Genomic DNA, 144,179 nt, shown 5'->3' with positions numbered 1-144,179 from the left:
GGTTTAAAAATAAAACAAAGCTTGCAAGCTATTATCTGCTCCACTGATGTACCCACTGCTCGCTAATCTCCGTTCAGTTCTACTGATTCCACCAGCTCCGAATCATTCCGTTCTTTCCGCTGATATTCCCAAGACAGAACTGCAATTTCATTTATTTTTGTTCCAACCCTTCAGTTTGCTTAACATTGTGTGGACAAGAAAATCATGAGTAGAATGAGATAGAGCTGTGGACATAAGGGAAGAGATATGCAGAAATATTGACTTTGACCAAGACGACCACATGAGTTATTTCATTCTGGGTCACTGGTGTAAAGACCAAAGCGTCAATAAAACTGAACATTCTAGAATGTTTTATACACAGTTAAGGTTAATCGTATTCAAAAGTTATAATGTGAGAATGGAACATGAATAAATGGGACCTAAGGAAGGTATCAGATTTATCATATCCACCAAGAGAACCAATTTAGATGCTACAGCACTGCCGGTTTGTGGCTTGTACTTTTTCAGAACGAGATCATTAGGGTATGTTCACACGACAACGCCAATTACGTCTGAAATGACGGAGCTGTTTTCAGGAGAAAACCGCTCCTGAATTTCAGAAGTTTTTACAAGTGCACGCGTTTTTCACGGCGCCTTTTACGGACGTAATTGGAGCTGGTTTTCATTGGAGTCAATGAGAAACGGCTCCAATTACGTCCCAAGAAGTGTCCTGCACTTCTTTGATGCAGCTGTAATTTTACGCGCCGTCTTTTGACAGCGACGCGTAAAATAACAGCTCGTCTGCACAGAGCATCGTAAGACCCATTGCAAGCAATGGGCAGATGTTTGCCGACAAATTGGAGCCGTCTTTTCAGGCGTAATTCGAGGCGTAAAAGCCTCCATTACGTCTGAAAATAGGTCGTGTGCACATACCCTAAGGAGGGCAAAAGGGACATTCCACCACCCAGTTCCCTCTGCCACCCAATTCTTTCCAGCCCTACCCAGAAATTGCCAGCAGCAAGATATGAGAGTTTGAAAAGATTCAAAAGTGCTACAATATTGAGTATAAGTTTCATTGTAGAAGAAGCTTTTACTATTAAGGGTCACAGCTCCTTTCTTCTTGTATGGAGCTCTAAAGCTTCATCGTACTGCATTACCAACTATGAGAAATACAGTGGTCAAGCATGCCCTTTTGGGTACGTCCAGACGTAGCGTAAACACTGCAAAATTTTCAACCAGATTTTCTGTGGAAATGCAGCGAAAATTGACCTGCGGTGTGGCCAGCAAAATTTTTCCGGGCAAAAAGGAAATCACTCATATAAGGCTCTGTACACACCACGTTTTGGCCCTATGTTTATTGTGTATGTCAGGAAAGCTCTTTTAACCTCCGTCGGGCTGATTTACATCAGTATACCTTTTTTTGGAGGATGGAATAGGGTAGTAGACTACACTTTTCCATCCCCAGGGATCCCGTAAAATAACAACGTATGCCATTGTATGGTATATGTCACAGGTGTATGTTTAACGTAAACGCCATGGGCTTTTCAACAACTTTTCATTCTTTTTAAATGGATAATATTATAATCTATGGGCGACGTATACGTTAAACGGATGATTAATAGTGGCATCTGTCGCCCATTGACTATAATGGTATCCATTTAACCTATATGTCATGAACAGGGTCATGAGAGTTCATGACATATATATTAAGCGTACACCATTACACTCTATGGAGACGGATACCGCTGTTAGGGCATCCGTCACAGCCTGAGTTTAATAATTTCATTAGGAGCTTTTCCCGGCGTATACGTTAAGGGTAGGCCAAAAAGGTTATGTTTGACAATAACAAAATATAACTAAATGAAGTGGACCAAGGCTGTGAACAAGGAAAAGGGAGGCTTATTGGGTATAAACTAAGCAAAATACACCAGAATTTTGGTGTAAATTCCCCAAAAGGTTGTAGTACATGATGTGCGCCAAACTTATAGGGGAAGATTTATGAAAACTGTCTAGCATTAAAACTGGCCTTGTTGCCCAGAACAGCCAATCAGTGCTTAGCTTTCATTTCTTTAACTTGTCTGGTAAAATGAAAGCTGTGCTGTGATTGGTTACTATGGGCAACAAGGCCAATTTTAATTCTAGACAGTTTTCATAAATGAGGCTAATCGTGTTTGAGACACTTTTATCGACCTTGGTAACTTGTAATAAGTGTCTAGAAAATGGGCATGTGTTTACAGGTTGTGTAAATTTACTAAAGATGTGCTCCAGTTCTTTGGCGCAAAATATTGGTTTATATGTATCAATTCTCCTTTATGTGCTATGTTAGTTTAGCCCTGGGCCCCCTGTAGACATAGTGGATTTGTTGCGGATTTCAGTTCGGATTTGCGGGTGGAAAATTCACATTGGAAGACTGTTGCCAGCAAGTGAATGAAATTGTAAAAAAATCTCATCCACATGTTGCTGAAAATTTTCCGCACAGAAATTACAGCATGGTGCAGAATTTCAGATCCGCAGCGTGCTCATTTTGTTCTTGATGTTCACTGATGGTTCACCCTTTTCAATTAAAAAGGGGTAAAATCTGCACCAAAATCCATGGATTTTGATACAGAAATACTGTGGAATGGCTCAGGATATGCTGAAAAAAAGCCGACAACAAATCTGCTATTTTGCAGGGGCCTTAAGGGTGCAATTACACATGGCATTAAAATCTGCCGCAAAATCTGCAGCTGAATTACTGTTGCAGATTTTGTGGCATTTTTGCTGCAGATTTGTGTTGCGGATATCGTTGCAGATATTCACATAGCATAAAGTCTTTGATGAAATTCCACATCCAAAATTCGCAACACATGCAGAAAATTATTGCCGCAGCAGAAAAATGAAAACCATGTATGTGCTGTGGATTTTTTTTCACCCATAGGAATACACAGTGAGAATTTCTGCAGCAGATTTTAACACTTTGAAAATTACAGCCAGAGGCAAGTGGATGAGATTTAATATTTTCTGCATGGATATCAGAGCATGGTGCGGATATTGAAATGCTCATTCTATTACTGATGTTCACAGCGGATTTCACCCATATTAATGTCGGAAGGGTGAAATCCGCTGTGAATCTGCATGAAAATCTGCACGTAACACATGTAGGAAATGTAGCAGACTTGCTTGCGGAAAACCACAACTTTACAGTAGCTCTAATATTTAGGATTGGGCTTCGTGGCAACACTGCAATGCCTACCATGCAAAAGGGCATGTGACCTCGATGTTTCCCTACAGGAAAAAAGTTGCAAGGTCAGTAGCTTTTTTGCAATAGGGTAACATTGGTCACGTTGCGGTAATCCAGTGATTTTACTATGACTCCGTGGAAATGTTGTGTGGGGCCATAGAGTCCCAGCTTTAAAGTTATTATACCTACCTATACATCTTTGTTTTGCTTGGGTATAGTTTTTGTATCTGTTGTAGTGATGGCTGAACTGAGATTTCTGCATTCATGCTTGAATGTTGTTTTCGAGTGCTAGCTTTGACCTTATGCACCTGCTTAAATGGGTTCTCCGCTTTGGACACTCCTTACTTGATAAAAAGGTTGTTTGACAATAAGTTGGTCACAAAGTGTCTCCCATGCTGGGACCTCCAGCGATCAGCAGTAATTTGTGGGGAAACCTTGCAGTAAGTGTTCAATTTCCCTGCAGCACCACCATAGGGGAAATTAAGCATTACACATTGTCCATTCGTATCAATGCTTTCAAATATGTAATGAAGGACAGGTCCTCCAGAGTGAGAGACAAACTTTTTAACCGTTCTCCACTCCGGCCAAGAGATGAGTATCCTAAACTGGGGAGCCACCGCCATTAACTCAGAATTCTCTAATAGGTTATAGGAAAATGGGTTTTCTAAACCAGACAACCCCTTTAACTAATTTGGGTAAGGCCCCATGCACTCGGCCGTGCCCGTAATCACAGTCCGCGACTACGGGCATGGCCAACCGCTGGTGGCCGCGGACTGCCCCCTGCATTTTCTGCCCGTGCTCCCATACAAAGTTTGGGAGCACGATCTGTAAAAAGCAAAAGGTTGGACATGTCCTATCTTTTGCGGAGGCTTTCTGTGGCCCGGACACCTTCCTATAAATATACGGGAAGGTGTCCATGGTCAATAGAAATGATTGGGTTCGTAGTTTGAATTCTACGGTCATGTGGATGGGGCCTAATATGTCTTAACTAGTTCATAGCTCAACCATCGTCTCAGTAGATTGTGACCTGCATGTGGTAACCTAATGCTAGAGCTACTTTACCAATCAATTGTGTCGCAAAGCCATCAAGGACACTGCATAAGCTTAATGACAGGCAATATATTATGGTAAATGATTTTTTTTCCTTTTTGTTTTTTGTCTCTTTTACTTTAGTGTTCTTCTAAATCACATACAGGCCATTGACCCGCACTATTGTAGGCCACACAGGTCATCCACTCTGCAGCAATTAAAATCTACAGAGCAAATATAAACACGGCACAAAATACTGGAAAGATGCAGTGAAGCAATATAAAGAAGAAGAATAATTCATTAATCAACTATTATACAAACATCAGGAAAAGACGTTCTCACCCCGGTCACCTTACACTGTAAGTACAAATGCAAATATAACATTGATGGATGAGAGACTATAATTAGTATCCTATTGGTGTAATAAACTGAAAGGAGAGTCCTTCACTGTGTGATACAGGTTCATGAGCAAGTCCTGGCAGTCATAATTATCCTTCAACTATGATTTCCTATTTTAAAGAAGCTTTATAGGGTAAGAAAAACAAGGCTGATGTCTTCCAAAAATAGCGCCACACCTTTCCACAGGTTGTGCGTGGTATTGCAGCTCAGCCCAATTCACTTTAATGGAGCTGCACTGCAATACCAGACACAACCTTTGGACAGGTGTGGTGCTGTTTCTGGAAAAAGAAACCATGTTTTTATAATTTTATACAAACCCTAATATAAAAACATTACATTGATGATTTACCTGAACTAGATTTTACAAATATTACCCGTAAAACACCACAGAATGGGATTCTATTAAATTTGACACAAAAATTTGGCTGCAATTTTCTGATATCTGAATGTTCCTCATTAAAGGGGTTGGCAATCCCTTTTTGTTATGTTTTTCCTGATGATAAGATGATCATAGGGTATCCCACTACTGAGACCCCCAGCGATCCGCTGTAATCTAAGTGGGAAACCAACAGAAATGTTCAATTCCCCGGTGGCGCCACCACAGGGGAAAATAAGTAGTACAAAGTTCCTATAGAATCATTGTGCTGTCTGTGCAATGCACTGATGTGTCGGGTCCTCCAAAACAAGGTTTTCGGGTGAACAATAGAGGACAATCCTGAACAGGTGACCCTAATCTATTAACTCAGAATTACCTAAATGGGTATATGATTATTTTCGAAACCAAACAATCCCTTTAAATTATATCAATACGAAACCCACTACACAGTACTTCATTAACAGTTTTATACATTTCGGACACATACATTTCGGAGCCTGTATGGCTCTATTAGTATGTTTTGCCATACAGGTTCTGTTGAACTCTGTGTTTACGGAGATATTCTACCATAGAAGCAATGCTTTTAGAGGAGAATACCTCCGTGTATACAGTATTTATATGTATGGAATGGCAGGAAAACGGAGGTACATTAGGGGGCTCATGCACCACTATGGAAGCCCTCTTACGGCTCTGTAATATGTTATGTGCATGAGCTTTAACCCCTTCCCGCTCCTGGACGTACTATTACGTCATGGCAGCTGTATCGTTCGCGCTCCATGACCTAATAGTACGTCTCGGGAGTAACGGCCGTTTCGGCCGTCCTCCCGACACAAACAGGAGCTGTGACAGCTGCTGTCTTGTTCAGCTGCTGTCACAGCTCCTACAGCGGGGACCGATCGCTATGTCCCCGCTGATTAACCCCTTAAAAGCCGCGTTCTATAGAGATCGCGGCTTTTTAGGGGTTAAGCTGCCATCGCCGGCCTGCTACGCGATAGCGGCCGGCGATGGTGACTATGGCAACCGGACACCAAACAATGGCGTCCGGCTATGCCATAGACGGAAGCCTAGTGGGTCCTGACAACGTCAGGACCCACTATGCTTGCTGTCAGTGAGTAGCTGACAGTTCTAACACACTGCACTACGCATGTAGTGCAGTGTATTAGAATTGCGATCAGGGCCTCCTGCCCTCAAGTCCCCTAGTGGGACAAAGTAATACAGTAAAAAAAAAGTTAAAAGAAGTGGTGTAAAAATAAGAAAATAAAAGTTTTAAAAGTATTAAGGGAAAAAGGGGGATTTTTACTTTTATCAGTCATTTATTATTAATAAAAATATATAAACAAACAAATAAACTATACATAATTGGTATCGCCGCGTCCGTAACGGCCTGAACTACAAAATTATTTTGTTATTTATCCCGCACGGTGAACGCCGTAAAAGAAAATAATAATAAACCGAACCACAATCACAATTGTTTGGTCACTTCACCTCCCAAAAAATGGAATAAAAAGAGATCAAAAAGTCGCATGTACCGAAAAATGGTACTGATCGAAACTACAGTTCGTTACGCAAAAAATAAGTCCTCGCACGGCTTTATTGATTGAAAAATAAAAAAGTTATGGCGCTTAGAATAAGGTAACACAAAAAGTGAATGATTGTTTACAAAACGTATTTTATTGTGCAAACGCCATAAGACATAAAAAAAAAACTATAAACATCTGGTATCGCCGTAATCGTATCGCCCCGCAGAATAAAGTGAATGTGTCATTTATAGCGCACGGTGAACGCTGTAAAAAAAAAAAAAAGAATAAAAAAACAATAGTAGAATTGCTGTTTTTTAGTCACCACGCCACCTAAAAATAGAATAAAAACTGATCAAAAAGCCGCATGCACCCCAAGAAAACTACAATGGATTCCTCAAGGGGTCTAGTTTCCAAATTGGGGTCATTTTTGGGGGGTTTCCAATGTTTTGGCACCACAAGACCTCTTCAAACCGGACATGGTGCCTAATAAAAAAGAGGCCTCAAAATCCACTAGGTGCTCCTTTGCTTCGGAGGCCGGTGCTTCAGTCCATTACCGCCCGAGGGCCACATGTGGGATATTTCTCAAAACCGCAGAATCTGGGCAATACGTATTAAGTTGCGTTTCTCTATTAAATCCTTTTGTGTTATAAAAAAAATGGTATAAAGAGGATTTTCTGACAAAAAAAATATGTACATTTCACCTCTACTTTGCTCTAAATTTCTGTGAAACACCTAAAGGGTTCATAAACTTTCTAAATGCTGTTGTGAATACTTTGAGGGGTCTAGTTTCTAAAATGGCATATTTGATAGGGGTTTCTATTATATGGGCCCCTCAAAGCAACTTCAGAACTGAACTGGAACCTAAAAAAATAAATAAATGAGGCAATACTTCGCTTTTTACATTATACTGATAAGGAGCCGTGCCCACCCCGAGATGACCCCAGTTTTGACCGTTTGTATAAACGGAGACCCCTATTAGACCGTTCCAGTGCCCGGTTTTCCCAAGCATTCACCCCCGAGAAGTGTATTTCTATTGATGAGTCCCTGGTACATTTTAAAGGGAGGGTTCAATTCCGGGAGTACCTGCCGGGTAAGAGGGCAAGGTATGGCGTGAAGTATAAGCTGCGAGAGTGCATCCGGGTATACCTACAGGTTTAGGATATATGAAGGAAAGGCCACCCCCAAACCAGACTGCATCCTGGACTACAATAGGTACATGGGAGGTGTGGACTTGTCAGATCAAATCCTGAAGCCCTACAGCGCCATGCGGTGTGGTATAAGAAGCTGGCCGGGCACATCATACAGATGGCATTGTACAATGCGTACGTGCTACGTCGATGTGCAGGCCAGACGGGAACTTTCCTGGAATTTCAAGAGGTGATTATCAAGAACCTAATCTTTAGGAACCAAGAAGGGGGGGCACCCAGTACTTCTGGAAGCGGGGCCACACGCATCGTACCAGGGCGGCAACACTTTCCAGGAGAAGTTCCCCAAACTGGCAAGAAGGGAAAATGTCAAAAGAGGTGCAAAGTCTGTTATAAGAGGGCGATAAGGGATGACACAATATATCAATGTGACACGTGTCCCGAATAACCAGAGCTCTGTATGAAAGTCAGTTTTAAAATTTATCATACATCCCTTGGTTTATAATTTACCCCAAATTTACTTACCCTGATGCACTCCGCACAGCTTATCCCCCCTCGTCTTTCCCCTCTGAGCCCTGCTGTGTGTCCAGGCAGCTGATAACAGTCACATGTAGGGTATTGCCATACCCGGGAGAACACACATTACAGTTTATGGGGTGTAGGTCTCTGGTCAAAATGCTCACTACACCTCTAGATGAATGCCTTAAGGGTGTAGTTATTAAAACGGGGTCACTTCTTGCGGGTTTCAACTGTACTGGTACCTCAGGTGCTTCTGCATACATGACTTCGCACTAGAAAATCCCCAGTAGGCCAAATGGTGGTCCTTTCCTTCTGAGCCCTCCCATGGGCCCAAACGGCAGTTTATCACAACAAATGGGGTATTGCGGCACTCAGAACAAATTGCGCAACAGAATGGGGTATTTTGTTTCTTGTGAAAATAAGAAATTTTCAGCCAAAACTACATATTATTAGAAAAAAATAATTTTGTTTTCATTCCCAGCCCAATTCAAATAAGTTCTGTGAAAAAACTATGGGGTCAAAATGGTCACAACACCCATAAATGAATTCCTTGAGGGGTGTAGTTTCCAAAATGGGGTCACTTGTGGTTGGTTTCTATTGCTTTGATACCTCTGGGGCTCTGCAAATGCGACATGCCACCCGAAAACCAATCCAGCAAAATCTGGACTCCAAAGAACACACAGCGCTCCTTTCCTTCTGAGCCCTCCCATGGGCCCAAACGGCAGATTATCACCACAAATGGGGTATTGCCGCACTCAGGACAAATTGGGCAACAAAATGGAGTATTTTATTTCTTGTGAAAATAAGAATTTTTGAGCTAAAATGACATATTATTGGAAAAAATATATTTTTTTTAAATTCCCAGCCCAATTCAAATAAGTTCTGTGAAGAAACTATGGGGTCTAAAAGGTCACATTACCCATAAATGAATTCCTTGAGGGGTGTAGTTTCCAAAATGGGGTCACTTCTGATGGGTTTCCGTTGCTTTGATACCTCTGGGGCTCTGCAAATGCGACATGGCACCCGAAAACCAAACCAGCAAAATCTGTACTCCAACAAACATATAGCGCTCCTTTCCTTCTGAGCCCTCCCATGGGCCCAAACGGCAGTTTATTGCCACAAATGGGGTATTGCTGCACTCAGGAGAAATTGGGCAACAAAATTCAGTATTTTGTTCCCTGTGAAAATAAGAAATTTTGATAAAAAATTACATCTTATTGGAAAAAATTTCATTTTTTTTAATGTCACAGCCCAATTGAAATAGGTGCTGTGAAAAAACTATGGGGTCAAAATGCTAACAACGACCATAAATGAATTCCTTGAGGGTTGTAGTTTCCAAAATGGGGTCACTTTTGGTGGGTTTCCATTGCTTTGATACCTCTGAGGCTCTGCAAATGCGACATGGCACCCGAAAACCAATCCAGCAAAATCTGGACTCCAACAAGCATATAGCGCTCCTTTCCTTCTGAGCCCTCCCATGGGCCCAAACGGCAGTTTATCACCACAAATGGGGTATTGCCGCACTAAGGACAAATTGGGCAACAAAATGGGGTATTTTGTTCCCTGTGAAAATAAGAAATTTTGATCACAAATGACATTTTATTGGAAAAAATGACATTTTTTTCATTTCACAGCCCAATTAAAATACGTGCTGTGAAAAAACTGTGCGGTCAAAATGGTATCAACAACCATAAATTAATTCCTTGAGGGGTGTAGTTTCCAAAATGGGGTCACTATTGGGGGATTCCTACTGTTTTGGCACCTCAACACCTCTTCAAACCTGGCATGCTGCCTAAAATATATTCTAATAAAAAAGAGGACTTAAAATGCACCAGGTGCTTCTTTGGCTTGTGTTTTAGTCCATGAGCGCACTAGAGCCACATGTGGGACATTTCTAAAAACTGCAGAATCTGGACAATACATATTTAGTAGTGTTTCTCTGGTAAAACCTTCTATGTTACAGAAAAAAATGAATAAAATTGAAATTCAGCAAGAAAAATGAAATTTGCAAATTTCACCTCCACTTTGCTTTAATTCCTGTGAAATGCCTGAAGGGTTAAAAAACTTTCTAAATGCTGTTTTGAATACTTTGAGGGGTCTAGTTTTTAAAATGGGGTGTTTTATCAGGGTTTCTAATACATAGGCCCCACAAAGCCACTTCAGAACTCAAGAGGTACCTTAAAAAAAAGGCTTTTGAAATTTTCTTAAAAATATGAGAAATTGCTGTTTATGTTCTAAGCCTTGTAACGTCCAAGAAAAATAAAATAATGTTCAAAAAACTATGCCAATCTAAAGTAGACATATGGGAAATGTGAACTAGTAACTATTTTGGGTGGTATGACCATCTGTCTTACAAGCAGATGCATTTCAATTCTGAAAAATGCAATTTTTTCAAAATTTTCTCTACATTTTGCAATTTTTCACCAATAAACACTGAATATATCGACCAAATTTTACCACGATTATGAAGCCCAATGTGTCACGAGAAAACAATCTCAGAATCGCTTGGGTAGGTTTAAGCATTCCGACGTTATTACCACATAAAGTGAAATATGTCAGATTTGAAAAATGGGCTCTGAGCCTTAAGGCCCAAACTAGGCTGCGTCCTTAAGGGGTTAAAGGGGTTTTTCAGTCCTAAAAAATTGATGGCCTATCCTCTGAATAAGCTATCAATACCTGATCATGGGGGTCCGACTCCCGGCACCCCCTCCGATCAGCTGTTTTGAAGGTGTTGTGGCGCTTTCAAACTGCTCATACTGTGAATGGCCGACACACTTGTTGCGGCGGTTCGCAGTATTACAGGCTTTGTCCATTCAAGTAAATGGGAAAAAGCTGTAATACTATGAACCGCAACTACAAGTGTGTCAGCCATTCACAGTATAAGCAGGATGGAATTAAAGGGAAGCATCGCTCGTACGAGCGCCGGGGCCCCTTCAAAACAGCTGACTAGTGGGGGTGCCCGGAGTAGGGCCCCCACCCATCAGGTATTGATGGCCTATACTGAGGATAGGCCATCAATTTCTTAGGACTGGAAAACCCCTTTAAGGCCTATAATCGGTTTAGGGGGCTGTTCTATGGGTGCGATTGCAACCACTGGCTTAGCACTAGGGCATCTGATGCACAAATTTAGAGAGACCTGTCTCCAGAACAGTTTTTCACAAAAGCAGAGAACAATACTAACAAACAAATGATGAAGTGAGCAATCAGAAAGGAAATTCACGCCCTTAAAGAGGCTCTGTCACCAGATTTTGCAACCCCTATCTGCTATTGCAGCAGATCGGCGCTGCAATGTAGATTACAGTAACGTTTTTATTTTTAAAAAACGAGCATTTTTGGCCAAGTTATGACCATTTTCATATTTATGCAAATGAGGCTTGCAAAAGTACAACTGGGCGTGTTTATAGTAAAAGTCCAAGTGGGCGTGTATTATGTGCGTACATCGGGGCGTGTTTACTACTTTTACTAGCTGGGCGTTGTGCATAGAAGTGTCATCCACTTCTCTTCACAACGCCCAGCTTCTGGCAGTGCAGACACAGCCGTGTTCTCGAGAGATCACGCTGTGACGTCACTCACAGGTCCTGCATCGTGTCAGACGAGCGAGGACACATCGGCACCAGAGGCTACAGATGATTCTGCAGCAGCATCGGCGTTTGCAGGTAAGTCGATGTAGCTACTTACCTGCAAATGCTGATGCTGCTGCAGAATCAACTGTAGCCTCTGGTACCGACACGATGCAGGACCTGTGAGTGACGTCACAGATCTGCACTGCCAGAAGCTGGGCGTTCTGAAGAGAAGTGGATGATACTTCTCATCAGAACGCCCAGCTAGTAAAAGTAGTAAACACGCCCCGATGTACGCACATAATACACGCCCAGTTGGACTTTTACTTTTCAACACGCCCAGTTGTACTTTTGCAAGCCTCATTTGCATAAATACGAAAATGGTCATAACTTGGCCAAAAATGCTCGTTTTTTAAAAATAAAAACGTTACTGTAATCTACATTGCAGCGCCTATCTGCTGCAATAGCAGATAGGGGCTGCAAAATCTGGTGACAGAGCCTCTTTAAGTATAATTGTAAATAGCGCAATGATTAACAATGAATTATAATCATGTTCTTCTCCACTTTCTTTGACAAGGACATGACTCAGGGCCATTTGCAAAAATAGGTTGGAATACATTGAATTGTAAACCCAGAATATACCTGACGGTAATGTTTTATTGTAATGATAGATAATAATTCTCAAAACAGAAATACACATTTTATTTACATGGAATAGATATGGAGATATCCTATATCCATTCAAATTGACTTAACAACATCCTACAGCTGCAGTATCTTAGATCAGTGCTCTGAGATTAAATTTGCACAGAAATCGGGGGCGTACACACAGGGGTGAACCTAGCCCCTCTGCTGCCTGAGGCAAACTATAAAAAGGCGCCCCCCCCCCCCAAATCTATCGGAGTTTTCACATTCCTAGCTTTACACAAACACGCAATATATAAATTTTTTAAATAGGAAAACATTTGATGTTTATTTGTTAGGCCCTGTTCACATGGAGTATTTTGACGAGTTTTTTGGCGCGGAAACCGCTCCGCAAAACTCGTCAAAAACCACCCGAAAATGCCTCCCGAGAAAGAAGGGACATGCCCTATCTTCACGCGTTTACGCCTCTGACTTCCCATTGACATCAATGGGAGGCAGAGAAAGCGTATTTCGCTGAGTTTTTTGCCCGTAGCACTCAATGGGCGCAAGCGAAAAACGCAGCGAAAAATGCGGCAAACGACGTGCAGGAAGGGACAAAATCTGCCTCAAAATCTCAAACTGAATTTTGAGACAGAATTTTCCTCCTGCAAAAAACTCAGTGTAAACATAGCCTTAACCCCTTGCCGACATACGCCGTATATATACGGCGCTGTCGGGAGGTGGTTCCCGCAAAGCGCCGTATATATACGGCGCAGTGATGGTGCGGGCTCAGAAGCAGAGCCGGCACTATCACTGCGGGGGGACAGCTGTATTATACAGCTGGCACCCTCCTGTAACTGCCAGGACCGGAGCTACTCTCCGATCCGGCAGATTAACCCCTCAGATGCTGCGCTCAATAGAGCGCAGCATCTGATAGGTTTTCACCCGATCGGCAACCCAGTGATGCAATCGCTGGGTTGCTGTGGCAATCGGACGCCAGAAAATGGCGTCCGAGTCTGCCTTGTACGGGAGCCGATGAGGACCCGCCTGCGGCGAGTCCTCATAGGCTTGCTGTCAGTGAATAACTGACAGCGCTAATACACTGCACTACGTATGTAGTGCAGTGTATTAGAGTAGCGATCGGGGCATCAGGCCCTCATGTCCCCTAGTGGGACAAGTAAAAAAAGTAAAAAAAAGTAAATAAATAAAAACACACACATTTCAAATAAAAATAAAGCTTAACTGACTTTTTTCCCATAGTAAGTATTTTATTATGGGAAAAACCGTAAAAATAAAAAAAACTATACATAATTGGTATCGCCGCGTCCGTAACGACCCAAACTACAAAACTATTATGTAATTTATCCCGCACGGTGAACGCGGTAAAAAAAAAACATGAAAAACAGCGCCAGAATCTTTGTTTTTAGGTCACATCTCCTTCCAAAAAATGCTATAAAAAGTGATCAAAAAGTCACATTTACTCCAAAATAGTACTAATAAAAAACGCCAATCCGTGCCGCAAAAAATAATCCCTGACACCGCTTTGTGTACGCAAAAATAATAACGTTATGTGTCTTAGAATATGGCGACACAGAAAACAAATGATTTTATAAAAAAAGTGATTTTATTGTGCAAAAGCCGCAATACATAAAAAAAACTATATAAATTTGGTATCGCCGTAATCGTATCGACCCGCAGAATAAAGCTAACATGTAATTTAGGGCGCACTGTGGATGCAGAGAAAAAAAAACAATAAAAAACTATTCCAGAATTGCTTGTTTTTGGTAATTTCCTTTACCAAAAAATGAAATAAAAAGTGATCAAAAAGTCGTATGTGTTCTAAAATGGTACCAATAAAATCTACAGCCCGTCTCGCAAAAAACAAGCCCGCACACCGCTCAATCAACTGAAAAATAAAAAAGTTACGGCACTAGTAATGCGGTGATGAAAAAACATCTCAATGCGCAGGTCGGAGGGGAACATTCCTTCAGTTTCAGGGCCCTAGTATTTAGGAACTAGGAAAGGGCAGGGACATAGCACATCCGCTGGAAGCGAGGGCGCCCGTATTATATCAGCGCAAAACTTTCCCAGTAATATTTCCCAAACTACGAAGGAGAAAAAGTCCCCAAAATGTGCAGAGCGTTACAAAGGAGGGATAAGAAAGAAAACCGTTTATCAGTGTGACACCGGCCTGCGCATAACGGATTGCTTCACAGCGTAACACACATCTATGGATAATTGTATTATTTACCCCATGATTATACCCTCCTATTATGCCCTGATGTACTCCGCACAGATTACATATACCCCTGATATACTCCGCACAGATTACACATACCCTGATGTACTCCGCCCAGCTTACATATACCCTGATGTACTCCTCACAGATTACACATACCCTGATGTACTCCGCCCAGCTTACATATACCCTGATGTACTCCGCCCAGCTTACATATACCCTGATGTACTCCGCCCATCTTACATATGCCCTGATGTACTCCGCACAGCTTACATATGCCCTGATGTACTCCGCACAGCTTACATATCCCCTGATGGACTCCGCACAGATTACATATACCCTGATGCACTCCGCCCAGATTACATATACCCTGATGTATTCCGCATAGTTTACATATACCCTGATGTACTCCGCCCAGTTTACATATACCCTGATGTTCTCCGCACAGATTACATATGCCACCACATTATAAGCTGAAATACCAGCAAAACCCCAAACAGAACTATTACCAAGCAAAATCCATGCTCAAAATGGCGGTCTTTCCCTTCTTAGCCCTACAGTGTGCCCAAACAGCAATTTATGGCCACAAGTAAGGCATTACCATGCCCGGGAGAACCCGCTTAACAATTTATGGGGTAAGATTCTCTAGGGGCACAACATCTTGTGCGGTGAATGGGCAGATCAGTGGAGAAATTGCAATTTTCACTTTGCACCATCCACTGCGTATTCATTTCTGAAAAACACCTGTGGAGTCTAAATTGTCACTACATCCCTTGATAAATGCCTTTAGGGGTGTAGTTTCTAAAACGGGGTCACTTTTGTTTGGTACATCAGGGGTTTTGCAAATGCAACATGGCATCCGCAACCCATTCCAGCAAAATCTACGCTCCAAAAGATAAATACCGCTCCTTTTCTTCTGAATGCTCCCATATATGTAAACAGTCGATTATAACCACATATGGGCTGTTACCGTACTCGGGAGAAATTACTTTACAAATGTTGGGGTGCTTTTTCTTCTCTATTCCTTGTAAAAATGAAAAATGTGTATCTAAAACGACATCTTGTTGGAAAAAAAAAATATTTTTCATTTTCATGGCTTAATTCTAATTAATTCAGCAAAAAACCTTTGGGATCAAAATTTTCACTATACCCCTAGATGATTCCTCAGGGGGTGCAGTTTCCCAAATGGTGTCACTTTTGGGGTGTTTCCACTGTACTAGTACTACAGGGGCTCAGCAAATATGACATGACACCCAGAAACCATTCCAAAATCCAAATGGTGCTCCTTCCATTCTGAGCCCTACCGTGTGTCCAAACAGATGTTTGTGACCACATGTGGGGTATTATTTTACTCGGGAGAAGTTGCTTTACAAATGTTGTGGTGCTTTTTCTCCTTCAGTCCTTGTGGAAATGAAAAAAAAATACCTAAACCTACATTTTCTTTGAAAAAATGTAGATTTTCATTTTCACAGCCTACTTGCAAAAATTTCTGCAAAAAACCTGTGGGGTCAAAATGCTCACTATACCCTAGATAATTTCCTCAAAGGGTATAGTTTCCAAAATGGGGTCACTTGTTGGGGGTTTCCACTGTTTTGTCACCTCTGGGGCTTTGCAAATGCGACATGGCCTCCGCAAACCATTCCTGCTAAATTTGAGCTCCAAGAGCCAAATGGCGCTCTTTCCCTTCTAAGCCCTGCCGTGTGTCCAAACAACTGTTTATTACCACATGTGGGGTATTGTTTTACTCGGGAGAAATTGCTCTACAAATGTTGTGGTGCTTTTTCTACTTTAGTTCTCTTGGAAATGAAAAAAAATTAGCTAAACCTACATTTTATTTGAAAAAATGTAGATTATCATTTTCATGACCTAGTTCCAAAAATTTTTGCAAAAAAACTGGCCGGTCAAAATGCTTGCTACACCCCTAGATAAATTCCTCGAGGGGTATAGTTTCCAAAATGGGGTCACTTGTTGGGGGTTTCCACTGTTTTAGTTCCACTAGACCTGTTCAAAGCTGACATGGTGCCTAAAATATATTCTAATAAAAAGGAGGCCCAAAATCCACTAGGTGCTCCTTTGCTTCTGAGGCCGGTGCTTCAGTCCAGTAGCACGCTACGGCCACATGTGGGATATTTCCTAAAACTGCAGAACCTGGGCAATAAATATTGAGTTGCATTTCTTGGGTAAAACCTTCTGTGGTACAAAAAAAATGGATTCAAAATGAATTTCTGGAAAAAAATAATGAACTTTGTAAATTTCACCTCTACTTTGCCTTAATTCCTGCGCAATGTCTAAAGGGTTAAGAAACTTTCTAAATGCTGTTTTGAATACTTTGAGGGGTGCAGTTTTTAAAATGGGGTGACTTATTGGGGGTTTCTAATATCTAAGGACCTCAAAGCCACTTCACAACTGAACTGGCCCCTGTAAAAATAGCATTTTGAAATTTTCTTGAAAATGTGAGAAATTGCTGCTAAAGTTCTAAGCCTTGTGATGTCATAGAAAAATAAAATGATGATCAAAAAACGATGCCAATCTAAAGTAGACATATGGGGGATGTTAGTTAGCAACATTTTTGTGTGGTATAACTGCCTGTCTTACAAGCAGATGCATTTAAATTGAGAAAAATGTTAATTTTTGCAATTTTTCGCTAAATTTTGGTGTTTTTCACAATAAATACTGAATGTATCGGGCAAATTTTGCCAGTAACATAAAGTCCAATGTGTCACGAGAAAACAATCTCAGAATCGCTTGGATAGGTAAAAGCATTCCGGAGTTATTACCACATAAAGTGAAACATGTCAGATTTGAAAAATGAGGCTCTGTCAGGAAGGTCAAAAGTGGCCAAAGAGGGAAGGGGTTAAAGTGCTGTTTGAAGTATGGAAAATATTTAAAGAATTCTTCTTACTGCCAATCAGTGCAGTGCAAATAGTACGGTCTGCGCTGCCCCATCTCTCTCCTCGGCAGCCAGTCTCATTTGCGGCGTCACTCTCTGCAATTACATTCAGGCCAGTCCAGGACGGATCGCGCTTAGCACGGTTTTGAAGCGGCACGTCCTGGGCTGGTTTCTTTGCTCTACCTGCTGTATTGTAGTGGTCTGCCTGTGCTGGCTTGATGCCAGTGGTGGATTAATATGATCTTAGGCCCTGGGCTGTGCACAAGTTATGGGCCCACATACCACACGTAAGTATCACCTACATGTCAAAGTACATCACATGCCACTCTGCAGACTGTCTCTTAGCCTGACCATCTGCTGCCACTCACACTTCCCCACCACAGTAATGTACATAGATTGTAACACCAACATTACCAATAATACCCCATACTGTTAATGAATAATACCCCCATACTGTTACTGAATAATACCCCATACTGTTAATGAATAATATCCCCATACGGTTACTGAATAATACCTCCATACTGTTACTGAATAATACCCCCATACTGTTACTGAATAATACCTCCATACTGTTACTGAATAATACCCCCATACTGTTACTGAATAATACCTCCATACTGTTACTGAATAATACCTCCATACTGTTACTGAATAATACCCCCATACTGTTACTGAATAATACCCCCATACTGTTACTGAATAATACCCCCATACTGTTACTGAATAATACCTCCATACGGTTACTGAATAATACCACTATACTGTTACTGAATAATACCTCCATACTGTTACTGAATAATACCCCATACTGTTACTGAATAATACCCCCATACTGTTACTGAATAATACCCCCATACTGTTACTGAATAATACCCCCATACTGTTACTGAATAATACCCCCATACTGTTACTGAATAATACCCCCATACTGTTACTGAATAATAACTCCATACTGTTACTGAATAATACCCCCATACTGTTACTGAATAATACCCCCATACTGTTACTGAATAATACCCCCATACTGTTACTGAATAATACCCCCATACTGTTACTGAATAATACCCCCATACTGTTACTGAATAATACCCCCATACTGTTACTGAATAATACCCCCATACTGTTACTGAATAATACCCCCATACTGTTACTGAATAATACCCCCATACTGTTACTGAATAATACCCCCATACTGTTACTGAATAATACCTCCATACTGTTACTGAATAATACCTCCATACTGTTACTGAATAATACCCCCATACTGTTACTGAATAATACCTCCATACTGTTACTGAATAATACTCCCATACTGTTACTGAATAATACCTCCATACTGTTACTGAATAATACCTCCATACTGTTACTGAATAATACCCCCATACTGTTACTGAATAATACCTCCATACTGTTACTGAATAATACCCCCATACTGTTACTGAATAATACCTCCATACGGTTACTGAATAATACCACCATACTGATACTGAATAATACCACCATACTGATACTGAATAATACCCCCATGTACTGTGTATATATATATATATATATATAATGCTGTCATATATTGTACATATAGAGTCCAACATATGCTGTAAGTATAATTAATCAAATCACTTTATACTCTGTACATTATATAGCGGTGTTATAGGTGTGTACACATATAATACCACTACATATTGTTTGTATAAAAAATACTGCTATAACTGTAGAATATAGTACCATTATATTCACTGCACACCTATTATACTGCTATATACTACACTCACATATAATACCGCTATATACTGCATACACCTATAATCAGGGGCATAGGTAAAGGCTCATGGGCCCCGATGCAAAAGTTCTTATTGGGTACCCCCCACCCACAAACTTCTCATGCCCGACAGTCTGCAGCTTTCAGTTGCAACGCTGGGTCTCCTAAGTGACCCAACAATCCAGCACTAGCAGCCGGGGCGTCACTAAGGACTTAAAATGTCAGGGGAAATAGCCCCAATACATATGTGTCTGCCCAAAAAAAGTGTGTGTGTGTGTGTGTGTGTGTGTGTGTGTGTGTGTGTATAGCACTACGACCCTATAAACTATGGATAGGATACATTGGCTCAGCAGACAGAATCACACATGATAGGATTAGATACAGTGGCTCAGCAGACCGTATCACACATGATAGGATTAGATACAGTGGCTCAGCAGACAGTATCACACATGATAGGATTAGATATAAGGCCCAGCAGAGTATCACACATGATAGGATTAGATACACAGCTCAGCAGACAGTATCACACATGATAGGATTAGATACAGTTGCTCAGCAGGCAGTATCACACATGATAGGATTAGATATAAGGCCCAGCAGAGTTTCACACATGATGGGCTTAGATACACAGTTCAGCAGACAGTGTCACACATGATAGGATTAGATACACAGCTCAGCAGACCGTGTCACACATGATAGGATTAGATACAGTGGCTCAGCAGACAGTATCACACATGATAGGATTAGATACAGGTCGCTGACATTGCGGCTCCAGCGCTGGACCCAGAAAAGGTAAGAATAATAATTGTTTTGCTTTTTTATGTGTTTCTAATTATTTTTGTGTGTTTGTGTTTTTTTACAGGTTCGGTTGTTGGACTTCGGATTCGAGGACAATTTCAATGACAGCGTTTTTTTATTCTCAATAAAATGGTTAATGAGGGTTGTGTTTTTTTATTTCAATAAAATATTTTTTCTATGTGCTTGTACTTTTTAAAACGTTATTATTACCGCCTTAGTAATGGCCGCTGGCTGATTGACAACCTCCATTACTAAGGCGGGGCTTAAAGAGGCTCTGTCACCAGATTCTCAAATCCCTATCTCCTATTGCATGTGATCGGCGCTGCAATGTAGATAACAGTAACGCTTTTGTTTTGTTTTTTTAAAAACGTTCATTTTTGGCCAAGTTCTGAGCTATTTTATATTTATGCAAATGAGCTTTGAAATGGACAACTGGGCGTTTTTTTTTTTCGTTATGTCCAACTGGGCGTGTATTGTGTTTTTAACTGGGCGTGCTTATGTGTATGACGCTGACCAATCAGTGACCAGTCAGTGTCATACACTCCTCAACATCTGCACGCTCCTCTCCTGAAATATTCTGTGCTGCTGTGAACTCTGCTCTTACCATTACGTATCTCTCAGTCTGTTACCTCTCCTCCACTCCTGTCCTCAATAACACCTTCACGATTGGCAAATCACCACCCCGCACAAGATCCGCACGCTCATCTCCTGAAATACTCTGCGCCGCCTTAAACTCTGTGGACAGGTCAGGTTCCTGTTTTTTTTAAATGCTGCTGGGGAACCCGCTCGATCCACTATATAAGGCTGCGCCTCCATCCTCTTCTGCCCCAGTCACTTATTCCCAAGCACTGTAAACTTTCAGATTGGTTGCGCCGTGAATATTCGGAGAACGTGATTGGTTTATGTGCAGGGTAATTAACATACAGACAAGCTGTAGAAGACTGACTAAGGGCTGACCATTTCATTGAATTCAGTCTTCTACTGCTTGTCTGTATGTCTGTATGTAACATTTTTCATAACCAGCCAGATACAATAAAGCAGCAGCAGCCTAGCATCACCAGGGTGGGAAGGGCCACTGTATAAGGCCTTCCACAGCCTGCTGCCGCCCCATTGCCCGACCATCACTACAGATGGTCAGGTACTGGATCGTACCCAGCTCTTCCCAGCACCGCTGGTGGCGGTGGGTACCGGGGTAATAAAGAGGGTTAGTGTTCGCCTCTGCACCGGCTAAGACTAAGCCCCGCCTTAGTAATGGACGCTGTCAATCAGCCGGCGGCCATTACTAAGGCGGTAGTAATAAAGTTTAAAAAAAAACACAAAGACCTAGAAAAAATATTTTATTGAAATAAAAATAAACCACACAACCCTCATTAACCATTTTATTGATAATAAAAACAGCCGTCATCGAAGTAGTCCTGGAATCTAAAATCTTGTGTAAGAAAACACACAAAAAACGATTAGTAACACGTGTTAGGCTTAGATACAGGGCCCATGTGTGATACTGTCTGTTGGACCCTGTATCTAAGCCAATCACAAGGTAGGCTTATATACAGGGTCAGGCAGACAGTAATCTTATACAGTAATACAGGGCCCATCAGACAGGATCACACATGGGCCATGTATCTAAGCCTACCATGTGATTGGCTTAGATACAGGGCCCAGCAGACAGCATCACACCATCTGTGATCCTGTCTCATGGGCCCTCTAAACCTGCTACATCGTAGGTTTAAAGGACTTGTCCAGTCCCTAAACATTGATGGCCTATCCTCAGGATAGGCCATCAATAGCTGATGTGTCGTTGTCCGTCTCCTGGGACCCGCCAATCAGCAGTTTTGAAGGGGCCGCAGTACTCGTACGAGAGCTGCTTCCCCTTCATTTCCCTTACTCGCTCACACTGTGAATCGCCGACACCGATTCACAGTGTGACCGGAATTAAGTGACAGGAATGAAGGGGAAGCAGCTCTCGTACAAACACTGCAGCCCCTTCAAAACAGCTGATTGGCGGGTCCCGGGAGTCGGACCCCGCCAATCAGCTTCAGCAGACAGGGATATTAATCTTACTCTACTCTTCAGCCGCGGAGGAAGCTCTGTCCTAACTCTATCAAGGATCACGATGTTGTGTGCGGTGAATAGCGGTGTGACGTCATGCGCTGCGCACAGCGCTTGACGTCAGGACCTCCACTGCGCCCCGGAACCAGGAGGGTAAGTACTGTCAGTTACTATAGTAACAGGGGCCCGCGGCCCGAGTTACTATAGTAACTTTTTATTGATGTGGTGCGGGGGGCTGCGGGCCCCCCTGGCTTCGGGGCTCGGTCGCAATTGCGACCGCTGCGACCCCTACAGCTACGCCACTGCCTATTATATTGCAACATACACTACGCACAATACTGCTACACAGTCTACACACACAATACCAGTATATACACTATATACTCTACACATCAGTTTTCCCACTATTTACACAAAAGCACAGCAAAAACAGTTTCTAAATTATTGCTGCAAAACTACAATGTGTGAATGACCTTACAGTATCATATGTACACGAGAATCATATATATCCACATATATATATATATATATAAATATATAACACACACATTTACACACTCATACACACACTTACCTTCTATGTGGGATCTCTCATGCAGTCTCTTGAAACAGCAGAGGCATCCCAGGACAGCAGATATAACCAGCTGCAGAAGTAGCTGGTCTGTTAGACAAATAGGGGGACACAGCACACGAGAGGAGGGGGGCAGAGGAGTGAGGGGGATACAGGGGACACAGGAGAGGAGGGGGCAGAGGAGAGGGGGGGCAGAGAAGAGGGGGGGGGCAGAGGAGACACAGAAGAGTGACACAGGAGAGGAGGAGGACACAGGGGAGGACTAGACACGGAGCTTCCTCTGTGCAGACGCTGAGGCTGTGAACTCTCCCCTCCCCCTTTTCTCTGCACCGACTGCTTCAGACGAAAGGGAGAGCGAGGGAGAGGACGTAGTTTGTTTGCACAGCATTCTCACCTCATTCGTCTGGTCACTTGTTTGAGGAGACGACCGCTCCTCCTGCAGACCTGATCCTCTCTGGTGGCGCGTGCTTCATACAGCATCAGAGAGGAGCAGGAGTGTGGGCACGTCTGCTAAGTAAAATAATCCCCCTCCCCTGTCCAGTCCGTCTCTGGATCAAAATGCCGCACCCCACTTTCAGCTGGGCTGCGCCGCCTGAGGCTGTCAGCTCACATTGCCTCATGGTAGATGCGGCACTGCGTACACATAAATCATAGGGCCCCATTGCAAAACTCAGTTTAGGACCTACTTCCCACTGAGAGCTCTGCGAAATGTGTTACGCCTTTATTAAAGTTAATGTCCATCATTCTGATTTTAGGTAAAAAAATCTTTGTTCGCCTCTTAATAAATTTGGTAAATCAAAAATTCAATTTACGCCTGCTATAAGCAGGTCTAGATCTGCGCTACAATTTGCGCCATTTTCTGTCTTTAGAAATCATAAAATCTGTCAGACACTTTCCGGCCCTGCCACTCCTGGGTAACCCTACCCACTTTTCTAGACACTTTCCAAAATTGGCGATAGGAGAGAGGTCACAAATTTTAGTGCAAATATGGCATTCACCAAAATTTACTACTTTATTATGCCAGAAAAGGGTTGTAAAGCTTATAATAAATCCCCCCTCCCCTGTATGTATAGGGTAGCTTTATTTTCTGACTTGATACATGATATCATTTTGGCTACATGCAGCCGCCACTAGGGGGAGCTAACAGCATATGAATTTCTGCATCTAGTCTGGAACTCAATGAAGCTGTGTGACTGTATGCAGCTCCCTCTAGTGGTGACTGCAGGTAACTGCAATGACTGTGCTGAGGAAAACAGGGGAAGCAGGTTCAGGGCCAGGCCTCCTCCCACTGTGGGCCACACAGCAGAATTGGTGGGCCAAAATAATTTTATTTTCAGGTCCCTAGTTGGTTAATCTGACTAAGGCACTGTGACTAATATACTGTGTTGGGGGTTGGGGGTGAGCATGATTGGTTGGATCAGACAAATTTTAGTTAGGAACAAAATGAAACATCCACATTTCATCAAATTTTTTTTTCTAAATTTATCCAAAATTCTGTACTAATTAATTTCATTATTTCTTTTTGAGGGACAGAACCCATTTTTTCTGTTACAGAGCTTATTTTCTTCCGTTTACACGAATGCCTCCATAGACTCTCAAGTCTATGGGGATTCGTGAAAACGGGACCTGCACGGGGGCAACGTGGACGTGAAAAACAGCCGTTCTAGTACCTCAGGGGTTAAGGGGTGATCCAGATCCTCTCTATCAGCGTCCGACAATGTAGGTAGAGAGATATTAACAATATAATCAAGTTCCTCCTTTATACCTATACCGCTAGAGGAGTATAAATGCTTATGATAAGATTGCGGCACTCTCAGTATAGCAGCGTCTTCAGCGACTATATCCCCCTGAGAGGTTTTCAGTTTGCAGATGTGAGACCGGTCATCATGCGCATGTAGAACAGTTGGCAGCAAATGCCCAGCGCTCTCTCCTGCCTCAAACTACTTCTGTTTGCCAAAATTGGCGTGTGAAGAGTCTTTTCCCATCTAGACACACGAATAGCCGAAGGTCCTGCAATATATGCTCGTTCCGTGTCGCTTACCCTCCCTTGTAAGGTAAGCGTCAATTCCCGACTCTTAGTCTTATGTCTGCTAATGTCACTAATACACATCCCCCAAAACATAGGCTTTCATAGTATCCCACACCCCGATATAGAGGCCATGCCCTTATTAACATCAAAGAACTCTTGTATGATACCAACCATAGAGGTTCCCAATAGGGTAAACCAGTACGGATTAAGGCGCCATAGACGCTTATTACATACCAAGGCATTACCCAATTTTAAGCGCACCCTAAGAGGCGAATGACCCGGATTGCTAATTGGCAAATATTCCACTTCATCTACATCGGATCCTAAGGGCAGATCAATCCTAGATGAGTGGTGTTCAGGCGAGTAGCAGGAATACTGTCGGGATTGGGGATTCCTAAGACGCCTATACGCCAGATGTCACGCAGTCCAAACTCTGCCAACACCCGTGCAAGGATGGGGGAAAATGCTGTAGCATGGATTATCCCTGTATGGAACTTATCGTGATGAGGATGTAGATAATTGTTATAGTCTCCCACCGTAAGAACAGGGACATCAGGGGATGCAGCTACAAAAGATACCGCCTTCTTCAAAACTTCTCCAGAGTATGGTGGGGGTATGTGGATAGCGATCAGAATGAAAGTAACATTATAGATCGTAAAAAGTAGACAGACATATCTACCCTCAGGGTCTGCTGTGGATCTAACGCTCGCCAATGTGATGGCTCTATGGATAAGGACGCTGACACCCTCGCATGTGTAGAATATATGAAGTGGTATCCGCTTCCCATCCAGGAGCGATGAAGAGACTGAGTCCTATCATTAGTCAAATGAGTTTCTGAGAGACATAATGGCCACTTGAAATTGAAGGAGCCAAGAATAAACAGAGTATCTCTTATTTGCATCCCCCATACCCCTTATATTCCACGCAACTGTCTTTAGTAAGTCCGCCATAGAAAGTGCATTTTAACTCCATACATCAAGCATTGCATACGGTACTGCATTACATGTAGGTAAAAGTTTTGGTTATGAACCATGGCTAGTTCTATTAGTGGTCCTAAACAAACAATGAAAAAAAACTTGCACAAGACATTCCCCTCCCTGAGAGAGGATGAAGGCAATTAAAGATCCTGCCTTAAGCGGAAATGTCTACATGTGAAGATACTAATACTGTGAAAAACCGTGTAGGAGAACATTTCTCCGGCCTTGGTATACATTGCTGGTCACTTATTGAGAATCAAGGAGTAAAGCCTATTTCAAAGTGCAACAGTCCCGCTCATAAAGTATCCCATGATTGCTAAACATTACGGCAGGAATCGTTACCAACAGTAGGTCTTATGGTGGCCGACCCACCGTGCGTAGTCTACGCTCATTTCTGTCCAGCCACACCAGGCCATCTTTAGGTGTATCAAAGAAATGCAATTCTTCAATGGCTGTTACTTGTAACATTGCAGGACAAAGCATAGGGTAAGGCTCGTTCATCGGCTGATCGTTGCGCTGTTTACACAGAGCAATGTTCGGGAACGAGCGTTCACATGAATGCCCGATTGCCTGATAATTGGCCCGTGTAAAAGGACCTTAAGGAACTTGTAAGACTCGGAGACGTCTCCATACGTCCAGGAATTGAGCCCACTTTTTTTGGACATCCAGAAATATAGACGTTTTCCTGCCCTCAAAAGTTAGGGCGTCGTAATCCCTGGATTTCCTCAGTATCTAATCCCGGTCCCTGAAAAGCAGGATTCTGAAAAGAATAGGACTGGGGGGGCGGGTGGGAGAGGTCTGGATAGGACCCGGTGCGCTCTCCCAATGACAAATAATGATGATAGAGTTTCAGGGCCAATAGTTGTACTGTGTTTTCTCTGGCACCCCCTTCAGACATAGGTTGTTCCTACGTAGCCTTTTCTCCAATTTGTCAGACTTGTTTATCAGCAGGTGAACATTATGTAGGGCCCTCTGTAGGTCCCATTGGACAGGGGGCATTTGATCTTCCAGTGATCCTACTCTGCCCTCCACCTAACCCATGCGCTCGTTCACTTTTTGGACATCATGTCGGATAAGTACAATGTCCTCTTTAAGGCCATGTGCACATTGAGAGTGGCCAGTGTAGAATTGCATTGGGACTCGGCTGTAAAGATGTCGGCTATTGTTGGGCCAGGTACTTCTGTGGCATCCTGTAGACTTGGACATACCTCAGTATAGCCCTGTGCTGCAAATTAATCAGGATCAGATACCAGGCCTTATGATGCCCAAGGCCCATGATACTTTGTTAATAAAGTTTTTCTGCATTGAAGATGGTAACCGACAACGGCTTTGAGTACATTTTGTGGTCAATCCGTGCCACTTTGCTACTCCCTCACCACACACATCCCAGGACCCATGTAAATACTTTCATGGCAGAAAAAAATTAGAATATTGTATAAGTATCTGTCATGGAGAGAGGATGTATAATGTCATTGCAGCAACATTATAGTCAGAAAAACCTGAAAAACCGATGAACACAGAGAATAACAGCATTATTGCTCCCCCTAGTGGCAATATTACAATATAGCAATATTATAATATTCTTTATTTATATAGCGCCAACATATTCCACAGCGCTTTACAATTGGGGAAGTAACAAACAAGTAATCGAAACTAATGAATAATGAGACCAAAGGAGATAAGGAGATAGGGTCCCTGCCTTTAAAAGTTTACAGGTTCAGCCTCTGACAAAATAATGCACGCCAAAGATCCATCAGAAGACAACTACAGTTGGAAGTGACTTTGGAGCCAATCACTTCCCACTAGGATCTATTTCTTATGGGATGATTCACGAATAACCTATTACATATTATTGCAATTAAAAGTGGATGTGTAGTTGGGTCCTCCTCAGGTTGGGTCCAAGGTACCACAGTCTGATACTGGCCATAAATATTACTTGTTGGAATACTCCTTTAAGAATGGAATATATTTTTGAGAGGGCACTTACTTATACATACAATATGATTGAAGGAATTCATATCAAGATAACTTCATTTAACTTAAAAGGGATGTCCGAGTTTTTTTTAAGGAATTATGAGTTAATAGCAGGGGTCTCCTGTTCAGGATCCTCATCTCTTGTCCAGATTGGAGAGCGGTTACATAGAGCGTCTCTCGCTCTGGAGTACCTGTCCTGTCCTGCATTACACAGACAACCTATTGTTATAAATAGACACTGTAATACTTCATTTCCCCTGTGGTGGTGCTGCAGGAAAATGAAACACTTACTGGTAGGTTTCCCAACAGACTATAGGTGATCGCTGGGGGACCCAGCTGTAGAACACTTTGTAACCAACTTATTGTCAAAGGGCCCTTCTAACAAGTAGGGATTGTCCAAATCGGAGAACACCTTTAAAAGGGTATTCCCATCTCAGGCATTTATGGCATATCCACAGGAAATGCCATAAATGTCTGATAGATGCAAGTCCCACCTCTGGAATCCGCATCTATCTCTAGAACGGGCCCCCTGACCCCCGTTCTACCTTCTGTTGTTGGGTTCCAGCCGCTAACTGATGAGGTGACCAAAATTTTCGGAAACTACTGAGCGTGTTTTGCTACGCTATTTTCGAAACTCCCATAAAAGTGAATGGGAGTTACTGATACAGCGTCCGTCAGTGGGACAGAAGGTGGGACAGGGGTCAGGGGGCCCCATTATAGGGGTAGGTGTGGGTACCAGAGGTTAGACCAGCATCATCTATCAGAAATGTATTGGCATATCCTGTGGATATGCCATAAATGTCTGAGATGGAAATACCCCTTTAACTTTATTTTGAGTTTCTTCAGTATCACATCCTGTGAGTTACAATAAACTGAGACTGGAAGGTGACTGAAACTTTAAGACCAGTAATATCTAGCACAGCGACACTTATATGGTCCGACGAGGGGCCGTATAATGAAGACTCTGCTGGCCTCAGTTTGCTTCTCTCTCAGAATTAATAGTGTAATTAGCGCTCAGTGAAATCCTCTGTAGAAGAGATTGAGGCATTCTTCCATGTCAAGGACTACAGAAATTAAAAGTGCTAGGTAGTTAAATGAAGGCTAAATAAATCTCATGAAACGCGTTGGGCCATACAAGGAGTTTGATGGGGAATTTTACGTGAAATGTAAATGTAATTTGGTGTAATCTATTACAATTAGGCATTTGTTCTAAATATAACTATAAGGGGCGTGAGAGCAATTGAGGCTGATGATTTAAAAAAAAAAATGAAAATCGGATGATTAAAAACAAAACTATACAAAACAAAGCCCAAGGTGAATTGTTTTTGATGTGTAAATTATCATATAACCAAAATGTACTGTTTTTTTGAAAAGTAATCCGTTTTTAAAGGAACATAACTTTTTTTGACAAGACCTCAATTGTATGGGGGCCTCTCCCGACGGCAGATGTTTGGGGAAGGAGGTATCTGGTATTTTAGATTTCATCATACCCGATCCTTTGGGTGACTTATTATTTTATTATTTTCAGAATAATATCCCGCTGTAACTGGGACTGCACATCTAGTTATACGCCACAGTTGCGTCTTTGAATCAGGTACCCGACAACCACGTTATCAGTTACGTGACTATCAAGTCATTGAGCGATGTGTATGTGAAATCAGAGAGTACAGAAGCCGCTTCTGTCCTCTCTCTTGGGTGCCCGGCCATCTCTGACATCCGGGCACCCACTTTGCAAACGTGCATTGGGGTGGGCTTCATGTGATGGACACAGAGGTGCATGGCTCGTTACAGTTACAGCACTGAATAACAGCAAGCAGAGATCTTGACCGTGAGGATTTAGATCTATTACTTTAAATTAGACAAAAAAATTATACAAAAAAACAAAACACTAATTTGCTAAAATCTGACAAAGGTAGGTTTCTCTTTAGACTTAGACATAGATGATTATGATTGTCGGACTTGTCACTACATTGGCAGCATGTTCTTGGTAATAGGTTCCTTTCAAAATGTAATAATGCGTTCAGTCTTTTCACCTGTCTTTTCCTAGCCAATGGCTCCCCCAAGTGTCCATTCCCTATCAACACACTCCTGCACTTTATAACCCTCCTCTTTTCCTAGCACTCATGTACTTTTAATTTAGTCGAATTACTGTTTGATGACATCATCATTACAGACGCAATGACATATTGTTGTAATTTGCTAATTATACAATTAGGGTGCCACCCAGCCGGTAAGCCACCAGCCCAGCCAGTATTCAAATGAAGAAGTTAGTGCCGGTAAAAAAAATTCTCTGGCAAAAATAATTGGTGGTGAAAAACTTTAAGTAACTGCAGTCAATGTTATAAAGTAAAAAAAAATATTACTCACCTTTTAAATCCTCCTGCCACTCCAGCGTCGGCGTTCCAGTGGTCCCCGCCAGTCCTGCAGCAATGATGTCACATACATCATTCACGTGAACACTGCAGCCAATCGAGGCTCTTCAGGACCAGCAAAGACCACCGTAAAGTCAGTGCTGGAGCGGCAGGAGTATTTAAAAGGTGAGGAATCTTTTTTTTTTTATTATTTCATAACATTTATTTTCTTTTTAGTCTGGTCTGAGGTCTAAGGGGTTTGGATTTACAGGGGGCATTGTGTGGCACTATCTACAAGAGGCACTGTGTGTGGCACTTTCTACAGGGGGCACTGTGTGGTACTTTATACAGGGCACTATGTGTGGCACTTTCTACATGGCGCTCTGTGTGTGGCACTAACTACAGGGAGCACTGTGTGGCACTCTCTACAATGGACACTGTGTGGCACTCTCTACAATGGACACTGTGTGGCACTAACTACAGATGGCACTGTGTGGCACTATCTACATGGAGAACTGCATGGCCATGTCTACAGGGGGCACTATATACGGCACTTTCTACAGTAGGCACTATGTGTAGTATTATCTACAGTAAGCCCTGTGTGTGGCACTTTCTACAGTGGTCACTGTGTATGGCACATTCTGCAGTGTGCACTGTGTGTGACACTTTCTACAGTGTGGTACAGTCTGGCACTCTACAAGGAGCAGTGTCTGTGGCACTTACTACAGGGGGCACTGTGTGTGGCACTTTCTATGACTCACTTTGTGGCACCATCTACAGGGGGCACTGTGTGTGACACTTTCTACAGGGGGCACCGTGTGTGACACTTTCTACAAGTGGCACTGTGTATGACCCTTTCTACAGGGGGCACTGTGTGTGGAACTTTCAACAGGGGTCACTGTGTACCCATGTCTACAGGGGACACCTTGTGGCTCTATCTACAGGAGGCGCCTTGTGGCACTATCTACAGGGGCCACTCTGTCTGTGCCATATTCTATTTGCCATAGAATATGGCACTGTTTGTGTCCCATACTACAGGGGGCACAGCATGTGGTACTAATATTTGTATCGGGTACAGCCTATGGCACTATTTTTAGGGGCATAGTGTGTGATACTATTTTTATGGGGCACTGTGTGTGTGTGACACGATTGGATTGAGGAGGCACAATGTGTGGGGCGTGGGCTCGGCCTAATGGAATGCCTATAAGTTTTACTCTGACAGTCAATAATGCTTTAGTATACAAATTATAGCAAAGCATTATTTAAGCGATCAAAAGATCACATTTTGGTGTCCTCTGGTGGGACTAAATAAGTAGAAAATAAATGTTAATAAAGTTTATCAGAAAGACAGTGCACAGTGGTAATAAATAAAATAATAGATAATGATATAATAAAATAGTGCTGTGGTTCGATCTAGAATGGAGATTTTTTTTTTCCATAAAGTATAAACTAAACTAAAAAGTACACATATATGATATCGCCACGGTCGTAATGACCTGACCAATAAAGTTAAGACGTTATATAAACCAGTTATGGTATGGCAGTGTTATCCAGTTATGGTATGGCAGTGTTATCCAGTTATGGTATGGCAGTGTTATCCAGTTATGGTATGGCAGTGTTATCCAGTTATGGTATGGCAGTGTTATCCAGTTATGGTATGGCAGTGTTATCCAGTTATGGTATGGCAGTGTTATCCAGTTATGGTATGGCAGTGTTATCCAGTTATGGTATGGCAGTGTTATCCAGTTATGGTATGGCAGTGTTATCCAGTTATGGTATGGCAGTGTTATCCAGTTATGGTATGGCAGTGTTATCCAGTTATGGTATGGCAGTGTTATCCAGTTATGGTATGGCAGTGTTATCCAGTTATGGTATGGCAGTGTTATCCAGTTATGGTATGGCAGTGTTATCCAGTTATGGTATGGCAGTGTTATCCAGTTATGGTATGGCAGTGTTATCCAGTTATGGTATGGCAGTGTTATCCAGTTATGGTATGGCAGTGTTATCCAGTTATGGTATGGCAGTGTTATCCAGTTATGGTATGGCAGTGTTATCCAGTTATGGTATGGCAGTGTTATCCAGTTATGGTATGGTGGTGTTATCCAGACACGGCATATTGGTGTTATCCAGACACGGTATATTGGTGCTATCCAGTCGTGGTATGGCGGTGTTATCCAGACACGGTATAGTGAATTCCAATGATTCAGTGTAAGTAGTGTACATATTTATAGATATTCAGTGCCTGTGTAATGTTTAATTAGATATAACTATAAAAGTGGGCACTAATGCCAAAAGTTCGTACAGGCGTTGGCAGCACAGATCATAAACCTTTAATAAAGTGGCTAGAGTATATTGGTTCAGTGTTTGTACACCAATACGACACTATATAAAGGCAATAACAAATGTAATCATGGTCTGTTTGCCATTAAGAAGCAAAATTCCCTACGTGTTTCTGCACCCCTTATCATCAGGGGAGCGTCCTCAGGGGTACAATTTGCCTAAAGAGTTCTAAATGCCGGTCACCACATATTATTATGTGTTTGTTTGCCAGCGTGCACTGGACACTGATGACTGGTCCAGCGCGCGCTGGAGAAACCCTAGAGCCTGATAAGGCTTAGCCCCCCTACTCTGGTCGCGTCAATGGGAACCTCCACCAATAGTCATGTACTACATCAGAGTGATGTATGCCGAATGGTACAGCCTCTTAGTAACGTTGCGGCCAATTGTGTCGATGTATACAGAATCAGTGGTCACCAGGGGAGCTTAACCCCTTAATGACCAGCCTATTTTAAACCTTAATGACCAAGGTATTTTTTACGTTTTTCCATCGTTGCATTCCAAGAGCTATAACTTTTTTATTTTTGCGTCGACATAGCTGTATAAGAGCTTGTCTTTTGCGTGACAAGTTGTATTTTTTAGTAGCACCATTTTGGGGTACATATTATTTATTGATTAACTTTTATTAACTTTTTTTGGGGGAATAGAAAAAAAATAGAGATTTTGCTACACTTTTTTGCGCCCTAAATCTACGGCGTTTAATGTGTGGTATAAATAACACAATAACTTTATCCAGCGGGTTGTTACGATTGCAACGATACCAAATTTGTATAGATTTTGTATGTTTTACTAGTTTTACACAGTAAGGCCTTATTCACACGAGCGTATTTAACAGTGTCATAACGATGCCATATGTGCGAAAATCACACAGCCACGCACTAAATACAGATGACACACGGAACTGCAACTGCAAAAAGCGCACGTTCATGTGAATAAGGCCTAAAAACGCTTTTTTTTCAAAAATGTTTGCTTTTGTGTCTCCATATTTGAAGAGCCATAACTTTTTTCTTTTTTTTCGCTGATGCAGTTGTATGAGGGCTTTTATTTTGTGGAACGACTTGTAGTTTTTATTGGTACCATTTTGGAGTAGATGCGACTTTTTGATCACTTTTTATCCCATTTTTTTAAAGTCAGGATTCACAGAAAACAGCAATTTTTCCATTGTTTTTTATTTTATTTTTTACGGCGTTCACCGTGCGGGTTAAATAATGTAATAGCTTTATAGTCGGGGTCGTTACGGATGCGGAGATACCAAATATGTGTAACGTTTTTGCTTAATTTAGTTTTTTTAATAGTAACGCAATTTGTAAGGGGAAAAAGTGGGTTTTTCTTTTTTTTTCACATTTTTTTTTAATTAACTTTCTTAAACTTTTTTTTTACTAGTCCTACTAGGGGACTGTAATATGCGATCATCCGATCGCTTTTATAATACACTGAAATACTTTTGTAATGCAGTGTATTACAACCTGTCCGTTTAAAACGGACAGGCATCTGCTAGGCCATGCCTCCGGCATGACCTAGCAGGCATTCACTACAGGCAGACTTGGGGGCCTTTATTAGGAGACACAGACACTGTGATCTTATCGCCGGGTGCCGGTGGGATGAGAGGGAGCTCCCTCTCTGTCTTCATAACCACTCAGATGCGGCGCTCGCCGCATCTGAGGGGTTAAACGGATGAGATCGATACTTATATCGATCTCACACGTTTGAGCAGGGATGCCCCCAGCCCTCAGCTACTTCTGGTAGCTGAGAGCAGGGAGATTTAACGGCTCCCTGCTTTGTTTATTTATCCTGATGTAGCGCCGTGAAAAGGCATATGTATCAGAATAAAGCCCATTAGTGGCCGCGTATTGGCGGTCACTAGCAGGTTAAGGCGGCCAATATCTAGAAGTCGCTATCAACCACAACCACATACAAGAAGCATAATGGATGCGAAGTAGGTGGTCCAAAATGTTGGACCTTATTGAAAGGTGACATTAAGGACTTATGTAGAGATGAGACTTAGATTCTAACGCTACATATGGTTGTGCCTCCGTACTGTAAACAAAGACGCTCACTGTAGCTAAAGATGGTGGCGAGATACCTGTGGTAGTATTCCTCTACATCAGTTGAAATCAGGGGACCCTATTCTCCTTAAAGAGGCTCTGTCACCACATTATATGTGCCCTATCTCCTACATAAGGAGATCGGCGCTGTAATGTAGATGACAGCAGTGGTTTTTATTTAGAAAAACGATCTATTTTTACCACTTCATGAGCGATTTTTAGCTTTATGCTAATTAGTTTCTTATTGCCCAAGTGGGCGTGTTTTTACTTTAGACCAAGTGGGCATTGTACAGAGGAGTGTATGACCCTGACCAATCAGTGACCAATCAGTGACCAATCAGTGACCAATCAGCGTCATACATTTCTCTCCATTCATTTACACTGCACTAGCGATATAGCTATATCGTTATGTGCAGCTACATAAACACACTATAACATTACTGCAGTGTCCTGATAATGTATATACATTACCTCCAGCCAGGACGTGATGTGTATTCAGAATCCTGACACGTCTAAATATTTTCTGTGAGATTTCCAGCAAGATTTCAGAAGTGGTCAGGATTCTGAATACACATCATGTCCTGGCTGGAGGTCATGTGTATTTATTATCATGACACTACAGTAATGTTATAATTTTTGTATGTAGCTGCACATAATGATATAGCTATATCGCTAGTGCAGTGCTAATGAATGGAGAGAAGTGCATGATGCTGATTGGTCACTGATTGGTCAGCGTCATACACTCCCCTATACAACGCCCACTTGGTTTAAAGTAAAAACACGCCCACTTGGTCATTAAGAAACTAATTAGCACAAAGCTAAAAATCGCTCATAAAGTGGTAAAAAAAAAGTTTTTCCAAATAAAAAGCACTGCTGTCGCCTACATTACAGCGCCCATCTCCTTATGTAGAAGATAGGTCACTTATAATGTGGTGACAGAGTCTCTTTAAATTTCACGGGATGGCACATATCAAACCATGTGCCAGAGGGGGTGATTGGGACAAGAAGATTTTGCAGTAAGAGGCCCAGTGGATCTTCAGGATGCAAACCATCAGCCTGCTGGGCCTGAATGAACAAATATCTTCTCTCTTTTCTCTAAGTATGGCAAGTTCTTTTATGTGCTTATTCCCTGATGCAGAGGAATACTACCACCGGTATCTCGCCACCATATTTAGCTCCAGTGACCGTGTCTTTGTTTACAGCACGTAGGCACAACCATATGTAGCATTAGCATCTAAGTCTCGTCTCTATATAAGTCCTTTATGTCATCTTTCAATTAGGTCCAACATTAAGGACCACCTACTTCGCATCCATTATGCTTCTTGTATGTGGTTGATAGCGGCTTCTAGATTCTGGCTGCCTGAAGCTCCCCTGGTGACCACTGATGCTGTATGCATCAACTCGATTGGCCGCGACGTTACTAAGAGGCCGTACCATTCGGCGTACGTCACTCTGACGTACATGCCTATTGGGGGAGATTCCGATTGACGCGGACCAGAGTAGGCGCGGCGCTGGAGGGTTTCCTCATGTGCTGACCGACATTTAGAACTCTTTAGGCAAATTGTACCCCTGAGGACGCTCCCCTGATGATACAGGGGTGCAGAAACGCGTACGGAAGTTTGCTTCTTAATGGCAAACAGACCATGATTACATTTGTTATTGCCTTTATATAGTATCGTATTGGTGTACAAACACTGAACCAATATACTCTAGCCACTTTATTAAAGGCTTATGATCTGTGCTGCCAACGCCTGTACTCACACCCTTTTGGCATTAGGGCCCACTTTTTTAGACACGATATAGTGGTGTTATCCAGTCAAGGTGTGGTGGTGCTATCCAATAATGGTGTGTTGGTGTTACCCAGTTATGGTATAGCGGTGCTATCCAATAACGTTATAGTGGTGTTATCCAGTAACAGTATGGTGGTGTTATCCAGTAACGGTATGGTGGTGTTATACAGTCATGGTATGGTGGTAATCTCCATTCAAGTCTATTGGAGCTATAGAACCAGCGGAGCTGATCCTCTAATATACTTGAATGGAATCAATCTCTCCACTCAATCTATCTGTATATGTGGACCAGCAGCCGCTTGGAAGGTGTGATGGGATTAGGAGCCCCTTGTTCTCACAGGAGTTGGACCCAGAGGTAGGACACTCACCAATCAAACATTTATGGCATATCCTGTAGATTTTCCCTAAATGTCAATGGTTGGAGAACTCCTTTATTGTAATATTAAACGGGTTGTCAACTAACGGACAACTGATGAGCTTTCCACTGGATGGGTCGTCAGTATATGATCTGTAGGGGTCCGGCACCCGGACCCCACACCGATCAGCTACTCCGGTAGCAGATGGCTCCGGTCACTGAATAGCGGACAAGTTGCAGTATTGCAGCTCTGCTCCTATTCAAGTAAATAGGAGCAGAGCTGCAGTTCTGCAGCACGGCTGCTATGCAATGTACGGAGCCAACTTCTTCCGGCTCCGTACATTGCATACTGTGCATTGACATCTGGTACCTGGAAGCAGCCGGAGCAGCTGATCAGTGTGGGGATTATAGGTCATCCGTTGTCCGGTAGTGGACAACCTCTTTAAGAGACGATACAACAATAACACTAATACAATAAGTAAACTTCTAAATATGTGACCCAAAATAATAACATTACAGTGGTGATGTTATAATATTTATTAGAGCTATAAATATAAGGTGGTACTGTACAGCTACTCCTAGTCATATAGACCAGTTAGCAGACGTGCGTCGCTACTAATAACAGAAGGGTCTGATGGATGGTCACCCTGTGAGTGTCCTTAGATGGAATATGTGGCACCTTCTTGGTAATCCTCGTCGTCTTGATCAAAATGTAATTTTGTTTCTAAAGTTCTCACCAGAAGGACGAACTGAAAGTATAGAAAGAGAATCCTACATAAAGAGCCGTCTAGTGCAACACCTGATAAATAAATATTGAAGCGGTATTCCCATTTTAGACATTTAGTGCATATCCACAAAATATGCCATAGATGACTGATAGATGTGGGTCCTCTGGGACTCTCCCCTGTTATAAGAATACTGTCCGGTGACAGCCGTTTGGTGATTCCTGGCCGCTGCATTCTCCATACACTTCAATGGAGAGGTGGCCGTGCTTGTGGCCCTCTCCATTGAAGTCTATGGGAGTTATGGAAAGCGTCAAGCGCTACCACCTTTCCATCTCCACCCACACCTATCAGCCATTTATGGCATATCCCGTGGATATGCCATAAATGCCTACGATGGGAATACCCCTTCAATGTGAATTAATTGGTGAACAGATAGACATGAAACTCTGACTGTATCGTATGTAAAATACTTCATATAATTTATTTCTTACCGTCTTTTAGATGTTCTGGAGCTCGGCCTCCGTTCAGAGAAATGGAAACTGACCATGAAGAGCACGGTGCTGCTGGACTCCACGTAGATGCAGCAGGTGACAGTAGCTGCATCCAGGTGGAAATGGTAAGTGACCTAGAAAATAACAGATGAATGGTAAGAAGCCCATATTCTATATATTACACACTGCATGATGTATTCAATAAGAGAACCAACATAAAATATTACATCAGTAAATAATCCCAACTAAATGTGCTCACCTGTCATGATGATACGTATCTCACACGGTTTCACTCTTTTTTAATAGCAGCCGTCCATTGATGATAGTGGGGACAGGGCTGCATGTTAATGGAACTTGTTTTGATGGCGTCTCTATGTGATAAACCTGCAGATGACAGAGATCAATCAATCCACTGATGTAAGGGTGGGCAGTGCTTACAGGGGCTGTCATGATGTTTCTGGTTCTTTCTTTGACACCCAACTGTTGGAGCAGGTTGTTTTTTTTTTGTTTTTGTTTTTTTACAGTAAGGACAGGATGGCCACGGAAAGGACAGATGTTGTTGTCTACGTCTATAGATTGGATGAAGTTGAGGTCTTTTCTTGATGTCTAGCTCTGGTGTTCTGCTACAGTTGTGTGGCTCGTCCAGCAGTCCTGTCCTGTTTTTTTATTTTCTGGATGGCCGTTTAGAAAACAGTTTGACCACCCAGTCTGTGATCCGCACGATGTTGGTGGGATGATAAGTATCAGACCACGCAGGACATACAAAGCTGAAGTCTTCAAACAGCTTCTGAGACTTTATGCTGTACGGCTCTTCCATGTAGCACAGAGTGGAAGTAACGTTTAGGTCCTCAGGAACTGACACGAGTATCTCAGGGGGAACTGCTGTCCGGTTTTCCACATCATTCCAGTTCACAGCTGAGAAAAATTGATGTTTTCTGATGTTTCCTTTGACTCCCAGCCGACTGTGGTTGTTCTTGTTTAGAAGCCCTTTTAATATCTGCACTGTCTCAGGGGTTAGGTACTCTGGGTAGGAAGGCGTTTTGGTGTTGACGGCATAATTCATCAATTCCTTTGTTGTGCCGTAGAAAGGGTGCCAACCCGAGGACATTTTGAACAAAGTCACTCCCAGAGCAAAGAAGTCAACTCCTCGTCCATGTTCCAGGCACTTGACCATTTCTGGGGCAGCGTATCCTGGTGTTCCTCTGCAATGCTCTGCAGTGCGCTCATACACATTCATGATAGAAATGCCAAAATCGGCTAATTTGACGTGGCCCTCTCTGGTCAGTAGGATGTTTTTGGGCTTAAGGTCGCGGTGTATGATGCCTTTTTTATGCAGGAACTGCAGACCGCAAACCACTTCTGCTGTTATAAATCTTGACGTGGGAAAATCCAGACGAAAGTACTTCTCAATAAAATCATGTAGGTTCCCCCTGGTGGCCAGTTCCATCACATAATAGACGTAGCTCTTAGTCTGGAAAGCAGCAAGGCCATGAACTAGGTAGTGGTTCTCGTGTGATAGATGGAGAATCTCACGTTCTGCCAGGTTGTACCCATACTCTGTGTGTATCTTCTTGTTGACCACTTTAATGGCAACATGTTCTTTCCGGATGACATCTGTTGCCACCAAAACTTTTCCAAAACCTCCTTTTGCTAATAGATTGTGGAAAGTAAAGGCTTTCAGAGATAGGGCTACTGTGGCAGTCTTGTTCTTATAAATAGATGTGGCCGCCGGCTCTTCCAGACAGACATTGTCACTTTTTTCTTGATGACAACTGCTGCAACTTTGTGATATCTTTGGTGTCGCTCTGCCTTTCCTGTCCTCGGTCTCCTCTCCATCATGTTTCTCACAATCCTGACCTCTATAATACTGTATGTATAGGGTCTCATGGATGTGGATTTGGTCTTCGATCTCATGGTAATGTTGGAGAATTTGCTGTTCCACATAGCTGGTTGTCAGCTTGTCTTTGGCCTGTCCATCGGTCTTCAGGCTCTTATCTCCAGCATGTTTCTTACTATCCAGACAACTATAATACTGTATGTATAGGGTCTCATGGATGTGGATTTGGTCTTCGATCTCATGGTAATGTTGGAGAATTTGCTGTTCCACATAGCTGGTTGTCAGCTTGTCTTTGGCCTGTTCACCAGTCTTCAGGCTCTTATCTCCAGCAAGTTTCTCACTATCCAGACCACTATAATACTGTATGTATAGGGTCTCATGGATGTGAATTTGGTCTTCGATCTCATGATAATGTTGGAGAATTTGTTGTTCCACATAGCTGGTTGTCAGCTTGTCTTTGGCCTGTTCACCAGTCTTCAGGCTCTTATCTCCAGCAAGTTTCTCACTATCCAGACCACTATAATACTGTATGTATAGGGTCTCATGGATGTGGATTTGGTCTTCGATCTCATGGTAATGTTGGAGAATTTGTTGTTCCACATAGCTGGTTGTCAGCTTGTCTTTCTCCTGTCCATCTGCCTTCAGTCTCTGATCATCTTTATAATCTTTAGGTTTTTCCTTAGTCTCCGATGTCACGTTGACTTTTTAAAGAAAAAATAGAAAGATATTTTAATGTTATTATGGAAGAATCAATATGTTGTCACATGATGGAACATAAAACTTCAGTAATAAATAATAAAGGGAGTAACGGTGCAGATATTATATGAAGAACGTGATGTTCAGAAGACATTTATTATAAGGCTATGTTCAGATCTGCGTCGGTGACTCCGTCACAGATTTCGCCAGATTTAATGATAAGAATAGTCCTGCATTAGGCTCATTTTTTCCAGTCAAAACTATGGACACCACGATGGAACCCGATGAACCCAGTGGTACGTTGGGCGCTGGTGGTATACATCATACGATCGATTATTAAAGGAAACAACGACACGGATGTGAACAGATCCTAATTGATAATTATTATGATTTCTTATATTTTTTTTCTTTGATCACTTTTGTTTTTACATTCTCCTCTATGGCGTTTGGGAACATTATATTGTTCCAACCAGCCAATCATTTCTGTTCCTTCAAAGGCTATGTACACCTTTGAAAATATATATTTTTTTTATATATAAAAATGTGTATTAGTGTTTGTGGTGCAATTTTCTAATTACTTTTTATTAAAAATTACTTTAAGTTTTTGAGATACAGCTGCTTGGTATACGGTATACAGAGCAGCTGTATCTTGTGCTGAAATCTGTATCCGTCAGGTCTGTGGGACTGACGGGTCCAGTGCCAGCGGGTCCTCCATGTCTCTGACACGCAGGATCCACCTGTTATTCATCACATCTAAGTTATGAACTTAGATGTGATCGGTAACAGCTCGATTTTTAATAATTTTTAATAAAAAGTAATTCGAAAGTTGCACCAAACACGCTAATACACATTTTTGCTTTAAAAAACAAACAAAAAAAACACTTTTTTATAGGTGTACATAGCCTTTAATATCATTTCAACATTTAGTTTTTCTGTTGACACTTCCGATAAACTAGACCCAAACTCCATGATACTTAAATTTTATATCAACTCCCCGGAGGCTTTACATCTAACAGTTACATATTACAATACATAATATATCACATTAGGGCCAGTTCACACTGAGTTTTTTGACAGGTTTTTTGACGTGGAAAAACCGGCTCGTGGGAAAAAGAAGGGACATGCCCTATCTTAGGGAGTTTACTCCTCCAATCTCCCATTGATATCAGGCAGATTTTCCTCCTGCAAAAAACTCAGTGTGAACCCAGCCTTAGGCTATGTTCACACGGAGTATTTTGGGGGAGGAATATCTGCCTCAAAGTTCCAAACGGAATTTTGAGGCAGATATTCCTCCCCCAAAATACTCCGTGTGAACAGCAATTATCGCGCCGTTTTTCGCCCGCGGCCATTGAGCGCCGCGGGCATAAAACACGCTTTCTCCTGCCTCCCATTGAAGTCAATGGGAGGTCGGAGGCGGAAGCGCCCGAAGATAGGGCATGTCGCTTCTTTTTCCCGCGAGGCAGTTTTACTGCTCGCGGGAAAAAGACGCCGACGCCTCCCATTGAAATCAATGGGAGGCGTTCTCGGGCCGTTTCTGCCGAGTTTTGCGACGCGGTTTCCGCGTCAAAAAACTCGGCAAAAGACCCCGTGTGAACATTACTGTGACTCTCCAGTAATATTAACTAACATCGTAAATAAATATTTTTACACGTTCTAGCACATGGGTAAAATGTTATTCCCATTTTAGGAATTTATGGCTGATGGGTGCGAGTTTCACCTCTGGAATCCACACCTATTGGGAGAATGGAAGTGCAGTGATCCCCATTTGCAATTTCCCGGCCGCCACATTCCCCATACACTTTAGATCTCCATTTTCCCAAATGGTGAGAATCCAAGAGGGGGTGGTGCACCTATCAAACATTTATGGGAAATACCCCTTTAAATTAAAATACCTTTTTAAATAAGTATGAGGTGTCAGGAATAATGTATCTATGGGGACATGAGGCGCTGATTTTTCAAGTTGTTATCTATAATTTATACATTATTACGTGTGTAGTTATACATTGTGAGATCTACCATACAGGAGCACTGTTTCTGGAAGTTGACTTCCTTTGCACTTAGACAGTTTTGATAAATCAGGACGGATATTTCTGAATTCTAACGAAAAAACTCTCCCTTGTGCCTACAGAAACCAATCGCAATGCAGCTTTTATTTTCCCTGGGCACATTAAGAAATAAAAGCTGATCTCTTATTGGTTGCTATGGATGAGGCCTATTCTGTGTAAATATAATTATTATATAATCGACATAGTTTCCTACCTTTTTCGTTCCCTAGAATGATGTTACTGGGTCCTGGGACTTCACCGGAAGATTTATTTTCCGTCATGGAGTTGTTCCTCCTCCGCATACATCCGGTAAGCCTTGCAAAGGCTTCCTGTAGGCGCGCTAAGAAGCGAGTGGTTCTGCTCCTCTTAGACTTACTCGCCTTTTCCTGTCTCTCTTCTCCTACGTTCTTTTTGTCTCTCTCCTCTCCTCTACTCTCCTCTCCTCCTTCAATCTCTAGATGCTTCGTCTTCTTCTTCGCTTTTGGCATTTTTGAGCTCTCACGTGCGTCTCTCCTCGTCTGCAGTGTGTGAGTGCAAAGAACCTTACCTGTGCACCGGTGTATGAAGCCACCTGGCATTGTGATGTCATCAGCTATGTCATAAGGTTCTACAGCCTGGGATCTGGCATTGTGATGTCACCAGCTATGTCATAAGGTTCTACAGCCTGGCATCTGGCATTGTGATGTCACCAGCTATGTCATAAGGTTCTACAGCCTGGCATCTGGTATTGGGATGTCACCAGCTATGAAATATGAATAAAGTCCTTTCAGCTTGCATCTCACATTGTGACGTCACAGCTTTTTCCATCTATCATGCTTTATTCAATATGGCGGTTGTCCCATGTCAGTCTGTCTAAGTCACAGATGATATTATCACATAGTATACAGTCATCTCTGCTCCAGCGTGTTTCGCTTGTATTTATATTGAAAAGGCTTTATTTTGTGTAAAAGTTTTTCTTAGAAAATAATCAGCAGATAGCCTGCTGAAAAATAGTGGCACAAGATGTAATAACCTATGTAATGATATATGGATTTTGTTTAAAGAAGGGGCTGGACGGAGCCTGCAGGGCTGAAGGGGAAGCCTCCATGACCTCCCTGGTAGGGAAAGGGTTAACAGGTGAGGGAGAGTTGGAGGGAGTTGGAGGGGGTCAGGGAGGAGTCAGGGGGCCGTTGCTGCTCTTCCCGCTGTTTTCGGCATTGAGCCGGAAGCAGCGGAAGGAGTAACACAGTAAGGACAAGCTCCCCGTTGCCCGCGCTCGTACAGCATGTCAGAGGCATTTTTGTTAGAGAAGCTGCGTGCTGCTGCTGTGCACCACGGTCCCGGATGGCTGGAGGAGACCGTGGCTGCATTAGCGAGGATCCCGGACGCCGTGTTGCCACGTCAGGCCCGGCGTTCGGGGTCTGTTGCAGGGGACAGGCTCCCCTCCCCCGGCCCCCTTCCTAGCATGGCGGCGGGGGGGGGGAGTCGGCAACAACTGCTCCTGTCCGGAGCAGGCAGAGAGCGTTGCCGGGGGTGACGGCGACGCAGGCCGGGTCGACCCGTCCCTCCCGGCGGTCTCGACCTCCAGAGCGCCTCAGTCCTGAGACAGTCCCGCGGACACGGCGTCGCAGAGGGAGCCCGATCTCGGACGCTGCAGGCCAGGCAGCTGGGGGGACCGCCCCTTCCCAGGCCCTGCGTCCTGGCAGGAATCCCAAGCCGCGACGGGGTCCGGCGGTGAGCAGGGAGTCGCAGGCCGGGCTCCCTGTCACCCCTCCACCATCGGATGGAAGATCTGGAGGACGAGGTACGGCCGCCCCGCCTGGTGATGTTCCGGCCAGGGGGCAGGCCTCTTCAGGATCATCGAGACGGACGCCTAGATCTGCAGCGACGTTGAGGCAACAGGTCCAGTCGGAAGTCTGGGTTCCATCGGTCGGGCGGCAGGTTGCCGGCCCATCAGTCAGCGCTTCATCATCTCCGATCCGAAGATGTCGGTGGGAGGGCCAGTCGTCTGCGAGAGAGGAGCTGGAGGAAGGTGAACTGGACGTGTATCGTCGAGGTCAGGATGGTCCGGCTGACGGGAACACAGCGCCTGTGCGGCCCGGTGAGTGTGTAACTCCATCATTGTCGTATCCAGCGATTTTTATGTCGGGTGTCAGCGGGGGGGCTGCTAGCGTCGCATCGGTGGCCATTAGTGGCGCGGGCGGGCGCGATGGCGCGGGTCTGGCAGATTTAGTGGGTTGCTTGAGGGAGCTGGTCGGGCGCCTAGATAGGGCGGCGGCGCCGGTAGTTTCGGAAGTGTCCCCGGCGGTAGTGTGGGAGGGCCCCAGGGACGTGGGATTGGTACAGGCGCGGCCCGTGCTGGCGGTTAGGGAGGCGGTCGCGGTGTCGGTACAGACCGAGGCACAAAAGGATGGCGATCGGGTGCATATTGATGACCGTGCTCGGGGGGAGGTTTACGTTTGTTTCGAAGGTCCGTTGGGGGCGCATTTAAAGCAGGAGGTGCGCGAGCGGATCTGGAAGGACGAATATGTGGAGATTTTTTCTCTCTTGCCGCTCGCTAAATTTAACTTGGATAAGAGCAAGCGGGACGGGAGTAAAAAGGACGAGGAAGAACGGCGGCGGTATAGGCTTATCCCGCAAACGTTCGTTAATTGGTCGCAGGCGTTCGCCATATTGGCTAGTGTGATAGGGGAAAAGGCGCCGGAAAATTGTTCGGCGTTGTTTTGTTATTTTGATGCCATTGGGGAGGCTCATAGGGCGTATGGGGGTCAGGCGTGGCTGCGGTACGATGAGCAATTCCGTCAGCGAAAAGCGGTTCGGCCGGCGATTCGGTGGGACCAGAAGGATATTGCTCTCTGGTTACGGGTTACGGCTCCGGTTAGGCAGTCCTTTCCCGGGAGCGCCGGCCAGGGAGGCCAGTCTAGTCAGGTTGGACAAAGCGGCGGGGGAAAGGCGGCTTTTTGCTGGCAATTTAATGAAGGCCAGTGTAAGTTCGGGGCCACGTGCAAGTTCAAGCACGTGTGTTCCGAGTGTAATGGGGCTTCACACGGGGCGGCAAAATGTCTGCGGAAAAAGAGGTCAGGAAACCAGCCCTCCGCGGCTGGTCAAGGGGGTGTCGCCGGTGAGGGTGGAAAAGATGGCCCCTTATCTAAATGAGTATCCGGATAGGGCGGCGGCTAAGTTGCTTTACGAAGGGTTTCGTGTTGGTTTTGTTATTCCTCCGCCTCCTTATGAGGTTCCGGTTACGCGGAGGAATTTAAAATCGGCTTACTTGCATGCAAAAATCGTGTCGGAAAAGTTGTTAAAAGAAGTTTCGTTGGGCCGCATGTCGGGGCCGTTTGTTGAGTCGCCTGTAAAAGATTTAGTTGTGTCCCCGTTGGGTATTGTCCCTAAACGCGAGCCCGGAAAATTTCGTTTGATTCAACATTTATCGTATCCCAAGGGTTCTTCGGTAAATGACGGGATTGATCACGAGTTGTGCTCTGTAGTTTATACCTCATTCGATAAGGCGGTGGGGTTAGTGCGGGCTGCGGGTCCAGGTGCGCTGCTAGCAAAAACCGACATCGAGGCGGCGTTCAGGTTGTTGCCGGTTCATCCAGAAAGCCAACGGCTGTTGGGTTGTTTTTGGAATGGGGCTTTTTACGTGGATCGGTGCCTTCCGATGGGGTTTTCCCTTTCTTGTGCATACTTCGAGGCGTTTAGTAGCTTCGTGGAGTGGGTAACGAGGGGAGTATCCGGGGTCGACTCGTTGATCCATTACTTAGATGATTTTTTGTGCGTTGGCCCGGGGGGTTCGCCGGTTTGCGGTAATTTGCTTCATGCACTACAGAAGGTGGCGAGGGATTTTGGGATTCCTTTGGCGCCAGAAAAAACGGAGGGCCCGGTAGCGACGATTTGTTTTTTGGGAATCTAAATAGACTCGGTGGCAATGGAGTGTCGTCTCCCTGCGGATAAGTTGGGTGCTTTGAGGCTGGAGGTACGGCGGGCTTGTAGAATGAAGAAAATGACGCTGCGGGAGCTTCAGTCGCTGCTGGGGAAGTTGAATTTTGCCTGCCGGATTATGCCGATGGGGAGGGTGTTTGGTAGGAGGTTGGCGGCGGCAACGGCGGGAGTGCGTGCGCCGCATCATTTTGTGCGGCTCAAGGAGGAGCACCGAGCTGATCTTCAGGTTTGGGATGACTTCTTGGGCCAGTACAATGGTCGCTCGCTATGGATGGCCCCAGCGCAGGATACGAGTGATTTGAATATTTTTACGGATGCGGCTGGGGCAGGCGGTTTTGGAGCTTACGGGGAGGTCCGTGGTGCGCAGGTCAATGGCCGGCTAGCTGGGTGTCCAGTGGACTCACGCGGAATCTGGCCCTGCTCGAGCTGTTTCCCATCGTGGTGGCGGCTACCATTTGGGGGGACAGGCTCAGGGATAAGAAGGTCCGTTTTTACTGCGACAACATGGGGGTGGTGCTTGCCATTAATAACATCACGGCGTCCTCTCCTCCGGTAGTTCAATTGTTGCGACATTTAGTGTTGGTGTGTTTGTCGTTGAACGCGTGGGTGGTGGCGGTGCATGTCCCGGGTGTACGGAATTGTATCGCTGATGCTCTTTCTCGCTCGCAGTGGGACCTTTTTCTGCAATTGGCACCGGGAGCGGAACGTCTCGGTTTGGCTTGTCCGGAACATCTTTGGGATCTGGTATCGGTCCCGTAGAACAACTGTTACAATGGTCTTTGGCGCGCACGACGTGGAGTGCTTATGCTGCTTGTTGGAGGCAGTGGGAGGAGTGGGTAAGAGAGTTGGGTGACGTCAATACGGATAGAGACAGGTTGGTGGCACTTTTGTACTGGTTAGGGGACGCCTGGGAGGCGGGGTTTTCAGTGGCGAAGGTGAACCGGTTCATATCTGCGGAGGCGTTTGGGTTTAAGTTGCGGGGCTTTCAGGATGTATCGAAGGAATTTCTGGTATCGCAGGCTTTGAAGGGGTTGCGCCGAGGTAGGGTAGAGGCGGATAGTAGAAGGCCTGTGTCGTTTGCTTTGCTTAGCTCGTTGGGCGGTTCATTAGCATCGGTCTGTCGTTCTTCAGACGAAATGGATTTGTTTCGGTTAGCTTTTTCGTTAGCGTTCTTTGGGGCATTTAGAATAGGTGAGTTGGTGTCGCCAAGTACCAAACAGGCAGGGGGGCTGAGATCTGGGGAGGTGAGCCTATTCGCAGATCGGCTGGAGGTATGGTTGCGTCAGTCAAAAACTGACCAAGTAGGGAAGGGTAAACTGATAGTTTTGTTCGCCCTCCCGGGGTCGGTTATGTGCCCAGTAGAGTGCATGCGGGGTTTTACGCCAAAAAGGGGGTCTCCAGATTTGCCTTTGTTACGTCATGTGGACAGGTCGTTTTTGTCCAGGTTTCAGTTTGGAGCTGTATTTAAAAAATGTTTGACAGGGGTTGGTGTTGCGGCAGGCTCATATTCATCTCATTCCTTCAGGATTGGCGCAGCAACAGAAGCGGGGCGCTGGGGGTTGGATGATGAGGGGGTGCGGCGTATTGGTCGTTGGGAGTCCAACAGGTTTAAGTCCTATGTCCGCCCCCATATGTTATGATTTTTGTTGTTAACGCTTTAAAAATGTTATATGTTGGTGCCTAATTGTTTTTTCCGTTTCAGATTCGCCTCCGTGTTTGGTGTGGTTGATGGGTCATTCTTACGTGCACTGGGGGGCTTTGAGGGCGGACGTCCGCCCGGATGGTCGCCAGTTGCGCATTCCGCGACAGGATGCGGTTGTGCATTGGCTGGGATTTAGAGGTATGTCGTGGAGCAGGGTGTTGGCGGAATTCCAGACATATGCTCGGCTTGATAGGGTTCCGGAGGTCTTAGTGTTGCACGTGGGTGGGAATGACTTAGGAGTCCGCCCCTTTCGTGAGTTGGTGCGGGATATCAAACATGTTATGTTGTGTTTGTGGGTATCTTATCCCAAGTTGGTGATAGTGTGGTCGGACATAGTCCCAAGAAAGCATTGGCGGTTAGCTAGATCTGTGGAGAGAGTCAATAAGGCTCGCATTAAAGTTAATCGGGCGGTGTCCCGTTTTGTGGCAAAAAACGGGGGCATTTGCGTGAGGCATAGGGATTTGGAGTCAGGAGTGGGGAATTTTTGGAGGAGTGACGGGGTTCATCTGACCGAGGTTGGCATTTGATCTTTGGAGCTTGGCGATAGCAGAAGGCATAGAAAGGGCGGTGGTGGTGTGGAGGAACTCACTGGCTTACTAGATATGTCAGGAAATCGCTGTCTCTCTGCTTAGTCAATGTATATATCAGGAGCAGCAATGTTGGCAGAGCATGAGTAGAGCATTTCTGCAGGGTGTATGAATGTCTGTATATATAGCAAATTTTAGGAAAACTGCAGAGGAAATGTAGCATTAACTGGTGGCTTTTCATTTTAATGGCCGTTCATGTAATGTATGGATGGGCTGGGTCCGCCGGGCTCTCCTTACTGGCTCATAGAAGGGAATTTGCCATCATCCCAGAGGTCAAATCCCCAGCGATCAGAATGTTTTGGCATTTCCTAGTGATTTACTATAATGTTCTCAAGGTTTCAAATCCATTGTATATATGCTAGTGTAATGTGGAGAGGATACATACAGGGCTGGATTTTACCCTATAACCACAGAGAGGAGAACGCCCACGAGGGACAGGGGGAAGGCTGCAGAGGTTGTTAGATGTTGTATAATGTTATGTTGTTTTTTTAAGAGCAGACAAACATTTTAAAGTAATACATAAATTAAGGTGTGGTCTACTTGTTATGCGGAGTCTAAGGCCAGATTCCCTCGGGTTGAATACCCTGTGTAAAAACTGTGCAGTGTATCCTACCTGGAACCCGCAGCACCTTCTGTCCGAAAAATGGCACCACATTGTGGTGCGGTCTTTCGGACGGGGGACGGAATTTCCGCATCAGAAAGCAGCTTGTGAAAAAAAAACGTTCATACTCACCCCCTCCCACTTCTCTGTGCGTAGTCCGGCCTCCTACGATGACGTTGCAGGCCATTTGACGCTGCAGCGGTCGCATGGAATTAAACGTCATCTGAGGAGGCCAGACATTGCGCAGAGAAGTGGGAGGGGGTGAGTATGAACGTTTTTGTTTTTTTTCAGGCGCGACTTTCCGCTGCATCCGAGGAGGCTAGACTGCAGGAAGAAGGGGAGCGTTCCGGGTAAGTATGCGGCGTAATCGCTGTGATTACTTTGCAAAAGTCGAAGCACTTGGCTTTCTGTTGCGGGTATTGCATCCCCATTGAATTCAATGGGGAAAACGCGCAACAGAAAATCAACAGAAAACGCAGCATAAATTTACATGCTGCAGAATTAAATTCCGCACCGCAGGTTAATTTATTAACATTTACGCTGCGTTTTGTTTCCCCAGCGTGGGAATGACATTTTCTACATCACATCCACTTTGCTGCGGAATTTCCGAACACAATTCCATTGCGGAAATGCCGCAGAGTTTACGCCATGTGGGAACCCGGCCTAAGATGTCAGCCAATCTTTGCTTACAGGCTCCTGAGATATGAATTCAGAACTGGCTACACACATAAAATAGTTGACATGAATAAATCTGTTGGGATTGCAACGGTTTCTCCATCAGTACCCAAATCAGCCGATGGCTCAAGTGTTTACTGATCATTTCTTACAGATTTATTATTCTTCTACTTTCTGATGTTGGTTGTGAGTGACTCGAGGACATACAGCTTAATGGATGGCAGGGGTGTAACGATCAGAGGAAAAAAGTTGCCCACCAGCCCTGGACCCCCGTGCGAGTGCCTCTTACTGCAGCAGAGCAGAGAGCCATTGGCTCCTTTCTCCGCCATTAATTCTGATAAGCCACAGGCTGTTTTTGGCCTGTGGCCTACTAGAGGCCAAAGACAGCCTGATATACATTTTTATTTAAAAAAACAACAAAACTTTTCAAAGGTGTACATAGCCTTTAAGGGGGCAGGTGTATTATTTTATTCAGACAAGAAATCTGCAATGATAAATCTGTCCCGGTATCTCTAGTTCCAGGCCACATCCTTATTACTATTAATACAGACTAAGGCCTCATGCACACCAACGGAAGGGTTTTTACTGTCAGTAAATACGTATCCGACAGTTACGGATACACATCCGTATCCGTCCGCAATTACAGAAGCCTAAAACATGGCCTCCTTCTCTATTTATTTATGTAAGATGGTGATAACAGTAACCAGCTCTGTAGGTTTACAGGACTTGTCTCATCAGGATAACCCCTGTCCTATTAGGCTATGTGGACATCATAGCGGCTGGTCTCCTGCTCAGAACCCCCCTCTGTTAGCCAGAACAGGGAACCGAACTGCGGCAAACAACAGTTGACGCTCTGGCAGACATGTATTACATGGACCTGTGTTTACTTAAATAGCCCAGAGATCGCACTAAATATTTTTGATCAGAATAAAAATACTCCTCTTAGTATTTTCAAGTAGTATTTTTAGACAAGGTAGAGTATATAATTGGTAGTATTTACATTTTATAGTGCGTACAGTGGAAAATATTTAGTTTGACGTGTGTGCCTTTCACAAGGCTCCGGTGTTTGAGCCGAAACGTCGCACCAGGGCGAATAAAGAAACTCACTTTTTTCGCCATTACTTGGAGTGCTGCCTACTTTTGTATATTTTTGGATATTGGATAGGGAACTTTGGTCGGATCCCTGAGGTGTGCACCCTCCCATATTTAAAATCACTGGTGCTGCTGGACGATGGACTTATCCTAGTCCTTCTCAATGAATTAGAATATTATCAAAAAGTTAATTTATTTCAGTAATTCAAATCAAAAAGTGAAACTCTTATTCTATAGATTCATTACACACAGAGTGATCTATTGCCAGCATTTTTTTTTCTTTCAATGTTGATGATTATGGGAACAGTTAATGAAAACCCAAAATTTAGTCTCTCAGAAAATTAGAATATTAAATAAGCCCAATTTCCAAAATAATTTTTAACACCGAAATGTTGGGCAACTAAAAAGTATGTACAGTATCTGCCCTCAATACTTGGTCGGGGCTCCAACTCTGCAGGAATTACTGCAACAATGCGGCAAACACTGCTGCTCAGTGTCCAAAGTCCTGTTCTCAGATGAAAGTAAATTTTGCATTTTATTTGGAAATCTCGGTCCCAGAGTCTGGAGGAAGAGTGGAGAGGCGTCAATCCAAGTTTCTTGCGGTCCAGTGTGAAGTTTCCGCAGTCAGTGATGGTTTGGGGGCCGTGTCTTCTGCTGGTGTTGGTCCACTGTGTTATATCAAGTCCAGAGTCAGCGCAGCGTCTACCAGGACGTTTCCCAGCACTTCATGCTTCCCTCTGCTGACAAGCTTTATGGAGATGCTGATTTCATTTTCCAGCAGGACTTGGCACCTGCCCACACTGCCAAAAGTACCAACACCTGGTGTAATAACCACAGTATCACTGCGCTTGATTGACCAGCAGACTCGCCGACCTAAACCCCACAGAGAATCTATAGGGTATTGTCAAGAGGAAGATGAGACACCAGACCCAACAATGCAGACGAGCTGAAGGCCGATATCAAAGCAACGTGGGCTTCCATAACACCTCAGCAGTGCCACAGGCGTATCGCCTCCATGCCACGCCGCATTGATAACACCTCAGCAGTGCCACAGGCTGATCACCTCCATGCCACGCCGCATTGATAACACCTCAGCAGTGCCACAGGCTGATCACCTCCATGCCACGCCGCATTGATAACACATCAGCAGTGCCACAGGCGTATCGCCTCCATGCCACGCCGCATTGATAACACCTCAGCAGTGCCACAGGCTGATCACCTCCATGCCACGCCGCATTGATAACACATCAGCAGTGCCACAGGCTGATCGCCTCCATGCCACTCCGCATTGATAACACCTCAGCAGTGCCACAGGCTGATCGCCTCCATGCCACGCCGCATTGATAACACCTCAGCAGTGCCACAGGCTGATCGCCTCCATGCCACACCGTATTGATAACACCTCAGCAGTGCCACAGGCTGATCGCCTCCATGCCACGCCGCATTGATAACACCTCAGCAGTGCCACAGGCTGATCACCTCCATGCCACGCCACATTGATAACACCTCAGCAGTGCCACAGGCTGATCGCCTCCATGCCACACCGCATTGATAATACCTCAGCAGTGCCAAAGGCTGATCACCTCCATGCCACGCCGCACTGATAATACCTCAGCTGTGCCACAGGCTGATCACCTCCATGCCACGCCGCATTGATAACACCTCAGCAGTGCCACAGGCTGATCACCTCCATGCCACGCCACATTGATAACACCTCAGCAGTGCCACAGGCTGATCGCCCCCATGCCACGCCACCTTGATAACACATCAGCAGTGCCACAGGCTGATCACCTCCATGTGACGCCGCATTGATAACACCTCAACAGTGCCACAGGCTGATCGCCTCCATGCCACGCCGCATTGGTAACACCTCAGCAGTGCCACAGGCTGATCGCCTCCATGCCACACCACATTGATAACACCTCAGCAGTGCCACAGGCTGATCGCCCCCATGCCACGCCGCCTTGATAACACATCAGCAGTGCCACAGGCTGATCACCTCCATGTGACGCCTCATTAATAACACCTCAGCAGTGCCACAGGCTGATCGCCCCCATGTCACTCCACATTGATGCAGTAATTCATACAAAAGGAGCCCCGACCAAGTATTGAGCGCAGATACTGGACAGACTTTTCAGTAGGACAACATTTCGGTATTAAAAATCATTTTTGAAATTGGGCTTATATAATATTCTAATTTTCTGAGACACTAAATTTGGGGTTTTCATTAACTGTTACCATAATCATCAACATTAAGATGCTGAAAAAAGATGCTGGAAATAGATCACTCTATGTGTAATGAATCTATATAATATGTGAGACACTTTTTTCATTGAATAACTGAAATAAATGAACTTTTGATGATATTCTAATTCATTGAGAAGGACTAATATATGTGTGTGTGAAATTACATAGTAACACGCTCTTTGCTGTAAACGCTGATGTCAGACCACACTGTAGTGCAAATGCGGCAGTCAGACTGTGGACTGAACGCAGCACTTACAGCACGTATGTTTATATACTCAAAAGACAAAGTTAAGGTCCTCTTATGCGGCCGGTCCTAGGCTGTGTAAACGAGCACCGATCAACAGGACAGCTCTTTGATCGGCGCTCGTTTGCTCCTTTCACAAGTACTAGTATGGGGACGAGCAGTTGTTACTCTGATCGCTCGTCCCCATACATTATTATCATGTCGGCAGCGTGTCCCTTTGTTTACACCGGTAGATGAGCTGCCGACAACGATAATATTTTGGTTTTCTAAAACTATATGATCAGCAGATGAAGGAGCGTTTGCTCGTTCATCTGCTGATCGCTGTCCTGATTACACAAGGGTAATTATCGGCAACGAGCATTCTGTGAACGATTGTTAGCCAGCACCGCCTAACAAAGCGATATGAACGGCAGGAGAAAATGTTGTGACTGCAATGCAATAGCAAACAAACATGCCGCTTCACTCTACAGGCGCTGAGCATCGAATACATGGATTTATTTATATTGCATTACTGATATATTTACTATACTTATAAATGTGAGGTCCTCCGCGTATATTGGCCAAATTCTATGAACTCTCCGGCTGCGACAAGATGACCTCACTTTGTTAGGAGGAGCTGACAGACGTCTTTTGTGTTGTACTTTTGGAGGGGGGGACAGCTTCCATCTTGGTCGTGCACTGCTCTTATGTGTCCCAGAAGAAAGATGGTTCCTTCCTACCCTGAATACGTTTTGTTGGCCTAGGTCCAAGAGGGAGGTGAGTTTACATTTGTACAAGTATAATGTTTAGTATGGGGACCCCCTCGCCTTGTCATGCAGATTTTTTTCCATTGTGTGCGGATGAGATTTGTTAAAATCTCATCCATTCTGCTGCTACTGTATGGGCTAGTTCACACAGAGTTTGTTGGCGCTGTTTTTGACACGGAAACCGCGCCAAGAAACGGCAGAAATCGCCTCCCATTGAGATTGCGGGAAAAAAATAAACTGGCATGCTCTTTCTTCTTCTTCTGTCTCTGATCTCCCATTGATATCAATAGGAGGCAGATAAAGCATTTTTCGCTGCGTTTTTTGCCTGCGGCAAATGAAAAACGCTGCAAAAAACACAGCCAAGAGAGTGCAGGCAGGTCAAAATCTGCCTCAAAATTACTGAACGAATTTCAAGGCAGATTTTTCTGCCTGCAAAAAACTGTGAACATACCCTAATACGTTGCGGATTTTCCGCAATTAAATCCGTTGCTGAAAATCTGCAGTGTTTACGCTGTGTGTGTGGACGTAACCCATACAGGCATCAAAGACTGATGTAGAGGTGTAATTGCAACCTCTGAAATAGCCTCCATGTAATACTACATTTCACACTACTTCAGCCACTATGGAGGAAATGAACAACCAGCTGCATCTTCTCTTTACCAAAATCAGCTGTTTACTGGGGGTCTCGGGAGCCAGATACACAGCATCCGAATGGAGGAATTCAGAATATCTTCTATTCAAATATATTACCAGCCAGCGCTCTCCTTTGGTAAAGGCTGCTATAGAAAGAGGTTATTATGTTATGAAAACCCCTTTCATTTTCAAGGTTTTATATTCCTATATATTTTTTTATTGTTAGCTCCGTAGTAAAAAAAGATTATTTCATGCTTCAAGTTTGGTTTTCCAATAGATTATTTTATTTCTGCTTGAACCATTCATAAGAGAAAATCAGTATCATTGACTTCTAGTCTAACATGCCTCTGGCTGTAAGGCACCTGGCTGTAGCAGGAACCCTTTCCTACTGCACTGTTTGCAATAGGAGAGGAGGCATGCTTAGCTCCCACAAAAAAATGCATCTTGGATTTGCTGAATGTTAATATGTTCATGTAATTCATAAAAAAACATGGTTTTGTTTTTTTTAGGAGACTTGCAAAATGAGTGTAGAATATTTCATTCGGGATATCATTTACAATTCGCAGGTTGATCTTTTTCATAGACCCGGAATATGTATTTGACTTCTTTTTCTTCCTGAATTCCAGATGGAATGCCGGGATATCTGGAACACAAAAGTAAATACCTTAATAAATAATATATAAATACTTTACCTGCAAACATTTTACAAAACTGGTACCAAATTAGTTGTTCACAAGGCTAAAAACAAAAGTCTATTACGTTGTCTGTATCTTGAGGAAAGGGAACCAACCAAACGAACCTTTAGCCACCTTCTCCATGGGCCCCATTGGGTTCACACTGAGTTTTTTTGCAGGCGGAAAAATCTGCCTCATAATTCCATCTGGAGTTTTGAGGAATTTTTTGACCTGCCAGCACGCCCTATGCCGCGTTTTTCGGCCGCAGCCATTGAGTGCCGCGGCAAAAAACGTTTTCTCTGCCTCTTATTGATGTCAATGGGAGGTCAGAGACGGAAATGCCTGAAGAAAGGGTATGTCGCTTCTTTTTCCCACTCGCGGGAAAAAAACACGTCCGCCTCCGATTGAAATCAATGGGAGGCAATTTCAGACGTTTATTGCGGCGGTTTCTGATGCGGTTTCCGCTGCAAAAAAACAACTCAGTGTGAACAGGGCCTTAGAAACCTAATTATAATTAGCTGCAGGCATATATTAGTAGGTATGCCTACTAAAGATTTAACATGTACTCAATATGTCCCAGTAAGGCCCTAATTACATCTCGGTTTTTCCCCATGCCTAGCCTGTATGTCGGGAAAGCTCTCGGCATACACACTACGCTATAGGGCTCCATTAGGCCGACAGAGGCCAAAAGAGTTTTGGCCTCTGTCATGCTGGTATACCTTTGTTTATGTATGGAATAGAGCAGCATTACACGCTAACCATTACACGAGATCCCACAAAAAAATATATACCGTGTCGTAGACTTTTTTCTAACATGTGAGCCTATGGTACATTAAATGAATATGTCATCATGAGGTTTCCAATAGCAGTTAAACAGATACCATAATAGCCTACGGGTATCGGATGCCTGTGACGGATGCCTAACAGTGGCATTCATCACCCTATATGCTATAATGGTATCTGTTTAACGTATACGCCATGAAAAGGCATGAGAGTTCACGACGTATCCGATAAACGTATTCTATAATAGTCTATGGGTGACGGATGCCACTATGAGGCATCTGTCACAGCCTACATTTAACCTATACATCGAGACCTTTTGCCGGCGTATACGTTAACTGTAGGCAAAAGATGAGATGTCAATGGGGCTTAAATACCACTAAATATATGTTCCTCCATGTTCATTCAGTGTATTTCAGTATATTCAATGAATTCACTATAGGATGCCCAGGACTGTAGGACTCACCAGGTATAAATGAAAATAAGAAAATTTTTTTTTCCTACTAATGAAAACTACCCTGGTGGGCTAAGGAAGTGGAGGGGTTAAAGTCACTTGTACTGGTGGTCTATGGTAGAAAAGGGGGTTCATATTTTATTCCCTGGTGGTCTCTGGTAAGAGTTGGGGTTAATACCTGGTGGTCTGGTTGTTTAATCACCGAGCCAGCCCTGGGCAATGTGTAATTTCTGGTTATTCTGTCTGACAGGAGGAACAGCCGCAGTGCTTTACTAATGCAGTCATTTAGACAACTATTAGAGAGAAGACCGGTTGGGCTGACGCACACACTTTTTAGCATGTATTTTTCTTACTAAAAAGTGCATCTTAGTCTGAAAAATATGGTATATAGTAGAAACTATTTAGAGAAGATATGGGTGAGAGCATCTTACAGACACAATATGCTATATAGGTGGTGGTGGTGGTGGTGGCTTCTGAAAACATAAGTTTAAATGTCCACCTTTTTAACTCTTAGGTCCAACATTCTGTACAAATCAATCATAGCTTATACAAAGCTCCAAATCCCCTGCATATATATAGCAAAATTATAAAATTCTGTCTGCAATCAGCCACCACTAGATGGAGCTCACTGCATACTGTGTTATTATAGAGTTCAATGTATACACAATATGCAATAAACTCCTAAGCTCCCTCTAGTGGTGGCTGCAGGCAACCAGGATTTTATGATTTAATTCTGTCAACGCATGAGGATTTGGAGCTCTGTATCAGAAAAATGGAGCTCCAACTGCTATAAAAAGATATTATAAGAAATTCATGAATGAATTCAGATTCATTCATAATAAAACACTCAATTACTTTTCTAATAAATGTTACAAGTTGGTTAAATAATCATTCAATGGATTTCATCATTTAGTGACTTTCCAGGCTGCACTGCCAAGAAAAGATTGATAATTTGTTCGGCACAAATCTCATGTTGGATTGTAAATCAGATATACAGTGGTATAAAAAGCCTTTACTTACTCTTCTTTTAAATTGAAGATGTTCTTGTCAAACTCTGGAAAGAAAGTATCACACTCAAAATCTGCCATAATGTGTGTGAAGTAGATATGGTTACACCAGGGGTGTTTCATCATGTTCTGCAAAGAGAAGCAATAATAGATAAGCCTCTGATGCTATGGTAGTGGAGTATGAGATATTTCCATGAAACTTTTTTAGATAAAAAATATTTTAATATTATGAAATCACTTATGATTGGCAAAAGATAAGGAAAGGAGCACTATAAGGACTACATTAATGGGGTTGATCCATCTATTAGGGCAAATGGACATCAGAGTGGGGGGTCCCCCGCTTGGGACCCTACTCCAAACCCGGAGAGAAGAGATTCTAGATAGATTAACTCCTGCTCCGGTGGACTCGCCATGATCATGTATCACATGGTAATCTTAATGGGCAACATAAATGACTGCCCGCAACTTTCCTTAAGGTTTGTCCAGCTGGCAAATGTTCACTTTTAGGCACCATACATAAAGATCCCTCTACATAAAGAGTTAAGTTACTTTTGTTAGTACATTGCCTTTCTTATCTTGTACTGATCCTGATTTACAGCAGGTATTATAGACCAAAGCTGTATTCACAATTTTGCCGGTTGTCATTGGAAACTGTCAACAAGTTAGTTGACACACACATAGCTTAGCTGAGCTCCTATAATGCAGAGAGATGCATGGGCGTAAATAGAGGTTGCGGGGCCCCATGCCACTCTTTTGAAAAGGTCCCCCCTACAGCATGGACCCCCCAGATCCAACCCCTAAATCATTTACTCATGTATTAATTTGCTTCTAGCTTGGTCTGTGCTGTGCCGCAAGGTCTGTGCTGTGGCACAAAGAAGGTCCTGGCGCTGGGCAGCATCAGGACGTTGCATGCGACACAATACACAATGTCCAGTGTCACGACAGTGTGTGCTGCATTGCATACAACGTACTGACTGGGAGAATTCAGCTCTGAAGCATGAAGGATTGTGAATGCAGCTCTGGAGTATAATACAGTTTGTCCAATGCGGAAAACCTTTATTACACTTGTCAACGCAATCTTTATCTTCCGCAGTGTTATTTCCTGTACAGGTTCTGGGGCGGGTCATGATAACCGCTGCCCGTGATCTGTGCATGATTGGCGACTTCAGGAGCGGTTTGCAAAATGACCCCTTGGGTTCTAAAGATTGGTGGGCAACAGGTAAGTAAAATGATGTGGGTAGGGGGTGTGGCTTTGGATTTTCAGCTTTTGCCTGGGGTATTACATTAAAAGTTTCCATTCAAAGGCAGTTCTAGAGAAAATCTTTCTGCATTGGACAACAGCTCCCCCTAGTGACCATTTCCAATCAGAGTTCTACTGAACTTACTGTATAACACTCCACTCCTCCTAACACCCATATAGTTTCTACTTCATCACAGAGAGGCGAACTGGAAGCAAGTTTCACAACTTCTTCTTCATCACGGCACATGTAATGAGCAAATTTCGGTAATTCACTAAACATAAAAAAAGTACAAAATAATATTTCTTTAAGAGCACATGACTGCCACATGAGTAAGTCACTCACATAAAGGCATCAGGATAGCACACAAGTTGGATTTATTTTTAGTAATAAATATTAGTGTTCTGGATTTAAAGGGCACCTAACCCGCACAACTAAAGCTAGGTCCTTATGTAGTACATAGGCTGCATGCATATTAGATATGCGTCGTTATGTTAATGCAATTGCTTTGTTTGTGCATGCGATATTTAAAAGGGGTTGTCCAGGCATGGACAACAGATGACCTATCCACAGGAAAGGTCATCAGTATATGATCGGTGGGGGTCCGACACCCAGACTCCGCATCGATCAGCTGATCCGGTTGCCTCCGTGCATCGGATGTCCATGCCGGAAGCAAATGGCTCCGGTCACAAATAGCAGCTGAGCTGCATTATTGCAGCTCTGCAGCACGGCCGCTATGCAGTGTAAAGAGCCATCTGCTCCTGGCTTCGAACTCTGCATATTGTACATAACATCCGGAGCCTGAAGGCATCCAGACTAGCTGATTGGTGCGGGGTCCGGGTGTCTGACCCCCACCGATCATCTACTGATGACCTATCCTGTGGATAGGTCATCAGCTGTCCGTGACTGGACAACCAATTTAAGTCAATTCAGTTTTACTACATTTATGTAGAATGTTCAATTATTCATACAAAGCAGAGACTTCAGATATATCTCCAAATACCTGAGCTGTCTGGTAAGAAGCACATTAATGGTATTAGCCAAAGGTAATAGGTTCACATCAAATGCCTCAAATGACCGTCGGCCCCAAACAATAAAATTTTTCTTTCCTAGAAAAAATTATAATAAAAATAATGACACAGATGAGTTGTGGATGCAGCATGGTCTAAAATAGTTAAAAGGGATTGGTATTAACGGAGGTCAAACCTTAAAGAGGACCTGTCACTAGGTCACATACGTTTAACTAGTTTACTGACCTGAATAGCGCTGTTTCCCTGATTCCAGCGCTGTGTTTCTTTTTTTCCTGGATCCCCCTGTTCCGGAGATATGGCCCATTGTTGTGTTGGCTTCCTATATGCTAATTTGCTGTAGTTAGCCAACAGGGTGGAGCTAGCAGCCCTGCCTTGAGGGTAGTTCACACCCTGTTGGCTAACTATAGCAAATTAGCATATAGGAAGCCAACACAACAATGAGCCATATCTCCGGAACAGAGGGGTCCAGGTAAAAAAGAAAAACAGCGCTGGAATCAGGAAGATAGTGCTATTCGGGTCAGTAAACCAGTTCAACTTATATCACTTAGTGACAGGTCATCTTTAAGTATGGCTTGGGGGGAGATATTCAGTTTAGCTCCATTTTCAAATGAAAATCTTAATGGTTCCTGACCCCCTCCCCCCAAGATCTTTGGTGTGGAAAATCTGCATCAAAACCGCAGGTAAACACAGGTAATTCCGCAGGTAATATCCCCCCTTAATATTGCTGTTTTTTATGTTTTTGAGCTACGCTGTTTCTGCAAGTCCCATAGAACTGAATTGTAGTTATGGAAACAGCATACGTCGCATGCTACACTGCTTCTGTAGCCTCCATTCACTGATATGGGATTTACGGAAACAGCTTAGCTCAGCAAGCTATGCTGTTTCTGTAATTCATGGTCGTAAATCAAACACTTCAGCCACAACACAGAGCGGTATAACAGGGTTCAGGGGGCCCCACTCTAGAGATAGGTGCGGGTCCCAGAGGTGGGACCCGCATCTATCTGACATTTATGACATATCCTGTGGATATGTCATAAATGTCTCTGATGGGAAAACCCCTTTAAGATCTCATTTACTTTTCGGGTATTGTATCTACAAATATGAATCTGTTTGACAACTTACCGGGCTGTTTTACTGTAGTTATCGTGTCTAATAGATACTGGAATTCCTTTCTGCATTAAGAAAATAGAAAGAAAAGATCCCTCTGGTCAGTGGTGTAGTTATAGGAGTTGCAGAGGTGACGGCCGCATCTGGGCACTGGTGCCATCTCTGTTATGTCCATTGATATGCAGAACTATGATCATTGTTTTTCGATGGAGTACGTGTCACATCTTTGAATTATATCAGGCTGTTGCATGTATTTTCATTGAGTTCATTTCAATAAAGTCTTGTACAGACAGGGGCCACAGAGACAATAGGGATGCCACGTGTTTAGAGAGATAAGGCTAAGATCACATGTTGCGGATTTGTCGCAGATTTTGTTGCGGTTTTGACGCAGATCTCACCCTCTTGCATTGCAAAGTGTAAAATCTGCGCTGAAAATCTGCGTTAAATCCGCGACATGTGAACTCAGCCTAAGACTAGCTGTACTGGCGCCCATTGGAAGGGGTTTGAGAATGCACCCCCCCCCCCCCACCCAGCCATCCAACCACCCCTGTTCCTTGAAGCTCTGGACTAGATTGACAATCATTCATTTTACTACCCTATGCAAAAGAAAAGTGGAGCCATGGCAGCCAATCAGATTGCTTCTTAAATTTCGAAAAAAAATGACAGCTGGAATTCGATTGGTTGCTTCCATTTTTATTAGCACCAGTTTTGATACATTTCCTCGAGTGTTCATGATTTAAAATACTACTTACGGTAGATTCCATGGTAAGTGGCCTTCCCATCCAATTCCCATATTGTTACAAGCAGCGGCAATCAATTTGATCGGCTTGGGGATAATCTGTGAATTTTCTTCAGACATATTGGAAACTGTAAAGACACATATCGGAAAGGAATTTTTTAGGGTGTGTTCACATCAGCGTTCGCTTTCCGTTGATGGGTTCCGTTGGAGCTTTCCGTCGGAGGAAACCATCAACAGAAAGGCAAACTGAAACCATAGCTTCCGTTTACATTACCATTGATTTCAATGTTAATGCTTCCGTTGCTAATGGCTTCCGTTTGTCTCCGTTCCGTAAGGTTTCCGTTGTTTTGACGGAATCAATAGCGCAGTCGACTGGTTAAGACATCTAGCATCTTCCGACTGTATAACTCTATTAGATTTCATGTAAAGGAATGAATTTCACAGGTCACGATTATGGATTATTAAGCCTTTTTTCACACAACGCAGATTTTTTATTTATTCTTTAAGCCAAAACCAGGAACGGCACCTAAACAACAGAAATATATAAAGGAAGACCTGCTAGGTCTGCTCTCCTGGATCCAATTCTGGTTTTGGCTTAAAAAAAAAAAAATGCATGTAAAATCTGCATCAAATCTGCATTGTGGGAACAAGGCCTTAGAGTGACATGGGGGGCAGTGTGCTCTAGGATGAGCTATTGGTGAGCAAGGGGCCCATGTACTCCTATTGCACAGGGGCCCTCTGCTGTCGATGTCCGCCCCTGATGACTATTACAAGCAGATAACATAATAAGGCTTCGTTCACATCTGCGCTAAGGCTCCGTTCCGACAGAAAGCTCAGACAGACAAAAACGGAAACCGTAGGTTTCCGTTTCCATCGCCATTGAGTTCAATGGTGGCAGATCCGGTGCCAATGGTTTACGTTTGTCTCCATTGCGTAAGGGTTCCGTTGTTTTGACGGTATGAATACCGTAGTCGACTGCGCTGTTCATTCCGTCAAAACAACTGAACCCTTGCACAATGGAGACAAACGGAAACCATTGGCACCAGATCCGTCACCATTGAAATCAATGGTGATTGAAACGGAAACCTTTGGTTTCCGTTTGCCTGTCAAGGCTCCGTTCCGATGGAAAGCTCAGACGGAACGTCAGAACGGAGCTTTAGGGCATGACCACACATGGCGGAATTCCTCCGCAACTGTCCGCATCAATGCCGCACCTAATCCGGGTTGCGGATTACGGCTGCGGATCTGCACAAAATGTGCAGAAAATTGATGCGGACTAGCTGCTGCGGACTGCGGGAAAAGTGCTTCCCTTCTCCCTATCAGTGCAGGATAGAGAGAAGGGACAGCACTTTCCCTAGTGAAAGTAAAAGAAATTCATACTTACCGCCCGTTGTCTTTATGACGCGTCCCTCCTTCGGCATCCAGCCCGACCTCCCTGGATGACGCGCCAGTCCATGTGACCGCTGCAGCCTGTGCTTGGCCTGTGATTGGCTGCAGCCGTCACTTACACTGAAACGTCATCCTGGGAGGCCGGACTGGAGACAGAAACAGGGAGTTCTCGGTAAGTACGAACTTCATTTTTTTTTACAGATACATGTATATTGGGATCGGTAGTCACTGTCCCGGGTGCAGAAACAGTTACTGCCGATCGCTTAACTCTTTCAGCACCCTGGACAGTGACTATTTACTGACGTCTCCTAGCAACGCTCCCGTCATTACGGGAGCCCCATTGACTTCCTCAGTCTGGCTGTAGACCTAGAAATACATAGGTCCAGCCAGAATGAAGAAATGTCAAGTAAAAAAAGCAAGACGCATCCGCAGCACACATGACATGTGCATGACAGCTGCGGACTTCATTGCGGAACTTAGAATCTCCATTGAAGTCAATGGAGAAATTCCGCCATGAGTCCGCCACTGCTCCGCAACAGACAGAGCATGCTGCGGACACCAAATTCCGCTCCGCAGCCTATGCTCCGCAGCGGAATTGTACGCATCGTGTAAACGAACACTGCTAAATTAAAGTGAAAGTCAATGTAGAAACGGCTCCGCTGCGGATTAACGCTGCGGAGTGTCCGCAGCGGAATTTAAGTGCAATTCCGCCATGTGTGAACCCGCCCTTAGAGAGCTGAATTTGTCACTTAACTCTTTGCATCATTGCTTTTGAATTGTTAATATAATGCAATAGAATAACCTGCAGTCCTATGTAAGACCTCAGATAAAAACGATAATAACTGCAATATCAGGATGATGTGGCAGTAACATAGAGATGTACCAGAACTGAATTTATCATTTAACTCTTTGGATCTACATTTTGTTGGCATCATGCTATATATCAAAGTTATTGAAGTACAGTAGTCTTACCACCTGCAGTCCCAAGTAAAGCTACAGATAACACATTGCAATATCAGGATAACATATGCCAGTAACATACCGATGTGGCAGAACTGAATTGGTCATATAACTCTTTGGCGCGCATTCATTTTGAATCATATGTAGACTTACCGCGTGCAGTCCTATGTAAGACCACAGATCACATGTCGTGGTATAAGGATGAGGTATGCCAAGTGACAAACTCAACTCTGCTACATCTACATACATGAGAAACTGACAAAGAAAAAATGATCGACTTGAGGCACGTGAAGTACAAAAAATATATATACAATCTTTATTGAATAGAGACATGAGACAAGTAAAAAGATGGAAATAAGGATAAGTCACACAATAAAAAAGGACGTCACATCAATCATAAATCAGATGTGCTAATTTGGTCAACATGTTGGAAACAATAGGGTATTATGGCAGCGAATAAATAAATAGCAGCATACCTGGCTAAAACACATATATGCATATATTTCGTACAGTAGTGGCGATTTAAGTAAAAAAGAAAATGTATAAACAACGCCAACAGGATACAATAGTATAGAGCAGTTTAGGTGTGCAAAAGCTGGTTTTGAAGTGTAATCAAAGAGTTATAGGCAAAGTTTTGTGCAAGCTGCTGAAGATGGCAAGTATTTGTACAACATACCAGTAGACATTGTGATGCAAAGATGGGACGTCTACACCCGACGCGCGTTTCGGCACCTGCCTTCGTCCGGGGTTGGGGTCAAGCTGCTCGGCACCAAGTGTATCTTGGTCAATACTTAGGATATGATAACGTGCCGCTCACATAACTAGCAACAGTGCTTTACAGTGTAAATGTTGATGCTTCGAGCACTACTATTATCATCATCATATTCTGTCTGTTGGTATTCTTTTGGTCTATATCTAATTCTTGTCTGTGTTCTCACAGAGTTCAATACCTCGGGTCCTATGGATTATAAAGCCAGGGAATGTGCCTGGCGGTCTCAGATGGAACAGGTCTTCAAGGATGAGTCCCCAATATTTGGTTTTAATGTTTGCAGAAACGTTAGCGAGCTCCAGAATAAATACACAAATTTGTTACATCGCCGTATGAAAGTGTGGTGGAACAAAACTTTTCTGGAAAATTATATCCAGAGAAACCTTGTCCCAAGGGGTCTGAGAATCCAGATTTTCCCATCTTTTCCTATCATTGAAGAGGATTTTATCTCCAAATGGGAAGAGGTCTGTAACCAGGGCTCCAAGAAATTTATGGAACTTCTGGTTGACCTCAATCAAAAAATGATATTGTCAATGGATGAAGAAATAGAAAGTGTCCAGGCCCAACTGTTCCCACTTATGTCCATGGATAACATGTCCAAATTTAAACATAATCTTGATGCACAATTTGCGGAGTGGGAAAAAGATATTCAGGAAGTTAAATCAAAAAAATTCTCTAGAGATATTGGGGATTTTCAAAACAACAAAGTATATAGGTGGAGAAGAAATCAGGCCCCAGGAGGCCGGAGTCGTACTCCTTCAATCTCCTCTGTGTCATCTCAGAGTGAAACTGACAACACGTCCTATAGATCAAATTTTAATATCCGACCCAAAAGAAAATTAGCACAAAGACAAGTGGCTAACAAAAAGCGACCTGATGTACGAGACCAAAGCAGCCGCCCTAAGGTAATTAATCTATCAACACATGTGTTTTCCAATATTGATTTAGAATTAATAGCTAAGGGTTTAACTTTTTCACCAAGCGCTAGCTTTGATATGTTTTCAGCAGTGAAAGACCTACATATCTTTGGTCGTTCGCTCATCTTCAAAAAATGGTTTGACAAACCAGTGGATAGTGAACATTTTCCAACGTTAGAAGAACAGCAGGCATTAAAAGCACTAGAGGATCTTTTGGATGAGCACAAGAACGATGAAGCTACAGGTAATGTTCCAGCATGCATTCGCATTAAATCTAAAAATTTCCCTGCTCTTAGCTTGTGCCCGGCGGTAGACTTGTTCATTAAGTCAGTGACCCAAGAATTTTGGAACATTCCAAGGAGTATCAAATATGATAATCTAACCCTTATGGAGAGAAAGAGTTTGAAACAATTACAGAAAATAAATGACGTGGTATTCAAGGCCGCAGATAAGGGGGGTAACGTGGTAGTCTGGCCCAGCAATATGTATGAGGCAGAGGCAAATAGACAGCTGCGGGATAAACACTGTTATAAGAAATTGACCTTTAACCCTCTGTCATCTTTCAGATCTGACTTACAGGCCAAACTCTCACAAGCAGTAGAAGAAAATATAATTTCAAAGGAACTATGCAAGGCACTTTCAATTGACGAACCTACCATACCAACCCTTTATTTACTACCCAAGATTCATAAAAATGAGAAAAGTCCACCAGGAAGGCCCATCATTTCAGGTAGGGGCAGTTTGACTGAGGGTATCTGTAAATTTATCGACTTCCATCTAAAAAACTTGGTCATTAATTTACCCTCATACATTCGTGACACTGCCGACTTGTTACAGAAAATCAGTGGCGTCAGTATTGACAGGGACATGCTCCTTGTCACTATTGACGTAGAATCTCTCTACACGAGCATCAAACATTCAGATGGGATTAGGGCGGTTGAATATTTTCTTTCAATGTCTGACTTGGAAAAACCACTCTGTTCTTTCATCATTCAGATGCTCGAGTATATTTTAACACATAATTTCTTTGTGTTTAATGGCAGTTTTCACTTACAGCTCCAAGGTACAGCCATGGGGGCAGCGTGCGCACCCTCGTACGCCAACCTCTTCCTTGGCCTCTGGGAAAGGGATCTCTTCTCGGATGACCGGGGTGACTCAATGGCACGGGTACTTTTATGGGCCCGTTACATTGATGACATTTTGGTCATCTGGAAGGGCACACAGGCTGACCTGGATTCCTTTATGACTGGGCTAAACACAAACGTTCTAAATCTGAAATTTACTTATAAAGCTCATCCCAGTCTCTTGGAGTTTTTGGATGTTCAAATTTTTACGGATGAAAATGGCTTTCTTCACAGCGATGTTTTCCGTAAGGAAACTTCCGTAAATGCATTATTACATTCTTCCTCTTCCCATCCTCCGCAGACTATTCAAGCAGTCCCTATTGGACAATTTCTGCGGATAAAGAGGATATGCTCGTCCGATTTACTGTTTGAAGAGCAGGCAGAGGATCTAAAAAATCGTTTTTTAGAACGGGGATACAGTATGAGATCTATCAAAAAAGCCTACCAAAGAGCTAAGCGTACCCCCAGAGACGACTTGCTTTTTCCCAAGAAAAGGACAGATAAACACAGTCAGGTAAGATACATTACTGGGTATCACTCCCGATGGCCACAAATGAAAGAAATTTTCAAACGCTATTGGCCGATATTACTCACAGATCCCACCTTGGATAGATTTATTACCAAATATCCAAGTATTACTGCGAGACGGTCCAAGAATTTAAAGGACCATTTGGTGAAAAGTCATTATGACCCAATAAAAACTAAATACCCATTCGGGACCAAGGGTCCAAAGTGGGGTTGCAATCCCTGCGGACAATGCATCGCGTGCCCTAACATTGAAAAAGCCACTACATTTACTAATGCCTCTGGCACTAAGATTTTCAATATTACTCACCCTATAACATGTACCACCAAAGCTGTCGTATACTATGCAGTCTGCCCTTGCCCAAAAATTTATGTTGGTCTCACCTCCAGAGAGCTGAAGGTTCGAGTACGAGAGCATATGGCCGACATAAAGCGAGCATCAAGGTCAGAAAATCTGGAAAATCTAAAACCTGTAGCCCGACATTTCAAAACGCACCATTCCAGTGACCCGTCAAAATTGAAGGTGAGGGGAATCGACCATATTGCATGTGGTATGAGAGGAGGTGCTATTAAACAAAAACTTGCACAATGCGAGACTCGCTGGATATGGACCCTTGGGACAATGTTTCCACATGGGCTAAATGAATCTCTGAGCTACGCTCCGTTTCTGTAACCATTGACTCCGCAGTGGGTCTTGGTTTTTTAATCTTTTCTATATTTGTGTTATTTTATAGTACTAACTACTCTCGTTTTGTCCATTCTTTTTTTCATATAACTAGAACTTCGCATCACCTATTGAGTCTATCTGAGGAGGTTACTAAGGGGATCATATCTAAGAGGACAAAGGAAGAATTCCTTAGTATCGTCCTGCATGCTATGTTTGTGTGTTCCGCTATTATGTAATTTTGCATTATTACAATAAATTCTACATATCCTCTATGTATGTATATTTTATATTACATTGAATTGTTCGTTGACACATTTATATTATACTCATTCATTGTGGTTATGTTTTTAATACATATGTCATATTACAACATATTGTTCCAGTATGTATCTTATAATGCACTTTCCCTGTATTTTTATACACCTATTGGTATTCACATTACAAGTTTTTAACCAGTTTTTATAAAGCTTTTGATGATTGAATATAATATTCTGTCATGGTCTTATTTATTAATTGTCATATTATAACAACTTTGTGTCACTTATTCATTCTTATTCACTCACTTTATTTATTTCATTATCATGTTACATTCACATGATGTTTGAGGGTCTTTTTTTCCTTTTTTTCATTCACCACCATCGGTCCCATAATTAATATATTAGTTATTACTAATACTGGACCGTCATATATTCATTATATTCATTCATTCACACCTTTGTTCTTATGCATTCCCTCTTTATGTCACCACACACACATATCACCACATTTCTCCTACTATCACCCTTCTTATCCATCAGGGCATTTCCTCTCACTCCCTTGTCATCACAGTTTATTTACACTCACACGGCATACCATGACTGCCGTCCCCCTCCCTCCCCCTCCCTTCCTTTTCTCTCACTGCTCACACAACATTCCATTGTTCACGGTAATCAGTGCAGACATACTCTTATCCTATTATCCATTAACTACATTTCTCTTCATCTTATGGTGACGTAGCCACGATGAGAGGGTGCGCTGATGCAGTTTGAGAAAGCACAAAAACTAAACTCTCGGGGGGGGAGTGGTCCTGGCTCATTCCGTCTGCTGTCTCTAATTGGAGCAGGCTGTGGGGGGCGCGGTCAGTCCTCGCCGCCCCACATCCTCTCTGATGACGCAGTACAGGAAGTGGGGCAGCGCCATCTTTGTACCCCGCATCAGACGCCACCTATCCTCCATCCGGTCATATCACCTCCTCCTCTTGACTCATAACACCTGGGATGCGCAGTATATAAGAGTGGGCACGAGCAGCTTGACCCCAACCCCGGACGAAGGCAGGTGCCGAAACGCGCGTCGGGTGTAGACGTCCCATCTTTGCATCACAATGTCTACTGGTATGTTGTACAAATACTTGCCATCTTCAGCAGCTTGCACAAAACTTTGCCTATAACTCTTTGATTACACTTCAAAACCAGCTTTTGCACACCTAAACTGCTCTATACTATTGTATCCTGTTGGCGTTGTTTATACATTTTCTTTTTTACTTAAATCGCCACTACTGTACGAAATATATGCATATATGTGTTTTAGCCAGGTATGCTGCTATTTATTTATTCGCTGCCATAATACCCTATTGTTTCCAACATGTTGACCAAATTAGCACATCTGATTTATGATTGATGTGACGTCCTTTTTTTATTGTGTGACTTATCCTTATTTCCATCTTTTTACTTGTCTCATGTCTCTATTCAATAAAGATTGTATATATATTTTTTGTACTTCACGTGCCTCAAGTCGATCATTTTTTCTTTGTCAGTTTCTCATGCTAAATCTTTTGATCGACGCACCAAGTGTATCTTGGTCAATACTTAGGATATGATAACGTGCCGCTCACATAACTAGCAACAGTGCTTTACAGTGTAAATGTTGATGCTTCGAGCACTATTATCATCATCATATTCTGTCTGTTGGTATTCTTTTGGTCTATACATCTACATACAGTAAATGTCAGCTGGGCATGTCTGCCTGAGATGACAGCATCAGTCTGGCAATCCATTGCAGTGCAGGGAGAGGCTTTATGTCATGGTGACAGCGGAGACTTTAACATCCTGTAAACTTATGCAATAAAATTGATTCCACATTAAAAGGAGAAGTTCCTAGAAGAATCTTACCTACCGCGAGAAGCTCCCCCCTTATAATACAAACCTGTATGTGATGCTGTTCCTTACAGCCCGGTGCGTGACAAGGTTTGGGGTTGGAAAGTGAATGGCAGCAAATGCACAGCAGACGGATATAAAGGCTGGAGGCGGAGCTTCACTTCCCCCATTTACAAAAGAGTTTTTTTTGTTTTTTTTCTGCATCTGAACTTTTTTACGCTGAAAAGCAGGAAACTGAAATCTTAGTAAAAAGCTGATCTCTAAATTGCAGGGTAGGCAGTCATTCTACACACTAGACCCGATCGACTGGTTCCGCTGCTCAGAGAATATTTATTATAAGGGTCAGTTCACACGTTGCTTAAAAACCGCTCAGAAATTGATCTGCGGTGCAGCATTTTATTCCGCAGCATGTCAATTGTTTTTGCGTAAACGCTGCTCATTTGTTGCGGGTATTCCCCATTGAACTCAATGGGGAGGTAAAACCCGCAGCAAATAGCAATTGTTGCGTTTTTTGCGGCGGGTTCGCAGCGATTCCACCGCAAAAAAAGCAACTCAGAATAATAAAAAAAATCTCATACTTACTTGAAGCAGTCGCAGTAGTACATCGATTACAAAGAAGACTGTGCAACTAGACTTCCGGTGCTCCGTCGCGCTGATTCTGCGATTTTCATAGATTTATATAGCGCTGCCGGGGGGTGGTGGGCAGAAGTCTAGTTGCACAGTCTTATTTGATGACGATACGACCCTTCGTCATGTGACTGACTCCGCTGTATTCTCTTCTGTACTGCTGCTACTGCTTGTACATAGATTACAGCGGGGCCGGTGTATATTAGCGAGGGTATCACAGACGGCAGTGACTGCGCTGATAATAATTTTTGGTTCTCACATAACCCCTTTAACCCCTTCAGGACCCAGCCATTTTTGGGATTTTCGTTTTAATTTTTTCCTCCCCACCTTTAAAAAGCTATAACTTTTTTCTTTTTCTGTCATTATAGCCATATGAGGGCTTGTTTTTTTTGTGGGACGAGTTGTAGTTCCATTTGTTGTACCATATAATGTATTGGGAAACTGGAAAAAAAATCTTTGTGGGGCGGAATAGGAAAAAAACAGCGATTCCTCAATCTTTTGACGCGTTTCGTTTTTACGGCTTTCACCATACGGTAAAAGTGACATGTTAACTTTATTCTACTGGTCAGATATGATTAAGGCGATACCAAACTTATATAGTTTTTTTATGTTTTAATTGTTAAAAATAAAATTTGTGTTTTGTTGCCATATTTTGAGAGCCATAACTTTTATTTTTCCATCGATTGAGTGGTATGAGAGCTTGTTTTTTGGAGGGTGAGCTGTAGTTTCGGGCTACATGAGACTTTTTGATCATAATGCTATAGTGTAATAGTTGGGACTTTTACGCACCAATTTTGTAGTTTTTTTTTTTTTTTACATCACTTCAGAGGAAAAATGTTGTTATTTTTTTTTACAAGACTAAAAACTTTATTTAACTTTTTTTTGCACATTTTATTAGTCCCTCTAGGGGACTTGAACCAGCGATCATTAGATCATTTTACACTGGCAGATGTGTGCCCATAACGAGCGCTGATCACTGATAAATACAGGTCGATCGGCGCTCGTTTAAAAGCCCTTTACACAGGCCAATGTTTAAAGGGGTTTTCCACTTTCAAGTTGTTTTATTAATTTATTTATAGAATAGGAAATCATACTGGTTTTTAATATACATGTATTTAAAATTCTGCTCACATACATTTATTATACCAGTGTAGTTGCCTTTGTCTAAAAAAAAATCAAACATAAATGGTATAGCCCACCGATTAGTCCAAAGGATAACTGAACGGACTCCAGATGGCGTCAGTCATGTAACCCCTGGCATTCGGGTAACACTGTCCAGATATATAACAGGTGAATAATAGGTTATTGAGGAGCAGAAGTTGCACACGTTGCGTATTTTGAAGTGAAAAATATCCATCAAAACTACAGAAAAAGGCAGGAAATTTGCTGGTAAAAACCGCACCTAAGGCTGAATGCACACAATGCTGCTTTTCCAGTTTAAGGGGCCTAAATTGGAATAACAGGGCGCAAAATATTACAAATCTCACAGAAATACTTTCTAGGGATGAAAATAGATTCCATATACCAACCAGACAGACAAGTCATAGAAGTAAACTGCTTCATGTCATTCCAATAGTGCTAGCGTATTAACCAACCCCACAGGCCGAGGCCAGGCATCTGACTCACCTCTGGTTATAAGCGAGCTCTGCAAGTAGCGAACATGAGCAGTCTGACCTGGAATGATTTCCCTTTATCTCTGTTCACTCCCATACCAGGAATACAGCATTGTCCGCACAGGTTTTAAAGTTCAACATTGAAATTTGCAATTACCTCCCAAACAAGAAGAAACTTTCATTCAGCTACAGTTACACAATACAATATGTCGTATATGAGGACAAATAATGATTAACAGAAAACATGTAAGAGGAATAAAGCCCAGAGGATATCGCTAGTGCAATATGTTTCTGTTAAGAAAAGAACTGATGGGATCCTCAGCGATAATCTGTGGGGGAAGTTAACAGCAACTGTTCAAATCCCCTGCAGCGCCACCACAGGGGAAATGAAGCATTACATCATGTATATTCAAATCAACGGGCTGTCCTTATAATACACAGATGTCCTGTCCTCCAGAAAGGGAAACACTCTCTGTAACTGCTCTCTGCTCTGGCTAATAGATGAGGGTCCTGAATGAGGGACCTCAAAATTATCAATTATTAAGTACTACTATTTGGAAAGAGCCAGTGTGTCACACCGCTGTTAAGTCTTGGTTGGCACATAACTATTTTTTTTAATTAATATTATCAATGTAGCTCAACATGTGTAAAACCGACCAAACAGATATATATCTTGACACTGTTCACCCATCAGTGGTCTTAAAGGGTAACTAAACGTTCAACAAACTTCTGACATGTAATAGTGACATGTCAGAAGTTTTGATTGGTGGGGGTCTGACCACTGAGACCTCCACCAACCGCTAAATCGATGTGGCAGAAGCGCTCGTGTGAACACTGAGCCGCTTTGTTTCTGTTCGACTTTTTCCGTAAATCATTGTAGCGGAGTACGGGCTTAATACAAAGTCTATGAGCCCGTACTCCGATACATCGGCTTTCCGGATAAAGCTGAACAGAAACCAAGCGGCTCAGCACGCACACAAGCACTTCTGCCGCTTCGATCGAGCAATTGGTGGGGGTCAGTGGTCAGACCCCCACCAATCAAAACTTCTGACATGTCACTATGACATGTCAGAAGTTTGTTGAACGTTTAGTTACCCTTTAATGGCGGAAGTGAATAACATTGATTATCTGGTTACAATGGCGCCTGACAAGGAGGCGGGCGGGGGGATATATTAGTCAGCAAGGGAACAGTCGGTTCTTGAATTTGATGTGTTGGAAGAAGGAAAAATGGGCAAGTGTAAGGATCTGAGCGATTTTCACAAGAGCCAAATTGTGATGACTAAATGACTGTGTCAGAGCATCTCCAAAACCGCAGGTCTTGTGGGGTGTTCCTAGTATATAGTATTTAGGAACCCACCGACAATGGTCAAATGAAGGACAACCAGTGAGAGAGTAATGGGCGCCCAAGACTCATTGATGCACATGGGGAATGAAGGCTAGCCTGTGTGGTCCAATCCCACAGTAAACCTACTTTAGCACAAATTGCTGAAAAAGTTAAAAGGAATATATCAGCCTTATATACTGCCCTAGCTAAGGGGAGCATATTACAGAAACCGGCCTGTCCTCCTATTAGCCAAAATATTTGACTAATGGGAGCGATCAAAGAATACACTGAAGTCATAATGCATTCCTTGAGGTTAGCGCTTCCCTCTCAGCGGTGATTGACGACTGACTGTTTTGTATCTGTGCACACAGCAGCCGGTCAATCACTGTGATGAGGCGTGGGAGCGATCTCATGATACACTGGACTCATAACTATGAGTCTGGTGTATTCTTTTATCGATTCTATTAGTTAAACAGCACAATACTTTTTGTTTTGCTATTTTGGCTAATGGGAGAGTGGACTCGTCCCCATTTGATGTTGCCCTTACCTATGGCGGCATATTCAGCTGACAGATCCGTTTACTGCTGGCTATGATAGAAAGGTGTCAGAAAACACAGGGCATCGCAGCTTGCTGATGTAGGTCTACAGACCGTTCAGGGGGTCAGCGATCGGGACCTATACAATATAAGGCAGGTGCTTTTAATGTTATGGCTGAACGGTGTATTTCACTATTAATATGGGCCTGGTTGATGCATTATATACAAGTACTGTATATATACACATGTAATCTTGGATTAACACTGGTAAAACACAAGCACAGAGCATATAATGTATTTTCCCACAAAATATGAATGTAACTACAGGAGGTCATAGTCCTCAGGGAAGTCTCATCTATTACTTGTCTGTATTAGATCTGTATATGGAAGGGTCTGAATACTGAGCTAATGTTAGACAACGCATTTATTCTCATGGCAATATTTTTTATTTTATTTCAAGTCAGTTTGTATTTCCAACTTGCTTCTGTTCTGTGTTGTACATATTAGTATTGTATTTCCCTATAGTAGGGCCTCATGCACATGGCCATATTACGTCTCTGTACAACCACCGAGATGATTATAGCGCAGTATCCATAGAAGGCTATACTGTACCTCTGTATGCCTCTGATTTTATATGGTGGTATACAGAGGTTATTTTTACTGTCTGATTCATTCTGAATGTTTTTTATTAGACTCCGTATTATGGCGGTAACTCCATATGGAAGCACACCGAGTGCCTACAGCTCCAGCGTACAGGGACTGATATTGCCGGTAACTATTTGTACTTGTATGTTATAAAAGATGCTTAAAGTAGCGTCACGATCAATAGTTTTGTTTTCTGTCTCTTCTTGAGTGTTTTAAGAATCTAGTATTTTTGCGACTAAATTTATATAATTTCCCGCTCTGGTTATTGACTTAGAAAATGAGACGTTACGAAACAAACTCGATGTCTTCTGTGCGCTTTATCAATGGTACAAATGTGATTGATCCTTTATTATTTACCGCGTCATTGATCCTGGACTGTGACCTGACAGAGGCCAGCTCCTGGACACCCTCCCGCTTGCCCCCTACGTGTTGCTTCATATGAGGACAATAAATTGAGTGTTATGTTGTCAGGGTCTGGGAGAAATTTACAACGGTTCATGAGTTGTAATGTATGAAATCCGTCCTCCATCTTGCGGTCAGCGTGACAGGATGGCTGACAAACTGTAGCGAATGTGGGGAAAATTAATTCATTAGTAGATTGTTCTGGTTGTGGAGTGTGGACTCTTGCAGAGAAGTCTCTTTGAAGATGCAGACATAGTGGAGCCCCTGGAGAATCACATACGTACAAAGACCCCCTCTGTGAGAAGACCAAGATCTATACAGAACACATTAAACGGTAAAGGTCAAAACGCGGCTGCATCAGAACACAGACCAATAACGCAAAAATAGAAGTAGCGAAATTATCAGATATTGTTCTGATCTATGTAAAGAAATAATAATAATGATGATGATGATAATGTCAAATAAACAAAGTATACAATGCATTTATTACATTAAAGGAGTTGTCAGACATAATCCAGAGCGGCGATCAGCTGTGATCGCTGGGGAAGCTGGTTCTGACTACACAACGGCCACTGCAGGGGTATTATGCAAGGTATTATTATATGCTGGCCATTTATATGAATGGTATACTATACAGTCGAGTCACATTATTATCACCAGCAGGTAATATCCGGAGTAACCGGCGTGTGCAGCACTGACAACAGCTAGACGGGCGGGGAGTGGGTGCTGGTCGGTGGTCTCCGGTATCTGGGGCCATGCTGACTGCAGTGCATCCCACATTTGCTGGAGGGTGCATGGGGTGATCCATAGAGCGAACAAGACGATCGAGGTGGTCCCACAGATGCTCAATTGGGTTCAAGTCTGGCGATATAGGGGATCAGGGAAGTACTTGGGAGTCTTGGTCGTGTTCTTCCAACCACTGTCGGACATTTCTAGCCGTGTGACAGGTCGCATTGTCTTGCTGGAAGATTCCATCTGCCCCAGGGAAGATAAACAGCATGTATGGGGGGACGTGATCGCAACGATGGATTTATTCCCGGTTCAGAGCCGTCCACATGGATGAATGTTCCAGGGAATGCCATGAAAAGATTCCCCAGACCATAACACTGCCGCCACCAGCTTGTGTTCTTCCAGCAATGGTTGCCGGGTGTTTGTTCTCTGATGTTTCTTGCCTGACACGCCGACGTCCATCCGTTCGACGAAGCAGAAAACCTGACTCATCGGAGAAGGCAACCTGTGCCAATCATCAGTGGTCTAATTCCGATACTGCCGTGCAAATTGAAGCCTTTTTTCCGATGCACCTTTCTTAGCATAGGAGCAGTGACCATCCGTCTACTTCAGAGCCCCATACGCAGTCGGGTTCGCTGAACTGTTGTGTCAGACACACGTCTGGTAGCCTCCTGGATAATTTTCCCGGTGAGCTGCTCCACTGTAGCGTGTCGTTCGGCCCTCACGCACCTTCGTAGCCGACGTTCACCACTCTGCAGTTTCCACGTCGGTTATTCCCAATGGTGCCGTTTGTCCACTAATGATACACTTTCACCGCAGCAGCACGCGAACAGTTCACAAACTGCGTTGTGTGAGAAATATGGCCGCCCTGGCCCGAAAGCCAATAATCATCCTTTTTTAGCAACTCTGATATATCGCCCCTTTTACCCATGGCAACAAAGAGTGATATGTGATCAGACAGCCTATCGCACACCATATATACCCACCAAGCCCACCGACGACACATCACTGCCTTCATGGGCTACGCAGAAAGTAGGAGGTGCTCATATTAATGTGTCTCGACTGTGTATATAATGCATGGATGCGCTGTGTTCGCCAGAGCTGGAGTCACTTTTAGGGTACGTTCACACGGGCTATTTTCGGCCGTTTTTCAGGCCGTAAATGCCCAAAAAAACGGAAGCAGAACGCCTTCAAACATCTGCCCATAAAAATACACCCACGAAAAAGAAGTGCATGTCACTTCTTGAGCCATTTTTGCAGCCGTTTTTTATTGAAAAACAGCTCAAATAACGGCCGTAAAAACGCAGCGAAAAACGCGAGTGGCTTAAAAAACGTCTGAAAATCAGGAGCTGTTTTCCCTTGAAAACAGCTCCGTATTTTCAGACATTTTTGGTTAAGCGTGTGAACATAGCCTTAAAGAGTAGGTCTCTATTCTGGCTCATAGAAGGGGTCCTGTGCGGGAGACCCTACCTCCACGAAATCAATGTGCCGTAATACAGATGTTGCCAACCTTTTTTACATTGTGAGCCACATTCAACTTTGAGTGGTGCTGAAGACGTATTCAATAAAAAAATAATATAGGAGAGACATATTTGCAATTTCATGATTTTTTATTGTTAAAGGGGTTGTCCAGTTTGGGGGCTGTTTTTATACTGATGACCCATCCACAAGATAGGTCATCAGTATATGATCGGTAGGGGTCTCATTTGAGGTGTAAATTAATTTATGTGTCTGTTCGTGGGTTTGAACTAATTTTGTGTCCGGTGTCTATGCAGGTGCCGTGTGTGATGTGTAAAGAGGAGGTGGAGGAAGATCGTAGAGTCGGCAGGAGCCAAAAGCAGCGTCCAGAACTCAATCTTGGTGAGTGCATTGATTTTATTTATGGTGCCCCCCTGAACACCTAGTCTCTCCCTTGGCCTCCCACAGAGCCCCTGTAATGGTGCATATTCCCCCCTTGCCCCACTCACGGCCTTGTCCCTTTCTGCTCCCTTAGCCCTCTCCCCCCACAGAGCTCCAGCCTAGTCTCTCCCCCTTGTCCCCTGACAGAGCCCCTGCCCACCTACTGTCTTGGCGCTGCCCCTCCACAGAGCCACTGCCAGTTTTCAGCTCCCCTCCTGACACTTTCCATTGCCATCCCTCGGTAATAGGAGGGGCCCGAATGCTTTGACTGTATGAGCCACAGAAATTTCTGATGAATAGGACTGAGCTGCAATACCAGACACAGCCACTACAAAAAGTACAGTGCTGTGCCTGGTTTACAATGAAAAGGACGCGGTACTCGCCGTAGCGCCGCGACTCCTTCAAACAGCTGATGGACAGAGGTGCTGAGAGTCAGACTCCAAAATCATAATAATGGCCCATCCCAGATATTGATTTGTAATATTGACCTACAGCTTCGGTCTGAATGAGTACAGTAAGTTGCTTGCAATCCTGTGGACTGCAGTGGTCACTCAAGAGTTAAAATCAATCAGTAGCGCTACAAAACGTCTCAGTGCAGCCCATGCCTCACGGTGTTTCGACTATTGTTTGTCATTACCAATGAGAAAAATTAGAGCTGTAGTAAACCTGTATTTTCTCCAGGACGGCCCCCCAATAAGTACAAGGAACGTCCAGACACCCACACTGAGAAAAGAGATCCTGCCTTTTCTTCCCCCCTAAACCGCTGATTTTAAGGGCTAAATTACACAGTCGAGTCACATTATTATGACCTCCTCCTACTTTCCACGGCACGTAGCCCATGAAGGCAGTGATGTGTGGTGGGCTTGGTGGGTATATAAGGTGTGCGATAGACATAACACTTGTTGTTGCCATGGGTGAAAGGGGTGATTTATCAGAGTTGCAAAAGGGGATGATTATTGGCTTTCGGGCCAGGGGCGGCAGTATTTCTCACACAGCGCAGTTTGTGAACTGTCCGCGTGCTGCTGTGGTGAAAGTTTATCGTGAGAGGACAAACGGCACCATTGGGAATAACCGACATGGAACTGTCGGCTACGAAGGTGCGCGAGGGCCGAACGACACGCTACAGAGGAGCAGCTCACCGTGAAAATCAACCAGGAGGCTACCAGACGTGTGTCTAACACAACAGTTCAGCAAACCCGACTGCGTATGGGGCTCCGATGCAGACGGATGGTCGCTGCTCCATGTAACAAAGGTGCAGTGGGGGAAAAAAGGCTTCATTTACATGGCTGTATCGGAATTGGACCACTGATGATTGGCACAGGTTGCCTTCTCCGATGAGTCATGGAATCTTCCATCAAGACAATGTGACATGTCACACGGCTAGAAATGTCTGACAGTGGTTGGAAGAGAACAACTAACACTCCCAAGTACCTCCCTGGCCCCCTATATAGCTAGACTTGAACCTAATTGAGCATCTGTGGGACCTCGATCGTCTTGTTGGCTCTATGGATCCTCCCCCACTCACCCTCCAGTAAATGTGGGATGCACTGCAGTCAGCATGGCCCAGATACCCGAGACCACCACCTTATTGATCACTCCCTGCCCGTCTAGCTGCTGTCCGTGCTGCACATGGTGATAGTGAGTGAGAATTACACCAAAGTGCTGCCCCCTACTGATCTTATTTGGGAATTAGTATCATACAATGCTGCTAGACGTCCTCTGTTTGTGAATAAATGTTATGAAGTGCTGCACTCTGCTGGTTTAGTTCGGAACTGAAGCAAGAATCTGAAACATCAAATATGACTGCTGTTAACCTCTATATTCCCCAGGGATCTAGAAATGTAAGATATGCTTGGGGGGAGGGGGATGGTGTGACCGATGGGTCATCACACAGTAGCTTTGCTTTAGCTGTGCTGCCTGTGACATGGAGGAAACACTAAGGCCTCGTTTACACGAGTGTAAGTCTATGGGGGCATGCAGACAGTAGGTGAGTTTTGCTCAGCGTGAGTCCGCTGAAAAAAACTCACGACATGTCCTATATTTGTGCGCTGTTCGTGCATCACGCACCCATTGAAGTCAATGGGTGCGTGAAAATCACGCAGGTCACTCGGAAGCTCTGCCGTGCGAACAGAGTGATTCGCGCAACAGCTGTCAAACTCTGAATGTAAACAGAAAAGCACCACATGCTTTTCTGTTTACAAACATCCAAACGGAGTGTCATAATGACGGCGGCTGCACGAAAATCACGCAGCCGCGCATCATACGCTGATGACACACTGAGCTGTTAAGTGCCTTTTGCGCACGCAAAACGCACACGCTCGTGTAAACCAGGCCTAAGGCTGGGCTCACACGACCTATTTTCAGGCGTAAAAGAGGAGTTTTAGGCCTCGAATTACGCCTGAAAACACGGCTCAAAAACATCGGCAAACATCTGCCCATTCATTTCAATGGGTTTTCCGACGAACTGTGCCCACGACCTGTAATTTTACGCGTCACTGTCAAAAGACGCGTAAAAATAACAGCGTCGTCAAAGAAGTGCAGGACACTTCTTGGGACGTAATTTGACCAGTTTTCCATTGACTTCTATGAACAAAAGCTCCAAATTACAGCCGTAATTGACGCCTCGCAAAACGCGAGTACGAGCAATTACGTCTGAAAGGCAGGAGCTGTTTTCTCCTGAAAACAGCTCCGTAATTTCAGCCGTAATTGTCGTTATCGTGTGCACATACCCGAATAGTGATTTTCTTCTTGACTTTATTCCTGCAGCTGATGATTGAGAAAACAGCTGGTCCAGCAGGGATTGTCCAGGATTAGGGGGGAGAAAAAAAAACAAAAACAAAAACCCACACAAAAGTCATGCAGAAAGTGTTCTGCGGTGCGTTTTTCATGCTGCGTGTTAAGTGCGGAGATGCTGCGCGCATTGCTATAACCAAAGTATAGGTGCACCTACAGATCTCCAGTGGTTTTTATTACGTTTCCGCTATACTTAACACTTCCGGTTGTCATAGCAACACATTCTTCTGTTCTCCTGGGAGGACGTTTAATCCCATGTGACTGTTGCAGCAGTCACATGGGGTTGTGTCGCTTTGATAACCGGGAACGGGGTAAGGAATACGTGTTTTTTTTCTTCCCAGCCAGTGTTTTGGCAGCCAAGATTCTCCCCCGAAAATAGACACCACAATTGGATTCATTTTTTGGGCGGAATTCCCTGCGGGTTCCAGGACGGATCCGCTGAGTACTTTTACAGTGTATCTGCCCTGTGTGAACATAGCCTAACAAGTAGACGTGCCTAGCCCTGCAATAAAAGCGGATCGCTGGAGGGGAGAGAAACCGGCTAATTTCTAAAAACAGGTTGTATTCAAGAGATAACCCACTTATAAGTAGCACCCGTGACCCTTGACTTCTAAACTGACAGGACACTAGAATGTGATTCAGGGGTAAGACACAAACTCTTGTTGAGCTACAAGTATCAGCATGCCCTGCTGGTTCCTACAGTTCCTAATGCTTGTCAGTTACTACATAGCTCAGCATAAGAGAGAGAGTAGAACCGGAGTGTCAGGGCTCATTCAGACGATCGCGTATCTCGTCCGTGTGACGCATGTGTTTCAATGGGGCCGTTCACACGACCGTTGTTTAACTAGAGCGTGAAGGGTACGAGAAAAAAAATAAATAGGCCATCTAGGGAAAAAACAAATGTGTGAACATACCATAACGGCCTTGTTCACGCTAAAGCACGTTTTACACAAGGTGATGATCGCATGAATGTTCGTACTGGATTATTGCCCAGTGATCAAACGACAAGACACTCGTTTGTCGTTGATCGCATCTTTTATGCCGGCGTAAAAATGGTTAATTGGCAGCACATCCCCTCGTGTAAACATGGAATTCGCTGCAATAAAGATAAAAGGCAGTAACAAGATGCCTGAACGATAAACCACTAACAATATCATCGGTGGCATTAAAGGGGATCTCTGGAATGATCTAAACACGGGTAATAATCCCATGTATTACATAGCTAGAGTGCGTCCGCTCCATACAGACCAATCACTAAGCAGCTTTCTTTAAGGTCTGAAAATGAAAGCAGTGATTATATTGGTTACGAAGAGCAAATGTGGTCTCCGACCTGTGGCTCACCAACTACTGCGAAACTACAACTCCCAGCATGCTCGAATAGCCTGTGGAAATAAATTTGGGACAAAAAAAAAAAAAAAGAAGGGCGGCCTTGGCTCTGGTTAGGAGGCAGCAGAAAACTTCTCCACTCCTTTTACACTCGCCCCTAGACCAAGCCCCGTCCTCAATCACTCTTCACAGAAAGTTGAAGAGGCCTGCGGCTGTCAGGGAATGCTGGGAGTTGTAGTTTCTCAACAGCTGCAGACTGCTACTTTACAGTATAGCTTGGATTGCAAGTCAATATATGGCAGATTTATATTTTGTGCAGGTACCCAATAAAAAAAACTAGACAAATATAAAATGACTGAGGAGCCGCAGGAGAGAATTTGATACATGTGAGTCCCGCAGACTAGAGCGGCACGTAGCCAGCGAAGCCGACCACTGGGTTACAGGAGAGTCTTGGAAATTTTATTTCCCAACATCTTCGGTGGCTGATGCTTTCTGCTTGAAGAACCAAAATAGCTAGTAAAGATATAGAAGGGAACGGCACATAATACCCAACTATGTTTATGTGGCAAAAGGTTTTCTTCCAGACAGTGTTCACACAGCGCAGCTTTTATATATTGGAGTAGAACATGCAATGTAGTAGAGGTGTAATATAGCCCCATAGAAGCATATGCAGCCATACTGTAGATATGCATGCTTTAGATTTCAGTGTGATTTTTTTTCTTCTGTCAAATTCATACAGTCTCTGAATAAATGGCGGCATGCTCCATCGGATGCGGCATCATGGACGTAGTCTCCCCGAGGAGCATTGCTTTTAGGGCAGAACGTGTATACAACGCTATTTCACATGGCATAAGGACTCCATGCACACAGCGCGGCTGCAGAGCCACGAGTATTACTCCAGGTAACATGTCCACCTGTAAAACGTCTCTTGCCGGTGATATCGCAGCCTCCTGGTGGGTCAGGTCAGTGCTCAGAATGGCGGCATTACTTATGAAGGACTAGAACTTGGCTATACAGAGGCCTCATAACAGAAGAGAACACGCAATAAAGGGAAAATTACAAGTTTACACATTATTTTATAGTCTTTTCTTGCCATACAGATTTTGTTATCAAAAATATATTGCATGGTCTATACCTAGTTCAGATATTTATATTTACACATTGGTAACGCAGGCGTCACCAAATACTTACAGGAATATGTACAAAGACACAAAAAATTACCTACTGAAATATCAAAAAAAGATCATAGAAATGCAGCAATAAATTAAAGTTTCTTAAACCGATGAGATTACGACAGTCCTCAGAGAAGAGGCCGTGCTCTTGTTTTATTACAAAGTCCAGTACTGAGTAAGTCCATGGTCTTCAGGTGCACTGCGATTTCCAATATCTGCGGTGAAGAGAAAAAGGTACAACTAACGTTATAAACCTGATCACCTCCATGTAAACATGACAAAATTTTACACACACACACACACACACACACACACTCCAATACCAATACATTGATATATAATGGTCTCATGCTTGCGCACGTTATTCAGACAGACCTATTGTGTAAATCTTAACAGGAAACATGTTTATTTTTGTATTTTTATAGAAGGGTTTTTAAATAATTTTGTTTAAAGGTTTTTAAATAAATATTTATTCATAGTTTAGTATTATTTCCGGTCAATCCCAATGTTTATCTATATTTGATCCTTGGTATAGAGAGAGACCCGTTTGATTTGGGAGCTTTTCCCAGAGAGATCTCTTCCTCCATGATATAGTCTAGGACGGCCTGTTCTCAATAGCTCTAGTCAGGTACTGGCCAATCACTGGTCAGCACTCACAGCCTACCCCTGTGCAGGGGGCGTGGCCCAGACTCCAGAGCAGCACTGGGCATGTTCAGTGCATAGACTCAGGCTGTTAGAGGGTATTGATCATCCAACTCTCCCACGTAAGGGTTGATGATCACCCCCGGGACCCGCAGATGTCCAATGGAGCAATATTATGTGTAGCACATTCATTGGTATATTTTAAAATGTGCCCGCCGTTATCAGAGATGGAGCTATATTGATGCAATTAGCATATATATGCAAGTTATTGGTCGACTGTATATTTGCTTCATTTATTTTTATTATTGAATGATTTGTTGTTGGTAACCAAAAAGACTTCACCGTGTAATGTCAAGGATTACCGAGTATCTTGGCTTCTGTAAGGGCATCCATAGATGGGCAAGCATCTCAACCAACCATAAAGGACATGTAATGTGTAATTAGAATTTCTATGAACTCCTTGGGGCAGCCATATTTGGGGCACTCTCCTTTTAATGTCTGTATAGAACGTTCAACAGGACGTGTGCGCTTTATGGCAGCTGCTGTGAAAGGGAGTTAGACAGTTTTTTGAAAGTTCAGTTACATTTTAACGGTTACAAAAGTGTCCATAAACGAACGCAACCTCAAAAGAGATGATGAAGTCGAGCCCCCTCCCCGCAGAGAGGGTGTGTGTAGGTGCCCGTCTGGTCTTATCTACAATAGAGCGGTCATCGCTTATATAATGATCCTTGCGATCATATCCCCATCTATAAAGTGAGCTGCATAAAACAGGAAATGTCAGCCTAGTGTGTGCGCCACAAAAACCGGAATATTTCAAGATTGTTTTCTTTTCAACTAGTCAATTTTTTTAGGATAAAAATCGGATTTAAATAATCTCATTACCTGATACATTCCCTTGAGCAAAACAACAGCTTAGGCTTCGTTCACACCTGCCTCAGGGCTCTCTTCTGGCGAAGCTTTCCATCAAAACGGAACCCTGACTGAAACAAACAGAAACTGTAGGTTTCCGTTTGCATCACCATTGATGTCAATGGGGACTGTTCCTGTGCAAATTGTTTCTGTTAGTCGCAGTTGTGCAAGGGTTCCGTCGTTTTGATGGACTGAATAGCACAGTCGACTACAGTATTGATTCAGTCAAAATGAGGGAACCCTTGCACAACTGAGACAAACGGAAACCATTTGCACAGGAACAGTCCCCATTGAAATCATTCTTACAGTCAGGGTAACGTTCTGACGGAAAGCTCAAACGGAACGCCAGAACGGAACCCTGACGCAAATGTGAACAAAGCCTTAATCCTCCCCACTGAAAAGGGAAACAATCGTGCTCGGTCTTATTTTGACTATTTTAAAGCGTATTACATCTCCTCCACCTACATAATCAGTCATGAAACTGGTCTGTGTATGGCAAGCTAAACTGGGAAGAGGCATGGTAAACCTTCATAACGGAGCCACACCTGTTGCGTCCGAGCACTGAGACCCCCACCAATTGCTAAAACGAAGCAGCAGAAGCACTCAGCCGCTTCGATACATTGATTTCTGGAAAAAGCCGAACAGAAACTAAGCGGTTGAGCGCTCACATGAGTGCTTCTGCCGCTTCGTTTTAGCAATTGGTGGGGGTCTCAGTGCTCGGACCCCTACCAATCAAAACTTCTGACATGTCACTGTCAGAAGCTTATCGAACGTTTAGTTACCCTGAAGTAATGACCGGTTTTATAAAAAAAAGATCTGTCATTTATGCTGCCGTTTGATGGCAGCATATAGAAGTGACAGACATGCCCATTTCAGCAGTCTGTCCCTTCTTATGAAATGTGCCGCATTTAGTAGTTCTACTCGAGCTGCACGGCCAGCGCTGCAGGCAGGAGTTCAAGTATATTCATGCGGCCTCCGCCAGCCACGGATTGAGAATTTTCTCCCTGTGCACAGTAATAAGGAGAAAAGCGGCACAGTGGCTGGAGGTTGGGGACAGCATAAATATGAATATACTTGGACTCAATGGTGCATACACATACCGTAAGTATAACTACTAAGTTCTTCTGTATGCTGCCCTCAGACACAGCAGCATAAATATATGACAGATCCCCTTTAAAACACTTTTATAGGAGAACAAATCTGTTCAATATTGTAAGCCGCATTAAAGCATACCCCCTAGAAACCGCTAACACAATGAGGATCATATCCTAAGTTCAAGTTTCTAATCTAAAAGGCTCTACATAGTTTATCTTCATTTACTTGCAGGCTGCAAACTGCCTTTTATTGAAATTAATAGAGTAGAAGGAGACTTAAAACACTGCAGCCCTTTACTTCCTCCCTGCTGTATGAGAATATAAAGCGATTGTGTAATACATATGTTCTCTATATCTCCATCTACTTCATAGGACTATCTATAAACAGGGAATTGCAAGCTATTTGGGTGTCACTAGAGAACCGGTTAATAAAGTCCTGTAATTACAACAGAATAGGCATAGAATGTATGAGTATACTAATATAGGAAAGGAGTGGCAAGTGTAATGTGACTATATACAATTGCCAAAATACACAAACAACCTCACACGGACTCTTAATACAACAACATATTGAAATTACTTCGAGTCTAAAGAAATGGAATAGTCTGTACTATATAATACACTGCAGTCCTTGTGCTACACCATGTATCAGTTTTGAAACAGATACTGAAATGTTGCTCTTTTTGCAACCGTGTAACCACTTTTGTTCAGGTGTTGCGAGTCTCACTAGCGGCGCAGTGGTTAACCTTACAAGATATTAATTTATAAGTATACGTCAGAAGACATTTTAGGTGACGCTTCCACTATAAAAAGTAGTGACTGTTCAATAAATCCAGTAAACTGGCCAACAGATGTTTGAGGGACAACCAAAGGAGTGTGGGAGTGTGAGTGTGTGTGCAGTGAGGTGGTCTCTCCCTGGCGGCCTCCAGGTAATGGGCAGATTCGGGTGGGCTCACATGAGGAGCCTTTGCCCTGCCTAATCAAACTTGATCAAATGGAAACCGGCCTGGCCTCCCGTGTGGTGCTCATAATCAGGAGTCGGCGAATTACAGCTCAAGTTCACTTAGTCAAATTCACATGGCAGTCATGTGGGTCTGTTCAGGGGCCTTATATTCAAAATCAAGAGACTTGCCGTGTGTAATGTGCATTCATGGCAACCATTACTTCTATACTAAGATATTAGTAGATGCCCTCAGAGTGGGGGAGGGGGGGACCTCTGACTACTTCCTAGTACTGGTCGGCATCAGTAGTCAGCGAAGACTTGTTTAAATCCCGCAGGGGAATAAAAGGAGGACAGCAGAAAAAATATATACTTAGAGGGTTAAGCAGTAATCGGTTTCTAATCAAAGGCCACAGGTTTCCTTGCAATATGAGGCGATTGTGAGGCTTTAACAGCTTGAGCCGCAGTTAAGGCAGCCTGATTTTGAGGTGTTGTAACATCACAGACAACCTCTTCAATAGCCTGTTTCCCAAGACTCGTGGGAAACTGCCGCTTTTGCCTCGGGAAGTGGCAGAGGCCGTTAATTTTTCCTGCAGCGGCTGCTACAGGGGGAAACGTAGTATTACATGGGGGATTTAAATTCATTCTCTGCCATGGCTGAGAGTGGGGGGGTTACATATTCTACAACGTCTATATGTCCTAATGTGACATGTCTTACAGAAAACCCTTGAAGGGGTTGTTTAGATATGTAAACCTGACCTACTCAAAAAGGATTACGCACGTAGGGGCAGAATTACTAAGCCTGGCGTTTCATGCGCCAGTCTTAATAAATTAGTCTCCTCTTACTCCTGCGGACTTTACACTAAGACACAAGCCTCTTAACAAATTTGTTGCATCTCCTGCTATTTGTGTGCCAGCTTCCGCTACAATTTACGCCAGTTACGGATGTAAATTAAACTAAATGTGTTGCGGCATCCACTAGCCCCACCTACTTTTTGTACGCAGTGCTGTGAGCGGTGGAAAACCGTAATAATTTGCTACTTTTTAAAGCCAGAGAACTGGCATAAAGACTTTCATAAATCCCCCATCCTACTTTATGGCTGCTACAATGGCATCACAGTAAAGACAGCCCTGAAGTAGTATAGACTAGTCTCAATTGGTGCGGACACAAAATACCACCACACGACAGACACTCACCAAGTTAACGGCTGCTTTGCCGCTGGACCTTAGGTCCAACACTTTGAGTCTCCTCTTCTGGGTTGGGACGTTTGCCAGAAGACACCACAGAGTTCATACTGTTCCTTGCTGTGGGCAGAGGGTAGACAGGACATTGCTAAAATGAGATCTCACTCCTCTACATGACTACGTATCATTATCTATGGGCTATGACATTTGCGACGACTACAATAAATCTTACTTAATAGCAGATTCTGAAAGAGTCCTACACTTATGTCAATTACTTTTTTGGTCTTCCACAATCCCCTATGGTCATTTAATTCGACAGGGTCTTATCAGGTGACTGAAGACGTCAGTAAGATATAGAACCTGTATGGTTAATGTCATGCTATGCTAATCACGGCTTAGAGATTTCGGACGGATAAAACGCAGCAGAATAAAGTAGCAGCATAGTGGATGAGATTTAACAAATCTCATCCACACGCTGCATAAAAATTCCGAGCAGAAATTGACCTGCGGTGCGTATTTTTTGGACCGCAGCACGTCAGTTCCTGCTTCGGAAAGTGGTCAGAATTGCTGCGTTTTTCAGAAAAGATGTCACCATCTCCCAACATTGTGAAAAACGCAGAATACGCACCATTTTCTGCCGTAAAAACCGCAATAAATTGTGCGTTTTTGTCACAGCAGAATGTCTGCGTTTTTCTGAAGAGCAGCCGAAACACCAATTTGACAAGCGCTGGTCTATGCAGTCTAACCAGCACGGCTCAGTGCTTGAAGAAGGTCGCCTAGACCGAAACGTTGCACTCTGCCACTGGCATTAAAAACAAAATAAAAATTACCTTTATCTCAAATTGGTGTGCCGGATACTCTTTTCTTACTCCTCTTCGGGTTGGGCCCCTATCCGTGCAACTATGGTAACAGTTGACCTAAGATACTGCTTTCTCCCACTGCATGTAGGGTCGAGCAGTGGTCTCAAACCTGTCGGTTTCAAATACTAGATGTCCGCAGAATGTAGTGAACGAGCAAAATGACAGCAGGGAAAAAGCGCAGGGTCAGGAAGACCAGCTACTTTTATCAAGGTGGGGGAGGGGGCACAAGGGTTTGATCTCCAGCATAAACTGAAACCTGCTTAAAGGGCATATCTTGTAAGTGAGATATCAGACGGTTGTTCCAGAACATGTCAATTGCTAGAAATGAAATAGGTTTTACCAGACGCAAATGACAAGTGGAATTTCAAGCGAATGAAAGCCTAAACATGGCAGGTGTTATGTCCAAGTGGCCGTCTCCTCCGTCAGTTCCGTGAATGGTCGCTATTATTATCAGATATAAATGTAATTACCTTGTATTAAGTAGGACTGCTGACTGTCTCGGTGGTTGTAATGCAGAATACTGCTCCCCTGCCAGTAACCTAGGAGAGAGGACATACAATTAATTTCTAATTAAACATTGTGTGCCGACAAGTTCTGCTCCATATCAATGGTTCCACATAGAACGGTCACATGATCATCTGCCATGCAGAATACCATAGAACCGAGCAATACTCTTATGTTTACAAGGGGCCCAGGGTCAGATCGGAGCTTCTATCTGGTCGTCAATCACCAACAACAAATAATGGCTGGCGGTTATTAATGGAGGCAACGTCTTCTGTTTTATTCACAGACTGCCACCCATTGCATTTCTTAAAGCGGATCTGTCATGAGAATATAATAACTGATGGGCAGCACATCATCATGATAGGTCCCGCTAGTTTAACTAAAAAATATTGTGCCGTTTACTTCATAGTCGAGACCCAACTAATGATAGACGGTCGCACATGTATCGGCCTGTATACACAGTGGACGCCAGTCATTGTCGCATGCCATACATTTACTAGCTACAGCAATTTGTAGGGAGTTGGAGGTCCCATCGTACCTTGAATGCCTCCAGTTCCAGAATGAGTGTCTCCATGATTACTTGAATTGCTGGTAGGGTTGCCCTCGCCAGCCCCCATTTGAGACCCTGTGAGAAAGAAAGATGACATAATATAATACCAGTGGGCCTCGTGGCGAAGGAGAACACTGCACTACGCAGAAAGTCATTGTGGTCTATGATGGCCGACTGCCGCATGCAAGAACTGCCCAATGTGTAGTATCCATCCATGAATATAGGCAAGTATTAGTTTGTAAAAAGACCACTGTGTCTACATCACTGTGATCAGACCTCTGCATTATATATAGCTCTGCTATTCTCTTATAAGGCAGCGAGGCCATTAGGCTGCATCAGGCAACAGGACTTGGGAAACTGTAACCTCCACGCCCAGTATAGCCGGGTCATTGATGAAGCTTTTCAGTATTGAATAACCACTTTAAACGCTAGTTTGCCAGTCCAGGAGATCTCTACCGAAGCATATGGATGGACGCAGGCACATTGTTGTAGCAAGTGAGAGGGAGCCGGAGAATACGGATTACATTAGCGGCTGGTTGGTATAGAATGTAAAGATATCCCGCAGTCTACATTTATCTCTCAGGTTACAATTTCTAATTGCAAATGCAATTCTGAAGGCTACGTGTTGAGTTTGCCTATAAAGAGAATATTAGCTTTCACACATTGCTATGGTCTGAAGAAGAAATTTAAAGGGGACTGATACAACCTGTTAAGCGAAGAGGGGTTTTCTAATAAAACTGGGATCCTTCCTCCCTCTTTAAACCAGAATGAAGAACTGCTCTGGCAGGACCGGCCTGTCCATGCCAATGGTCACTGCAGGGGGAAGAACTAAGGAGTGGCCCTTAAATATCAAGCCACGTCTAGAGCTCTCTTTTTGCAATACTGTACGTGCTAAAACTGGGTCCCCAGGAGCAGATTCCAAGTATGAAGGTTTATGCATGATTAAATAAATGCATCCTCCCCACATGCAACACTCCCCGAGATCAGCCCTCTGAGGAGTGTGTCTGATGTCACTCAAACATAGGAATCTGAAAGCGAAGATGCCCCCTCCCCTCCCCCCACAACTTTCCAACATTAACCGGTCCTGGCAGAATTTCTAATGGAGACAAGGCTGCACATGCTGGCAAATACCTTCATTTAGCCAATGGGAGGCATGGAAGTTTGCAAGCGAGTCTGATTGCTATGAAATTATATTATAGATCATTCCTCTTTGATAAGCCACCTAGCAGCCCCTTAATGGCTCATTATGTATAGGAGAATTCTGAACCTGGGCCGCTTACCTCCATTGTTGCTGCAACCAAGCATGCTGTCCCCTGGAGAATAACTCATTAGCCCACTGTTCCCATTCCCATTTGAAGGCACTGATGCAAGAAGCCCTAGGAGGGAAAAAAAAAGGATTATAAAATAGTTCATTTCAAATGCCTTGTGCTTGACATATATTAATAGAAGCACCCACAGAAATGTTTGGGTTTTACCAGGAAAATGAGCGTCCCCCCCCCCAAAGGGGTTTACGGTCCAACACCAAGCACACCACCACCATGAGGGTGTCCCAGCTGTTGGGACATAATGGTGTATCCAAGTGCCATCGATAACGAATAGTACAAATCCCTATTTTATAAACGTCAACGGCAGAAACCCAGGGTAACAGTATGGAGGTTGTTTGCATAACATATGGTGGGATTAACTGTATCCAACTTACCAAGTCCTCTGTATCGAGAAAGCTGCTGGTAGATCTGCTTCATCCGTTCAATGTTCAGGCGGCTAGCCTCTGCGTGATTCACCATTGGTTTGGGATAATTTACCCCAATAATACATTTTGCAGCCTTCTGCACTGCCTCTGGAGCATTCCAAGGATCGTAGATGTACTTTGGTGGGAAACCCTTCAAAATCGGTAAGTACCGCCTTTAAGAGTGAAAAAAATAAATAAAAAAGGTCACTCCTCTGCAAATATATCCTGAAGGCACACACTTCATTACTGTATGGTCTGTGCTGTAGACAGTGAAGCAGGGTGTGCGCGCTTTATGGCAGCAAAAAAAGGGAGTTAAATCAGAAAAGGGTCCATAGACTAATCTTTTTTTTTTAAACGTATGTATTTGTTCAAGTGCTTTGTATACAAAAAGTAACACACGCGCGCATACACGGGCGCGCACACACACACACACACACACACACACACACACACACACGCACACACGCACACTGACCCTTACCCGTCCTTACACTGGCACAGTGAATGCCTTAAAACAACCCTTTACTTACCGGATGTAATCTCCATTGGGGTCGGTTCTCTTTCCAAAGCCAACTGGACAATAACAATGGAAAAACTGCTGGAAAAAAGAGCTGCAGGACAACCACATCCAGCTGCCAGCGTTTACACTCCAGTCGGCATCCAGTAATAGCTCCTCAAAGACCTGAATACAAAGAAGAACCGTCACGAGTCATCTGTGCCATGTGCCAACTCCTGTCAAGAGCCGGTAAATAAATGACATTGTCTGTGTCTATTACATAACTATCCGGTTCTGCAGGTTGATCCACATGACCGATACATGCAGTCTGATTACCAATAGTCCATCAGTGTATTACACGGTTACCCATTTATTTGGACGGCCGACATGTAATACTGCAGCAGCCGCAGCAAGGAGAAAGTGTGGCTGACAATACCTTCACCCCTTACTCTGACTGCATCTTTCCAGGGGTTGTAGGGAACAAGGAAAAAAATGTTTTGTATTTTTCCTCCCTCCTAAACAGCGCCACTTAAGGGCTGTGCCTTGTATTTCAGCCAATGGACAAGAGTGGCGCTGTTTTATCAGCATTGATACTGGTTTGGGTTCTGTGCGTACTTAGAAAGATGGAGAACTTCTCGGTAACCCCCAGCATAGAGCATGTAGGTCATTTTGTACGTCAAACTGCTCGTCTACTTGTGAACTATCCAGTTGCAGGATTTGCCTTTACCCGGTGATGTAAACGCGACGAAAACGTGTTGGAAGCTCCTAATTCCACATTGACTATTAAATACCAAGCCTTCCGGTAATATGGACAAGCCGGAAATAAAGAAACGTTAATGAACAAACGGTGTCTACCATGTAATGGATACGTACAAAGATGGGGGGAGCGGGGGGGGGGGGATCACCTTCAACCTATTCTAACTAAACTAAAAATAAGACCCGCATCTTCCTACATCCAGAAGACGGTTGTAAAGATCCCAAGACCCAGTTCAATTATATTCAAGAAAACAATCATGTTTTTCAGTCGCAGGCCCGGCCTCTGGTTTTCTAGGTTACTCCCGGCCGGATGTGTTCGATAAAGGCAGGTTTTCGAGGTCATGGCATACATAAGCGAGACTCATCCTTATCGCTACATAACTGGGTTAAATACAGTCTGACTTTTGTACAAGAACTGAGATCCAAATGTTCGCAATGACCTAGAGTTTTACAGTAAACCGAGCAGGAAATTGTACATTAAAAAAATAATAAATGTCTATCCTATGGTAAAAAATATATATATATATATAAGAATAAGAGACAAAGAACTTGAAGGTGCTGCCATTTTCTTCAGGTGACTAATAAGGGTAAATCCAAATTCACTAAAAATGCTGTATAAACCGTGGGAAAAAAAAAAAGAGTCTGGGGGGTGAGGGACGGCAAATATATCACAAAGTTTTAGAATTTTCATTATAGGGGAGCGTCAGGATGTCTTGTTATTGCCCAAAAACCCCATTACAAGGAACGCTTAAGACTATTGGCCTCATGATCGAGACGGACTAACGAGAACTGGACTAGTTTCCCCATAGTAACCAATCACAGCTCAGCTTTCATTGCTATGGGCAACAGGGCCAGCTGTGATGAACGAGGACCAAACTGAACAACAGAGAAGTAGGAGAAGCTTTCTACAACAGATGGTAAGAAAACCTAAGCCCCCAACCCATCTTACACAGAAGGTCCTTAGATGCTGCAGTTACATCTCTTATGGATGTAGGAAAGAAGAATTAGTTGTTACGGACAAGGCTCTTTTGCGCCACATTTGGGGTGTATATTCAGCGCACGCACCAGGAGAGGCTCTTGATGCATACACAGAAAATCAAGACCCGACAGATGCCTGGCAGTGTGTACGGACATCCTATATAAAAATGATAGTGCACAGCATACATTATTCTTAAACATGGGGGCCTACAGGTGACGAATACCACTGTATGGTACATAGTAGCATAGGTCAGGCATTTACATTCTGTGCATTAGTCTGTAGAATTTTCCGGTATATATTGAATGTAAATGGAGAACGTGATGTGTTCAGAGCACAATGTGGTTTCTAGGTGTCCTCCATGACAACAACCTTGTATCCGGCATAGCTTCTGTGATGCCGTCATAGAGAATGACTGGGGAAATAGGCTTATTTAATGTATTAAAATATTCACTTATTATTGCACGTTATTCATTAGCGTAAATGCATTACAGAATATTTTAGGGGAATGCTCCAAGTGAATGTCCTTCCTAGAACACCATTCTAATCTAAATAGGCCCAAAATTCTCTACGGATTCATTTTCTAATATCTTTACAACAGTCAGAGCTCCATTTTTTAATACAAAGCTCCTAATCCCCCGCAGTGTGTTAAATAACAAAACTGGCAGCGTGCAGCCACCACTAGGGGGAGCTTACTGCGGATATATTGATCATCACTGTATGACATAAGCTCTTAAGAGTCTGTCCCCTTGTGGTGTCTGTAGCCAGCCAGAATTTCTGGATGTTACTACTGGATTAAGGGATTGTCGTTTAAGCAATTCTCTAATACAGGGGTCAGCAACCTTTGGACTACAGCAGTTAAACTACAATTCCCAGCATGCCCTGACAGCCTTTGGCTGGAATTATGCTTTGACTGTCAGGGTATGCTTAGAGTTGCAGTTTCACAACTACTGTAGTGCGGAAGATTGCCAACCCCTGGTCGAATGTATTCCATTAAGCTTAAAAGAAGCGATCGCAACAAAAAGCCTGGAAGTACAACCCCCAGCATCTGTTTACCTTCATTCCTTCCTCCCAGCTAATCCACAGATCTCCTCTAGTGAGAAAACAAGCCACAGCATGCCGCGCCAGATGATGGATCCAACCTTCCTGTCGTAGCTGTGTCATAATCGCATCAATCCATGGAAAGCCCGTCCGGCCCTCGGCCCATTTTGCCAGCGCCTCCGGATTCCGATCCCAGGGAATCTGGACGCATATGGGATTTCCCTCCATTTTGTCAAAGCGAGGGTTGTTCGTGGCTGCGGTGTAGAAAAACTCTCGCCACAGGAGTTGTCCATAGAGAGAGAGAGGAGGCGAACTGTGTTTCTTTACCTAGATAAAACAGTAAGTTAAATAAAAGGGGAAAAAGTCAAAACCTGAATGAAACTAAAACAGCACGACAAATGAATATTCACCAGCTCTGGGATGTCACAGAATAGTTTACACAATCCAGACAGATAGCTGGTAATGTGGCAGCAATATTGCAAAACTGACAACAGGTAGCGCAGCCATATTGGTTGTCACCTTTGGATGAGCTTCTTTGTAAATAGCTGCATTATTATTGAACACGCTGACTGCTGATCGTTTGAGAAGCAAAATCAAGGGCGACGACCAATTGGATGGCAGTGTTGAGGTGCTGTCACTTTAAAAAAAACACGTACTAAAATACTTTGTGTTTTAAAACTACACGAGTGCTGGATTTCAGTCCCTGTCAGTCTGGTAATGAAAGTGGAGCTTCTGCTGTAGAGGTGATGTGTCGTCACAGGCCCCAATGTCAGGGGCTTCCTCCCCCCCCCCCTCCCTGTGTGTCCGTGAGGTGAATGAAGGGGCTCGCTGCCTGGTTCACTTCACCAGCATCCAGCCCCCTACTCCTTCATGGCCGATTTAAAGATGGAGGAGGGAGCCGGCGGCTGATGAACTGAACCAGCCCTTTTATTCATGTCACTGACACACCGGTAAGAAGCTTCCACATCACAGTAGAAGCTCCACTTCTAGGACCAGGCTGACAGGGACTGAAATCTGTGCAGTTTTAAAAGTCAAAGTATTTTTCGTAACAATAAAAGTTTTTATTGAACCAAATTCAAATACACAGGATCCATTACAATGCGCAGAAAAACAGAATTGCTCGGTTCACAAAGTTTTCTAGCATATACATACATTACAACAGTCAGAGCCAGGTATTGCATATCATTCGAAGCCAAAGTATTTTAGTAATTTTTTCCCCATTTGCTTGCCATCTGTAGTCAGGCAACCTTTTTAACTGGTAACAAGTGATGTGTATACTGCACTGAGGTTTCACAACAATACTGGGCACTTCCCATATTAATCTTCATCTTCTCCCCCATAGATGGACAGATTCTCAGCCCCATAAATCACAGTCCGTACATGGCCTTCTATACAGATGTGTTTTATTCCTTTTACCTTTTTGTATAAATCTGTTAATTTGAAGTAAAATAGACGACAGGAAAGGCATCCAAACCGCAGGTAAGGGCTGAGTCCTGTGGTGCTTGCCAGAAGGGAATTGGCATTCATGCGAGGTCTTTCAAAGTTTGCCACCCATGCCTAAAAGAACAAATACAACAACATTATAAGCTCCGCTACCCAGACATTTATGCCATATGAAGTGTCCTTGCTGGAATACCCCCAGCATTGTCTAGAAGATCTTTAGACTTCCTCCTTTTCTTCATATGGGTAAGAGCGGTGATTCAAGTGTACAGGGAAGAGGTGCAAAAAAATTGGACAGGTTGGGAGAAGAAAGAAGGAAGTGAATGCTGATGTAGCAGACATGGAGGTCTAGGCCAGAGAAATGACACTGAAGAATTGCAGCTCTATGTGTGAATGTATAGTGCCCGACACCACACCGTATTGCAAAGATATTAATTTTAGCGGAGACTAGCTCTGTAATACAGCATCTGATGGGGCATGCCGAGGTCCAAGATTATAAAAGGCGCAGGACTCTGCTATAGGCTTTAAAGTGTACCTAACTTTACAAGTAACGATTCAGAATAAACAGTCCTGCGTGTATGAGGACTGACACTATTCTCTGTTCGTGGCAGTGAAGAGACAAACCCCCAGTACCCGCAGTCCGTCTCCTCTGTTTTGTAACTGGAGATCGATTTCTTGACAAGAGGTGGACAGGAGATTACAGGAAGGGAAACACCCAGAGGTAGTAACTTCACACAGAATTTGCATGAATAAAAACTCAATTTAAACAGAAATGACAAAGTTGATCTACAGTTACCTCTGTATGTCGTTGTAGCATGTAAAAGGAATCAGTGAGAAATACCCTACAGTAACTACTCCAAGGCAAACCGCTTTCCACAACCTAGCACTTCACCTAGGGCTCCATGGCGACATTTGGCCTCCTGCGAGTCACAGTAAAATCACAGCAACTTGCAGGATACCGCAAAGCTTCCCATTGGTGGAAAACGTTGCTTGACGACAGTTGGCATTCTTGCAATCATCGCACATCACGAATTAGTTTTTTCCTCATAGAAAAACATTGACGCTCTAATGCCATCATTTTTTACCAGAACTCGCCATAGAGCCGAAACACAATCCCATCTCATTTCTATTTACCTTTCTCTCCAAATGCCTTTCCAAGCGCGTCAGTGCTTCAGTCTCCCCTCCAGGCCACACGGCAGATGGTAATCCCTCTGTGTCAAAACCTATTCAGATGACCACAAGACAGGACGTTACTTTTTCTCTATCGGCTAGCCAGTTGCTCAAAGAGACCCTGTCACCACATTATAAGTGTCCTATCTCCTACATAAGGAGATCAGCGCTGTAATGTAGGGGACAGTAATGCTTATTTTAAAAAAAATGATCTATTTTTTTAAGACTTTATGAACGATATTTAGCTTTATGCTAATTAGTTTCTTAATGCCCAAGTGGGCGTGTTTTTACTTTAGACCAAGTGGGCGTTGTACAGAGTATGACGCTGACCAGTGACCAATCAGCGTCATACACTTCTCCCCATTCATTTACACGGCACTAGCGATATAGTTATATCGTTATGTGCAGCCACATACAAACATTATAACATTACTGTAGTGTCCTGACAATGAATATACATTACCTCCAGCCAGGACATGATGTGTATTCAGAATCCTGACACTTCTGAATCTTTTCTGTGAGATTCCAGAAAGGCAAACGCAATCTCGTGAGATTACGATGTAACCTGTCATTTCAAACGAGATTACGCTTGCCTTGCTGGAATCTCACAGAAAAGATTCGGAAGTGTCCCGAATTCGGACCCCTACCGATAAGGAGAACAGGGAACCGAAAGTCTCCCGAAGTGATCCATGAGAAGCATGGGACTTCCGTGGTCTGTGTTTGGCAGCTCCATAGAAATGAATAGAGTGCCAGTCACACCTGTGATCGGCGCTCCTCTCATTTCTATGGAGCTGCCGGACACAGACCCCGGAAGTCCCATGCTTCTCATGGAGCACTTCGGGAGACTTTCGGTTCCCTGTTCTCCTTATCGGTAGGGGTCCCAGTGGTCAGACCCCCAGCGATCACACATGTATCCCCTATCCACAGGATACATGTGTTTTGTGGGACAACCCCTTTAAGGATGTGAAAACCAAATGGAGTCAAGGGTGTAAAGGTGTAGAAAAAAATTTAACTCATCCACTCATTCCTTATCCGTGCAAGCAAGTCATACTCCCATGTGTGCTACAGTGTATCTGGGCAACTAAGATGTGATGTGGGTGACGTAGAACGCTTTAGTATGATAAACAAACAGAGGTGTCATGATTTATTGATAAAACAGCCTCCGCTTTCATAAAAGATGTGGATGTAAGTTCAGTATCCACGTAGCAAACAAGGAATAAAGATACAGAGCAGCCTGTACTTATCGACCATTAGCAAATCCGAACTGGTCTACCGCCATGTGAGCGTTAAGGGAACCTGTCACCGGCATTTAACCTATTGAACTTTACTTATCCCTCACTGGTCGCTGCTATCAAAAGTTCATTGCCGTTATCCCCTCTCCTAAACTCCTCCTCCGACTGTAAATAACGGTCTGCGAACATTTTGCGCCTATTATCGTAATAATCCGGTGTCCCTTTGTGCGCACTTACCAGAAGAGGACATCAATGCACAAGCGTGGGATATTGTGTGCTGGGGGAAGGCGAGGAGCTGTCAATCAAAAGTAAGGAGGCGGGGTAAACTCAGAAAGACTTGAGGAATGAAGCTATGACTTTTATACTCATTAGCATACGGTGCAGGAACACTAAAAAACTGAATACTAAAGCTACAGAGCCGACTAAGAAGACAATTATAGGTTATATAGAAATGATTTTTCACCCACTACCTCCTGGTATTACTGGTTTAATAGGTGAAATACTGGTGACCGGTTCCCTTTAAAGGCGGATTTATTTTTTTCAGAAACTGCACCACTACTATTAATGGGTTGTGTTTGGTATTGCAGCTCAGCACCAATCAAGTGAATGACACTGAGCTGCAATATCAGATGCATCTCAGGGACACAGGTGGCGCTATATTCCGGACCCCAGCTCTCCCCCCCTTCTCCCTAAGCATTGACGGATAGCCACAAATATGTACCGGCATACACATCAGTGAGAAAACTCGGGGGAGATGGGATGCAGAATACAACAAATTCCTAACTATCCGCTGTATTGTTTTTTTTCTATATATAGGGCACTGTTCACACTTGTGTTAGTTCTTTTCCATCAGGTTTTCTGATGGATCAATTATAAGTGGATGGGGCGGAGGGTTGAATCATGACGGGCCAGAACGCATCCTGTAAACCATGACATCAGTGCCCAAATAAATTACCCGTAAGGGGAATGAACATTTTCATAATCTCAGATGCTTAGACTTGCAATTTTGCATAGCAGAGGTGGAGTCATAGAAAAAAAACCAAAAAAAAACACACAGTTCTACGGAAATCCAATCCCATATATTCACTAACAAACCTTGAGCCTAACTACCTGGAAGATCAATGGGTTACCAATAAATATACAAACATATACCTAATTCTTCCAGAGACGGCACCCCGTATTTCTCATCGTGATCATCGGACACCGGAGTGGAGCACTTTTCCATGATCTCAGACGTGATGGTCTCTACCGGGATCTCCAGTGGCTCCATTTTACTGATCAACGTCTGGAATCTTTTGTAGGTTAGAGGAGGCTGCCCACCATTCAGCTCAATGATCCTAGTAAATGTTAAATCAGAGACGTCACGTTAAACTCCCAATGCCCTACAGTACTTATGACGAAAGTCTACTAAAGTATAGGGATAATTTCAGGTTTCTATAGCAACCAATCAGATCACTAGAAAAATGACCGCTGGATTCTGCGGGTAATTCGATCACGAGACCTTGTTTTAGGATGTGTTTTGAAGAAGGTCACTTTTCTTTACCATCGACTTTTGAGAAGTCAAAGGAGACAACCAACATGGCTGGACTTCCAGTTGTCACTTTTTCCACAATGGCCTCCGCAACAAAACAGAAAAATGCTAAGGTCTCTGTAAGTGAATATAACATATCCAAACTTTGGATATCGTTCTAGCTTCCGATTTACTAATAGGACAATTTTATGTTTTTTGTTGGAAATCCACTATAATCCAGTTACAAGAGTATTAGCGGATTTTCCAAAACCACTTACTTGTCCAGCTCATACAGCGTGTGTGAAATGCGTACAATGACCTCCACGCCAGCCTCGCTCGCTAGTTTCTTGATTGCGGCATCTCGCTCTTTTCCGAATGGCTCGGAATCATACTCAATAGACAATTTACTAATCTTCCATTCCTGTAAAAAAAAAAAAAAAAAAATACATCTAAATATTAATAAAAACGGCAACAACGCAAAACAGCACGTTTTACTGAATTATATGGCTCGATGTATATCGTCATGGAAACGCAGCCATAATGAACAGAAGATGTTAATAAACCGCTTCTTTGACGACAATGATGGAAAACTTACTTTGAAGAGCCGAGGAAACACATCAGCAGGTTGTCCACGGATGACAAACAAGCGGGAGTTTAATTTGCGCAGATTAGCATCAAGGTCTTCTAGACATTGCAGCAGAAATCTAAAACAAAAAAAACAAAATAAAAAACTAAGACGAGAAAAACCCAAATCACTAAAAGCGGTTTGCACGATGCAGCGTAGTATAGGTTGTACGACGGATACCACCGGCGCCAGATATACAAATGTGTTATTTAAAGCTCCCTCGACATAAGATACAAGCACTTCAAATCCAAGTGTCTACAAGATTCAGCAAATCTGCACTGTGTGAACAAGGCTTAAAGGGGTTCTCTCATGAGGATCATTATTTATCCCATATCCACAGGACAGGTGATAAATATCTGATCGGTGGGGGTCCGACCGCAATCACGAGAACGGCTTTGCCATTCCTGGGAGCCCCATAGGAATGGAGCGGTACTGCACGTGCTCAGCCACTGCTCCATTCATTTCTATGGGGTTGCCAAAGAGCACAGAGCAGCCCCATAGAAATGAAAGGAGTGGTGGTTGAACACGTGCAGTACCGCTCCATTCCTATGGGGCTCCCAGGAACGGCAAAATAAACCCGTTCTCGTGATCTGCTATATAGTGTGCCTTGTGGAAGAAGCAAACGTGCGCCGATCAACCATTTTCACGCCCCACATTGGCTGTGTAAAAGGACCTTAAGGCTCTGCTCACATGCCATTTGTCAGCTCCATTAGCATAACCAGAAAAAAAATGCATAAGCCGAACGTATCCGTAAGGTCCCCATTTAGCCAGCGTATGCAAAAGGGTGTCCTGTTGGCATTAAATGAAGTTTAATGTAGATAAATGAAAAGTTATGCACCTGGGTACGAACAACCTGCATGCATCATATGTCCTAGGGGGAGCTACACTGGGGGAGTCACTTGTTGAGAAGGATCTGGGTGTACTTGTAAATCATAAACTAAATAACAGCACAACATCAATCAGCTGCTTCTAAGGCCAGCAGGATATTGTCGTGTATCAAAAGAGGCATGGACTCGCGGGACAGGGATGTAATATTACCACTTTACAAAGCATTAGTGAGGCCTCATCTAGAATATGCAGTCCAGTTCTGGGCTCCATAGAAAGGATGCCCTGGAGTTGGAAAAAATACAAAGAAGAGCAACGAAGCTAATAAGGGGCATGGAGAATCTAAGTTATGAGGAAAGATTGAAAGAATTAAACCTATTTAGCCTTGAAAAGAGACGACTAAGGGGGGACATGATTAATTTATATAAATATATTAATGGCACATACAAAAAATATGGTGAAATCCTGTTCCATGTAAAACCCCCTCAAAAAACAAGGGGGCACTCCCTCCGTCTGGAGAAAAAAAGGTTCAACCTGCAGAGGCGACAAGGCTTCTTTACAGTGAGAACTGTGAATCTATGGAATAGTCACCGCAGGAGCCGTCACAGCAGGGACAGGAGATGGCTTTAAAAAAGGCAAAGATAATTTCCTGGAACAAAAAAGTATTAGCTCCTATGTGTAGAAATTTTTTACTTCCCCTTTCCCTTCCCTTGGTTGAACTTGATGGACATGTGTCTTTTTTCAACCGTACAAACTATGTAACTATGTAACTGGGCCTGAATAAGATTGCGTAGTAGACTATTCGATACAGAGGGATACAGTTAAAAGAAACATATGGGCGATATATAAAAGGGAGCCTACTGACGACATGCCACTGTATGCCTATATAGTGTCACACGTGGCAGCCTTCTGTCAGAGGAATACGTCCAGAAATCCATCTGATGGATACCTCCGAAACGTGAACAGAGCCAAACCTGCAAGGGAACACAGCGGCAAAGTGTTTGTTTCTCAAGTGGTGAAGCTGCAGGGGAATAGAAGAATTACGTGGCGTCCATCAACGTGCTGTGCATATAACATACGAACATGCCGGGTCCTCCAGAGACAACCCCTCTTTGTAACAAGTTTGAATAATGTAATATGGGTTACTAGAACACCAGCTTTGCATTTCTCCAGGGACAGGTAGACCGCATCCGGACCCACCGTTGGCACATAGATTAGTACTTTTGCGTTATCGGCACCCTCTTTCTGCAAGATTAGCAAGAAAAATAGGGTAGATGGAAAAAAAATAAAAAACCTGCAGAGAAGCTGTATACACAAAACGGTAGAATATTTTGAATGCATGGGGAAGCTGGTGGGACAACACTGTATTAGTTATCCATGTGTCAGGTTCCCAGGACTTGGAGAGGAGGTTTTTTTTTAACTTTCAGTCCAGTAGTCCTGCAGCATCCTGTGCGAGCGGCCTCATTTCTTCACATAAAAGGTAAAAGCTTCGCTAAATATCTCCCCGATGCTTATATAAAAATCAATGCGCTCATAAAACCTATGTAATGCACCTTGTCCCACGTGTCTGCAAGAAAAGTCCGGGCATTCCCTATTAACAAAAGATAATTTACGCCTATTTTGGGTCGCCTAGAATTAGAGGAACAAAAATCATCAGAAACCAATTTTCTGCTTTTCATTGTGTCGTTTTCCTCACATATTACAACAATTTCCAGAAAGTAGGTCATCGTCCATAGCAACCACCAGGGGGAGTCAGCTCTCACATTGACCTACTTTGCTGCTTACATTAGAACTGGTTATCAATTATTTTCCTTTTTTCTGTAGGCTTAAGACAAAATGGGCAGAAAAAGTTAGTGCTGAACCAGAAGGAAAAGTACCCAAATAAGGTCTTTTACGTGTGACGGGCATGTGTGGTCATCTTTGCTGTATTTACTGATTAAATGGGGCAGGGGCACTGCTTGCATAACTGTATAATAACGAGAGGACGTAAGATTCAGCAGCCGGGTGCCAATAGCACAAACCACTACACAGTGTGAAAATAGGGCTTAAGACGGAGCGATTATTGTATGAATATCTGTGTGATCGTTCAAATGTAAGAGATAAATCGCCTCGTGTAATATCGTGCAACAATCAAACGATAAACTGTTGGGTTTCCATTGATCGGCCATATCGGAGTGAAAAATTGCTGTTTGTCGACACCACATTACCTCGTCTAATCATATTTTTTACGGATACAAACCGAACTGGCGTAATGTGCGCCATGACTACTATTACGCAAAAAAAAAAAAATCTAAAGCGTCCGAGTCCCCACCTCAACTACATTGCAGACAAGGATGAAGCACAACTTAGGCTAGTCATATCAATTCACATTTGAATGGCAGAGTGTAATACCACATATCCCCCTGTAGTGGACGCTGTAGGGCAAACGAGAAGCCATCGGCAACTAAATGAGGTTTGGGGGTCGGGAGCGGCTATTATATTTTGTCTGATAAGACTACTCGCCAACCTATTGTGAATAGGTGGGATATCTGTGTACATATATTATGGCAGGAGTCTGGATAAAAGGTTGGTCGTCCTTCAGTTACCAGTGGCTTCCCCAATCAGAGATGAAAATATTGGGCCGATAATCCTGCCTGGTCCTGAGGGAATTGGGAGCTTGACTGTAATATCACTGGTGTGAGAGCGAGGATATAATAGTGGGAAAAATTTAAAACATTATAAAATACGGTACATCAGCAGTAAACGCTATAAAGCCGCCACATCACACGGAGCAGTCGAGAAGATTAACACAATATAATAAGGTTTGTACTTCAGTCCATTATAGCAGGTCTGAGAAATCCTAATGGACACGGGAGGACGACGCAGGAGAACGAAAGAGGAAGACAAGTATTGATCTGTTTATGTAGAATGTGCATTATATAAGGACGGCTGAAAACTGCGGGGCACCAGCGACACTAATCCGAAGGTCTCGAACAGGACAAGTGACATGTCAGGGCAGCAGTGGTTTGGTGAATATCCAGTTATCTGGAAACCCAAGTGGAACAAGCAGGAAATTTGTTTGCTTCTCAATGTCCATATTTATTTAAACCTAATAGATAAAAGTGAAGCCCCCCCCCCGGAATCTGAGCTATGAGGAGCGGTTTGATGGGTCCCTGTAGAGCTACTCGTGCTGGTCATGGGGGGGGGACGACGACGACTAGTGACCAGTGTTTCCTCCAGGACACATACAAGCACAAGTAGCTCTACGGTACGAGAACCCATCAAGCAGCTCCTCATATCTCAGCTTCCTGGACCTCTGCTAATGTGACATGGAGGGGGGAAGAAGGATATTGGGGTTAGGCTCTGTTACCAAATACAGTGCCCCTTCCGTTTTTAAAACACCTGTCAAATTTAACGGAAAAGGATGTCATACTAAAACAAATGGAAGGTAAACTGTTTTTTTTTGACTGATCTGTAAGGCCTAATAACACACACAACTGTAGTGGTTTTGCAGGCCGCAATCAATTGCGGTCCATTTGTCTGCAAAAAGACATCTGTTGTGCATCCATGTGTCACCGGGAATCACGGATCCGCAAAAAAAATGAAAAAATATTAATGTCACCTCTTTGTGAAGCCGCAAATCCAGACCGTAAAATGACTTGTCCTGAGTATTTAAGGCCTGAATTTGTGGCCCTAGCATGGATTCGTGGAGGAATGGGTCCACAAAAACAGATAAATTGTGGACACAAAAATATATAAAAACATTTATACACATTATATAAAACGTTACTTTCCGTTTGCTTCAGTTTTACTAAGGCATCATGCACACGACCGTAGCCGTGTGACGGCCGTGATTTTCGGGTCGGCCGGCTGCGGACTGTCAGCCGCAGGCCGCCCGCAAATCGTGGGACATGCACATGGCCGCGGCCATTGTTTTCAATGAGCCCGGACCACAGAACCGGGCCGTAATAAGACATGCCCGTTCTTTCTGCGGTCCGGGGCTCCCGGGCCGTGCACGGACCGCAAAAACTACGGTCGTGTGCACGGCCCCATAGAAAAGAATGGGGCCGCAATTCTCCCGTGGATTTTCGGGGGAATTGAGGCCGCAAAAACACGGTCGTGTGCATGAGGCCTAAGTTTTTAATGGACCGAATCTTTGGCCTAATGCACACGGCTATGCTCAGTCCGTGAGACACACAGTTCAGGGAGCCGGACTCCCAGCATCACAGTCACCCATGCTGCTAAGAGTCACTGTCTCCCCGCGGCAATATTGTCCCATACTGTAATCCTGTTATTAATACGGGACAGTATTCCTGCGGTGAGGCAGGTACTCCGAGCATCATACATAACTATAATGCTAGGAGTCCGGCTCCCTGAACAGTGTTCAGTTCGGGAAATAGTCTACACACGGTCCATACCTCACATACCGAAGACGGCCATGTGAAGCAGGACCTTTTTCTTTAGTTATTTAGAGTAAAAAAAGGTCACCGCGGACTAAGCTATTGTTTCCAGCAAAATGACGGAAACCTGACAGAACGGAGCCAAACTGACCGCAACGAAGGCCCAAAAAATGTAAAAAAAGGGAATTTTACAAGTTTTTTTCCGGTCCGTCTGTTCCTACGACGGTGCATAAAAGAAAAATACACTGATGTGAACAGAGTCTTAATTGCAGTCACATCTTAATTTTTGGGGGAGAAAGATGACAAAATTGTACATGTAAAATTATAAAAACCAAGACATTTTTATAACCAAGAGCATTTTAAACTCCTGCATTTCCAAGGCAAATATACCCCACTAATCTTAAAGGGGTATTCCAGTCTTATGTCTATGAGAGAACATCACAGACCCCATATATTGGATTGCCAGTAGCAGTGTGCTGACAATACTGAGACATTTTATGTTTTTACTGGTTTATGTTGAAAAAATTGGTTTGCCTGCCGGCAAAAGAAGCCCTGTTTTCCAACTCACAAGATTGAAAATAGAAAATAAAAAATATATTTATTAGGTTTATGCAACAAGAACAAACTACATAGATGTTAAAACAAGGTCCAATGCTGACTCCAAATCGGCACAGTGCAGAGTATAAGGAGCCTGGAGTCAACGGCTGCAGCACGTCGCACTCAGCCCACAATTAGATTAGAGGAGTCAGCAGGACAAGTATTTAAAACAAGGAAGGAAGCCCCCCCCCGACATGTTTCGCTACGATGTAGCGTCTTCAGGGGTATCGGGGCTACTGACAGCGCGCGGCGAAAAGTCAGTGTTTAAATGTATCATGGAGTTGCTCCACGTGTTCCCCTGATTGGCCACCGGCCAATCAGAGACGGGGCAGGGGACAAGCCCTCTGACAGATGATGGACATCCCACGCTACCAATGACTGACTAATTCAACTAGCCAATGTGGATAGAATAGAGCGCACAGGCGCATTGAGGTGAAAACAGGTAAGTTACTAACAATTACTTGCTATTGATGCGCTTGCGCAGCAGCAAGAATAGAAGTGATAGAGAAAAAATCCCACATTTCAGCGGCTGTCACAGTGGAATTACTGTCATAGTCATAATGGCCAATCAAAGAGGGGGCAACAGTCGAGCCCCCAATTGAGTAGTGGACGTCCCATATCACAATTGCCGATCACTCATAAAGCCAGCAAGATCACAGCAGGCGCACACTTGCATAGGGATAAAAAAATATAAACGTCACTGTGAGTGAATGCACGCCAAAACCATGCCAGCACCCAGAGACAGTGTAAGGAGATCAAATATGCCAAGGAGCTATATTAGTAGCCTGCCAGCGTGTGTAGTGGCGATTTTTGGGAGCGGATGGAGCAACTATATTACTCTGTAGCTAGAAGGTCTGGTAATGATGGCATCGACACGACTATGTCAGTTCCTAAAGTAGAGCTAAAATTATGTAGGAGTAGTTGTTGCCTACAAACTAAAGTACATAGATCAGTTAGTAGAGTTAATATAGAAAAAGTAAGATAAATGTTTGGTTCAAAAAGGGTCCTGTTTTATAAGAAACAGGTACCAAGATATCTAGTGATCATACATAGTACATAGGCAAAAAATGCCATTTTAGTGGCCAGTGGTCTAGATTCGTAACATGATAAGCGCATATGTTTTCATAGAAACGCGGCATAAGTGAAGCCCTCATTAAGACCTCCTGGGCTAAGAGAGCCCATGCGATGGATCCAACGCGCCTCCTCCTGGAGCAGCTTGCGGTCCAAATTACCCGCTCTTGGGCCAAGTTTAACCTGTACGATGCCCCAAAACTGCAACGAACTGATATCTCCATCATGAACATAACGTATATGTCTAGATAGAGGTGTATACTCTCTATTATTAATGGTGCTGAGGTGTTTGGATATTCTCCTCCTCAGCTCCTGTATGGTCTTGCCCACATAAAGCTTGGGACAGGAACATTTGGCGATGTATACAACTCCCTTACTCCGACAATTAATGAATTGTCTAACCTGATAAGTTCTATTATCAATGGGATTAGTGAACTGTTTGGTGGTAGGCATTAGGTGACAGAAGGAACAGCGGCCACATGGATGAGAGCCTATGACCGATGTCTTGAGCCAGTTTTTAGAGACAATGGATGGTCCAGTATGATGACTATGCACCAAATAGTCACGTAGATTCCTACCTCTGCGGTAAGTGATGGTAGGGATAGAAGGTACAAATCCCAGGAGGTCAGGGTCGGACAAGAGGATTGGCCAATGGCGTTCAAGAATACTACGAACCTGTTGGGAGCCAGTATCAAAGGTGCCAATACATCTGACACTGGCAGTTCCACAGGACCCAGTAACGGCGGTAGTGTGTTGTATACTAGCGGATTTGTGTTCAGAAAGTAAATCAATTCTATTAGTGGCTCTTGCTCTGGCATAGGCTTTGTGTAGCCATTTCCTAGGATAGCCCCGTGCTAGGAATTTAATAAATAGGCCATTGCACTCTCGTTCAAAAGCCTCCTCATCGGAACAATTACGTTTAGCACGAAGATATTGTCCGATAGGTATTCCTTTTTTAAGAGCAGGGGGGTGGTAGCTATCCCAATGTAAAAGGCTATTGGTCGCCGTAGATTTGCGTGAGATGTCAGTATGGACACCACCAACAGGGTCCAAGGAGATTTTGAGGTCCAAAAAAGTGATTTCTTTTTCGTGAATAACATGAGTGAATTTCATGCCAATGTGATTAAGATTAAGTGCATGCATGAAGTCATGAAAGGTGTTAAGGTCACCATCCCATAGGAGGAGAATATCATCGATATATCTCCCCCAGAATAGGATGTGACAGGTGTAACAGGCCAGTGTGTCAGTGAAAACCATAGTATCTTCCCACCACCCCAGAAATAAATTTGCATATGTAGGTGCGCAGATAGTGCCCATTGCTGTTCCTTTGATTTGCTGATAGAATTTATGGCCAAATAAGAAATAATTATGTGTAAGGAGAAACCGAAGAAGTGTTAGAAGAAATTTATTGTGTGTATGGAATTGTGTACCCTTAGTACCCAGAAAATGTGCAACAGCTGTGAGACCAAATTGGTGTTGGATATTCGTATAAAGTGACTCGACGTCAATACTGGCTATGAAAGTGGAGGGAGTGACATGTATCTCTTGGATCCTGTTGATGGTGTCCTTGGTGTCCCTTAAATAGGAAGGGAGGGAGGTGACAAATGGCGAGAGAATCTCATTCAGGTACATGCTTATGCCCTGGGTGAGACTATCATTACCAGATACAATGGGTCTCCCTGGTATTGGGCGGACCATCTTGTGAATCTTAGGCAGAGCATAGAAGGTTGCTAACGTAGGGGTGGAATTATAAATCCGTTTGAATTCCTCGTTACTTATCATATTTTGTGTCTTGGCTGTATCGAGTAAAACAAAGAGTTCATTCAAAAAACGATCCGTTGGATTTTTGTCCAGAATTAGGTACGTAGTAGTGTCGTCCAACAGTTTATGCACCATGGCTACATAGTCTTCATGATCCATAATGACAATATTGCCCCCCTTATCAGAGGGCTTAATGGTGATATGTTCATTATCTCGGAGTTCATCCAGAGCTATTCTCTCCATACTACCAAGATTAGAGAGTGCTCTCTTTTTATCTGGTCTAATTTTTTTCAAGTCGGCACACACCAGTTTAGCGAAAACGTCCAGGTGGGCATATTGTGAAAAAGGTGGAGTGAGTTTGGATTTCAGTCGTAGTGATGAGAAAGGACCAACTGCTGTAGTAGGTCCGAACTCATTCTCGTATAATAGGCTTTCAAGATCCATGAGTGTATCACGTTCCATTTTATTACTGTCTTCCATATTAAAGGTATTATTTTTAAAGTATTTATGTAGAGCTATTTTTCTAACAAATAAGTTGACATCTTTGCTCCAAGTAAATTCATCAAATAGTGGAGTGGGGGTGAAAGACAGACCTTTTCGTAACAGTGTCAGCTGAGAGTCACTTAATTGTGCAGAGGAGATATTATACACCTGCATCTGGTCACTTATATTCTGTGCCTGTGACACAGAGGATAATCTTAGCCCAGATTCCATCGTGGGTTCGTAGTCCCTAAAAAAGGAAAAGTGTTCGGTGGTCCGTTTATATTTGTCGTAGTACCCGTAGGGCATTTGGATACCATGGGGGTTTGACTGGAACCGCTTGCAATGATGCGGGGTGTAGGGAGTGCACTTGCAGCCGTAGATGAGATAGGTACTGAAAAAGTTGATAACGAAGGAGAGTAAGAGGAGGTGGTGATGTTCGGATATGACTGGCATTTTGTATTAGATCTCGTTTGTACTGTACTACGTTTTGAAGAATTGAATCTATTGGTAGTATTTTTTCGCTTAATACCCAGTTTAGAATTGGGGGACCGTACAGTATCGTCAGTACCAGATACCTCCGAATCAGAGAAGTCAGTGAAGACTTGCACACGTTTACGGACGAATTGTGATTGTGTTTTGTATGAATACACTTGACCAATATCAAAGTCCTTACGATCTCTGATATATTTACGGTGCTTCCTCTCCTTAATCTCAGTTTGTAATTTCTCAATGTTTTTTTGCAATTGGATTTCACAGTTGTTAAATTCACTAAGGGAATTGAAACCCTGAATGTCGCCAATCTCTTTCTCAAGTTGCTGTGCAGTTTTATTATATTCCCGCTTTTCAAATTCCAGGAGGTATTGTAATAATTTTAAAGAGCTTTCAGTTAGGAGCTCTTCCCAGCCTTTGATGAGGGGTACACAATTCCATACACACAATAAATTTCTTCTAACACTTCTTCGGTTTCTCCTTACACATAATTATTTCTTATTTGGCCATAAATTCTATCAGCAAATCAAAGGAACAGCAATGGGCACTATCTGCGCACCTACATATGCAAATTTATTTCTGGGGTGGTGGGAAGATACTATGGTTTTCACTGACACACTGGCCTGTTACACCTGTCACATCCTATTCTGGGGGAGATATATCGATGATATTCTCCTCCTATGGGATGGTGACCTTAACACCTTTCATGACTTCATGCATGCACTTAATCTTAATCACATTGGCATGAAATTCACTCATGTTATTCACGAAAAAGAAATCACTTTTTTGGACCTCAAAATCTCCTTGGACCCTGTTGGTGGTGTCCATACTGACATCTCACGCAAATCTACGGCGACCAATAGCCTTTTACATTGGGATAGCTACCACCCCCCTGCTCTTAAAAAAGGAATACCTATCGGACAATATCTTCGTGCTAAACGTAATTGTTCCGATGAGGAGGCTTTTGAACGAGAGTGCAATGGCCTATTTATTAAATTCCTAGCACGGGGCTATCCTAGGAAATTGCTACACAAAGCCTATGCCAGAGCAAGAGCCACTAATAGAATTGATTTACTTTCTGAACACAAATCCGCTAGTATACAACACACTACCGCCGTTACTGGGTCCTGTGGAACTGCCAGTGTCAGATGTATTGGCACCTTTGATACTGGCTCCCAACAGGTTCGTAGTATTCTTGAACGCCATTGGCCAATCCTCTTGTCCGACCCTGACCTCCTGGGATTTGTACCTTCTGTCCCTACCATCACTTACCGCAGAGGTAGGAATCTACGTGACTATTTGGTGCATAGTCATCATACTGGACCATCCATTGTCTCTAAAAACTGGCTCAAGACATCGGTCATAGGCTCTCATCCATGTGGCCGCTGTTCCTTCTGTCACCTAATGCCTACCACCAAACAGTTCACTAATCCCATTGATAATAGAACTTATCAGGTTAGACAATTCATTAATTGTCGGAGTAAGGGAGTTGTATACATCGCCAAATGTTCCTGTCCCAAGCTTTATGTGGGCAAGACCATACAGGAGCTGAGGAGGAGAATATCCAAACACCTCAGCACCATTAATAATAGAGAGTATACACCTCTATCTAGACATATACGTTATGTTCATGATGGAGATATCAGTTCGTTGCAGTTTTGGGGCATCGTACAGGTTAAACTTGGCCCAAGAGCGGGTAATTTGGACCGCAAGCTGCTCCAGGAGGAGGCGCGTTGGATCCATCGCATGGGCTCTCTTAGCCCAGGAGGTCTTAATGAGGGCTTCACTTATGCCGCGTTTCTATGAAAACATATGCGCTTATCATGTTACGAATCTAGACCACTGGCCACTAAAATGGCATTTTTTGCCTATGTACGATCACTAGATATCTTGGTACCTGTTTCTTATAAAACAGGACCCTTTTTGAACCAAACATTTATCTTACTTTTTCTATATTAACTCTACTAACTGATCTATGTACTTTAGTTTGTAGGCAACAACTACTCCTACATAATTTTAGCTCTACTTTAGGAACTGACATAGTCGTGTCGATGCCATCATTACCAGACCTTCTAGCTACAGAGTAATGTAGTTGCTCCATCCGCTCCCAAAAATCGCCACTACACACGCTGGCAGGCTACTAATATAGCTCCTTGGCATATTTGATCTCCTTACACTGTCTCTGGGTGCTGGCATGGTTTTGGCGTGCATTCACTCACAGTGACGTTTATATTTTTTTATCCCTATGCAAGTGTGCGCCTGCTGTGATCTTGCTGGCTTTATGAGTCATCGGCAATTGTGATATGGGACGTCCACTACTCAATTGGGGGCTCGACTGTTGCCCCCTCTTTGATTGGCCATTATGACTATGACAGTAATTCCACTGTGACAGCCGCTGAAATGTGGGATTTTTTCTCTATCACTTCTATTCTTGCTGCTGCGCAAGCGCATCAATAGCAAGTAATTGTTAGTAACTTACCTGTTTTCACCTCAATGCGCCTGTGCGCTCTATTCTATCCACATTGGCTAGTTGAATTAGTCAGTCATTGGTAGCGTGGGATGTCCATCATCTGTCAGAGGGCTTGTCCCCTGCCCCGTCTCTGATTGGCCGGTGGCCAATCAGGGGAACACGTGGAGCAACTCCATGATACATTTAAACACTGACTTTTCGCCGCGCGCTGTCAGTAGCCCCGATACCCCTGAAGACGCTACATCGTAGCGAAACATGTCGGGGGGGCTTCCTTCCTTGTTTTAAATACTTGTCCTGCTGACTCCTCTAATCTAATTGTGGGCTGAGTGCGACGTGCTGCAGCCGTTGACTCCAGGCTCCTTATACTCTGCACTGTGCCGATTTGGAGTCAGCATTGGACCTTGTTTTAACATCTATGTAGTTTGTTCTTGTTGCATAAACCTAATAAATATATTTTTTATTTTCTATTTTCAATCTTGTGAGTTGGAAAACAGGGCTTCTTTTGCCGGCAGGCAAACCAATTTTTTCAATGTAAACATATGCCCACCAACTACAAGGGTCCTTTCTCTGTATATATTTACTGGTTTATGATCACAATGCCAGAACTGCAGTGAACACTGACAAAGCCAAAACGTATCAGTCATAAATACTGGTGAAACGTCTCAGACATTATTAGCCGGGCAATGCAGTCCTTTATGTTCCCAATCTCCAGTGAGACAAGGCTGTTTGATGTGACAGATTATCGACTTCTGTACATGTCGTCCTTGAGAAAGTCACCGGTCTGCGTCATACACCGGGTTACGGTTTTGAATGTGTGCCAAGAAAAAGGAGTTTACCTGCTGATATCAATTCACAGTTACAGGCAATGACGAAAAAAGATGTGGAAGTTGCAGAAAATGCAAAAGTGCACAAACCACTCACTACACCGACGAGTGAATTATCCGAGCACAGACAAGGTGAAGGTTTATCCAGCTCCTCTGCATACTGGGAGGGACATCAATAACCTAATGGGAGCAGGCCTGGATATGTGACAGAACAACCTGGCATATGGTACTGCACATAGTAGCCTGGCATAAATCTGTGGAGTCACCAAGTAAAATGCCTGCCAATAGTCCCGATTACACACCCCAGTCCTGACTGCAGTCACTTATGTAGGACAGGTTCCTCTGATGTAACAATGAAGTGAAGCTCTTGATGCTTTTTTGCATATTAAGGCTATGTTCACACGGAGTATTTTGGGGGAGGAATATCTGCCTCAAAATTCCATTTGGAACTTTGAGGCAGATATTCCTCTCCCTGCACGCCGATTTTCGCGGCAATTATCGCGCCGTTTTTCACCCGCGGCCATTGAGCGCCGCGGGCATAAAACAGCGAGAAATACGCTTTCTCCTGCCTCCCATTGAAGTCAATGGGAGGTCGGAGGCGGAAGCGCCCGAAGATAGGGCATGTCGCTTCTTTTTCCCGCGAGGCAGTTTTACTGCTCGCGGGAAAAAGACGCCGATGCCTCCCATTGAAATCAATAAGAGGTGTTCTCGGGCCGTTTCTGCCGAGTTTTGCGACGCGCTTTCCGCGTCAAAAAACTCGGCAAAATACCCCGTGTGAACATAGCCTAAAGTGCCAGGCAGGTGCTGGAAAACTGACACATAAGGGGTAGATTGAGCAGCTACATTTGCACCAATCACTTAAACTTTGCTAATGCACCATGTAGACGCCCCAATCCGATGCAACATTCTCACTGTGCTAAATTATGGAGTGGGCATCTTCTGCCGTAAACCCATGGCTAAGTCTGCATGAGTTATACGTGGATATTGAGGCGTTTTGGCGCAGATCTCACCCTATGCATTGAAAAGGTGAAATCCACAGTGAAAATCTGTGACGAATCCCCAACAGAATTAACATACTGCAAATAAAATCCATACTATGCCTTCAATTCCGTTATGATTTTTTTTTCCGCTACATGTGGATCGTGTTTTAAGCCACCACACGTATTGTACTGTAAATTGCTGCGGATTTTCAATCCAGAATCGGCACTGAAGGGCTGGATTCACACGGAACGGAAATGCTGCAGATGAGTTTTCCACAGATTTCACGCAGCAATGAAAAAAAGCGTTTTCACAGCCAAATACTCCTGATTTATTTGCATATTTTGCTGCAGATTTCACCCTTCGACATTGAAAAGGCTGAAATCCGCAGTGAACATATAAAATAGGAACCTAATAAACACACAACATAAATCATAGTGCGTGCGCCACAAGTATCTATCTGTGCAGGCTGTACGACAAAACTTCATCCTGTATAAATCTCCAGAATTGTACTGACCCCATAACATCCAGCAGGGTCTTGGAGAATTGAAAGGTCTGCGGCCCCCTAGTGGCTGTTTTGATTTCTGTTTCCCCATAGCGGCTCTCTTCCAGCAAACTATTCCACATTAAGGCCGAGTTCACACGGGGCGAATACGCTGCATAAAAGCACGTGCGCCGCAGGGAGTTCATACTAAAAAGGTAGTACAGCTTTTCACCCGGGATGTCCGCTGCGGAAACCTGCAGCACTTATCCGGCCCGTCTCCTGGGATGAAACGTCATTGATTGGCTGCTGCAGTGGTCACATGGGATGAAACATTATCCCAGACGGCCGGCCTGAAGGAAGAAACAGACTTCTGGGCAAGTGCGAGAATTTTTTTTTTCTGAGTTCTGGATCTTCCGTTAAAGGGACACTCTTGTAACAGTCAGGCCTTACGCTAGCACGTCAGATTTGCGTATGCAAAAAACGGACCGTTTTCACATATATGAATGTCTGTGTTGCGTCCCTGCTTTCCATGTGGCATCCGCTTTTTTTGTCCGATTTTCTTCTCTGCAAGCACTTGGGCTTCGTTCCCCTCAGCGTCGGGCTTCCGTTCATGCGTTCCATCAGACCTTTCCGTAGGGGGAAACCCATGAACCGAAACCATAGATTTCCGTTTGCATTACCATTGATTTCAATGGTAACTCTTCTGTTGCTACTGGTTTCCGTTTTTTCGTCAAAATCAATAGCGCAGGGTGGTCTGCATCAGCATACTATATATATTAATACACTCTTTATTATAACTCAGAGGAACCCCGGAGAAAGACATCTTCCTGCACTACATACATATACACACTTAGATGATCTAGTAGGATTAAAGTGTACCTCCAGCCAAAACCTTGACTCTGCTCCTTAATCCTTTTAAAAAGGAACTGTGGGCAATCTTGCTCTTGTATACTCGGTGGTTTAGGTACCGTACGGGCCTGTCCACACGTAACAGAATTGCTGCAGAAACTACCAGAAATTCTGCTGCGGAAAAACCTGTACCGTTTCTTGCAGAAAATGGTGCGGATTTTGCTGCGTTTTTCCCAATGTTGGGAGATGGCGACATCTCCTCTGGAAAACGCAATTCTGTCCACTTTCCGCAGCAGGAATTGACATGCTGCGGCACAAAAAATACGCACCGCAGGTCAATTTCGTGATGAAGACTTTACAGTGTGTGGATGAGTTTAGTTGCATCTCATCTACTTTGCCGCTACTGTATTCTGCCGCAATTCCGGTTGGAAAATACGCAGCAATTCCGTTACATGTGGACAAGTCCTACTTCTGCCTTGTTTCCAGGACAGGAAATAGCAGTCTAAACGCTACTTCCTGTTTGCCACATTAGCCACACGGTGTAAGGGTTCCGTCATTTTGACGGAATCAATACCGTAGTTGACTACACTATTGATTCCGCCAAGACGATGAAACCCTTGCACAACTGAGACAAACGGAAACCATTGGCACCGGATCCATCACAATTGAAATCAATGGTTTCCGTTCCGTCAGGGCTCCGTTCCGACGAAAAGCTCAGACGAAACGTCGGAACGGAGCCCTAGCGCACATATGAACGAGGCCTAAAATGCATCAGCCTGGAGTCCAGACTGTTTAGCAGATAATAGAGGATTTCAATGACTGTGTGTCAGGTAACAGGTACTTATATAGTACACAACCCCAGAGGTGTCAGTCATGATAATACTGCCCTCTATGGACAAGATTATGGGTCTGAACAGGTAGGAGATTTTTCATATCATTTTTATTATTCACAGCCCTAAATACTCTTTGAACTATGACACCTAACATCAGTGTTCTGCAACCCATGGTGCAACTACAACACCCAGCATCAGGGCACGGTTCAAAAACCACTGCCTTATAGTCTGAGACCTTTGCTAGTGGTAGAAAGTAGGATGGACGGAGAATCCCCTCCATATTTTTACTTTTGCTATTTTCAGAGGAAAGTTCATTCAACAAGAGCCATTCAACCTTTGCTGCCTTCACATTCAATCCGTCTCCGTTTAAGAAATGTTTACACCCAAAGCTCAGTACAGAGACAATAAACATGTTCTGTGTGTAATAATGAAATTTACTCTGTCACATTGAAGGTCATTGTGATAAACTACTACACCCAGCTTTGGGCAGTGGTTTCCAACCTGTGGTTCCCCAGCTTCTGTGCAGGCTGTCAGGAGTTGTAGTTTCACAAAGCAAAAATAACACAAAGCTTATTTATGGACACTGAAAACAGAAAGCAGTCCCTCCCATGTGTGACAACATCGCCATCAATAACTGGTCTTCCCATATGACCGATCAGATGGGCGAGTTCATTAAACGCAAACTTATCTGAATTATGCAACATAGGGAAATAGCATGAGAATAGATCACACTGCCAAAAATACAGCATCACCCAACTATCCGCCACATTACTCCCATGTACAGATGTACAGCTTAGAAAAATGCTGAAACTTATGCCCTTTTTCACACAGACTTTTTTTTGCAGGCAGAACAAAATCTGCCTCGGAATGCCTTCTGGAGTTCTGAGGCAGGTTTTTAACCCTTTGACCAGCCTATTTTTTACGTTTTTCCACAGTCGCATTCCAAGAGCTATAACTTTTTTATTTTTGCGTCGACCGCTGTGTAAGGTCTTGTTTTTTTCAGGGCAAGTTGTATTTTTTAATAGCACCATTTTGGGGTACATATAACTTATTGATTAACTTTTATTACTTTTTTAGGGGGGGGGGGGGGAGATAGAAAGAAAAAAACAGACATTTTGCCACTCTTTTTGCATCCTAAATCTAGTTTACTGTGTGGTATAAATAACACAACTTTATTCAGCGGGTTGTTACGATTGTAACAATGCCAAATTTGTACAGATTTTGTATGTTTTACTACTTTTAGGCTATGGTCACACAGTTTTTTTTGACGCGGAAACCACGCCGTAAAACTCATCAAAAACGGCCCGAAATGCCTCTCATTGATTTCAATGGGAGGAGAAGGGCGTCTTTTTCCCGCGAGCGGGAGAAAGAAGGGACATCAATGGGAGGCAGAGAAAGCAGATTTCACTGTGTTTTATGCCCACGGCGCTCAATGGCCGTGGGCGAAAAACGCCATGAAAATCGGCGTGCAGGGAGAGGAAAATCTGCCTCAAACGGAATTTTGAGGCAGAATTTCCGCCTGCAAAAAACTCTGTGAGAACATAGCCTTACACGGTGAAAACACTTTTTTTTTTCTCAAAATTATTTGTTTTCATGTCTCCGCATTTGAAGAGTCATAACTTTTTTATTTTTACGCTAATGCAGTTGTATGAGGGCTTTTTTTTTTTTGCGGGACGACTTTTCGTTTTTATTGGTTCCATTCTGGAGTAGATGAGACTTTTTATCACAATTTTTTTTTTTTTTAAAGAGGCTCTGTCACCACATTATAAGTGCCCTATCTCCTACATAATGTGATCTGCGCTGTAATGTAGATTACTGTTTTTTATTTTTAAAAACTATCATTTTTGAGCAATTTTAGATTTATGCAAATTAGTTTCTTAATGCCCAACTGGGCGTGTTTTTACTTTTTACCAACTGGGCATTGTGAAGAGAAGTGTAGGACGCTGACCAATCAGTGACCAATCCGCGTCATACACTTCTCATTGTTCCAGCCCAGCTTCTTTCCCTGCATAATCACACCTCCGGCATGATCTAGCAGGCATTCACTACAGGCAGACCTGGGGGCCTTTATTAGGCCCCCGGCTGCCATCGGAGACACAGACACCCGGTAATCTTATCGTCGGGTGTCAGTGGGATGAGAGGGAGCTCCCTCCCTCTCTCCAAAACCACTCAGATGCGGCGCACGCTATTGAGCACCGCATCGGAGGGTTTAAACGGGTGAGATCGATACTGATATCGATCTCACCCGTTCGAGCAGGGACGCCCCCAGCCCTCAGCTACCTCTGGCAGCTGAGAGCAGGGAGATTTAACGGCTCCCTGCTCTGTTTATTCTGATGTAGCACCATGAAAAGGCCTATGTATCAGAATAAAGCCCATTAGTGGCCGCCGTGAAAAGGCATATTGGCGGTCACTAACGGGTTAACTACCTGCACTTTTTTTTTAACTAAGCTTTTTGCCCATTGAAGCTAATGCAAGGACCGAATGCAAAAACCGCAGCAAAAAACGCTCAGAAACTAGCGCCACAGGTTTTTCCTGCCTCCCATTGATTTCAGAGGCAGAAACCTTTGACGCTTTATTTATTTCCCCCCCCCCCCCCCCCGTGAGCAGCCAAAAGCCACCCGGAAAACAAAAACACACACCTCTGCCTCCCATTAAAATCAATGGGGGGCAATTTCAGACCTTTTTCTTCCTGCTGATTTTGACGCGGTTTCCACATCAAAACCAAAAAAACAAACCTGTGTGAACTGACCTTTAGTAATCTACAAGAAGTAAAGATCTCGAGGAGGTGGTCTCCAAATGCTGCAAGCCAGGGCATGATGGGAGTTGTAGTTCTGCAAAAGGTTGGAGACCACTGGCGTATCAAGCCGTTGATCTTAAACAGAGAACCGCATTCATGCTCCCAATTTATATAGCGTCGGACCACCATTTAGACAATTTCAGTCTTATCTTGCAGCAAGTTTGTATCACATCTAGACTGGGGTTCACGGCAACATTTTGCCACGGTAAAACTGTAGGACTACTATGTTACAAAGAGGTCACAAGAGACACTGCGTCTGTCGCAAGACATCGGACCCACTATAACCCCAGTCTTATAAAGCACATGCAGCATTTTATACCAGGCTGCAGCGTGGTGTCAAGATCTCAGCTTTCATAATACAGACTGTCCTCTAACATCCTGACCCAGGAGACAGCAGTATGGCTTCTGCCATAGACGTGGGATGCAGTTATAGGGATCCATGGAAAAGTATGTATCATATCCACGGACCAACACTCAGAATCCGATTAAGGAAGGTGCAATGACTGATCCCATAACCCAAATAGCCTTGTAAAGAGTCTGTTGGGAGGAGAGCTGCACACGAGACAAGTACTCAGCAACTAAAACAAAAGCTCTGCACATAGACCCCACTACACCCTCTTACATAACTCAGCCGACTCTACACAAGTCATATCCCCCAGTGCAGACCTCCCACCCACGTCTCCAAATAATTCTAATATTCTAAACTGCGGTTATCTCAGCTTTTTATGGGCTGCATTGCGCTATTCTGGATTACTGCCCATAACCAACTATGCCACTGTGGCTAGGTCCTGCCTGCCAGGAGGGCAATAGAGGGTCCCGACTGCCTGCCAGGAGGGCAATAGAGGGTCCCGACTGCCTGCCAGGAGGGCAATAGAGGGTCCCGACTGCCTGCCAGGAGGGGAAGCTATTGGTTGGCAATGGAAACAATACACACCTAGATACAAATGTTATACGTTCTGGTAAATTGCCGGACCGGTAGACCTACATAGGTCATAAAAGAAGTTTTGTTCTGAAGCAATCTGGTGGCAAGTAGGTGGCAAGTAGGTGAACCCCCCCCCCCCCATGTTATATAAACACCACACTAATAGTCATACATTTACATAACACATTATATAGATCACATACACAGCTCGCCTTCACCAAGGTATCGTCATGCGGCAAGTCACGGCGTTATCTGACATCAGAATGAACCCCCAGCGGGATCTGGTGCTACAACACCAACCAGCTGCGGGGGCGTCCCACTTTAATTGGCGGATTTCATTAATCATTACTTTCTAATTGGCTGTACATACAAATCCATAAATGTAACAAAGCTAAATCAATGGACTTCTCGTACAAAACCAAAGCCATGGAAACGGAAGGGTTTACGACGGATTAAAGGGTCCTGAATAAAGACCGATCATCAATGGGTGGTCCGGACTCCCTGCCCTCCAGCGATGGAACCTGTAAACGATTAATCCTACCAGAATGGACAATTCCTTTAAGGACATTTTACTAATTCCCCTAAAATAAACACGGATGCTTCTTACCTCCACCTGTTGATTCCCACATTAGATGATCCAGCGAACCAGGGGTCCAGTATGTAGACGCAGCGGATCGTGTCAGCTCCTCGGATACATTCCTTCAAGGCTGGGTTGTCGTGGAGCCGGAGCCCCTTCCTGAACCAGTGGATGGCATTCACCCCCATTTTTTTTGTTAGTTTTTTTTAAAGATTATGGCAGAAGGTTTACTAGATAGTGTCAAGTATAGACTCAAGTTGATGTCGGAGTCAAGTCCAGAGCAGACTCATGGCTTCCAGTTGAAGAGAATTTGGGGTCAGACTGATTTTGGGGGGCTTAGTCTTTACGACCCTCCTCTGTAAGCCAGATACACAATGGGGGCTCTGCCTGGATATTTGAATGTAGCCGTGGTCTCCCTAACATTGTGTGCACGGAGAAAAAAACGGCTCCCGGTCTGTGTACCCCAAAACCACGACCACCTACTCAGGCTTTCCTCAACCAAGTGTGCACCGTTCTCTCAGCACACCACACAGCACGTCACCTAAGCTCCACCTTCTACTTCTGATTGGCCGGACCCCGTCACGTGTCCTCAGAGCGCTCACGTTTCTGTGGTGTGTTCGCCACACCGCTCCCTCTCCTCACAACGTAGGAAACATTTTTTCCGCTCGTTACCCCCGCCAGTTATTTCTATTGTTATTTACCGTTAACTTAGGGTTAGATACTGTATCAGCGGCATTCGGTAAGAAGCTTGCTCAGTTTACGTTCGACTGTTATGGCCCATGACGTCAGGAGGGGGGGTAGGAGCTTCGGGAGATAGGGTTGGACGCGCTGGAAAGTTCCCGGATGAGCACGTTGACTAGAGGCTGTATGCGTTTATTACGGCGCATGCGCGGTACAGCGAGTGGTTAGTGCTGGTGCTGAGAGTTGCGTACTTTTTATTTCCCGCCGGTTTGCGATTTCTGGGGGTGAACTGCAAATGTTGGGGGGCAGCACGTCCTATGGTAGCGTCTCTACAAAGTAATCCTCTGTCAGACATCCAGCATAATCCCTGCTATAAGTAGCTGCCAGGCTGCTGGTTATATAACCCACATTCACACCTGCCCTAGTTCTCTCATAAACAACAGCCATGTCTCACCCTGGCCCAGAAAATCTCCTGTCATCTATTTAATGGGCATTCACTCCAAAAATGGAAAAATTATTCTATGCAGAAAATCCTATTCTGATAATAATTATTTTCTGCAACATTACGCCTGAAAACACGGCTCAAATACATCGGCAAACATCCGCCCATTGCTTTCAATGGGTCTTACGATGTTCTGTGCCGACGACCTGTCATTTTACGCGTCGTTGTCAAAAGACGGCGCGTAAACTTACAGCCTCGTCAAAGAAGTGCAGGACACTTCTTGGGACGTAATTTGAGCCGTTTTTCATTGACTTCAATGAAGAACAGCTCCAAATTACGTCCGTAAAAGACGCCTCGCAAAGCGCGAGTACGAGCAATTACGTCTGAAATGCAGGAGCTGTTTTCTCCTGAAAACAGCTCCGTAATTTCAGCCGTAATTGTCGATATCGTGTGCACATACCCTTATGGTATGTTCACACGACCTATTTTCAGACGTAATTCAGGCGTTTTACGTCTCGAATTACGCCTGAAAAGACGGCTGCAATACGTCGGCAAACATCTGCCCATTGCCTGCAATGGGTTTTACGATGTTCTGTTCAGACGAGCTGTAATTTTACGCGTCACTGTCAAAAGACGGCGCGTAAAATGATGCCCGCATCAAAGAAGTGCAGCGTTATTGGAGCCGTTCTTCATTGACTCCAATGAAAAACAGCTCCAATTACGTCCGTAAAAGACGCGGCTAAAAACGCGTGCACTTGCAAAAACGTCTGAAATTCAGGAGCTGTTTTCGCCTGAAAACAGCTACGTCATTTCAGACGTTGTTTGTTAAGACGTGTGAACATACCCTTAAGGTATGTTCACACGGCCTATTTTCAGACGTAATTCGGGCGTTTTACGCCTCGAATTATGGCTGAAAAAATGCCCCTAAAACGCCTACAAACATCTGCCCATTGCCTGCAATGGGTTTTACGATGTTCTGTTCCCACCAGCCTTTATTTTACGCGTCGCTGTCAAAAGACGGCGCGTAAAATGACGGCTCGTCAAAAGAAGTGCAGGACACTTCTTGGGACGTTTTTGGAGCCGTTTTTCATAGACTCTATTGAAAACAGCTCCAAAAACGAGTTGCTCAAAAAACGTCTAAGGCTGGGTTCACACGACCTATTTTCAGACGAAAACGAGGCGTATTATGCCTCGTTTTAGGTCTGAAAATAGGGCTACAATACGTCGGCAAACATCTGCCCATTCATTTGAATGGGTTTGCCGACGTACTGTGCCGACGACCTGTCATTTACGCGTCGTCATTTGACAGCTGTCAAACGACGACGCGTAAATTGACTGCCTCGGCAAAGAAGTGCAGGACACTTCTTTGCCACGTAATTTGAGCCGTTCTTCATTGAACTCAATGAAGAGCAGCTCAAGATATACGAGCATCACAGACGCCTCGTATATTACAAGGAGGAGCGTTTACGTCTGAAACGAGGCAGCTGTTTTCTTCTGAAAACAGGCTGTCATTTCAGCCGTAAATGACAGCTAGCATGTGAACATACCCTTAGGCTGGGTTCACACGACCTATTTTCAGACGTAAACGAGGCGTATTATGCCTCGTTTTACGTCTGAAAATAGGGCTACAATACGTCGGCAAACATCTGCCCATTCATTTGAATGGGTTTGCCGACGTACTGTGCAGACGACCTGTTATTTACACGTCGTCGTTTGACAGCTGTCAAACGACGACGCGTAAAAATACAGCCTCGTCAAAAGAAGTGCAGGACACTTCTTTGGACGTTTTTGGAGCTGTTTTCTCATAGACTCCAATGAAAACAGCTCCAAAAACGGACGTAAAAAACGCCGCGAAAAATGCGAGTTGGTCAAAAAACGTCTGAAAAGCAGGGTCTGTTTTCCCTTGAAAACAGCTATGGATTTTCAGACGTTTTTGGTCACTACGTGTGCACATACCCTAAAAATCAGGAGCTGTTTTCCCTTGGGGTATGTTCACACGGCCAAATTTCAGACGTATAAGAGGCGTATTTTGCCTCGTTTTATGTCTGGAAATACGTCGTCAAACATCTGTCCATTACTTTCTATGGGTATAACGCTGTATTGTCCACACGACGCGTAATTTTACGCGTCGTACGGCAATTACGACGCGTAAAATTACGCCTCGTAAAAAGAAGTGCAGGACACTTCTTTGGACGTTTTTGGAGCTGTTTTCTCATAGACTCAAATGAAAACAGCTCCAAAAACGGACGTAAAAAACGGCGTGAAAACGCCGCGAAAAATGCGAGTTAGTAAAAAAACGTCTGAAAAGCAGGGTCTGTTTTCCCTTGAAAACAGCTCTGGATTTTCAGACGTTTTTGTTGACTACGTGTGAACATACCCTTGAGCCAAAAACTAAATCAAAACTGTGTGTGTGTGTGTGATCCTTGCCTTAACCCTTTCAAGACCGAGCTCATTTTGACCTTCATGACCAGCCCCATTTTCTCAAATCTGACGTGTCAATTTATGTGTTAATAACTCCGGAATGCTTTTACCTAGCCAAGCGATTCTGAGATTGTTTTCTCGTGACATATTGTACTTTATGTTAGTGGAAAAATTTGATCAATAAATTCATTGCTTATTTGTGAAAAACACCAAAATTTAGAGAAAATTTGCAAAAATTATGATTTTTCTCATTTTAAATGTATCTGCTTGTAAAACAGATAGTAATACCACACAAAATAGTTACTATTTCACATATTCCATATGCCTACTTTATATTTGCATAGTTTTTTGAACATCCTTTTATTTTTCTATGACATCACAAGGCTTAGAACTTTAGCAGCAATTTCTCACATTTTCAAGAAAATTTCAAAAGTCTATTTTTACAGGGGCCAGTTCAGTTCTGAAGTGGCTTTGAAGGCCTTATGTACTAGATAGACCCCATAAATCACCCCATATTAATAACTGCACCCCTCAAAGTATTCAAAACAGCATTCAGAAAGTTTCTTAACCCTTTAGGCGCATCACAGGAATTAAAGCAAAGTAGAGGTGAAAGTTACAAATGTTCTTTTTTTTGCTGAAATTCATTTGTAATAAAAAAAATTCTGTAACACAGAAGGTTTTACCCGAGAAATGCAACTCAATATTTATTGCCCAGATTCTGCAGTTTTTAGAAATATCCCACATGTGGCTCTAGTGCGCTAATTTACTGAAACACCGGCCTCCGAAGCAAAGGAGCACCTAGCGGATTTTGGGGCCTCCTTTTTTTAGAATATATTTTAGGTTTCATGTCAGGTTTGAAGAGGTCTTGTGGTGCCAAAACAGTGGAAATTCCCCAAAAGTGAAACGGTTTTGGAAACTACACACCTCAAGGAATTTATCTAGGGGTATAGTTAGCATCTTGACCCCACAGGTCTTTTGCTATATTTATTGGAGTATGTCTGTGAAAGTGAAAATCTACTTTTTTCTGAAAAAATATAAAAAAAAATAATATTTGCAAGGAATAAAGATTAAAAAGCACCCCAAAACTTGTAAAGCTACTTCTCCCGATTACGCCAATACCCCATATGTGGTACTAAACTGCTGTTTGGACCCACGGCAGAGCTCAGAAGGGAAGGAGCGCCATTTGGATTTTGAAGTGCAGATTTTGCTGGATTGGTTTTCAGTGCCATGTGGCGTTTGCAACGCCCTGGAGGGAGCAAAACAGTGGAATCCCCCAAAACTGACCCCATTTTGAAGACTACACCCCTCAAGGAATTTTTCTAGGGGTATAGTTAGCATTTTGACCCCACAGTTTTTTTGCTGAATCTAGTGGAATTAGGCAGTGAAAATGAAAATCTACTTTTTTCTGAAAAAACATAGAAATGTTTAATTTTTACAATTAATAAAGTAGAAAAATCACCCCAAAATTTGTAAAGCAATTTGTCCTGATTACAGCAATACGCCATATGTGGTAATAAACTGCTGTTTGGACCCACGGCAAGACTCAGAAGAGAAGGAACAATATTTGGCTTTTGGAGCTCAAATTTAGCTGGAACGGTTTTCGGGTATCATGTCGCATATGCAAAGCCCCTGAGGTACCAAAACAGTGGAAACCTCCCAAAAGTCCCGTTAGGGGACTGGAACGAGCGATCATGAGGTCGCTGGTACAATACACTGCAGTACTAATGTATTGCAGTATAATGTCATTTTACAGGCTCCTGTAACAGCGCGATCGCTGTTCCTGTCCGTTAGTCCCGGGTGTCAGCTGTAATACACAGCGGACACCTGCAGTATATGGAGCGGGCGCAGCGCATGAGCCCGCTCCATATATAACCCCCCCACACCACGACATGCTATTAAGTCGTGGTGCGCGAAGGCGTTAATGCGCAGCGGATGGTGCAAATTGAAAATTTAAATTTTCCACTGATATGCCATTTTAATGCACAATACATTGTGCCCAGTTTGTGCCACTGAAGACAAATACCTCATACAATGTTGAGAGGGTTCTCCTGGATATAAAATATCATATATGTGGACGTAAGCTGGTGTTTGGGCACGCTGTGGGGCTCAGAAGGGAGGGAACGCCATTTGGCTTTTGGAGCGCAGATTTTGCTTGGTAACTGTTCTGTTTGGGGTTTTGCTGGTATTTCAGTTTATGATGTGGGAGTATGTGTAAATTGGGCAGAGTACATCAGGGCATAATAAGAGGGTATAATAATGGGGTACATAAATAATAATCCGCAGATATGTGGCCGGTGTCGCACTGATAAATGTTCGCCCGATCTCATCTGCTTTTGGAACACTCTGCACATTTTGCATCGCCATAATCTGGGAGCCAGAACTTTTTTCTTTTTTCTCCACCGGAGCCGTGTGAGGGCTTATTTGTTGCGGGACAATCTGTACTTTTCATTGGTACCATTTTAGGGTACATGTGATTTTTTTATCACTTTTTATTAGATTTTTTTTGGCAAGCAAAGTGACAAAGAAACATAAATTCTGACAATGTTTTTTGTATTTTTTTTTTTTTACAGTGTTCACCGTGCGGTATAAATTATATTTTACTTTATTCTGCGGGTCGGTACGATTACGGCGATACCATATGTATATAGGTTTTTTATGTTTTGTGGCGATTGCGCAATAAAATCACTTTTCTATAAAATTATTTATTTTCTCTGTCAACATATTATGAGATCCATAATATTTTATTTTTCCGTCAAAAAAGCGGTGTAAGGGCTTGTTTTTTGCGGGATGGGTTGTAGTTTTTATTGGTATTATTTTGGGGTACATGCGACTTTTTGATCACATTTTATTCTATATTTTGGGAGGGTTGATGACCAAAAAATAGTGATTCTGACATTGTTTTTTAATTAATTTTTTTTGCGGTGTTCACCGTGCGGGAAAAATAATATTATAGTTTTATAGTTTGGGTCGTTATGAACGCGGTGATACCAAATATGTGTACTTTTTTTAACATTTTCATTTTTTTCCTATAATAAAAGACTTATTATAGGAAAAAAAGCATTTTTTGTTTTGGTAACTTTTATAACTTGTTTTTACACTTTTATAAAACATTTTTATTACTTTATTTTATACTTTTTACTTGAAGCCTGGCAGCACTGATCGCTGCTATAATACATTACACTACCTAGGTAGTGTAACGTATTATAAACTGTCAGTGTGACGCTGAGAGTCACACTGACAGGAAGCTTATGAGGACCTGCCTCCGGCTGGTTCTCATAGGCTGCTGTGCATGGCAGACCCGGGGGCCGTTGTATGGCCTCCGGTTCTGCCTTATAACCGACTGCAGCACCCGCAATCGGTCCCCGGGAAAGTTTGTTGTAGCAACAAACTTTCCAGTTTGTTATAGCAACAAACTTTCCAGTTCGTTGCTACAACACACTTTCCCTGCGATCACATGACCGGGACCTGAACTAATCAGGTCCCGATCATATCTCCGGGACCAGAGGCAGGTGATAACAGCGCGATCCGGGTGTCAGCGCTACTCTGAGACACCCGGATCGTGCTTTTAACACCCACCGTGAATTCACGTCGGCACTGCACAGAGCCCAGCAAGTGCCGACGTGAATATACAGTGGGCGGTCGGGAAGCGGTTAAACAGCGCCACTCTTGTCTATTGGCTGTGTCTGGCATTGCAGCCCAGGTGCTGAGACCCCCACTCCCCCACCCCATTGGCGCTCCTTGTCTAGGTTAAAGACGGCTCCTATAGAATGTTTATGAGCCCGTCTTCATCCTAACAAGGAGGGCTGAGAACGGCCGAAATGTAGGGCTCTCATCCGTTTCAGCGAAGGTAGGGCTCTCAGCACCCGGACCCCACAGATCAGTACTTCTGATATGTCTCTGGCATAATGAAAGTTTTTGGAAAGTTCAGTTGCTCTTTAAGTAGTCGTGCGACTTCAATGCAACAGCAAGTTGTAGAGAAACCTCAGACACACTTTTTTTGTTGCGCAACTTGCATGCGAATAATTGTCATGCGCCCTTGTCGAATGCTTCAAAATTGTGCTAGTAAGGATGCATGCGGTGAACTTTTTTTTTTAATCATTTAGTCTTAAAACCGTGGGAGCTGATGAAGTGGGCGCTAGTACGAGAAGCAGTGTCTCCCCTGCAGACATTTTTCTACATGATTGGAAGCATTTGCTGTTTTCTTCCTACACAACCCAATTAACTGGCCCATCGTTATATTGAGCTGTAAAATCAGGTTGGCATGCTCTGTCACTGAAGGGGTTAAGGCAGAGGTGCTCGCAGCCTTCAGTAGCGTTCGCTATTCCTTCTATAGAATGGTTGTATGACTCAGCAGGCTCATCCGTTGTTACTAGGAAACTCTGTATGTGAGACGATTACTTTCATGCATGTCTTACGGAAACAATGCCTTATTAAGGAGAAGTCGGCTGAGAGCAATTCACCAAATACGAAAAATTATTTAATAATCCAATTATAGATGACCAGACAAAAGGGATAAATCTATGGGTTAAATGTTTAGATCTGGTATCAACGTGTGATGAAAATGTGTGAATTGCACCTCCGTGGTATGTTTACGTTTCTGCACATTTATCGGGAACGGCCGACCATCTAATGTGTATGGCCGTATATTGACTCTCCCGATAGAATTGAATACGCATGCCTGGCATCATATATTTCCCTTACATCTGGTCGCAGCATTTTTTGCAGAAAAAATGGCCCAAAAAAATGGCAGGAAAAAGGTTTCCAAAAAAGTGCTGTTTTTCCTAAAAATGCTGTGTATGAAGGCACCTCAAAGGGGTTATCCTCTCCATAGCCAGCAGGAACTTCTACCGGCAATTGGCTATTTGCTGGGGGTCTTAACAGCCGACCCACAGCGATAATCTGATTACCACAGCGGCCCTCAGATTATAGGGGAAAGTGAGCACAAGTTGCCCATTTCAGACGATCATTATTTTAAAGTTTTATGCGCACAATTGCTGTTTTTTGCCTGGTCGTCGACTGAAATTATGAGTATAAGGTGTGATCGGCCAATAACAGATGATGATCGCTCGTCACGTTGTGCAAGTGTCCTGAAACTGTTAGTTCAGTCTAGCTTGTTGATGGTCATTCCTACTATCTAATGTATATGGCCAGATATATGGACTTTATAATTAACATGACATAAAAGTAGCAGTTGATACGACTTTCCATCGTGCCCCATTGATCATCCCACGCTATGTGCTGTAACTTTGTAGCCAGTGGTGTTGGCCCAATGTCTCATTGTCAATGCTATTTATATGACCCTTTTATCTCATTTCACTTTCATTCAGGACCGATCTTGAATTTTCATTGTCCTCCTATATGTCACCAGTGCAGCCTGCTCTCTCCATCTTTTACATTCATATAAAGAATTACCCTGCGGAACATGCTCGGGACAAAACCCCGTTTGAACTCCTTTGCGCAGGCACGGGCTCGATGCGGCACACTCTATCCAGACTGTACTCCCTACTGATCTCCCCATCTACCCTCTCCACACCCACATATTTGCTACGGTGGGAAAGGGTCTTGGGAATCTCACTCTCGGCTGAACAACAAGATAGGGTATACACGATGACACATAAATCGTCAATGGCCAGCAGGTATCAAGAAGCGGGATTTAAAATTTTAACGCGCTGGTATAGGGTTCCTTCCAGATTACATGCCATGATTCCGGCAGTTTCCCCGCTGTGCTGGAGATGTGGTAACCGGATGGGAACGATTCTACATGTCTTTTGGGAGTGCCCGAGGCTGACTGACTTTTGGTCAGAAGTTTAGCGTATCACCTCCAAATTCACGGACTTCCCGCTCCCGTGCACATCGGCCTTCTTCTTGCTCCATCTGTGCGAGGTTCCGTTGTTCTCATATCGTCGCTCTGTGATCCGCCACCTGGTGAACGCTGCCAGGGCCTGCATACCAGCGCTGTGGAGACAATCTGCTGCGCCGTCGCTCAGCATGTGGTTTGATAAGATACAGGAGATCATGAAGATGGTGGATCTCACGGTATCCATGAGAGGTACTCACGCCAAGTTCATCAAGACCTGGTATCATTGGGTCAGGTTTTAATCATCACTGGAGTTCAGGAACATCGTAGCCTCCTGATTTGTACTCTCTGCAGGACATATAACATCAGAACTCGTCCCTTACCCTCCCTCCCCGGTCGTTCCTCTTTTCTCCTTTCCTTGTTCTTACCCCCTTCTAAGATATGCTTCACTGTGGGCCTTAGTGCATGTCTGCAGGTTCGGGATGCATGGGCCTAGCCCCAATTAATGTTTGATATTTCTCTGTTTGCACACATATCATAGAGGATGACCTCATATAGCGGCCTGCGTGCCGACGTACTATATGGTTACATATTCTTTTTGCATTAATGTGTTATGTTTGGAAAATTTATAAATAAAAGAATTTATAAAAAGAATTACAAACAAGCTTTTGTCTTCTGAAATTGGATGTGTGGTCCTCCAAAAACTTGCCACCCACTTTCTATTCACTTGCCTTTAAAGTGTAGCTAAACGTTTGACAAACTTCTGACATGTAAGAAGTTTGGATTGGTGGTGGTCCGGGCACTGAGACCCCCACCAATCTCTAGAACGAAGCAGCTGAAGCACTCGTGTGAGCGCTCAGCCACTTCGTGTCTGTTTGGCTTTTTCCGGAAATAAATGTATCGGAGTACGGGCTCAATAGAAAGTCTATGAGCCCGTACTCCGATACATCGGCTTTCCAGAAAAAGACTAAGGGTATATGCACACGGTAGCAGGCATTTACGTGTGAAAAGACAGACTGTTTTCAGGAGAAAACAGCTGCCTCGTTTCAGACTTAAATGCTCCTCCTCGCATTTTGCGAGGCTTCTCTGACAGCCGTAAATTTTGAGCTGCTCTTCATTGAGTTCAATGAAGAACGGCTCAAATTACTTACAAATTTATTTTTATATTTATTTTTATTTTTATTTAATTTTTCTTTTCTTATTCTTAATATCTTATTTTATTTCATGAATTTTGATTTCTGAGAAACATCTGTCCAGATGATTATGGTGAAAATTATAACCATGAAAATTATACCTGAAACTTTGTCAGAGATAAAAATAAATTATAATGTCTCCAAAAGTAGGAGTAAAACCCTTTATGTATTATATGAAGTTAATTGTTGTTGGTAAAACTACTTTTCTTGTGATCAATGATGTATTGAATTCCTTTGAAATGTTTTGAATAGTAGGAAACTGTGAAATGTACGAATCTGTAGAAAGCAAGCCTGGATATTCACTGAATGGGCGGGAACTTCCAATAAAACTTAATTACGAAGCATATATAAAAGGCACTAGCCTGGAACAGAATAATGGCTCTGAGGAAGTCACAGATGTGATGAAACGCGTTAGCTAATTACCCCCTAACACGTGTGTTTGACGTCACACACGATGTACCTTGCTGGATTCTAACCTCAGTCTGCAACGAGCTCAGCCGTGCCTGCACTATATCTGTATATGAGGAGGCACGAAGGGAGAGAGATCCAGACAAACCTATTAAAAACCATGAGGACAACTATGGAAAGGAGAGGCTTTTCTGGACCTGTGCTATAAAGCTGGATTTTTGTCCTGTAAAAAGTGTTGGGACTTGGACTACACTTACAACATAAAGGTACCAGTGAAAAAACCTTGAGAAAAGGGTTTGAAATAATCCTCTCTGAGGCCTCATGCACACGACCGTAAAATCACCCGTTATTACGGGTTGTAATTACGACCCGTAATAACGGGCTCATAGACTTCTATTGGCCACGGGTACCTTCCCGTTTTCTCACGGGAAGGTGCCCGTGCCGTTGAAAAAGATAGAACATGTCCTATTTCAGGCCATAATAACGGCACGGACAGCCCATAGAAGTCTATGGGGCTCCCGTAATAACGGGTGACTGCGTGTGTGCACCCGTCATTACGGGAGCTTTTCTAGGCGACGTCGGTAAATAGTCACTGTCCAGAGTGCTGAAAGAGTTAACTGATCGGCAGTAACTCTTTCAGCACGCTGGACAGTGAATTACGATCAGAATATAGAGCAACCTTTAAAAAAAAGACGTTCATACTTACCGAGAACTTCCTGCTTCCTCCAGTCCGGTCTCCCGGCCGTTGCCTTGGTGACGCGTCCCTCTCGACATCCGGCCCGACTTCCCTGGATGAAACCGCAAAGTGAACACCGTAAAAAAAAAATGCAAAAAACCATGGCGAAATTGCCATTTTTTTCCATTGCCCCCCAAAAAAGTAATAATAAAAATGAATCAATAAGTCCCATGCACCCCAAAACAGTACCATTCAAAACTACGTCTCGTCCCGCAGAAAACAAGCCAAAAAAATCACTACATTGATCGAAAAATAAAAAAGTTACGGCTCTTGGAAAGCGACGATGCAAAAACAAATAATTTTAGTTCATAAGTGTTTTTATTGTGCAAAAGTCGTAAAACATAAAAAAAAACTCTACATATGTGGTATCGCCGTAATCGTACCGACCCATAGAATAAAGGTAACATGTTATTTACGTCGCACAGTGAACGGCGTCAATTTAAAAACACATAGAACAATGGCGGAATTTCAGTTTTTTTTTATAATCCCCCCAAAAAAGGTTAATAAAAGTTAATAAAAAAATTATATGTACCCAAAAATGGTGCTATTAAAAAGCACAACTAATCCCGCAAAAAAACAAGTCCTCATACAGCTATGTAGACGAAAAAATAAAAAAGTTATAGCTCTTTGAATGCGACTATAGAAAAACGAATAAAATAGCTTGGTCATTAGGGCCTAAAATGGGCTGGTCACTAAGGGGTTAAACCACATAATGTTATTGTATCATTTTGTAAAACAATGTTTATATGCATGCAATAATTTGTGGGTATATCGCAATAGCTCTTGCAACTTTGTTAGTAATCCATTTCTATGCACAATGAATTTCCACCAATCTGACAATTGTGCATGGATAATGTAATTTATATCCAAGTTTTTTATATATATAAAAAAAATCTTAATAATAAATACATTTTGTATAAATTGTTTAAAGAGGCTCTGTCACCAGATTTTGCAGCCCCTATCTGCTATTGCAGCAGATAGGCGCTGCAATGTAGATTACAGTAACGTTTTTATTTTAAAAAAACGAGCATTTTTGGCCAAGTTATGACCATTTTTGTAGTTATGCAAATGAGGCCTGCAAAAGTCCAAGTGGGTGTGTTTAAAAGTAAAAGTCCAAGTGGGCGTGTATTATGTGCGTACATCGGGGCGTTTTTAATACTTTTACTAGCTGGGCGCTCTGAAGAGAAGTAACATCTTCTTCTCTTCAGAACGCCCAGCTTCTGGCAGTGCAGATCTGTGACGTCACTCACAGGTCCTGCATCGTGTCAGACGAGCGAGGACACATCGGCACCAGAGGCTACAGTTGATTCTGCAGCAGCATCAGCGTTTGCAGGTAAGTCGATCTTACCTGCAAACGCTGATGCTGCTGCAGAATCAACTGTAGCCTCTGGTGCCGATGTGGCCGTCACGATGCAGGACCTGTGAGTGACGTCACAGATCTGCACTGTCAGAAGCTGGGCGTTCTGAAGAGAAGTGGATGATACTTCTCTTCAGAGCGCCCAGCTAGTAAAAGTATTAAAAACGCCCCGATGTACGCACATAATACACGCCCACTTGGACTTTTACTTTTAAACACACCCACTTGGACTTTTGCAAGCCTCATTTGCATAACTACAAAAATGGTCATAACTTGGCCAAAAATGCTCGTTTTTTTAAAATAAAAACTTTACTGTAATCTACATTGCAGCGCCGATCTGCTGCAATAGCAGATAGGGGCTGCAAAATCTGGTGACAGAGCCTCTTTAATACAGTCTTATCTTGTATTTATTTTACCCAAAGTGTGCTGGTTGGTCCATTAGTTTTTCGTTTTCTTTTCTGCTAACGGCTCAAATTAGGTCTGAAAGAAGTGTCCTGCATATAATGTATAGAAGTGCCCCGCATATAATGTATAGAAGTGTCCCGCATATAATGTATAGAAGTGTCCCGCATATAATGTATAGAAGTGTCCCGCATATAATGTATATAAGTGTCCTGCATATAATGTGTCAGGTCCGTATTTCACACCGAATAACCACCTCTGTAAATTGAAAGCTGAAGGCATGCCTGGAAAGAAGTACACCACACAAATGTCTGAGGTACAGCTTCAATGTCAGCCAGAAAGAACTGAACTTTATTCAGAACAAAGAAACACACACAGAGAAGACACATGCCCCTCCCTATAGATGTGTGACTTGCTTAAATTCTATTCGCTCCCCAGCTGTAACTTTTCCTATACATTCTTCTGCACACTCCTCTTTGCATTCCAGGGGGCGGTGTCTTCCATAGGTGTGTCCGACATGAACAAAGAACTTGTTATATATATCAGTATATTACACAAAGAACTGAAATGTATATACATATGTGTGAGGATAATATTTTTCAGACAATATACATAGTAATGATCCCTGACAGTCCCCCCTAAAAATATTATTACTCTATCCCTGAGTCTTGCCTAGCAACCTACCACTGACCACTCGAACCAGGCGGGTAGGGGTTTTGGATTTCTTCACCAGCTTGAGACGAGCTACTCCTGATGAGTAACCCCCCTTTGTACCTGGACTTCCAAGGTGTCGGAGTGGTCCTAACTTTCCCTATTCTCCTCTGGATACAGGATGGTTGTCTTGATATAATCTACAAACCACTGCTGGTTGTAATATATATATATATATATTAATCCGGTCTACATTTTTATTAACAGTAATAATTGTCGCACTGTCACTTAGTGTCCTAATGGGACTTTACCCCTGCAGATATGACAGGTCATGGGCAGCACAGTGACCTTCACCTCACACCTTCACATAAAACTCCTCAGATTGTAATTTGCAGTACCGTGGCATATTTACACACATTATAATTATAAACCTCAGACATTATAAACAATAGGGCCTCAGCTAATAACATAATGCTATCACCAATCTCATGCTATCACCCTCAGGTCTCGGGTCCCATCAGTTCATTGCCAGTCCTGTACACCATCGTCTTCTTCTTCTCCTGTCTTCTGCTCTTCACTGACTGTCACCCTCAGGGTAACCCACACAATTGTGGAGTCAGACTACGTTGGTGTCCAGTGGGGGAGTTATTATTACCCCCTCCTGGTCACTTACTTATCAAAACACTTGATCCTGCTGACGGATTCACTCAGGTCTTTGGTCTTTACTTTGCTGATGTCATCAGGACTTGGTTTGGTCCTTCTCATCTGTCCGACACGTCTCCTTTAGTTTACGTCATCAGGCTGTACATAGCACCGCATGTTGTGAGCCTGGGGTGAGATCCCACGTAGGCGGATTAGTGGAGTTGTATTGTGACTATCAAACCCTCCGCATCTGTACTCTTCCTCTGGCAAGTTACTCGTCTGGGCGGCCGCTTAGAATTGTGACACTGCCGTCAGTTCATGATAAACGCGTTGTACTGGCTCAGGCTGTGCCTGCCGCATCTCAGTGATGGAGTTCATCATATTAAAAGTCTTCTAGTTCATGTTTACTGGCACTTGCTGGGGACCCCCAACTCTTGTCAATTGTTAAAATAAATACTAATCTGGTGATAACATCATCCGCATACATTATAAACGTTGTTCTAAGTACATACAATAATGTCAGGCCCCTAAATGACATCAAACACCTTTATATAAGGAAAAACTTCTCTGTTACAATGGACAGGGCACCTAGAAGATGTGTAACTTACTGGGTACATTTCATTTGCACTTGGTGATACCCTTTCAGCAGGATTTGTACCTTGATCTCAGCTGATTGCCTGGAACATCTCCACCTCACAGAAACATACACAGATTCCACATGTTTATCTGACAAGTGTCTTAAACCTATTTTTCTTACTCTAATCTGGTTCGTTCTACCTGGGAAGGCCTCTCAAGGTCGGTTCTCTTCGTGGGAGGCGGGTATGATAAGGTTGGCACCGGTCTGCCAGGACTGTTCTGTAGGCAAATCAAACAGCTCTAACAGAATTTAGCAGCGACAGCTGTAAAACCTGGGACATACCAATTAGATCTTACCAAATCGATCCTTGCAGTCTTGGGGCATATGTGAGGTCATACACCATCAAAACAAGTGCCATCAAGAGTGAATTGGGTGGTACCGGTTCACCTTCCTTTATCTGTCCACATTCTGTTAGAATCTGGTTCTCCCGCCTTCCGCTCCCAGTTGGACACTTCCTGTGGAGAACAAGCTTTTTCATTGCATAAACATTAATTGATCTTAATCAGATAATTCAATTGAAGAAAAACATTAACAAATAGCATCTTTACATCAAACGTTCACACTGGTCAGTAATTAAAACTTACAAACTGATTCTCCTTCTTTATATACATATCTATACTTACACATATACACTGCACAGAATTCTCTGCTGTAAAATTTCCCTTTCACAACAAAAATAAAAATAAACAAATAAAAATGTTTTCTAATGGGAATATTCCACTTCTGTACCTTTTATCTGACGCATGACTCTAATAGTCCAATGCTAAGGCTGGTCCAGAACTTTACATAAAACTTAACCTCAATATTTAATATTCCCACTAAACTTTTTAAATACAGTTATTAAACAAACTAACTTTGGGACAATGTCTAGAGAACTGCTGACATCTTATCATTGTACAAACACCAGTTCAATACTTGGGATAACATTGTTCCCCTGTCACTTACACACAACGTCTGTAGTGGGGAAAATACAGGCCGGGCTTCAGGCCCACCGAGAACAGGTCTACACACATGAGCACTTTGTCATACACTTCTACCTCGGGTAGTTGTATGTTCTGCAGTCGCTGGGACGGGTAATCTGGCCGGGCTGCACTTTTCACAGGTACCTTTGCTGTTTTACCTATGTCATGCCGTGCGCACATCATGCCGGCTGCTACAAACCTAGTGGTGGCATTATTGTATCCAGGGACAAGCCAATTTACTGACACCTGGCCGCACATACTCTTTTTGTCAGGTCTGTCTTCTCTCGCTCTCTCAATTGGCTTACCCGATGATCCAATAAAGTTCCTACTACCAATGGGCCCATAATTGTGGGCGATGCCAAAAGCGTACCTAGAGTCAGTGTAAATGTCGGCCGTCTTACCTTCTGCCAGGTTACAAGCCTCAGCGAGCACCTCCAGCTCCGCTCCTTGAGATGAACAAGAAGGTGAGAGTGGTTTCTGGGTAATTTACCTGGTGCCTCGTATCCTGTCTTGTACATATTGTATAATAAAATATCTCTTTATTACAAATTTACATTAAAAACCCATGTCACATATAGATAGAACATCTCAAAGGGGTGGCGTCTTCATTCTCTAAAATAAAACCAAATGTTATACACTTCTCCACACTCATCTGATAATCACGAGCACTTTGAGAATCTCACTTTTATCAGGTTCTGCAAATACTTGATTAATACAAAAACAAATAAAAAGAAAACATTTCCTAAAAACTTTACATCAAATTAACAATATCCAGACAATTTTTGTTTTGCCTTCTCCCTCATCTAAATCCATAAAGACTTGTGTGAGTGACGTCACCTCTGCCTCCTGTGTAAATTTGCTGGAGGGGGATGGTATCTTACACAACCATCTACACAAACCTCAAAATGTAGGTTACTCTCATACACATTTAATCTGGATTACTCATTGGGGTCTCTTACACATTTTTAGATCTTCTGAAACCAAATTAATTAACTCAAAACAAACCAAAATTGTACCTGATCAAACCAAAATTGTACCTGATCAGTTCCTTCACCCTTCCCCCCTTTGTGGACTCTGCGAAAGTAATGTAGCAGAGTTCAAAACTACATCTCAACATAACACTAATTTAACCCCCTGTAATGTGCAACAGCCTGAAACAAAAATGACTTTTTCCTGACGAAAATACATTTGATCTTTACAATGACATAACTCATGTGTGAAATCAAAAACAAAACAATTGTAGTTAGTTATTCAATAAAACAATATTATCTCTGATAACATTAATTACTGCAAACCAATAAACTGTATATAAAAATAGGGAACGGTGGGGGCACATACATTTTCAAAACCCCGTGTCTCACAGTATCTGTAGTTTAATACATCTGAATTAACATCAAAACACATGAAATCTGATCATATCAGAACACATAAATATCGTAACTTTTATCAACAACAGCGCATGCGCAAAAGAGAAGAAATTTATTTAGGTTTGTAGACATTACTGATATATATATATCTCAGCAGTGCATATTGAAATCCCTTTGTCCCATCAGCACTGCAGACTGCACCCAGTCAGCCCCCCCTCCTCCTCCTCCTCCTCCTCCCAAACACAGCACACTTTAGAGGGGAGGGAGGGGGGGTCACAAACTCACAGCTTCTCACAATCTTAACACTTTCAATGCCGGCAAAACAACATACGTATCTGCAATCATTCATCACACCATTGTATAGGAATTATCTACGTTAATGTTTAACCATACAATCTGTCGGCCACCATCTCTATATTATGATGACGTGTTGCTTCATCAGTGAACTAGACTGGAACTTCTGTAAATAGAAAAAAAAACACTACAAATGACAAAATTAACAAGGTGATTATTTCATACTGATTTGGTTGGGCCGGGCGTGGCCACATCAGGGGCAGGGGGGGGCAGCCTCTCCCATTGGAAACACAGTGCGCAGCTGTGAAGGGGGGGTGGTTTCCCACCCACAATGAGGACACACTCAACATGAGGTACGGACGCCATTACCGGGCGTTGGCTGGTCCTGTTTTCTAATACATATAACATACAATACCTTTCTTATTCCTAACTTCCATTCACTTCACCAAATCATGAATAGGATCGGGTGATCCTGATGATTTGAATATGGACCGTAAACCATCCATTCTAACAGTCTATATTATACACGTAATTTATATAACAATTTTCGATCTGCAACTCTTGGTCTGGCAGGAAATAATATAATTTCACAGTCTCCAACGCTAAGTCTCGCCGAAATAGTATAATCTCTAGTCTGCAATGTATTTATCATTACATCTCGCTAGAATTATAAAAATCTTTAATTAAACTCTCAAAAATATTCAATTAGACTCTCTGGCCTCGCTGGAAATATTAAAATTCCACAGTCTGCAGCTCTCTGGTCGTGTTATATAACTTTATCTATTTAGACTCTCTGGCCTCGCTGGAAATATTAAAATTCCACAGTCTGCAGCTCTCTGGTCGTGTTATATAACTTTATCCAGTCCCTAACTACCCAGAGGATGGTTAGTCGGGCGCGACTAGGGTCTCACAGGTTTTCAACCTCACAGCGGAAAATATCACCTCTGTCGCCTGAGATAATCCAGGAAATCAACAAAAGGGTTCTACAGATCGCTACAAGACTGCCCACTAACACAGATAAGACGAAGATTTATAAAATCAATTCGCTTACCGTGTTATTGCGGAGGTGATCAAATTCCTTCAGTGGGCAACTTTGAGTCCTCTGTTTCACCCTGTGATTGTCGACTGTCCGGATTTTGATTTTTCCTCGAGTGAGGTCCTGGGTTTCGGCACCAAATGTCAGGTCCGTATTTCACACCGAATAACCACCTCTGTAAATTGAAAGCTGAAGGCATGCCTGGAAAGAAGTACACCACACAAATGTCTGAGGTACAGCTTCAATGTCAGCCAGGAAGAACTGAACTTTATTCAGAACAAAGAAACACACACAGAGAAGACACATGCCCCTCCCTATAGATGTGTGACTTGCTTAAATTCTATTCGCTCCCCAGCTGTAACTTTTGCTATACATTCTTCTGCACACTCCTCTTTGCATTCCAGGGGGCGGTGTCTTCCATAGGTGTGTCCGACATGAACAAAGAACTTGTTATATATATCAGTATATTACACAAAGAACTGAAATGTATATACATATGTGTGAGGATAATATTTTTCAGACAATATACATAGTAATGATCCCTGACAATGTATATAAGTGTCCTGCATATAATGTATAGAAGTGCCCCGCATATAATGTATATAAGTGTCCTGCATATATTGTATATAAGTGTCCTGCATATAATGTATATAAGTGTCCTGCATATAATGTATATAAGTGTCCCGCATATAATGTATATAAGTGTCCTGCATATAATGTATATAAGTGTCCCGCATATATGTATATAAGTGTCCCGCATATAATGTATATAAGTGTCCTGCATATAATGTATATAAGTGTCCTGCATATAATGTATATAAGTGTCCCGCATATATGTATATAAGTGTCCCGCATATAATGTATATAAGTGTCCTGCATATAATGTATATAAGTGTCCTGCATATATGTATAGAAGTGTCCTGCATATAATGTATATAAGTGTCCTGCATATAATGTATATAAGTGTCCTGCATATAATGTATATAAGTGTCCTGCATATAATGTATATAAGTGTCCCGCATATAATGTATATAAGTGTCCTGCATATAATGTATATAAGTGTCCTGCATATAATGTATATAAGTGTCCTGCATATAATGTATATAAGTGTCCTGCATATATGTATAGAAGTGTCCTGCATATATGTATATAAGTGTCCCGCATATAATGTATATAAGTGCCCCGCATATAATGTATATAAGTGTCCCGCATATAATGTATATAAGTGTCCCGCATATAATGTATATAAGTGTCCCGCATATAATGTATATAAGTGTCCTGCATATAATGTATATAAGTGTCCTGCATGTAATGTATATAAGTGTCCTGCATATAATGTATATAAGTGTCCTGCATATAATGTATAGAAGTGTCCTGCATATATGTATATAAGTGTCCCGCATATAATGTATATAAGTGTCCTGCATATAATGTATATAAGTGTCCCGCATATAATGTATATAAGTGTCCTGCATATAATGTATATAAGTGTCCCGCATATAATGTATATAAGTGTCCTGCATATAATGTATATAAGTGTCCTGCATATAATGTATATAAGTGCCCCGCATATAATGTATATAAGTGTCCTGCATATAATGTATATAAGTGTCCTGCATATAATGTATATAAGTGTCCTGCACTTCTTTTGACGAGGCTGTATTTTTACGCGTCATCGTTTGACAGCTGTCAAACGACGACGCGTAAATGACAGGTCGTCGGCACAGTACGTCGGCAAACCCATTCAGATGAATGGGCAGATGTTTGCCGACGTATTGGAGCCTTATTTTTAGACGTAAAACGAGGCATAATACGCCTCGTTTACGTCTGAAAATAGGTCGTGTGAACCCAGCCTAACAGACATGAAGCGGCTCACACGAGTGCTTCAGCTGCTTCGTTCTAGAGATTGGTGGGGGTCTCAGTGCTCGGACCCCCACCAATCCAAACTTCTGACATGTCTCTATGACATGTCAGAAGTTTGTCAAACGTTTAGCTACACTTTAATGTACTCTTGATATTTTATAATAAACCTTATGATATTTCTAAATACAGAAAGCCTCGTCCTGCAGTGTTTTTCTGTCTCGTATGTGGCTGCACATCACTGCTGTGTAAAACAATGGAGATGAGTGTATGATGCTGACTGGTCACTGATTGGTCAGCATCATACACGTAAACACGCCCAGTTAAAAACACAATACACGCCCAGTTGGACATAACGAAAAAAAAACCGCCCAGTTGTCCATTTCAAACCTCATTTGCATATATATATAAAATAGCTCATAACTTGACCAAAAATGAACGTTTTAAAAAACAAAAACAAAACGTTACTGTTCTCTACATTGCAGCGCCGATCACATGCAATAGGAGATAGGGGTTTCAGAATCTGGTGACAGAGCCTCTTTAAAGACTAAAACTAAGCGGCAGAGGCGCTCGTGCGCTTGCTTTCTGTTCAGCTTTTTTTGGAAAGCAGTTGGTGTATGGACTCAATAGAAAGTCTATTAACCTGTACACCTGCTTTCTAAGAAAAGCCGAACAGAAACGAAGCCGCTCAGTGCTCACACGAGCACTTCTGCCGCTTCGTTTTATGGTCGGTGTGGGGTCTCAGATCTCAGAACCCTATCGATCAAAACGTCTGACCTGTCACTATGACATGTCAGAAATTTGTTGAACGTTTAGTTACCGTTTAAGCTCTGTTCACATCTGCATCATGTCTTCCGTTTATAACAGAAGGCATGATGCAGTGCTGGATCCCGTTGTACGACGAGCAGCGAACCCGACCGACACCACTGACTTACAATAACGTCTGTCGGGTTTCACCGTTCTGATAGGAAAGAATATTACCCGACAAATTTGACGGAATCCGCGACAGAGGCTCTGGACGAAGCCTCCGACGCAGCAGTGAATTTAGCCTTACTTGCTTAGTGTCATGTTGAGATGAACATGTGAACTGGTCATAGTGGTAAGACCCCCATCCTAGCAATGTGCCACCATTGTCCTTATTGAGAAAATCCCTTACAGCAGTTTTACTTTGTTTTGGAGTGAAGGGGGTTAGAAACTTTGTTGGAGACCTTGGACTACTTTAGAGAGAAGTCGTTGACCAGAATTGAGTGTTAATAGGCAAAGTGTATTGATGATGTTTTGACCTAGATCATGATTAGTAACACAGTTTAATTGATTGTCCTAAAACTCTTGTATTGACTGTTAGGCTGGGTTCACACGACCTATTTTCAGACGTAAACGAGGCGTTTTATGCCTCGTTTTACGTCTGAAAATAGGGCTACAATACGTCGGCAAACATCTGCCCATTCATTTGAATGGGTTTGCCGACGTACTGTGCAGACAACCTGTCATTTACGCGTCGTCGTTTGACAGCTGTCAAACGACGACGCGTAAAAATACAGCCTTGTCAAAAGAAGTGCAGGGCACTTATATACATTATATGCGGGACACTTCTTTCAGACGTAATTTGAGCCGTTCTTCATTGAACTCAATGAAGCACAGCTCAAAATTTACGGCTGTCAGAGAAGCCTCGCAAAATGCGAGGAGGAGCATTTACGTCTGAAACAAGGCAGCTGTTTTCTCCTGAAAACAGTCTGTCTTTTCAGACGTAAAAGCCTCTCATCGTGTGCACATACCCTTAACATTGCATGAGTCAGTCCAACACTGAGAACAGAAAGATGGTTAAAGGGGTTTTCCAGCTTCTGACAACTGATGATCTATCCACCGGATAGGTCATCAATACATGATCTGTGGGGGTCCGACACCCAGGCCCAGGACAGATCAGCTGGTCCGGTGC

General features: G+C 43.3%; 4 protein-coding genes and 1 long non-coding RNA gene across 11 annotated transcripts; 2 read left to right on the top strand and 3 right to left on the bottom strand.

Moving 5' to 3' along the window:
* Positions 1 to 37,060: 37,060 nt before the first annotated feature.
* LOC142750879 (uncharacterized) lies at positions 37,061 to 42,852 on the bottom strand. The gene is made up of 4 exons (XM_075859857.1): positions 42,547 to 42,852; positions 38,014 to 40,292; positions 37,755 to 37,888; positions 37,061 to 37,287 (listed from the first exon to the last, which is right to left on the bottom strand). The coding sequence occupies exons 1-2, from the start codon at positions 42,818 to 42,820 to the stop codon at positions 38,419 to 38,421; spliced, it is 2,148 nt and encodes a 715-aa protein (XP_075715972.1). The 5' UTR covers positions 42,821 to 42,852; the 3' UTR covers positions 37,061 to 37,287; positions 37,755 to 37,888; positions 38,014 to 38,418.
* Positions 42,853 to 55,041: 12,189 nt separating this feature from the next.
* On the bottom strand, positions 55,042 to 72,736 carry LOC142748796 (dihydrofolate reductase-like). Of its 4 annotated transcripts, XM_075856069.1 has the most exons (8): positions 69,106 to 69,201; positions 64,313 to 64,414; positions 61,824 to 61,938; positions 61,087 to 61,136; positions 59,937 to 60,042; positions 59,081 to 59,207; positions 57,709 to 57,824; positions 55,042 to 55,423 (listed from the first exon to the last, which is right to left on the bottom strand). In XM_075856069.1, the coding sequence occupies exons 3-8, from the start codon at positions 61,928 to 61,930 to the stop codon at positions 55,330 to 55,332; spliced, it is 600 nt and encodes a 199-aa protein (XP_075712184.1). In that variant the 5' UTR covers positions 61,931 to 61,938; positions 64,313 to 64,414; positions 69,106 to 69,201; the 3' UTR covers positions 55,042 to 55,329. The 4 variants fall into 4 exon arrangements, with proteins under 4 accessions (XP_075712184.1, XP_075712182.1, XP_075712181.1 ...); XM_075856067.1 differs by lacking the exons at positions 64,313 to 64,414; positions 69,106 to 69,201 and adding an exon at positions 72,547 to 72,736; XM_075856066.1 differs by lacking the exons at positions 64,313 to 64,414; positions 69,106 to 69,201 and adding an exon at positions 72,450 to 72,535.
* On the top strand, positions 65,060 to 68,494 carry LOC142748795 (uncharacterized). 3 transcript variants are annotated; one of them, XR_012882311.1, is made up of 5 exons: positions 65,060 to 66,089; positions 66,412 to 66,575; positions 67,271 to 67,483; positions 67,885 to 68,017; positions 68,274 to 68,494. XR_012882311.1 is itself a non-coding variant. In XM_075856065.1 (2 exons), exons 1-2 carry the CDS (start codon positions 65,120 to 65,122, stop codon positions 67,339 to 67,341), a joined length of 1,527 nt encoding a protein of 508 aa, XP_075712180.1. In that variant the 5' UTR covers positions 65,060 to 65,119; the 3' UTR covers positions 67,342 to 67,877. The 3 variants fall into 3 exon arrangements, 1 of the variants encoding a protein (XP_075712180.1); XR_012882310.1 differs by having other exon boundaries at positions 65,060 to 66,575; XM_075856065.1 differs by lacking the exons at positions 67,885 to 68,017; positions 68,274 to 68,494 and having other exon boundaries at positions 65,060 to 66,575; positions 67,271 to 67,877.
* On the top strand, positions 68,685 to 83,787 carry LOC142748797 (uncharacterized). The gene is made up of 4 exons (XR_012882312.1): positions 68,685 to 69,531; positions 75,086 to 75,164; positions 77,945 to 78,029; positions 82,927 to 83,787. It is a non-coding gene; the product is annotated as an uncharacterized LOC142748797 (long non-coding RNA).
* On the bottom strand, positions 83,244 to 122,025 carry CRY1 (cryptochrome circadian regulator 1). 2 transcript variants are annotated; one of them, XM_075856062.1, is made up of 14 exons: positions 121,388 to 122,023; positions 100,989 to 101,097; positions 100,672 to 100,814; positions 100,036 to 100,220; positions 97,616 to 97,704; positions 96,458 to 96,598; positions 95,057 to 95,368; positions 92,303 to 92,454; positions 91,743 to 91,945; positions 91,324 to 91,419; positions 90,032 to 90,118; positions 89,460 to 89,528; positions 88,142 to 88,249; positions 83,244 to 83,574 (listed from the first exon to the last, which is right to left on the bottom strand). In XM_075856062.1, the coding sequence occupies exons 1-13, from the start codon at positions 121,543 to 121,545 to the stop codon at positions 88,146 to 88,148; spliced, it is 1,848 nt and encodes a 615-aa protein (XP_075712177.1). In that variant the 5' UTR covers positions 121,546 to 122,023; the 3' UTR covers positions 83,244 to 83,574; positions 88,142 to 88,145. The 2 variants fall into 2 exon arrangements, with proteins under 2 accessions (XP_075712177.1, XP_075712178.1); XM_075856063.1 differs by lacking the exon at positions 88,142 to 88,249 and having other exon boundaries at positions 121,388 to 122,025.
* Between the last annotated feature and the right edge of the window lie 22,154 nt (positions 122,026 to 144,179).

This window comes from Rhinoderma darwinii, chromosome 3 (assembly GCF_050947455.1).
Source record: "Rhinoderma darwinii isolate aRhiDar2 chromosome 3, aRhiDar2.hap1, whole genome shotgun sequence".
Lineage (NCBI taxonomy): Eukaryota > Metazoa > Chordata > Amphibia > Anura > Rhinodermatidae > Rhinoderma > Rhinoderma darwinii.
The sequence above is the reverse complement of the archived record's forward strand: the minus strand, read 5'-3'. Positions and strand labels throughout refer to the sequence as shown.

Bases quoted from the DNA above. Each gene is read 5' to 3' on its own strand.
- LOC142750879 (XM_075859857.1), bottom strand. From the start codon at position 42,820: ATGCCAAAAGCGAAGAAGAAGACGAAGCATCTAGAGATTGAAGGAGGA. The intron at 40,293-42,546 runs GTAGGAAACTAT...TTCTTTAAAAAG, and splicing joins CATTCTAGGGAACGAAAAAG to TCAACGTGACATCGGAGACT.
- LOC142748795 (XM_075856065.1), top strand. From the start codon at position 65,120: ATGGATTATAAAGCCAGGGAATGTGCCTGGCGGTCTCAGATGGAACAG. The intron at 66,576-67,270 runs GTAGGGGCAGTT...CATCCTCCGCAG, and splicing joins AGGAAGGCCCATCATTTCAG to ACTATTCAAGCAGTCCCTAT.
- LOC142748796 (XM_075856066.1), bottom strand. From the start codon at position 72,483: ATGAAGCAGTTTACTTCTATGACTTGTCTGTCTG. The intron at 57,825-59,080 runs GTAAGTTCAGTA...TTCTCTTTGCAG, and splicing joins GAGGAGTGGAGTGTTATACA to AACATGATGAAACACCCCTG. The intron at 55,424-57,708 runs GTAAGTAAAGGC...TTTGTGTTCCAG, and splicing joins ATCTTCAATTTAAAAGAAGA to ATATCCCGGCATTCCATCTG.
- CRY1 (XM_075856062.1), bottom strand. From the start codon at position 121,545: ATGGGGGTGAATGCCATCCACTGGTTCAGGAAGGGGCTCCGGCTCCAC. The intron at 100,221-100,671 runs GTAAGTGGTTTT...AACATTTACTAG, and splicing joins ACGCTGTATGAGCTGGACAA to GATCATTGAGCTGAATGGTG. The intron at 90,119-91,323 runs GTAAGCGGCCCA...TCTTTCTCACAG, and splicing joins TGGTTGCAGCAACAATGGAG to GGTCTCAAATGGGGGCTGGC.